General features: G+C 42.2%; 2 protein-coding genes and 1 long non-coding RNA gene across 9 annotated transcripts; 1 reads left to right on the top strand and 2 right to left on the bottom strand.

The window, feature by feature from the left end:
• Positions 1–3170: 3170 nt before the first annotated feature.
• LOC121066955 lies at positions 3171–29338 on the bottom strand. Of its 3 annotated transcripts, XR_005818032.1 has the most exons (6): positions 29225–29338; positions 28692–28755; positions 17303–17364; positions 17093–17194; positions 16909–17007; positions 15631–16187 (listed from the first exon to the last, which is right to left on the bottom strand). It is a non-coding gene; the product is annotated as an uncharacterized LOC121066955 (long non-coding RNA). The 3 variants fall into 3 exon arrangements; XR_005818033.1 differs by lacking the exons at positions 15631–16187; positions 16909–17007; positions 17093–17194; positions 17303–17364 and adding exons at positions 3171–3558; positions 4699–4780; positions 10937–11030; XR_005818031.1 differs by lacking the exons at positions 15631–16187; positions 16909–17007; positions 17093–17194; positions 17303–17364 and adding an exon at positions 3190–3558.
• A 249-nt stretch (positions 29339–29587) lies between these two features.
• On the top strand, positions 29588–68254 carry CDC40 (cell division cycle 40). Its single transcript, XM_040550802.1, has 15 exons — positions 29588–30031; positions 38556–38642; positions 40077–40206; positions 49417–49500; positions 51157–51296; positions 51929–52025; positions 53721–53860; positions 54813–54887; positions 55560–55605; positions 57094–57195; positions 58314–58429; positions 58719–58852; positions 63942–64018; positions 66267–66411; positions 67345–68254. The coding sequence occupies exons 1-15, from the start codon at positions 29834–29836 to the stop codon at positions 67520–67522; spliced, it is 1749 nt and encodes a 582-aa protein (XP_040406736.1). The 5' UTR covers positions 29588–29833; the 3' UTR covers positions 67523–68254.
• A 7443-nt stretch (positions 68255–75697) lies between these two features.
• On the bottom strand, positions 75698–112141 carry METTL24 (methyltransferase like 24). Of its 5 annotated transcripts, none has more exons than XM_040550806.1 (5): positions 111916–112141; positions 99887–99985; positions 96757–96896; positions 91321–91549; positions 75698–76897 (listed from the first exon to the last, which is right to left on the bottom strand). In XM_040550806.1, the coding sequence occupies exons 3-5, from the start codon at positions 96879–96881 to the stop codon at positions 76559–76561; spliced, it is 693 nt and encodes a 230-aa protein (XP_040406740.1). In that variant the 5' UTR covers positions 96882–96896; positions 99887–99985; positions 111916–112141; the 3' UTR covers positions 75698–76558. The 5 variants fall into 5 exon arrangements, with proteins under 5 accessions (XP_040406740.1, XP_040406737.1, XP_040406739.1 ...); XM_040550803.1 differs by lacking the exon at positions 111916–112141 and adding an exon at positions 111778–111906; XM_040550805.1 differs by lacking the exon at positions 111916–112141 and adding an exon at positions 111446–111587.
• Positions 112142–122421: the final 10280 nt, after the last annotated feature.

Below are 122421 nucleotides of genomic sequence, written 5' to 3' on the forward strand. Positions count from 1 at the left end.
TCCATTAAGCAGATGGCACCAGCATTAATGTGGCACCCCAATTATTTTTTTTTGTCACTGACGTGCATGCTTAGCTATTTTTTTTTTCTAGAATGCCAATATTTACTGGCATAATTTGGAGGGCAGGCTCACTGAACGTTTTATAGCCTGGATGTCAATTCTGCTAAACAAAACCAGAAAAATGACATGCACACCCCAACTGTCATCATAAATATGTATATGGAGTTGTCGGTGTTACGTAAGATGACTGTGATCATGCCACACAGCCAGATTAAGAGCATGTAAAATGACTTTCTCATAATTTTAAAAAAGGCAAGGAAAACTATAATATATATTTAAAAAGTCAGAACTGGACTGCAGACATAAAAATGCTTTTAAAATTACTGCTTTAGAAGTTTTCAGTTAGAAAAATTAGATATAACATACAAAGAATAAAAGATGTGAAGGCTGCATGTACCCTTTTTGAAGTCCCTACCTAGCAGTTACTCAGTGTTACAACACAGACAAAACTGGTCTAGGACAAGGTTATTGGCTGAATTCCATTAGGACAAAAACACGACAAAGTCATCATTAAACAAAAACATATGTTGTTTTTTTTATTTTATAGAGTGGAGTTTTTAAAACTGTACATTTACTACGTAACATAAAAATAGGAAATAAGTATTCCAGAAAATAAATGCTAAACTTTGCTGTTGGTACGTTAGTAGGTGATTTCCTTCGTAGGTGATTTCTTACCTTTTTCTTCCTACTCTCCTCTTTCTTCCTACGCTCCTCTTAGCAAAGAAGTGTTGAAGACTTCAGATAGCTAATTCAGTTGTTATTTAAATAAGAAAGAAGTGCATGTGATCCCAACTGTCATATTAAAAATAAAACCTCATGCTCTACTACAATTTCTGAAAGGAAGCCTCTAGAGTTTAGAAACAAGAGAATAGAGTCCCTGTCCCAAAAGCCTGCGGAAGTCCCAATCCTACAAACTGACCTATACAGAATCTTTTTGTAGTTCCACTCAGTCAAAATAATTCCTAAAAATGAGGCCAAACATGAAACACATATAACTATATTAAAGATAGAAAAAATCTTAAAAAAACTGCTATTGTGGTCAAGATGGACAGAATCTTTATTTTGTACATACTAGACATTAATAATAATGGGCTTTGTTTTGGTTACAAAAAGGAAAAGAAGTAATATTATTTTTTAGGGGCCCAGAGTTCCTCTGACAGATGTAGGCAGTATTTACTTTTTTTTATCAGCAGGAAGAGTAGTTTGCATCTTTGCTGTGTTCTACCACAAGTATGACAAGCCCCAAGACATTTTAAAAAAACAATAATAAAATAACCTATCTAATCTTATTCGTCTTACATATGTTTTTTGATGGTTATCTATCATTCAGAATCTATCTTTCCATTATTTTAAAGCCTTTTAGAGAAGATCAGTCAAACCAACTCAAAATAGCCAGCACAGGATTGTGTTTCTGAGTGGCTACCTACAGATGTCTAAAGAAGACTTCTGAAAACAGTGAAAGTAAAAACACATTTTCCTTATATGATTTTGCAAATCAGGTATTCCCTAAATCATAAGTTGTATCCACTTTTGTGTTTCCTGTTTTTCCATCTAGCCATTTTCCTAGCCTAATTAAATCATACTGTTGGCACACATATCCAGTACTAATGCCACAACTTAAGTTACATGAAAACCTACTCTTGTTTTAAAACTTACGCGTCATAGTTTCATTACACTGTATGCTAACCTACTTCAAAAGCAACTTGTCATTATTCTTCTTCATCTTTCAAATGTCTTTTTTCCAAGCTGAAAAATCCCAGTCTCTTCTGTTGAAACTAAGGCAAAAGCTGTTCAGATCTAATAGAATTACCTCACAAAAATTAAGTCAGAGATACAATCCCATAATTGTGAAGTCTAGCAATACTGTAATCTCTTCAACTACTCACTTGTATGCACAACACTATAACCTACTCAAAATCTCAGAACAGACAGAATATATAGCTACATCACATGCTTAGTCTGAAATCTGTTGTTTTCACTAAAATACTGTACACTTGGGGAGGTGGATTTTTAATTTTTGCTTAATGGACTATCCTCATTTCTTCACTCCATTACTGCTTAGTAAGTCTGAACATTTCTTTGTAAAAGTTTATTAGAGTACCAGAAGCAAGATCAAATGGAAGCATGCCATGTTTTCCACAAGTGGTCAAAACTGAAACATCAGTATTTCTTATGGGGAATAAAGTCATTTTCTTCCTCCTACACGTAGCTCCTACCTGCTCATCTCTCCCTTAAAACTTTCTTCTAACAGTCTTCAAGAACAGTAATTTGAGAATCAATGAAAAAACAATACTAAACACAACCCTCTGAAAATAAAGACAAAATGCATGTTCATTATGCCTCCCTAAAGATTTTCAGTCAACTAAGAATCCAGCTATTCAACTAGAATTAAATAACTAACTCAAGCTGAACATCATGGTATTTCACAAGTTGTTTCTACTGCTTTGTGAGTACAAAAAATCAGAATCAGAATGATTGCCTTTGGTCGACGCAGGATTTCAATTCTTCCATATCAAGTTATTAGCTCTTAAAAATAATCTTAAACATTGCCAGTATAGAGGCATAATAAAAATGTTTAGTTTCCATATTAGTGCCTCTTTTAAAAAAAGATCAAAAACATACCTGCATGTTGCATACGTACCTGCATAAGTTACATACAACTGTTCATGTTTGTTGTGCTCAAGTATGTACGTCATACTCTTCCTCTGCCTTCCAGTTCTACTATTGCATGTAAATGCAACTGAAGAGCTTTGTGCAACCCAAACAATAGTTTCCTTGTGCGTGCAATTTTGCCCACTTCGGGTCTTCAATCATGCAACTAATTTGCTGATTTTCAAAATAACTCAAGAAACATTGACTTAAAAGTTAATTCAATTTCCTGACTCTTCAGTTACTATACTTTATGAAGATGAAAGTGAAACAATTTTTACCAGAGCATAAGCTATGCTTTAAAGCACACTTAAGCTTTCCTCACTTTACGGCCCTAGAAGACATCAAACCAGTAACTAAGTATTTTATTTGACATTATCAAAAAGAGATAAAAAGGAGAGAGTGTATTTATAATTGTTTTTAACAACAGTTTGGGGGGATTTTTTGCATTTTTAAGGAGTTATATAACCTGTGGGTAGAATGAGATGTATCAGTGAATTTTTGTAACAACAGAATACGAGGAGGGAAGAGGATTTTATTTTATTTATATCCAACAACTGAAAGTGACAAATCTGCTTGAGATCAGATTATCTTGTTCTCCTTTGTCCATATCCTTATACTTATTTCTGTCATCTTATTTCCTTCACTTTTATTTAGTTGAATAATTGTGTCTCCTCTGCATTTCAATTCTGTTTTGGCAGCTTGGATCTCTGACTGTTCCTTCTTCCAGCCACCACAAAGCTACACGTTGCTGGGTGAAAAGAATGCATTACCTCACTCAGCCAGACGAACAGAAAGGAGGCTTAGGTCTGTGACCTCTTCTTTGAGCTTCGGCAGCCAACATTAGAACTAATAAAAAAAAGTGGAAAAGAAAGGGGGATTTTTTATTTATTAAGACACCTGTTGCTTTCTTACTGGCGACACTTCCTCTACATATACAGATAGATCTCGACTTTCTAAACTACTCATATTTACTTTTTTCCCTATGTCCTGCATCTGTTTAAACTAGTCTGATAACTTTAAGATTAAGAAACTTTGTGCACAATGTAAGTTGCCTTAAGTCCCATTTACTGAAAGTACTTCATATATTTAGATGTTCGTCTTTTATTGTGCTGAACATACATTATGATACCCTTTTGGTTTGTGGAAATAAAGGAAAAGATGGATGACTACTAAAGTCTTTCCAAGTAAGTTAAAAAAAAATGCAACTTATATAACCTGACAAATTCCAGAAAACTTCTGATATTTCACATATATTTTTAAAACTACCGCCAGTGCATAAAATGGGCAGATAGAACTACTTACTATTTTCAGAGGAATACCTGCTAACACATACAAACCTTGCTTTTCAAGTTTCCAATCAAGCCACTGAGAACTAGTTATTGTCTGAAACTAGGCAGTTAGCTATAATTAGCTCTAAAACATGAAAAACATGCTTTAAGTCTTTTGCCTCAAAACCATGTATTCTCATGAGATATGCTTATTACAGAAGCACAGGTAAAGGTAGACTTACATGCCAGTACGTGCACTACTAGGCAACTAGACCTTTCAATGAAGTAATCATAACTTCATTGGCTGCATGGTTTTGTTTCAATTTCAGAAAACCTCTCTCACGAGATGCACACAACCTCAAAGAGCCTATCATTCCAGAAGATGACATGCTACAACATGGTTTTCAGTGATGCCTTGTTCCTCCCTCCTTCCCCCACCTCCCGCCCATTTCCTAAGAGAGAAGTACAAGGAGAAAATACAGAGAAGAGTGACAACAGTCTTCTAGTCGATAATCGGCATTAAAAACAATCATACAAAGCCCTGTAACTAGCATAAGTATGAAAAGGCATGACAATTTATCATAATCTAATAGCTAATGTGACAGTAGCTAAAACAGAAGCTAGTTAGCTGCTAGAATGAAAGGATTTGTTTATTCAGTATGATTCATTTATTGCAGAATAATCAAAATGGATCGACACAGAGGCAAACTATCCTTACCCCAACAAAAATCTCTCCGTGTGATTGCTGAGGAGAGAAAGATGTGCAGTGGAAGTTATGGACTTGTTGCACAAACTCCCACCTATTTTATGAACAGGAAGCAGTTACGTATACAGAAACAAGCACAGTTACTCAGATACATTGACCACAGATCTTTCATTGCTCATTTGTAAGCACTAGACAGGTAAAGCTGGGATTCTTTTTAACCAGAATTATGGTTAAATATTATGCTTTTGCTGCACTGTCTCTATGTTATGATTCCTGTAGGTGCAACAGATGAAGTCATTCTTTGCGTGCGTGGTGGCAGGAACCCTCAGCTGTAGCAATTCCAAATACAAGGGGCAGAAGGCAATGACACTTTCTCCTTTGTTGTGGGGAACCCACGACTGGACCCAACACTTGCCTTACCAGTGCTGATGGAGGATAACCTCCCTTGGCTCGCCGGACCTGCACACACCGGTGCCTGGGGTTAATCCTCACCACCTGTACGATTTTGCATGTCCCACTGTGGAAATTTATGATGTTTCCATCAGCCTCTCTCTTCAGACTGTCCAAGTTCCTCTGAACAGCAGCACTACTACCTGATCTACCAGCCACCCTCCTAGCTTTGTAAATTTTGTTAATATCATGAAACATTTTGTCATGAACTTCTGGAGCATACACATCTAACTCTGTACGAATCACAGTGAACACAAAAATAAAATATTAAGAACTAACACTGTGGCATTTATATCAGCTTTCTATGAGTTCTGATTATGATTTCTTTCCATCCATTAAATAAGGATGCAAATGATTAATGAAATGAAAATGATAACCAACATTAGATAACACATTTACTTTATACCATATGTTTGAGTACAGATTAGAAATAGTTTTACACATTGTATCAATGAATCACATGATCTCTTTTTTTTCTTAATCCCCTATTATTTATCCTTCAATAAATTGCTCCAGACTGCTGGACAGATGTGTAATCTCTGGTATTTGCTCTGTTTACACGTAGAGTCAGCACTAGGCCACAAGACAGCAACTAATAAAGCTGTGTATATTTCTACCTAAATTTTATTAAGAGACTATCATACAATAGCTTTTGTTCTCCCTAAAAATCCATCAGGTGTTCCCCAGACCCAATTAAAGATGCTGACTTTAATCTTTAAAATCTCTAGCACTATGGACTCCAAATACCTCAGTGGCCTTGTTATGGATGAAAAGATAAGGCTCTTAAATTAACATTTGCTCACTTGAAGGGAATTGAAAAAGCAGGGAGGCTTCTAGAAAGTTTCTTGTTTGAGGAGTACAGTTCATTCTCTGCAGGTGCTCAATGTCCCTCCCTATTCTCCTCAATGCCCAGGAAAAAATGAAAAAACAAAACAAAACAAAACAAAACAAACAAACAAAAACAATACAGGTAACAGAAACACATACAACTTTATTTTATGTATTTTTTTTGTTCCGTTTTTTTGGGGGGGGTGTTTTTTAACAAAAAAAGTAAAGTTATTTGGGAGCCATTTTCTTCCTGAGCATAAAACGTTCAAGCACCAAGTGCTTTGTTAAACTAAAATATACTCGATTCTTATATTCATCTTCACAAAGCTCACTACACCTATAGTAACATTTATGCCCAACAGCAACACAACTGATCAAATGCTACTAAAGATTGTTTTTGAAAATTTTCATCTATTTAATATATGAAAATTAGGCAGTATGACTACATTCAGTGTTTTTTTCTGTAATTATACTACAGCATTTTAGTCATTACAAAACCTTGAAACAGTAGAATAGAGCTTTTAGTAGTTTTCACAAGAAGTGTGAAAAAGCTTAGGTAGTTAACAAGAACAGTTAAAAGCCTTTTATCTGCATTTTCTAAAGTAAGATTAAAATAAGATTCTCGAGTCAACAGATTTAACTTTGTGTTTCTTCTGTTGCATACACCTACCATAAAGCTCTCTGGTTCTTAAAATGTATATATCCTCCAATTTTCATCTGGCACTTATAAGTAGCCTGCTTCTTGTTCCAAAAAGCTTCAAATGTGTCAGGAAATGAACAAAATAAAACAATACAACATCTGATCAATTTATTCAGCAGTAGATAGCTTCACAGAGGTGATACTTCAATATAGACATGTTTGTAGAAGTCACCTCTGGAAATCAGAGAGAATATTGCTATCTCAAAAATAAAGAATGAAATAAAATGAGGGCGATGAAAGAGATGCTGGTAATAAAAGATGCTGAATTAACAGTCCAGTCCTGCAAGGTAACGTCAACTTCAAATCCATTTCAATGTAAACCAAGATAGAACAATTCTTCACAAGGTTGTGTTTCAAATGATCAGCATGTGCATGAAATAAACCCATAAATCCCTGGTCTCTGCCCTGACCGCAGGCTTGAAAACAAGAATCAACATTGTCTGCACCTACTCATTTTCAACTCTTGAATAGGAAGTTGGTGCTTTTGCACATCATTTCTGATGATTTCACTGCTAATTTGTAGGCTGCCTCCCTCAAGGCCTCCCTCATTAAACAAACTGTCTGTGAGGTGCCCACTGTTGACTCGTAACATTATCTTCGAATTTCATCAGTGACACAAAGTGATGCTCCCTGCATCCCTTTCAGCCTTTTTTTTGGCACAGAAAACGTAGACTATAACAACAGAACCTAGTTCTGTCAAAACAGACAAAAAAAAACACACAGTAGGAGCCCCCTGCCTCAATTACAACTAAACTGGGTTGTCAATTTCCAATGTTAGCCCCCAAGTATCTTCTGAGAAACACGATGTTTAAGTCAGCATTGTTCTGTAACCTACAATTTTGCGACTGTCTAAAATTAAGTTATGAAAATAAATTCAGCATGCCAAAAATGAGAAAAAATAGTTTTGAGGTTGGGATAAAAGGAGTTCGGGGACTTGCCTCTTCTGCCAAGCTTCTCACACTGCGTTAAGTTTTAAGCAGTCCACAAAGATCCTCTACCCATTTAGCTTTCTAATACGAAAGAAAACAGATAGTAGAACATGTGAGAAGCATGGGAACTAAATCCAATTAAGGCTTGACATACATAAATGCCTTTAAACAAAAGATGCTGCGTAAACAGGGAATTCTTGGAAGACCGTAAGAACAGCAGAAATATTTCATAATAAAGAAGAAACTAAACTTTTGTGTTGTACTGTGGTTTTTTTCTTCATAAAATTAGTATCTGCAATAAAAATTGTTAACGTTTTCTATATCCTATTTCAAAAAGTATGCATTTCCTACTCTATATTAGGGTAACAAATGTTCAGCTCAGTTTAAAGTATCTTCCATAAATATCCAGTATCTGGCTGCAGCAGTTACCTATGCAATAAAAGCCACCTTCAAAGTGATGCTGCCCACACGTAACGATTATTCATTTAAACCAGAAAGAGAAATGGTAAAAGAGCAGTGAGCGCTATTTTTATACCAAAAGGAATTTAAAAAAAAAAAAACAAAAAAAAGCACGAGGAATTAGAGGAGACCAAAGTCAAAATCACACCTGTGGTTGGTTATCTCCTTACCAACAAGCAAAGAAAAACAACTGTGGCCTGTCTGATGGGTAACAAAAGGAGCAAGATTATTGTACACCAACTATCCAACCAAAAGGATTTTTCTTTCCAAAAGGTTCTAAGTTTCTATGAAGAATCATTCATGATGGCAACAGGTTTGCAACCACAAAGCATATATTCAAAACTTGCCTAGTTTCAAGCTTTAATCTTCAGAATTCCCTCTACTCACTCACAGTGAGTTAAAAAGTAAAAAAATAACCCCAATGTATGCCCATCTCCACTGCATGAACTTTGGAATTTGTCTCTAGATTTATCAGCCCCTCAGATGGTCTCACATTCAAGTCACATATGAAAAATCCTCTGCTCATTTCAGTCTGGCTCCTCAGTCAACCCTAAGCATTTTGGCTGTATTCACATACACCCTAATGCTTACCTGTATGCTAAAATCTCCGCATATTTTCTGTTTTATTCTGTGTGTATTTATGTACATATCTTACTGCTGAATCAATCTGGAGGCACTTTTATCTTTGAATAGACTTTATGTTCCACTTCCCCAACCCCTGAACACCGCTTCTTAGTAATTCCTTCAGGCACAAAATATTGGAGACAGAAAATCATTGAAAGAATTGTGTGTGCTCAGAGGTTTCCTTTGGTTTTGCTATGGTAATTACTATCCTTTGTATCCAACTATACACAGTAAAATTAATTAAGACCAAATGATGAAACTTTCAAACGTTAACATAGCTTCCTCTATGCACAGTGTGAAACTGAACCACCTGTACCTTCAAAATAACAAAGATTAGTTAAGTGTGTTTTCCGTCTACTTGAACTTCCGTGGCGAAATAACTTGTAAATTAAATTGGCATCACGGGAATTCCCTAAACATCTAGAATAGGGATATGTTAAATTTTCTCATCAATGTACCTAATTAAAGTGTTGATCTGATGAGATTTCAAAATGCAGAGTCGTTTCTTTTTTCCCCTCTTTTCTTTCCTCCACCCCTTTTTTATTTACTCACTTTTGTTTTTCTCCTGATGCCATTTCAGGTTTCCTCAAAACGATTTTGGCTAATGACAACACTGAGTCACTGGGAGAAGACAACCCCCCAAATCTGAACTTCGGTGGAACAGTAAACAACATCAGTGTACTAACTGATCTAAAATCCCTTTACTAAAGCAGTATTTGATCTGTCTCTGAGATTTCCATAATTTGCTTTGGCTGCTAAGCAACAAATTAAATATGATTTGGTATATTTAAATGAATTATTCCTCCTAATGCTCTTCTGCCTGAGAAAATACAGTTATAAAAATGCTCCTGTCACAGAGCAATCCTGTTGAGAAAAGGTCCTGCGCTTCAGTGGGTATACTAGTTGTTGGCAAAAAAAAAGGAAAAAAAAAACACATTTGTTTGCCCTGCAATAAAAATGGGGAAGTACAGATATCCCAATGTCCTACAGTCTATTCCCACGGTCAATATTGTCTGGATTGCCATCATAACTACACGGATTACAATTTTGTCTAAACTGGCCAGCTTGTGGCAAAACAATAGGCAAGACAAATACAGGATGGATAAGTAACTCCACCTGAGGTTCCCTGTTTGAAATCTAGCAGCATACTGGGAACTCATTGCTCTGTTCCAAGACTTCAGACAAGAGGACACTACATTTCCAGCTGAGAAAAAGTACTGAAAAAAAACAACCTTCAGTATCGATCAAGAATGCTCCCTGCCCAGAAATCAGGAGCATCACTCTTCCTAGCCTTTCAGCTTCGATATACTACCATCATACCAAAGCAAAAAGAAACCAAAAATTTAATGCAGATTTCAAGTGCAGAAAAATCACAATAGGCCTCTGTCTTCCAACTTGTATGTGCTACAGACTCAGAAATACAATTTTTCATAATGCAAAAAGAGATCATGTTTATTCATTCACCTTCAATTTAAAACACAAAATAAAGTGCTGCCAAAGGTGTGAAATAGCCCTCGAGTTTAGAGAAGGAACACCCAGCTTCCTTTCATATCCTCAAAGCAACTATGCTAGGTATGAATTTAAAGAAAGAAATAGCATCTGGTGTGTGGGCAGGAGGCTTGCACTGCTACTACCAGTGTTTGTCACGTATCTACTGCATATAAGCATTTTAGGACTTAATCCTGCAGTCTTAATTGGTAAACCAGAAACAAAACCATCAGAATTAAAAAACACTCTGAAGTTATATTTGTGTACACCTTAATATCTATTTTCCACACAAATAGTTGCGTTCTTCATCTCAGTCTCATTAATATCAACTTTCTGTGAACCCACAATTCAAATTATTAGCTATTCACTCTGTTATCAACAGATGAACATTTGCCTGTAATGACAACTCTGTGAGGAATATTTTCTTGATTTGTTCACATCACTATGATGGATACTTTTAATTTCAGCTGCAGTATGAAAAACAACCTACTAGATTAGGCTGTCAGACAAACTTTTTTTTCCCCTTTACATTATTAACAAACAACAGATTAACTAAAATGAATTCCTTCATACACAAATATATCAGACATTATTCCTGTTCAAATTATATCTTCAAAAGAAAGACTTAAATATAATAGTGGTAGGAAAGAGGCTTAATTTCACCTCTTTATTTATACTCAAAAATTCCAGTATTAACTGTGTTGATCAAAATATGTCAATAATTGTATTTGAAATACATAGATGTACAGCAGGTTTCACTGAACATACTCACATTCTGACTGCACCATTGTTTTTCAAATATCTATCCTTTTTTCTTGTCCTTTGAGTACAAGCAGCCCCTGTGAAAGCTGCGGGTATTTGCATCCCTAAAACAGAGGTATTAATTCATCTATAAAACAGATTCAGCACACGTAGTACATATTGACAATCTACTGGGATGGCAACCTTGAACATCAGCACAAGCTAACACCATGCAAGTGACTGACTGCTGCTAGTGCTACTACTAAGAAATTTCAGGCATGCCGCTATACACCTATTCAGTAGCAATAACTTCTCACCATTATAAAGATAAAAATTAAAATAGAAATTCTCCTCTTCTCTTAGAATAGTAGGCCAAATTTCTAAGTCAAAGACAAAATGAAAAAGCCTTTTTTTGGGGACTGGGCAGGGTGGTGGGGTGGGGGGAAGACTTCAAGAGGTTCAGGGCCATTTTTCACTCTGCTGAGTCCTTGATTCCTGAGTCTTCTTTAGATTACCCCAGATCGTAGGTGTGGTTAGATCTAGCTCTGATCCGTTGTTTTGACACGGTAAAAACAAATAAACAAAATCCAATCATACAACTAAACTCATTTAATAACAGCAAAAAGAAGGACATTGAGAACCTTGAGGAGCTAGTCATCTGAACCAGCGAGACTCAGTAAGAAGCCCATGGAGGTAGACTAGCCCCACACGTCAGCAGAGCTGATGAAGCTTCTAAAGGTGCAAGGCTTGAACAGGTCATGGAGGAGCCTGCAGAAGATCCATCCTTGCAAGCATTCGAGAGTCACCCAGACAAAGATGGCTGGGCTGGCTTCATGCTGGCCAGAGCACTAAGTTAAGCAAGAGGCTAGACTTGACAAACAGAGGTCCCTAGTCATCATGTCTATGATTTTATTTTATGAAAAGTCATTAAAACTGCTAAGAGGTTAAAAGAAGAACAGATGGAGGCAGATATAGAAAATTGAGCCTAATTTTCCTACCGCTATGATAATTATCTTGGAATTGTAGGGCTATCTCCCCTTAAACAGTGGTATTCAATACAAAATGAAATGGGAAGGAAGCTTGGAATTACCACTAAAACAAAACGCATCCTTTCACCTGAAGCATATAACTAAACCAGTCCTGATGCTGTATTAAAGGATTGCTTTGTGAAAAGAATGTCATGCAAAAAAAAATCCCCTGCCCACATCAACTTTTTAATATAAGCTTTGTATTTTGTTCTTCCGGAAAAATAAACAACTAAATAAGTCTGACATTGCACCAGATTACTGATAATAACTAACTTATGCATGCAAACTGCTTATTTGGTTTTAGAACCATCTCCTCCTACTGCCTTACAGAGCTGACAGCATAAAGTCTCATTTCATTTTAACTGCCACCCTTACTGCCTGTTTTATTCCAAACTCCCTCATATCCATTAATAAAGCTTCCTCATCCATAAAGCTGCACTTACAATTAAGAAGTTAATTTAAGGGATTCCCGGAATAGGCTATCTCTAGCTTGGAAAAACATATTTGCCAGAATTATTTTCTTCCGAATAAAAAAGTCTGAGTTTAAGAATAAGATAGTCTGACTCTGGGAAGCATGTTACAACTGCATAGAATACTCACTCTAATTATTTCTAACAAAAGTCCAAGTGATATGCAAAGTCATCCAATTCCAAACCTACGTGGATGCCTGATTTTCCTACTCTGCTCATTTAAAACTTAGCAAGCTGTGATGAAAAAATGAACAGGAAAAAAAAAAAAGCCGTGTCTTGAAAGAGAAACCTCAGGAAGGCCCTTTAAGCACCCCAGTCCACCCGTTTTCATAAGAAGCCTAATTTTATTGAAATCAGTTGCAATGCTCCCATGATTTCAGAAGTGCAAAAATACATTTGAAGAGAGTTCTTGGCAAAGTTTTGCATAGATCAAGAATGAATACTTAGGCACCAATTTGATAACCACTTTTCAGCAGCACAGACAGAAATCCTGCAGTTTCTTCCTCCATCTTTCTACACCTGCCATACAGGTTAAAATGACAAACAAGAAGAGCAGAAAATTGATCCCGGTTAAAAGTAATCCAGCAAATAAAAAGACCTTGAATGAGTACCCAATCCAGTTTATTATATGACCATACAATTGCAGGGTGATGTGAATGCAAGAACCATCAGCAGGTGCTGCCTAATGAAATTGGTACCACAAGACTTTATCGACACCTATGCTCTTACAAGCCTATTTCTGAAACCCACTGAACTTAATCAAATTTGTATATATATTACACCCATATAAAATCTATTCCTTTTAGAATATAGACATAGAAGAGATACAGAGACAAGGTTCCTGCCTCAAGTTCAGAGTATCAACAAGGCATGAATTTTATGCAACATGATATTAGCCTAAGCCAGTCATGAAGTTTCAGAGTGTATGTTCTCAAAACCAGACACTGCTGAAGCCTTGTGCAGATTGTTAACTTGTTCAGCCAAGCATAACGTAAGGCACTGAAGCTTCATGCCCACACTTAAATAACTGGCTCTGCGGAATCTCATGTTGCTATCTTTAAGGAAAAGAGCATCTCCCAGAAGGCAAAATGAAAGCTTGACTGATTTTCAAAGATTATAGGATGAATGACAATGGCTAACAAGATATTGGTCTGTCTGTCTAGGTGTTCCTGTGAACAAAATGATTATGGCCCATGAAGATGTTCTAAGTAATGCCTACACACCTTTCAGATCTGCACAGGATTTTTAAACTCAAGTTGTAGTTTAACCTAGTTTTGTATCCCATATCCCTCTTTCCCCCTCATATTTTTATAAGACTGTTTAAATTAAGCTGTTTTTCTTTTCTTAAATGACCCCCATCCTAATTTAGGATGGATATGCACTCTGATCCTCTGCATGAATCATAGTTTTCTTATCTTTCTCTGCTTACTTTTTCCCTCCATCTTCTGTTTTCAGTCACAGCTTCTCCCAATTATATTTGTATACGGGACTTTGTTTACTGTAAGGTATTTTCCTTTCCCTTACTGCTTTCCTCTATTTCTTCTCAATTGTACGTATCACCATGTCGGAGCTTTCTTCCAGAACTCCTTCACCTTTTCCCTTTTTTAAACTGTTTTCCTACACACCAGACTTATCTTCCTTTTCTTTCCTTCAGCTCCCACATTCACTGCCTCCTCCTAGTACACCATCTAGCCTTTAATCCCTCTCCACTGTCCCATTCACTTAGTCTCTTCCCAGTGCACAGCAATCTATATAATAAAAGCACTCTATGAATATTCCATACATCATTGCAGAAAACCTTGAGAATGCTACTACCAACTTCAAGGTTAAATGGGTAACTTAAGGGAAAACGGTGGGGATTGTTTTGCTTTTTAAATCTACAAGTTTTCATCTGCCTCTATTTTTTTTTCTTCTTTAGCAGTCAGTAATCTGCTTTTTTCCCAAAGACCTGTCACAGCCAGGCTCAGGAAAAGATCTCTGCAATCTCCTTTTTCCATCCCCACCCACAGCCCACCTACGCTAGCAAGCTAAGTGGTTGTGGTAGCACAAGGAGGCCCTGAAAACCACGTGCTTCATCTTGTGTCAAAACTGCTCTATCTGTAGTCCGCAACTGGAAAGAAAAGGAAAATAAGAAGGTTTAGAGTTTAATTTTCCACTCTGAAATTTTCTAATAAGGGAAAGTAAAACAACAACACTGGCAAGCACCTATTAAGCTGCATTTGACTGGAAGAATTATGTATTCTTCGTAAAGCGCGCAAATACTTTGAGCAACAGACATTTTATTCAGAACGCGTCAGCCGACACGTAATGGTAAATGAAGATGCGAGTAAAGAGCTTAGTTTGTACACCATCTTAGCAGATTTCAAGAGCGTATTTTACTTTGCCAAATCTAGTTCCTTCCAAAAAGCTGTAATACTTGAAAATTTGTATCCTGTGATACCCACGTAAATTATATGTTATATAGTGGTGATTTAGCAATACCCAGAAATAATATTATTGCACACAACAACAATATTCAAAGTTTCCCCTAATCTGATGACAGAATTTTAAGACTCACATGGGAGCCTGAAAACTTCTTCCAGACCATAACTGCCTCATATGACTCTGACTCCTCTCTGATCATGCTAGTAATTTCCTCTACTTTTCCACAATCTCTTTTTCACCTGTTAAACCTCAGTCCTACTTATCTCTTTCTTCTACCTTTGAGATGATACTAGGATGAAACCCAATAGATTCCTACAGTAGCACTACTGCTCAGGCATGGAACAGCAAAAAAAAAAAGCTCTAAAAATCCTGTTTTGCTTGCAATATATTGACAGAAGGTATGCGCAGGTACATACTCATAAAATACAACTCCTTTGTAAAATAACAAGTTTCTCTAAATTTGTGCATATTTCTTTAATACACTGGTACAATAAAAAAATCCACTCTCTATATCCTGGACTATAGCTTTATTATGTTCTCACTACATACAATTGTAATTCTGCACAGAATTATAATGAAAGCACAAGCAAAGTTTAAAAGTAACTGTAGTTTGTTTAGAAAGGTATTTTCTCAAGTCCTAGGTATACACAAATGCCCTTAGTTAATTTCTCTCCTGAGCAAGCTTTACATAGCATAATATAAAGAGTACAAGCATTAATAAACAAAATATAATAATAAAAAAAATAAGAATAAATAGCATAAGGAATTCAAAATTCCTTCAGTAAAATTTACTTTCTCTTCATATCCCTATATCTTTAAGTTATACTAGTTATTTCAAATAAAATTACATGTTTATTGTCTCTACATTCTAGAATTTACTGGTCAAAACATGATTCCTTGCTATCCTCTTGATCTTGCTGCAAATTACTAGCCTGTCCAGGTCCCTCTGGAAACTATATGACTCGTTATATAGTCTGTTAAAATGATTAAGCCTTCTTCCACACGCTCATGTTAAGGTGACCTGCCAATGTAAATAAGCAGAGCTTGACACCTGCGGCAAGTTAGTAATTGGAATACACCGACTTGCCTAGCCACGTGCATGAGATCTGCACATTGAAACGAGTCCTGCATTCTGCTTGACCACACGTGGAAGACTTGCCTCCACCACCAGAAGAGAACAGAGCATTTTACTTACAAGTTCACTCATCAAGCAGTGAAAAGGCAAGAACTGTCAACAGCGATTTACTCCACGACTTAGGCTACTGTCTGCTGCTCAGACCAGGTACTTTCTCAGCAAGTAAAGTACAGCAATTTGGTGGAAAAGTGATGAGGAGAGGAGAACGGTGAAAGGAGGAAAAATCTGAAGACAAATGAAATAAGGACAGTGTAAGATGGTAGTAACAACTACTAAGAAGAGTTTACCTTATTGTGTTATTTTTTTCATCTAAAAGCTCAGAAAAGCAGAAATCAACACTTCATCAGTGTCTGCTAAAACATGCTGTCAACTTATATCAATTTTTACTGTTTGGAGGGGAGTTATTTTTGGAAGGATCTAGAAGAATTATATTCAGGAACAAGTTAAAGTAGCCTGTTCACATTGCACACTACTTCTTAATACTTCTGACAGTAGCTATTGTCTTTCTTTTATGGCCACCTTCTAAAAATCCCATTAAGAAAACTGCACTCTTGAGATCAGAGTGGAGCTTTAGAACTTGTTTAAAGAGCAAATGAATGCAACTACTATCCCGAGAAGTAATATGTATTGCAGGGACGGGCAGAGATGCTTGCTTCAGTTAGTTTGTAATACCTGAAGTTCAAAATGTTCTGACACAGAGTTACATATGAATTTTACAGAATAACCATTAAAAACGTGTCACAGCAGAAGGTTAAAGTGACTGCAGGAGGAGACCCTAAAGTCCATCCAGTTCCATCCCCTGCCATGGGCAGGGACACCTCCCACCAGACCAGGGTGCCCAAAGCCCCATCCTGCCTGGCCTTGAACACCTCCAGGGATGGGGCACCCACAGCTTCTCTGGGCAACTGTCAATGTGAGGGGCTTTTAATGTTGGACAGAAGCCTACCGTCAGGGTGACGCCTTGCAGATAAGACTCTGTTCATAGAAGGCTCTTGACTACCTGGGGCATCCTTGGCTGGCGTGACTGATGATGGATGGCAAAGCTCTGAAGCGAGGAGAAGAAAGGCATTTGGTGCATTCTCTAAGGGAGGCACATCACTGTCCTTCAGGAAAGGTGCAACTTGAGGTACCTTTCTTTCTTTGTCCACAACGCGCAGACCATGAACCCTCCGCTTCCCTGCATTCCTCGCTCTCATCTGGTCTCTGGAGGTAGGCACAGAGGAACTACAGAGCTGGAATGCGCAAACCAAGTCAGTGTTTCTCAAACTGCAGTCAGGAGCTTCAAGGAAAAATGCTGCTTTTTAGAAAGGTTCAGTTTATATTCTCAAAAGCTACCTTACAGCAACGGAGGTTTGCAGCACACAACCAGATTCAGGGAGAAAAGATTATGGACATCGAGGCACTGAAAAAGATAGAACAGCACTGAGAGGTGTTGAATTTTCTGCTCAAAGTTTTTCTGTTGCCTACAGAAACACACCACCTTCATAAATTCATGCTCCACTGCAATAAAACAAAAAAAAAAGCTGAGAGCAAATCAGCACTTATGGAGGCGCTGTATTTAACAGACTGAAAAGAAAAGGGTGCAACTTGAAGCCTCACACATCCAAGAACAAACATATTCTTTCCCAGACTAGACTTTGGGTGAAATGAGAAGTTTTTAATCACACATGAAACATGATTCCACATTCTAACAGTTTTTATTTCCCTACCAAGCCATGATACTACAGTTACTGTTCAACTTCATTTTTATTGTTTGTCCCTAAACAGCATTCAAGATTACTAATATACTGTAAAACAAACTCAAATTACCCAAAATGCATCTAACAACTTTGCTTCGCTCACTACAGAAATGTTGTGAGAGGGAAAAAATATCGGTGTCTATTTTCAGATAGCAAAAGTACTTTGCTCTGCTAAGAAATGCACTAAGACATGCTATGACTCCATTTACACAGATATAACTGTGTCACCTTTCATTTGACAGAGAATTTTTCTGTACTGCATAGGCAGCTTTATTCTCGCACACACAAAAAAGATACCAACCAACTTTGCATTAGATACCACACCGTTAAAGCCTAGATCTAACAGAACATTTGGGTTGTATCTACCTGGGCAGCTGGAGACAGACTGAACTCAGTAGGCTCAGCCCCATCCTGTGCACACAGCAGCACGGAGTGCCTTTCAGGAAAGAATCCTCATTCAGCCTTCCGGACTCTCCACATAGAGTATAACGTGGAGAGCATGTAATCTAAAATCTAGGGATGCCAATAAAGACAGGTGAATCTTATATTCCACCCCCTTTGTAGATTTCATCCTTCAGATTCAACCTATAGGCAAGTTTACTTATCCGCTAAAGATGAACACAACTGTGTTCACAACTAAACGTTCATTCCTTCAACAAATGAAGGAAATGTCCTTATTTTCTCCTAGAAAATGTGCCCAGGAGATAGGGTTACCCATCTTTGATATTAAGTCTGTCTCCTTCAAAGCAGAACCCTCTTCCTTGGCTTCCTAGTAGCTCAAAAGCATACCTCCTACATCTGGGGAGAGATATAGGGGTTAAAACGTATTGATATACTATATGCAAACACAAATTAGAATACTATTCACCTTCCATTTGCAGTTATTCCACTAACCATGAAATATTTCATGATTCACAATAGCAGAAAAAGACCAAGCATCACTGTATGACTCAATGGTTGGGACGCACAATACACCCTCCAGAGAGCCTTTCTGTATTTCATTCAATAACTGTCTAAAATTCTCTGTTACTACAAAAAAAAAAAAAGAAAAAAAAAACATGACGCACTCAGAACACAGGCAACATCCTCAAAAACTAGATACAGAAGAAATTTACATTCTCAGGATGTTTGACGCTTATTTCCATTTTATTTGTTAGAAGAAAGAAGTAGGTAGGTCCTAAACAGGACAGAATACCAACGACCAACAATTTACCTGACAATTTTTAGCCAGAATCTAAAGCAGCAAGCAGTTGGCACCTTTTTAAACCAATAAGGTACACTGCCAGTCACACTTGGGTACAGTTCCCTGACTATAGACTAGCAATCCATCACTTTCTTCTTGGAAAACAAGGTCCCTGAAGTTTTCTTCCCCAAGGTCTCATATACTGAGAACCTCGTTATCTCAATTAGCACTAAAACACCACCAAACCATTTGCCATCTCCCCTCATTTTCATGCATGTTACACAGAAGAGAGGAGCAAGTACCTCAAAGCCTTGGCCAAGGGGACAGGCATTAATTTCACTCCGCAACTCCCTAACAAAAGCCAAGCTGCAGCAGAGGGACTGAAACGCACCTAGTATTAAACAGGACAACAAAACAATTGTTTTCTATTCACATTTGGTAAATCATAGCTACTAAATGAAAGAATAAATTCTAAACTTACTGAGCTTTACATTTTCATAGTCAGTAAGGGAAACTTCCTAGCTATTTACTCACAAGTAAAGCATCACCCAATTATTGCTGGTTGTACTAAGGATTCAGGACATGAATTTCTCCCAACTTGCCATGAATGATTTTTCCACGTAATATGTACCAGACATATATGATTAGCTATTCACTGCCACATCAGAGATGGTGACAGGGCCAGATCATTTCCCTTCTTAACCACAAGATAACCAAATTATGTAACTCAACTCTCCAGGCTACATACCACAAACAGGATTTATGTATCAAAGAACATGCATCTATGCCATAGAAACATTATTACCTCTAACACATATCCCTAGACGAATACTCTGGCAAGTTATAGAGACAAGATAAAGTAGATTCATCTCCCCAGAGGAAACAGATTAACATACAAGTCTCCTGAGATTTTGAATCTTTAAGGAAGCCTGGAAGTGGCATTCTTTTGTCCAGAAGCAGCATACCAAAATTATTAAGCAGGAGTCCTGTATCACGATCTGATTTTGTTAACAAAGACGGCCCACCATGTAACTGACAGACGGAAATTGAAGAAGAAATAATAGCGTATGTAGAGGGAGAATTGTTAAAAGCCCATTCTTTTCTAAATAGGTTTTAATGCTGATACCCTTCAAAATACACTTCTGTAATAAGCTTGGTATGCTAAAAATAAATGCAGTTTCAAGAAAAAATGACACTCAAGACCTAGCAAGAGTATGACTCAATTTTGTGCTTTTGAAATAGGAAGCTTAGAACACACCGTTGGTTTATAGACCGCCTAAACAATATCATATAAGAAGCGAGTATACATCTAGATCCATTTACTCCTTGTTTCTCTGTGGCAGTAATTACCATTAGTTCTGACGATGGTCTTTATAATACACAAACATGTCCACCGAAAATATTAAGTTTCAGCTAGTAGTGGCCTTAGACCAGAGTCAAACGTTCACCCATCTGCCCAATTCATACGGGAGCTAGCTACGTTTAATAGACAAATTTCTCCTCTACATTATCCATTAATTACAATACATTTTAAAAAATCCTAACAGCTGTACAAATCAAAACCAGTATTACCAATACTTTCCCTTTCTAAATATACAAGAACTACCCCAAACTTCATTTTTCACTAACAAACTGTCACTAACATTGGATAACAAGGGAACTGAAGCACTAGATTGTAATTACACCTATATAAAAAACCACAGCATTTGTAACAAAAGGAACTTGATTACGTATCAGTAATTAGCATTCTTTTGTCCAATTAAATCTAGAAATTAAGTTAGTGTTATACTTTTTAAATAGATCTGCATGTCACATGTTAAATCTTATCTCAAAAGTTTGCATAATTCTAACAAAAATTAACACGTTCACTATAGCAGGACCACACCATGTAGCAGTTTTGAATTTTCATTAAGTTAAAAACAAAAAAAACACAACAAAAAGCTAAATAATAATAATAAAAAAAACTTCTGATGAACAACATGATTATTATCTTACTCAGATGTGCTATTACCTGTTTTCTGCACCCCAGAACATCTGAACTCTTTAAGGGGTTTAACTGTGTGCTGGACATGCATTTCTTTCTGTAAGACTCCAGGTATTTCAACATTACAACAGTCTTATAGAAATAAAGTCCTGATACAATATATTTTTTCTAAAGTGTTGCTTTTGAATTAAAGTACTGTTCCCAAGTACAGGTGAATCAGGCTTCTCCAGAGTCCTTTCAACAATGTCCAAAGGGTTCCTCATGTTTCGACATGAAATCAAAACCATCTATCAATTTGTCTGCAACTCAAGCTTAGAGCTAGCCGAGTACGCTAAAAATAAGGCAAAGAGACGTGTCTTGGGATTTAAACAGCCCTTAATGTCTTAAAAATTAATATAAATGCTATCCTGTAAAAATGGTGTATGGGCAAGTTGCAAGTCAGAAAAAAACAGCATAGGGAAAGCGTAATGTTACAAGTCAGACTTTTGAGGAAGGAGTGAAACCAAGATTAAAAACTCTTGCAGTGCATGCTTTGAAAGTGGTACACTGTGAGCTTATGAATTCCTGAAAAAGGAGGGATGAAAGGGGGTAGAGAAGAATCTGTCCAAGATCTTTCTCAGCCTCCTAGAAGCCTGCATCAAGCAGAGCTTAGTTCTCTCTAGCTAAGATGCTTCAGAATAAAAAGTAACCAACAGCCAGAAATGTATATGAACATTGAATACGTTTTTAGACTGCATCACAGAGCTTTCATGGTTTTCTTTTCTAGTTGCTTCTACTTTAAAATCATGTCCTTATCCACTTGCTTAAGAAAGAATATCTTATAAAAAAAGATTAACTTTCTCTAACGATACAGAAGGTTTCAAAGGAAAAATGACTAACTATGAGTAAAGGAGCTCACTATAACCATGAATGGACTGGAACACCTACAACAAGCATATGGTTTGGGCTTCTCAAAAACTGAAACACTTCCTTCCTGCCACATAAAAAGGACTGGGTGCTACATTCATGCTCAAAAATCAGCTTTGGTAACCAGTGCCCCATATGGCAAGCACTGAGCTAGGAAAGAGCTTACATTTCCGAAAACGCTCAGATATAGAAGATGACCCTTTTAGATCACGTCTGTACCCAAATGGCTTTGCTTTTCAATGCGTTCCCACAAACAGTGGAAAGATTAAGGGACTATTTAATGTGACAGGGCAAGAGTCTGAAAGTATTCAAAGCAAAAAGGGTTCTCTCTATCGAGAGATTATTCCACATGAAGCCTCTTATTAAATATCACTTTAGGACGATGCTAATTATTAAGTTGCTTATTTCCTACCAGAATACTCTACAGTCTAGTAAGAGAGCGAGTTCAATTGCTGTCAAGTTTGGCATTAAGAAAAATTTTAGCTCTACAGAAGTACATGCATTCGTCAAGATGTCCCATCATTGGACCACGCTGATCCACCACAAGAGAGCTGTTCCAAGTATAACATGCTATGCAACATTAAACAACTCAACAGACACTAAAAAAGGTGGTCCACAAGTTTCAACAGAATAATATTCCGGTAATTGATCAGATCTCTAGTGAATAAGCATGAAGTTGTGAGGAACCCTAAAGCTCACCAGAAAACCACCTGTAAAATATTGGTGCTTCAAGCATCTGTCAAATAAAGTAGATGTTAAGAACATTTATCTCAATTGCAATAGAGAGTTTGGTATATAAGGCATCGGGTAAGGAGTAATAAGACCTCCTTTTCTCCTTCAACCTAACATTGCCACTATCATTTTTTCATAAATACTGCCAGCACTCATAAAGAGTTATGTAGTGAAAGCCCCACTCTTGACTTTCAAGTAGATTGCATAGATAATTGTAGAGAAGGAACCCAAACCCGTCCACCAGAGCTTAAAGACATGTACATTCATCATCCTGGAATTAAAAGATGTTTTTATCTGCAAAGTAGCCTCAGGTATGGAATAGAGCTCCAGTTGTCCTCCAACAAGAAAAAAAAAAAAAAAAAAGAGCAGAAATCTCTCTCTTTGCTAATAAACCTTCTTCTCCCTTCCTAGACAAAGAAATAAAACCTGTTTAACAGTGAGAAGTAGAATGGATAAAAATACAGCTAGACAGGCTAGCCACAGATAATCCCCCGTGTCTGACTTCTGTTACTGGAAACATCCTAGCCAGCAGAATGTACACACTTTTGGGACTGAACTGCACAGAACCTCTTCCCCTACTATGAAACTTGCTGAAGGTAGATTTCCTGGAAGTTCATTCCCACGGAAAAAGAAAACTGTTAACTCCCTTAAAACTCAGATTTATTTATTGCTTTAAATGGACCGCTCAGGCTAGCTAGAACCATACAACACCTTCCATTGTCTTGACTGGAGACACAGACAGTATTGTTTCAACTGGGTAGCCACACCTGAAGTTTCCAGAGAGCAACAGACAGTCCTGAATATACAAGGCTAAGGAATAACATCAGCTAATTCTGTAGATAATGTCATTCTGCTGCTGCAGTCTAGCCCACAAGCCTACAATACTTAATACTTGCAGTATCATTTTTGATGTATTTTCACAAGAGCAAATTCAGCTCAGGCTGCAACACCAGCGTCATTCATTGCCACCTGTATGGCAGTCTGGGCTACCTCTTATTTCTCCTGAATTACTTTCCTGATATTTTTTTCTCCTGCTATGAAGATCATATAATCATGGAACTTTTGGGGTCAAAGGGACTCCTGGAGATCCTCCGGTCTACCCTTCACCACCCCCCATCCCACTCCCCTTCAAAGCAGGATGAAACTCAGGGCAAACTCAGCTTGTATTTTTGTTAATTTTTATTGTTAGTCACAGCCTTCTCCTTCGGTATCAACAGAAAGTCAGAACCAGCTGAGCATAAAAGACCTCTCTAAGCATTTCTGCACACATACTCAACGGCTAGTGGCTGAACAAGATTTAACAAGTTAAGCATTTCCTTTTTACTGAACAGCTGAGTCTGCATGCCATTTTTACAAAAGCTGCTTGAACTACATATCTTAAGTTCACACATATTATCGAATTATAAATTACTTGTCATTTTCCTAAAAAGTGCTTGGAATTTCTCGAAGGTCTATGCCGGAATGACTGCAGAGGGTGCTGTTCTGTCTTACGAAATGAGAATCTCTTGCAGTAAACTGTTCTGTGCTACCAGCGGTGGCTCTTCGGTAGCGACACCGCATGTCTGGCACAGCTGATCTGGCAGCAACCTGGCTGAACCCACGTCACCATCATGAAAGGGCACAAATGAAAAAGATTATGGACGCTCAAAACATGAACAGTATCACACTGCAGAAATATTGTTGACAACCCTGATTTTGGCTAGTCCACAGGCATTACTTTGGAGGTTGCAACTTGGTGCTGCTAGACAAGCTGCTGTAATGCATCAGTTAGCATGAGCGCTACCAGTAAAAGTACCTCAACATCAATCACTCTTCCCGTTTTCAATAACCTGTCCACCTATTTTGCAGTGCTGACCCTAAATAAAAGAGTTAACATGAAAGAATACCCTCACAAAAGGGCCTTTGTGCTCCTTTGCCGTATGCCTTCGATGTTCTTTGAGCTTGCTGGATTGACCTAAGAGAGTTTCCCTTCAAACATCAGTTTTTATCCGTGGTTTGTGTTCAAACTGGCCATCCCCGTGCAACAAGTCAGTTCCACAGTCAATGTATGGATTTAAGGATTTCTCTCATTATCCCACTGATTTGAGCTGTTTCATTCTGCGTAAAACATTTCATTACATCAAACAGTCAGACAATGACTCCAAAGCCCAGAAACGACAAAACTCATTTCAGATACAGAAGACTGAGAATACCTTCCTCCAATGAATATTCATTTATTTGAGCAGTCATCTCTGATGGGAAAAAGCAAAGTTCAAATTATTGGTTTGAAGCAAATAAAGCAAGGATGTTAAGCTGCTTCTGTGTATTCAAGAGCATTAGTCTAACACTGGGTGACAGATAGATACCTATACAGAGACAAATGCTTGTACATTGAGTGGAAGCAGGGAAAATATCAGTTTCCCTCCCCTTGTAAAAAGGTATGAATTCAATAAGTCGTCATTTTCTGAATGCAGCTTTTTTTTTTTCTTTCACATCAGCTGTTGGACAGCATAAATTCATATCTATTTTATAGCTTTCCACCCCTCACTTGTTACATCTGCTCTTCATTTCCTGAGATAAATAATTCCAATCTTTTCGATCCCTTGAAAAACTCTGCCATATCCTTCACATCAAACTCTCCACAATCCTGTGATTTTATTTTTTTCAAAACCAATTGATGGTTAGTAACACACTTTGAATAGCAGAAGTGAATTACGGAATTTGTATAGAATGACGCTTCCTTCTCAATGCTTTTTCCCTGCTTCTGATTGCAGCTATAAATTGGGGACTCGGATACCTCGGCAATCTGCAATGACCTCCAAATTTTCTTCTTATATTAATACTGTTAACATGAATGGTTTCTGCCTCCAGAACAGTTTTGCACATACCAACATTGTTTTACCTGTTAGCACGCTGTCCTTTCACCCAGCTTACTGAGACTTCTCCAATGACCTTTCCACTATTTCTGAATGTGATTAAACAATTTTAAACCCTTGGCATATATTGCTACTTTATAATTATTATAATTCAACTTCTACAGATGACCAACAGGAAATACTAAACAGCTCCTGATTTAAGACACAACCTGAAGCCTCCTAGAAGTTAACATTTATTTCTGTTACTTCATTTCACAGATTGTGACTCCTGACAATATTGCACCTCTCACCTTCTTTATTTGATAGCCAGGCATGAGGAACCTTCACATACACCTTTAAAAATCATAATATGTACGCAAAAACGATAAAACTAAACTAGAACAGCATCTGCTATACCATTACGGCAAACAAAACCCCTAGTAGGTTAGTGAGGCACACCTGTCTCTGCAGCAGCAGCTGTGACTACGTTAGCAATACCAGTTAGTACTGCTGAGCCTGCCGCCGGTCCTTGCTGCCCCCTTGTCTATAGGTATTTGCAGCTGTAAGGGACAAGAATCACGTGTGCAATGGTTTTTCTTTCAGAGCTCCCAACAATTTGCAGATTTAAGAGATCACTTGCAGAATATTTCTTGGAAGCTGCCCTTTGGTAGCTTCAAAATCTACTGACTGATTTCTGCCATCTATTGATTTGGTTCTGCCAACCAAGCACGTTGAGGTTCACCAAATTTGTGAGAACAAGAGCCAGAGAGAGAACAGAGACTTTATTAGTATTCCCAGTAAATAAATGCAGCTTACCACACAGCTTACCAAAAAAAAAGGGGGGAGGGAACAGTAAAAATGTCCTAGCTATAAGTGCATCAACAGAATTTAATGCCTTTTATCAGATGCCAAGAAAATCCACCTGGATTTAGAGCTGGTTTCTGTTTTCTAATAGGTTTTAAGTGTCAGACAGTTTTGGCATTCCTAATAACCTACTTCTGCTTGGAGCCTGCTGTCTGAAGACTAAAATTCATGGTGCAACCATAGCATCTAATTATAAAGTCAATCAATGGCCAGATAGAAACTCATTGAAAAGTATCCATCACTTCTGCTAAATACTTTATTAAGTATTTAGTTAAAATGTAACTATCTTTGTTATTCTGTAGTTCTCTGGTATAATAAATTACCTTAAACACACAACATCCGAGCTTAACTAAGCTAGGATTTAATTCAGCTTCCACCCCCAAGCACCTAAATTAATAGAAATATTTTTAGAAGCGTATACGCTTTTGCTGACATTTTCTGTGTTGTAACTGATTAAAAAAATACATTTCAACAGATTAAGAAATCCAATACTAAAGACATGAGAATTTCTAATGGTTCTGATTAGTTTATTTTCCTGGAAGCCTACAATTAATGTCTTGCTGCCTCTCGGAGACATTCTTGGTTCAGCCTGTGTTATAAGATGCAGGACACAGCACTGCGTAAGCACTACACAGCATGCTTCCAACCTCTACAGAGGAGGCTCTGCAAGGAAATTTTTTGTTTGCAAAGTCATTTGAAATAAGTATGACAGTCTAAGCTATTCTGTTTTCCAGTCCTATCCTGCATCTTTTTTTTCTTTGAAACCAAGTCTTGTAAACACGAAATTTATAGCCTGTAATCTGTGTCAGACGACCTCGAGATCCTTCCCCAAAAACTTAAGAGACTGATTCACAGATGTACTGGAACACAGAACTCCTATTGCAATCTGGCGCCTTGGTATCTTTGAGAATCCGGGCCACAGTCCAAAAAAACAAAAATGGGAACGGAGGTATTGTCACCCTTGCAGCAGTCGGAGGCTCCAAGGTGGCAGAAAAAGCAGAGCATGACTTACAAAGGGCGCTTTGCTTTCCTAGTGGTAGAATTAAATGAAGTACATTAAGATAGCTCAGACATGCCAGCAGGAGGTTACAAAAAGCCCCAGTAAGAAGGCAGGAATAGGAACCTGATAAGACTTCCATCATGGCTCTTCTCAGCAGCCAAAAGCAGAGGAACAGAGGAAAAAAATCATTGGTTTCATTCAAACTGTATTTCTCTTGGACAACGGAGCCTCATACTTCAGTTCAATCCTCTGTCTGATTAGTATCTGGCATGTCATTGGGTTTTTTTCCCCAAACTGCAGACCTACATCTTGGTGGATGAGAAGCAAGCGTATATGTAAGTGGGCTGACAGCATTTTAAGAGTGTTAAAAAAAATATAGAAAAAAATAGCACAAGCAGGATTACATGCAGCATCTTCTGTGGGGAAGAAAAGCCAGCAGAAAACACAGGGTATGAGATAAAACACATCCATCATGGAAAAGGAGCTATGAAAAAGTAAGTAAAGGGAAAAGAAAGTAGGACAAAACATATTAAAAACGCTGAGAAACAGATTTTGTTATCTACTATAGGGAAGAAAGGATTGGTGTGAAGGAAAAATTGTGACACATTGAGTTAAGATGTAATATACTTTACCCCAGCTTTTTTAAGGAAATAAGTCTCATGCAGGAAGCGTTGGTGAGGGCTAGGGGCTCCCATGTGTTCCATACAGCCTCGAAACCGGCTGGCTGAATTCAATCAAGTTTGACAGAAGGGTAGAGGTCTCAAAGACACTGCCTAAGAAAACTTTAAGTTTGTGAAATTGAGATGCTACGAGCGTTCTGACTGAAGGAGAGGCTGCAGCACGCAGTAAGACCTTATTAGATGTTGGATGATTCACAAAAGCATGAGCCTATAAATGTTTCAAACAGAGGGGGGAAAAATCCATTACGGCTTACACTCATCTATCAGATTTAAAAAAAGAAAAAAGGTAAGATGTTTTTCTATTTCTCAAGGAAATATTTTTAAATACTTATTCCTCTTTCACCTAGGGAAAAAAGGAAGACTTGGTAGCACTTGGTACATTCACCACCACGGGTAGAAACAAACAAGTGCCAAACAGCCCCTTTTACATGCGGGAACGCTGCAGAAAGCAGGACGTTTTCATCTTCCTTAGCAGAAAAAGAAGGAAAAGAGGCAAAGCGACCGCAAGGAGAAACAGGAGGGGGAAACCTGGAGTGAAAGAGAAGCCAGGTATCCCAATTCATCCATCTCCCACCCACTGTTGCAGGCTGGCTTCGTTCTGAGCCGGCAGCATCCTCACCCAACGTACAGCACAACATTTCTAGAAGGCAGCATTCAGTAATCAGCAAGAGGACTTTTTTTAACAAGCTGTACGTGCCGCTCTCGGCTTGTTTGGTGCTGACCGAGCCCTTCCCGAACCCACAGATGCCCAGTCGCGAGCCGCTAAGCACAAATATGTTATAATAGGAATAGAAGAGGAGGAATTACCGCTTGCTTCGATAAAACTCGACTTCGGAGGAGCCATGCGTGTTATCCTTCTACACTATTTTCCCTGGAATTAAAGCGGAGACAGGTCGGGGTTTCACATGCAGGGATGATATCTGAACGCTCGCTAAAAATCCACCTTCCCTGCGATTTAAGCAAACGGAAACTTTCCCCGGCGAGCCGCCACCTGCCTCCTCACGGCACCAGCACGGCGACTCGTGCAACCGGGGGCCGGTTCTGCGGGCTCTGCGGGGCACAGACCCCCGGACCCAGCCCCGCGGCTGACAGGATCTCACCGCGGGCAGCCCCCCGGCCGCCTGCCCACGACCCCCTGACGCGGCTGAGGCGCTCCCCGCCGGCTGGAGCACAACAAAGCCGCCCCCCACCCACCTCACAGCCACCCCCCGGCTGCCCCGGGCGGCACAAAGGCTGGCTGCGGGCGCCCCGGCCCCGAAGCCCTCACACAAAGGCGCGGCGTCGCCCCCCCCCCCCCCACCTCAGCGCCCGCCCCCCCCCCCCCCACTAACGGCACTTACCGGCTCGCGCCCCGCCCGCAGCCGTTGCCTTCAAACGGCCGCCGCCGCCATTCCGCGCGCGCGGAGCCCGGGCGCACGCCGAGGGGCGGGGGCGCGGAGGCTGCACAATGGGCGCGGGCACCGTGTGCGGGAGGGCGGGGGGGGGGAGGGGCCGGCGGCGGGGGGCGGTGCTGTTCGCACGGACACCCCCGCTCCTCTCCGCTCCCCCCCCCCCCCCCCGCGGGGGGCAGGTGGTACGGTCCGGCCCCCTCTCTCTCCCCTCTCCTCCCACCAGAGACAGAAAGGCGGGGCTCGCCATTGTGACGTAACAAAGCCGGCTCGCTGGCGGCCAATCGAAAGGAAGGGGCGCCGCGTTGCATGCTGGGGCTTGTAGTCCCGCGCGGCGGTCCTGGAAGGTTAGACGCCACCAACAACAGAGGGAGGCGAAGCCCACCTCGAACGCCTTCAGAACCCACAGGACTCCGCGACTTATTCCTTAAAACGCATTTAGGGTTTTAATCAGCCACCTCGAGCCGCGCAGCCCCGTCCCGCTCACCCCGTGGGGAGATCCCCACGGCGACAGCCCTGAGGCTGCCAGGACCTGCCCGTCCCGTCGCCCCCCGCGCCAAGATGTCGGCGGCTATCGCCGCGCTCGCCTCCTACGGCGGCTCCGACTCGGAGCCCGACTCGGAGGGTGAGTCCGAGCCCGGGGCCGGCCCCCGGCCCGCCGCCGTGCTGGCCAGCCGCGACGCCGTGCTGCACCTCCGCCCGCCGCCCGCCGCGCCCCCGGCGCTGCCCGTCGACTCGGCCCCGGAAGTGGCCGTGAAGGTACGGGGGAGCCGGGACCCCGGGGGGAGGGGGGGAGCGGTTGGTTCGGCTCCGCTCGGGTCCGTTCGGCTCCGCTCGGGTCCGTTCGGCTCCGCTCGGGTCTGTTCGGCTGGGCTCGGCCACGTTCGGCCCCGTTCGGCTCCGCTCGGCTGGGCTCGGCCCCGTTCGGCTCTACTCGGCTCGGGGCGCCCGCTGCGGCCCCTGGGGGGCTCGGGGAGCTGAGGGGAAGCGGTGCCGGGCGCCCGCTGCTCTGTGCCCGCTCCGTGCCGCTGTGAGGGCTCGGGGTCGCTGCGTTCTCACAAAGAGGGAGCAGGGAATGTCCCCCTGCGTTGTCATTACCTAGTTCACGTGCTGTCGTTATTAATCATATATGCCCCTGCACATTACATCGTGTGCTCGCACTACATAAGCCCCACCGCACTCCTTGAAGTCTGCAAATATCCGACTTCTTGACTTGCAGCCCCTGGCAGACTGCCTTGTGCAGGCTTTGAAGTAAATGCTAATTAACACCTTTAATATCTTTTGAACGTGAATTATAGTAAATGGTAAATAGCACTGGCTGTGCTCTTTGCTCCTCCGAGGCTGTGGGAACAGGTCTTCCCTTTGCCACACCAGCACGAACGCTTGTGCAGTTCCTTTGTGGGTGACATCTGATCTGGATTGAAAAGCGAAATACTGCTGGAGTTGTTCTCCTTGGATCAGCTCCTCTGAGCTGCACAAGTGCTGTACCAGCGCTGTGAAATGCCCAGTGCCAGACTGGGACCAAGCAGCTGGAAGAAGGAGTGAGGTGGCAGTAGCACGTGCCATTCAAAGCTGTTCCCCAAACTATGCCCTGAAGGGGGTATCCACCAGCTCATCCAGGACTGTCTCTGCCACAAGCATTCTGCTAACCAAAACATAAAAGTATCAGTCTCACAGACAGCATGCTTTCAACACCTTCTGTGTCTAAAAATGATAGCAGCCCACCAACCAGCAGAGAAAGCTTGCCAGTCACTCCCTCATGATTTCACTCTAATTCTTTACGATTAGAAAGCCTGTATTGAACAGATGTAAAAGAAATGATGTTCAAATCAGAATCATTCTGTAAGTGCAGTTTTAGAAAAACAAGGAGTTGAGTGAGGAGAAAAGCAGAGTTACAGTTCGTTAGTATCGCTCGTGCTAGTGCTGTTTTGACACGAATGAGGATCGAGTACTCTTAAGTGCAGGGATGTGTCATACACAAGGGACCAGAAATGCGTAAGAAAAGATGGTGGTAAGAGGGGAGGCTAGACAGGTTGATCGTATAATATGAACGACAGCCACACACAAGTGCATTTCTGGAAATTGAGAATGTAATTCGTATGTATCTGGTGTCCTGTGCACTGATTGTAAGTATTGTACCTGTTAATGGTGAAGAGTTTTATCGTAACTTGCACAGACTTTAGATTTGAATGTACTTTAAAGAGGGGTAGGTTCCTTGCTCTCTTTATTAGCAGGGCATAATTCTTAGCTCATTCACCCACAGAGTTTTGGGGTGTGGTTTTTTTTTTTCAGTTGGGCACCACAGTATAAGAAGGACATGAAACAATTAGATAGTGTCCAAAGGAGGGCTACAAAGATTGTGCAGGGTCTAGAGGGCAAGATGTATGAGCAGCGGCTGAGAGCCCTCAGTTTGTTCAGCCCAGAGCAGAGCAGGCTGAGGGGAGGCCTCATGGCGGCCTGCAGCTCCCTCACGAGGGGAGCGGAGGGGCAGGCGCTGAGCTCTGCTCTCTGGGGACAGCGACAGGACCCGAGGGAACGGCATGGAGCTCAGCACTTCTGCTTGGCCAAATGCGGCAGGAGAGGCCCTTCTTCAGGGAAGAGTCAGGTCCTGTGACTTCTGCAAAACCCTGTGTTAGTTCATTGGCCTGTTGAGATAAGTTCAGCTCGTGTCAGCTTCCCTCTGGCAGTTGCGTTTTCTGCACGAAGGCAGGCCCTGTTCTCATTTCGTGTCTGAGACACGGAGGTTGCTCTGCTCGTGGCAGAGGCAGATCTTCACAAAGCCAAGCTCTGCCTTCTGACTCCATGGCGACTGCGCTGGCGAAGCAGGCACCATCTGGGCGCATTTTTTGGTGTTTCTTTTTCTTATGGATGTGTTTTGCTTTATGCAACTTCATGGTGAGATTTAAGGCAGTTAGGATCAGAAGTAGGCACGGCCTTTTTGCAATGCCTCCTTTAAGGAGAAAGAGCCCACCTGAAGTAGGGTCAAAAGGCTTTCTGCTCTGTAAGAGCATCTCCCCATAGGATGGGGAGCTCCCAGACAATTATGGTGGCTCTGGTGAGCTGTGAACCTGTCTGCTTTCTGTCATCATTGTGAACTTGAGGCACTAGGAGAGAATCAGCCACTGAAACCTCGTCCCCAGCATGGCATCCATCCATCTGTAATGTTGGACTGAGCAGGCTCTTCATCTCTTATGTTTTTAAAGCAACCAGTTCTGTGAACTGAGCATCTTAAAAAAGCTACGGTTAACACAGTGAGGGGAAACACAATATGCTTAACTGATGGCCACTTGGTGATCTACAACCCATTTGGTATGGGTTAGGTATCCAGAAACTGGCTAAGAAAGGTGTCTATGTTGTTTTTTCTATGGATAGTGAATTAGGTAAATTAAGAATGTAATGTGAAACAGTCAAATACAGAGGCTCATTTCCTTGGTGTTTACCACCAGTGTGTTATGAATGTTTGTTCAGTGTCTTAGTAACACTGGCTTTGAGTTGAATGTAGAGTTCAGCTTGCAATTCAAGACCTATAGCAGTTCCCTTTTTTCACTCTAAATCCCTTATTTTAGTTTTCTCTCTAAGTTATGTTCTGCTAGACTTTGCCAAAAGCAATTATAATTTTTTCATACAACTTCTACTGATACAAAAAAATCAACCTTAAGGTTGCTCACAAACCTGTGAATTAAACTTAGTGAATTAAAAATGCTGAAGGAAATTTAGGAAATGGAACATACTGTGAAGAAACCAGATTCGCATGAAATGTTGCAGCTACAACTGTTGCTTTGGGAGAGAGTATTTATTCTTTGTCTGTTAAGGGTGAGACTTGGATGGGAGCAGATGGTCCCTTATTCATCTACAGTGTCTCATTCACTGTTTTTGAGGACAGGATAATCAACTGGACTGGGCTAGTACAGGAACTGGAAATTGTGTATTTAATGTGGGAAGGGGTTGGAAGTCTCAGGTCTATTTTTTTCTGTTGGAACTAGTTTACCTTTGGCAGTGTGTAGGTGTCCAGAAAAATATTACTTCAGGGAATAAAAATAGACTTCAGTCACATTTCTTAATGTTCTTTAAAATCTAATTCTTGCTCATCTGTGAAGAGGAAAGGTACAAAGTCATTGTGAGACCATTAGGAAGCAATAATGAACATTGGTGACTTCTGGGATGACTTGTTAAGAATGTCTTGGCTTCTTTTTAATTTGATTTCTTTTCTGCTTTCTGTTGACACAAAATATCTCGTATAGATGTTTAGAACTTGTCATCATGCAAGGTGATGGATTTTTAGCATAGTTCAACAAAACCATTAAACATATACTTTTCTTGTCAGTTTATTTTTATTCTTTTCATAGAATCACAGAATGGTTTGGGTTGGAAGGGACTTTAAAGATCACCTAATTTCAACCCCCCTGCCATGGGCAGGGACACCTCCCACCAGACCAAAGCCCCATCCAACCTGGCCTTGAACACCTCCAGGGATGGGGCATCCACAGCTTCTCTGGGCAGACTGTGCCAGGGTCTCACCACCTTTTGAAGTTGGTGGGATGGTCGTTTACTGTTAAAGTACATGAATGGGTAGAATGACTAAAAGCTGGTAAGGACCAAACGTTACTGCTGGTGCCTCACGGTAAATGCCACTCATTTCTTGGTAATAAATCTGAAAAATCTATAGAATAGGAGAATATTGTTATTTGACAGCCCAAGCGATTTATGCAAGAATGGGTAAGTGACAAACCGCTGAAGCCTTCACAGCTCGTGGGATGCGGTCTTAATTTAGTGCGTTTTTTTAATGGATAATTAAAACTGATTAAATCTTATGCAAAGCCAGCTGTATGTTTTAGCTATTTGGCTAATTAGCAATGAATTTACTTGGGGAAAAAGGAACATTGTACGTTTATTATCTAAAATGTCCATGGAAAAAAACAAAAACATACAGATATCTTGTAACTCCTTGCTTGCATGATGTGAAACTAAAAAACTATGACCTTTGCTGTGTGCCATTAAACCTCACGTTTGGACAAACAGTTGAAATTTCAAGTGTCAGATTCTGTTTCTAAATACATCAACAACTCTGATTAAACTTGAAGGCAGCCACATGCTAGCACAATGGGTGTTACAGAGTTTGGCTGAAATTTAAAAAATATTATTGATTAAAAGGATTGAGAGTTGCACTAACATAGGCAACATTATTATCCTCTTATGAAGGAACAAAATTAGCTGCATCCATACTGTAGCTTGTTGCTTTTGTTTAGGATTTTTCTTTAACGTGTGTTTCAGGGATTTGACCTGTGTCTAAGTCAAGGGTATTTTTGTCTTGTCTTTCAAAGATATGAAAGAAAACTTCCAGCAGGCTTTTTCCAGGAAAAAAAAAAATATTTTTATTGAACCGTCTTGCATTCTACAAATCAAGTGCTTTTCATAAATTGTAATGTTTTTGTTTTATGGCATTCAGGTAGGGTTTTTCTGAAGAAGAAGAGGTCTGTGGTGCATGTGAAGAATTCATAAAAAGGAAAGCTAATCTGGTTTACTGTATTAATAGTCTAAAATTCCTTTTGTTTCCTGTGCTCTTACCTCTGCTGACTTTTAACTGGCCAGAGGGACTTTATGGCAGGGCTGAAGGAGGACACCTTGGCAGCAGCCAGACCTCCTGCGGTCTCTGGGGAATTGCAGTGAAGCACTCGTCTATGCTTGGCTTCTCTGTGCCTCGAGGTAGATTCCTTGGGAAACACTAGTACGCCACAGTACAGCCCCGAGTGCCCTTCCTCTGTGACAGCATGCGATACAGTGCTGTAGGATGAAGCACAACAGAGAGGAGGTAAAAGGAGAGCAGTTAAGAATGGAATAATTTTGTATATACCTAACTAAATACCATCTGAACTATATATCAACCTGATATTGCAAGTAAGCAGATGATCACGTTATTGGAGAGGTAGAGGGAGAACAATACCCCAGGTGCTTCACTAATAAAATATCATCTGTTTCTTTTTTTTCCTTGCATCAAGGGTGATATCTCTGTCGTTCTGGACAGACACACATTTATCCTGTATTTACCAAACCTCAGTGGATCAACAAAGTGCAATTTCAGTGCTTTGCAGTCCTTGTTTCTGTTTAATTATATAATCTTAATCTCTTTTAGACTAAATTAAATTGTTCAATTTTTTTCTTCACGGGTCATATTTTCTTAGACCTTGGATCATTCTTGATTTTTCTCTTTTGTACCTTTTTCAGTAGCTGGTATATGTTGCCCTATGTTGCTACTGTACGCAGCTGAACTCTTGTTACCAGTGCTGAGGAAAGCAGAGAGATAACATGGAGAGCTGAAATTTGCAGCTCCATTGCATTACGTCATTCAAGAAAGCCATATTCAGTAAAACATTACTTCCTAAAACCTTAATTCTCCTTTTGCAGGCTATATGGGCTGTAGCACCTTTAATAATACTGGAACATGCCGTAAAGCCCGTATTCGTACCATCTCCAAGCTGTGGCAAACGCAAGCTGCCTCTGCCAGTCCTACAGCTGAACTGGCTTTCTCCAGAGGAACACTGCGTCTGTTTAAATCGACAACTTTCTGACCCCATTTTTATGATTTCTGAGCAGGAAGTCACCTAAAGTAAGACTCAGCCCATTGTTAAAATCACAGATTCCTTCGTCTTTCAGCTAGCTACTGATGGTCATCCATCCCACAGAGCCACTTGTATCACACTTAAGGCATAAGCTGCATGATGTATTGCTCATCTTAAGCTTTTAGATGAATCAAGATACGTCCCGTGAGACCAAAGGGGGGAAAAAAACCCTACAGCAGAGGGACGTGGTCCCTTAGATTACCTTATCTCTGTCGCAGCCTGCCTGGCCGCTGCTCCTCTCATCTCCTCCCTGTTCACGGCAGCGATGGCAGACGCGTGTGGAGTGCCTGCGGTGACAGTCTGCTGGCTGGTGCCAGCATAAGGGACAGCCTTAGTCGGGCAACCTGGGTGCTTGCTTTTCTCGCTTCCTCCGTCTCAGAAGGACGAGTCCTGCTGAAATGATCTGCTGATACCTTTTCACTCTTCCATTTCGCTTGAAATTAAGCGGTGCGCTTCAGCAGCGCATTAGCAGATCGCCGTTTGATGCTTGAAAGGAGGAAAGCGTGAATAAGGCCGTAGGTCTTGGAGAGCGTAGCTCTGATAAATAGAACACATGCTTCCATTTCAAGGCTCGGTGGTTTTCACGTAGAAGGAATATGCCCGTGGTGGTCCCGGAGCAAACCTATCGCCTGGCTTCCAAATGGCTCCGCGCTGTTCCACCAGCAGAGGAGGAGAACCAGACCTGCTGCAGTCCTCCAGCAGCAGGTCAGCCTTCGTGGCACAACCTGTTCCTTTTCTCAGTTACCAAATGGTGTATAATAGGAGTTAACAGAGGAGGAAGACCTGAACAATTCTTGGCAATTTTGCAAAATTAGATTTCCCTGCCTTTCTCCAAATAAAGAGCAGGGGAAAAAAAAAATCTATGCCTTAATTTCAAGTGAACTAGTGACTGTTTAAATGTCACTGAGGGTCAGATAGATTTTTCCATGTTATCAACAATATTAATTTTTATCTCTTCAGCAATAAGGTTGGTGGATAAGATGTGCAGTCTAGCTGGCAGAGCAAGCTGTGAGTTGTAACTTGGAAAAGTTACCTATGGAAAACATCCTCAGGTTGTGGATACCTGCAAGAAAACACAAGTGCATAGGTAATAGAGGTGGGGAAATGGATTTGATGTGCTCCTGTCTAGCTGGGGATGGGGTGGTGTCTGTCTTGTTGCTGAATGGCTGGATCAGGCCTGCTGTGCTCTTTGCGGGCGAGTTCATGGTATACGAAGGTCAGGGCTGTGCCTGTACCAGCAGCCGCTGCCGTCCAAGCCCAGTGAGTCGGAAGGGTGGCGTGAGGAGAGAAAGGAGGGCAGTCGGAGGATTGGCAGCGCTGAGGGCTCCGGCAAGAGCAGGGCAACGGCTGGGCTGCCTGCTAAAATAACTGTACACCGTGAGTATAAAGCTCTCTAGTTGAGCTTAAAACTCTGCTAGGACAGTAGTCTTCGTACAAAAAACAACTGATGGGGTTGCTTTTAGAAAAAAAAAACGCATTTTTGGAGCAATTTTAACCAAATGCAATCAGGTGATGATTACGGAACGTGTCATTTTGCTCTTTCAAGGTGCTGTAATACATGGGAACGCTGAGTTTGTTCCAGGTAATTCTCTGATAAACAAGATACTGCTAAAATTTGATCTGCTGTCGTTCCTCTTCCTTCTGTGAGTTGCAGATGCTTTTGGGATCCCATTGTAGATGAGCACTGATTAAATATTGATGCTGGATACCTTTCAGTATAATTGCTAGGAATGTTATCAATATACAGACACGTTATAAATCCCTTTCAGGTGTCTTTATTCTAGAAGAAAGCTGCAGGAAGCAATGCTGGTAGAAATACCACAAAATAACGTTCTCCTTTGTGGAACTGAGCTTCCACTCTATGGAACATCGGTTTAGGCTCAGAGTAAATGAACCGTTGTAGAACTCCTCGAAACCAGCTCTTTTGGAGCACTGCCACCTAATCAGAGTTTTTCTTTCCCATCTTGTCTGTCTTCCACTTTGGCTGCGTGTGCCCTTCTGAGTTTTTCCCTTTGAGTTGTTTGAGAAGTTAAGCTTTATTTTCAGCCCCTCTTTCTTGTTCCTTCATCTATCAAGTTAAATTTTTGCCATGACAAGCTTGGGAACATGCTTTAAAACTGGAGCTGAATTACATTTATGCCTTTTGGTAAAAACTTGGAGGTGAGGGGTCATTGGATTCTCTGAAGCTCATCGTTACGCGTATGTTTGCTCTGATATCTTCTGTTTCCAACTATCTTTCAAAGCAGTTGCTTGTGACTTCTGCCTTCTACCTTCTACATTTTGTAGAAATTTAGCTTTCACACTTTAATATTGAATTGATGACTGTTTTAGTTGACTCTTCTTTAGATCTGGTTTTCAAAGATCTTGGGGAGGAAAAAAAAAGCTTGCTTCTAATCTTGGTACTGTTTTTAGAGTGTGTACATGAAATCTTTTAATAATAATACACGTGCGAAATACCACATGCATTTTAGACTGAATTTCTTCTCTAAAGCATTATTTTTGCATTTTCTTTCTTCCTTTCTTCCGCCAAAGTGCTTTTCTCTTTTCATCGTGCTAGAAGTGTCAACCTGAAATCCAGCATTGATTTGGTCTGAAATGAGGTAATGTCATATATTTAAAAGTCTGGATGTGAAAAATGGTGTTTTAATCTGTCTGTTTTATTTCAGGAAGATGTGGAAACAGGAGTCCACCTCGATCCTGCTGTCAAGGAAGTTCAGTACAATCCCACTTACGATACCATGTTTGCACCTGAGGTAAGAAACAACATTGATATTTAGAGCAGAAACCTACTTGGCTTAGAGGGCAGAGGTTCTGTAAATCTCACCTAGAAGTCAAATAAGGCATACTTCACAAGCATATAGATGCTTGCTATATTTAAGAATCTAATTTGGGTAAATTGGAAAAAAAAAAGTTATATACAGGTATGTAGGTGGTACTTTTAATACTTGCATTTTAATATTCTGCATAAAACTTCTGAGAATAATCTTACAGTGGTGATCAGAATTAGAGCTATGAACATTAAAAATGAGGCTTGGAAAATAGCATTATAAGTAAAACAAACAGTTTTAAAGTGGTCTTTTACTTCTTTGCATCTTCTCCTATTTACTCGTCAAGCTACTTAGCGAAATAAATTGTAAGTCTTGTAGATGTATTGTTTTTAATTAAAATCCAAGCACTTTCAGTATAACTATTCACATCAGCGTTAAGTGTTTTTGTTTTTTTTTTTTTTAACTTAAGCTATTCTAAGGTGTATAGTGAAAAACCGTATTAGGCTCAAATTGGACTGGATGGTGTAATGTAAACTACTTTCTATTTTATAACTGACAGGCTATCTGAAATATAAAAACAGCTGTCAAGCATTTATATATTTTTCACTATTTAACTTCTTTGTACAGATTGTATGTTGTGAAATCAGGGGGTTGGCACTCCAGATAGATAAAAGCTGATCAGTTCCTTGAATTATTCATACTAAGATGGCCCTACATCAATCTGAAGTTTCTACATCAGTTGTACTTTGTTTAGAAAACATTTTTTGGGAAATACATAAACTGGTATTTACTGATACTACTCTGTGTATTGTATGTGTTTGCAATCACTGTTCAAATATTTCTCGATGTCCATGGTATGTTCAGGAAGCCTTTGGCATTTGTCATCTTGCAAAAAGAAAAGCAAGGCAGGGTTTCCTAAGTATTTCTTCTGGAATAATGCAGCAAGTCCCTAGTTGCTTTTTAGATGCATGAAAGTGGTGTTGGCAGTGTAATTTCCATATTAACTACAAGAGTTTTATAAGACTTGATATCTCCCACTTCTAAGGGACAATACACTGTGATTTTGTCTTCTGAACATGCTTGTACTGATCACATACTGAATAGAAGTCTTTTTTGTCAAACAGATGATATTGATTTGTCTTCTGTACCAGTAATACAGGCTAGAAAGTTCAATCATGAAATGAGCTGTTCAAAGCAACTGTGTTAGTGATCACTGTGTAAAATAAGACTAAGATGCTTATTCAGTAGTTACAGGGAAACAGAAAGCTGAAGTGACTTTGTGTTACCATTTTTGAAAGACAAACCATTCTTTTCCTGTTCTTTGTTTGTTTTTGTTTGTTTGTTTTTCCCCAGAAGTACACACACATAAGTAAGAAGTAAGTAATTCTGATATACCTTCTTTTATCATTTTTAATGTAGTTTGGACCAGAAAACCCATTCAGGACTCAGCAGATGGCTGCACCTAGAAATATGCTTTCTGGATATGCAGAACCAGCTCACATCAATGATTTCATGTTTGAGCAACAAAGAAGAACGTTTGTAACCTATGGTAAGTCCTTAATAGTGGAATCTACATGGGGGAAAGTCTTTGAATGAGAATCCATACAGCTGTAGATTGTAGTATTTATTTGGGTAATCTCATTTTGAAGCTGTAATCAAGTGTGTGACCTACCAAAATGCTTTTAATTAATTCTTCCATTAGCTGCATTGGTGTAGAAAACACAAATCAAAATTTCACGCTCTTAATGTAACAAATAACTGAAGATCTTTTATGCAAATAGGTTATTTCATGTGATTCTAACTAAAGGTTCACGAAGCTAAAAGAAAGCCTTATTGAGTTGTCAGGTTCTTCACAGTGGTTGCTTCTTGTAGAGATAAGCTGAATGAATGGGGATTGGAAGTGGGAATGCATCTGCTAGAGTAGTTTTAGCAAAGATATACGTGAAGGTGTGTCTTCATGTGGGTGGTCAGAGTTGCTGCTTTCTCATCTTGAAGAACGCTTTCACCTGTAAATAGCTGCATATTTTGTAAATGATAAATATGAAATATACTTAGGACTTTTTTTTTACACAATTTTAGCTAATAAGCACTTTTCACTGAGTCATTTAGAATGTAGAACATAAGTAAAATGCAGATATTAAGAAATGGATGTCTAGTTGTGTAACATAAATTTAAGTTATTGGACTGCAGTTTTGATGTTAGAATTGACAGGTAGTGCAGGTAGGAGCCTGAATAGGCAGTTCGGGTTTTGGTCACTGAAATTATATGTTCTGCTGTGTGGATTGTGCATTTTGTAACCGTGTTAAATACATATTGCAAAAAAAGTGTCTGTGGGCATATAGTGTGTAGTTTTTTGGATTTCTTTTTTGTAAAATTTAGTTTGGGGGAGGATGGAACTAGTAAGTCTACTCCTGCTGTTGATTTACGTTATCAGTACATAGCAACTCCCCTGAAAGCTTTACTACAAGAGAGTCTTAAAAATATATTTTTGCACTGATAACACTGACAACCGTGCAACTATCATGTTCAGCTTTCTAGAAATGTTCAGTGGATAACAATGTGGGTACAGCAAAAACAGAGCTACAAAAAGGCTGAGATAGGCAGTTTAAACTGCAAGAGCTGGCACCGAGAAGCTCAAGTACAAGCTAGAAGGTGCAGTAAATGAGCACTAGAAGGTCTATTGTGAGCTGTTTAACAACAGCGCTTGTTTAAGCTGTCAAAAAGTTGTCTATTTAAAACATCAATATTCTCTTTTCCATTTGGACGGAGGTCATGAACATCTTCTTGAAAAGAGCAGCAAGTATAAAACCACAAGTATAATTGCTAGGCATAAATCTGATTCTTCTGTGTTTTTAACGTCAAAGCCTTTGTATATTGGAAGAACAGAAAGTAAACTTGTTAGTTGAAAGCTGCAGATCTTGAAAGCTCTGGCCCTTTCTAGGCTGCTTGACAGCACTGTGTGAAGGCAGGAGGTCTTAAATCTGCAGTGGCTCGCATGTAGATAACCCGTGACTAAATGAAGGACAAGTGTGGTACAAGACAAAGGTTGGTAAATGAGATCACATATCCCAAACAGGTCAGTGCTGCAGTCTCTGCACCTTCGTATGGGAATTTGTTCTTACCTTAAAATAATGACAAAAAAGCTAGGGTTTTTTCATTTTTCCTTTTTTTAATGGTAGTTTTATGTATCATCTTGAAAGTTAATATGTATTCAGTGAGGAAACCTATATTAATTACTAACAAAACCAAAATATCTTTTGGCACAGCCTTTGCCATGTACTTCTCTTGCAGTAAATATTTCCTGTCAAAGTACTTTTTCTTCCTAGTCCTTGGCTAGATCAGAACATCCGTGCTGTACTTGAAAAAGGGCTGGAATGTTCCTCAGTCCTCTTTGACAAGAGGGCAGCAGTGGATACCTAATGAGGAGCAGAAGGAAGGGACAAACAAATAGTAACGTGGCTGAATATTTTTCTAATATGCCGTCTCTCAGCCGGGCCAATGTGTCTGTATTTATTGCTTTTCAGTGAATTTGTTTTGGCTTTGATTTTTGACAAATTTATCCAGTTGCTTCTTGAACAGGTCTAAGTAAATGGGTTCTGTATACTTGGTAAACTATTGCAGGCAGGTCTGCAGCTCACCAGCACCTTGTGTGAGGAAGTAGTTCTATTTGGCTCAGACCTGTGGAATTTAACAGCCTTCTAGTTTGACTTGATATCTCCCGATCTCTCATGTTGGAAAACACATCAATCATTTTTTTACTTACCATTTTGTTGTCATTCCTTACGTTAGAGATCTCAGCCATAACTTTGTTTCAGTCAGCTTTTTTTCCATCGGAGATTTTGGTCAGTCTTCTTGTTTGTCTGCTGCAGCTTTTCCATGCTTATGGCCATGCTTGTTCCTCTTGTTTTTCTGCGTTCGTTCCACTGTATCGTTAGTGAGATGAAGAGCAAGGCTGTATACAGCGTTAAACATGTAATATCACCATGGATTTGTTCTGTGGCTTAATAAAGTGGGAGTTGTTTTTTTCCCTTCAGTTTCTAAGAAGTAGCATTGGATTTTTCATTACAACTTTGAATAACTTTATACGAGCCATTTGTTCCCTTTAACCAGAGTGTTTATCACTACGTTGAACAGCATGGGCCTGAGCAAGGATCTGCCAGTGACTTTCCTGCACTGTGGAAACCAACCATTTATTCCTGTTTTAATATTTTTGTAATCAATTCACCTTGTAAAGATGTGGGTTTTCTGAAAATGTCCTTGAGGTACCCTGTAATCAATCTAACTGTGTTTCATAAAGGTATCCAACATCAACCAATTTTCTTTCATTCTCATGATTGTCACCTCACAAATATTCTGGAGTTTTTGTCGCTGTACTTTATCTGTACAGAAAGCTGTGTGTTCTGTTCTGCTGCAGTATTTAACACCCAAGTGCCTACTGGTCACTTTCTTGATTTTAGTTTTTACTGCTTGAAACTTCTACCCATACAAATATCTGACTGATCGACCTGTAGTTTCCCAGCTCCTCTTTAAAGCATCTTTTAAAAATATATTTTGTATTTGATATGTTCCCTTTGTGTCATATAGAGTCAATATTGGGTCAGAGATTTTATACTGTGATTCGGCTTTAGATCACTTGGGTGAACACCGTCTGCTCCTGATGATTTGTTACCACTCATCAGACTCTATAGTCTCCTGATATGCTGCTTTGAAGTAGATGCTTTGTCATGGTGCCCATAAAGAAAGGTTCTAGCACAAGAGCATCCCCAAGTTCCTCTATAATGACCATGTATTAAAAAAAAAAAAAAAACTCATTGTTTTCTTGTGATACTCTTTTTTTTTTCATTCCTTGATCATCTGTTGGCCTACTTGCTGTCTGATGTGCTTTCTGCTCCTGCAGTTTTTGACAAAGGGTGATGTGTTAGGTTTTTGTGCCTTGTGTGATTTGTTTCTCACTTAGGTGTGGGAGAGGCTACTTTACTGTAGTTTTTACTTCTAATCTGCTAGAGTTTGGTTCTTTGTATTTTACACATTTGGATGCAACTTCAGCTCGTCGAAGAATATTTTCTCATTTCTTATTGTTTCTCTTTACATAATGTTCAGCTGTGTTCACTTCCTTCTGGTCTCTTTTATGTCTTTTAATAGCTGGCAGGCATTAGTTCTTCTGCTCCAACATGCTGTCTTTGAAATATCCCTGCATTCGGAAAAGGCTTTACTGTTTGGTGCTTACTTTCTGTTCCTTTTAAAAATCTTTTCTGTTTTGTATAACTTCCTGGTTTGAGATTAAGATCACTGTAGTAAATCTCTTTATGGCTGTCTTTGCTTCCTCAAGAATGTTAATTTTTTCTCTGTTATGGTCACAGTTAAAATGTGTATCCTTAGGAAAAATGCCTTAAAATCAAGGTTCCTGCACTGCTCAGTTGGCTTTTTTTCCTTGTGAATTTCTCACACGACTGCTTCATGGAATAGGTACGTTTTATAAAAATGCTGTTTTCAGCCTATCTTGATGTGACATTTGCACAGTCTACTCCAAGGAGGTGGCTAAAGTATCTCATTATGACTGTGCTTCTTTTCCTAGCACCTCTGTTACCATCTCATGGTTATCACCTCTTCTGGCTGAGCAGTGAGTAATGGAGTCCTAGTAACTCTACATTGCAACTACTTAAACCTGGAATTTCAATCCAAAGGATTCTCTACTGCTTGTTAACACTACTAAAAATTGCTAATCTAATTTGCTTTTAAGCTTTCTTTAACATACACCAGTGGGGAAAAAACATGTTATGACCATTGTATTTTTACATGGCAAAGAGTGCTTTCTGTCTAATTACAGCAGTATTGTCCTACCAATTTTGTTAGCTTCTGAATTTAAAACAAGATGGTCAAATTTCACTATGTATTATTTCACTGTGTGTGTAGGACAAGAGGAAATAGCCTTAAGTTGCACCAGGGGAGGCTGAATTTCTTCACTGAAGGCTTTGCGAGGCATTGGAACAGGCTGCCCAGGGAAGTGGTTGAGTCACCATCCCTGGAGGTCTTCAAAAGACATGTAGATATGGTGCCTAGAGACGTGCTTTAGTGGTGCTAGGTTAACAGCTGAACTTGATGATCTTAGAGGTCTTTTCCAACCTAAATGATGCTATGATTTTTAGCTTCTGCTATTTTGTATGCATGCGCAGGCCCTCAGTTTAAATAGGATTCTGTGCTTATTGCTGTCCTTCTTATCTCTGTTTTCAAATTTCTGTGCTACCTTTCACTTGAGGATATATATATATTTTTAAGTTTGTGTGTTGTGCCAGATCACTTATTTTTCTTTAACTGTTGTCTTTCCCCAACTGTTTAAGCGAAAAGCCCTCTTTGAACCTTTTCAGTACCAATAACCTTTTTAATCTACACAAAACCTACCCATCTTACTAAGGTCCCCTTCATTCCAGAGACTCGGAGAGGTGGTGTTGACACAAGCACTGGAGATGTTTTAGATTGGCATCAAAGATCTGCAGCTTTTCTTTGCAGTAAACAACCTCTTGAGAACCATCTGCCCTTCCTACACATATTTTATACAAAGTCAAAAATACTGCAACCTTAACCCAGTCACTTTTGTACAGTCCCTCAGTCCATGGAGAACAGTAAGAGCATTCTGAATGCAAACCTCAGATCTCTGATAGATCAAGCAGACCTCAGCTTCTTTATCAAGAACATCTTTGTGATACCAGCACTTAGAAGTAGTCATAGAGCTGCTACCATCTTTTCATCCTTTGTCTGGGATGCAAACCACTGTAGTTCAGGCATATCATATGCAAAAAGAAACATCAAGTCTTAAACAGGCCTACTGGTTCTCCATTTTTCTCTTCTAGGACTTCTTCCACCCTCCAGCATTTTATCATTCTTGTTACTCTGAATTTTTATTCATTTTTTCTCCTTAAAATACCTTGCCTAAAACTAGATCTGCTATTCTAGACTAGGTCTTGACAGCTCTGTTCCATGTATTACATAGTTTTTCAACAAATCGCAGATTACTTTTTTTCCTCAAGAGTCAGATTGACTTGTTGAGTGTAAAACCACCACTACCCTTGCACAGTCCTTATCGTTTTTTCCCTGTACCTAACCGATTATTTATTTTCATTTTTTTTCTCCTGAAGTGAAATATTTCACACTTGGTTTTGGTGCCAGCTGCTAGTTGTACAGGTATATGATACTTTGATGGCATAATCCATAAAAATACTGAATAAAATGGTCTGGGCAGGTCATTCTGTAATCTTATATGAGATCCTCTCATATAAGTTTGATGGAAAGCCATTCACAATGAGTCAATGAGAGTCTGACCTTTTCTTAGTTGGTAACTGATGTTGCATCCTACAGTCATGGGTAACATGACTTACATCATTTTATCTATTCAAGAGAAGGCTTTCTCGGGGTGTGTGTGGGGGGGGGGGTTATTTTCAAAGTCATTGTGATGTAAATGGCCAAACCCCAAACTGGCATTATTCTTCCAAGGTTGTAGTTTTGGGGCATGGCTAACAAGACTAGGAAGTCCTAAAATACAAGTGCTTGTTTGTCTGCTGTACCTGTACCCTTAGCAGAAGCAGACTCTTTTCTTGATGATTCCTTTTTGAGCTCTGTTCAAAAAAAAAAAAAAAGGGAAAACAAAAGGTGTGGGAGACTAATATATTTTCCTTAATTATGTGTGCGTTATGTAAACTTTCAATGTAAAGGGGCATTATGGGTCTTTTTTACATGTTGCACAAAACTGTTCATGAATATGAACGTACGTGGTGGGCATGTCCTATGAGGAGAGGCTGAGGACACTTGGGTTGGCCATGTCTGGAGAAGGAGGAGGCTCAGAGGGGGCCTCACTGCTCTCTGCAACCTCCTGAGGAGGGCAAGGAGATGCTGGCCTCTGCTCCCCGGTCACCGATGTCAGGATGTGTGGGGCTGGCCCAAAGCTGTGCCAGGGAGGTTCAGACTGGACATTAGGAAAAATGTCTGTACCATGAGGGTGGTCAAACACTGGAACTGGCTTCCTGGAGAGATGGTTTTGGACAACGCTTTCAGTAGTATGCTGTAATTTTTGGTTAGCCCTGATGTGGTCAGGCAGTTGTGCTCAATCTTTGCAGGTCCCTTCCAACTGAACTGTTCTACTCTTAACGTGGTTAAAAGAATCGTTTCATACCTAGTTCGGCCTCAGTACTTATGCTAGAAGTGGACTGCTTCATTCATGCAGCATTTAGTGTTTTGATGCCTCTCCTTCCCAAGGTATTAAGGTCTTATTAAATAATAAAGACTTCTGCCCATGAATTTCAAAGCTCTTTGAATATTCAGTAACTTGGGTAAAACAGGATTACTGTATCAGTAAGACTGATACTTTAAGGCTTAAAATGACTCTGACTTGGAAATTAAACTTCTGTGTTTTTTTCGTTACATGCAAGGCCTACAGTCGCTGTTACCTCTTACAATTGTAGACGCTTCACCGCTTTGATTCTGCGGGGAGGCCCCTTCGGTCAGCATCAGTCCAGCGATATTGTTTCACGTACAGAAGCTACCTTGGGTTCCTGTGTGCTGCATTGCACGGAGCAGTGTAAATGTCTTTGAAGTAGCTGTCATTCTGGAATCTGCATCAAAGTCTGATTATTTAACCAACCATTTTCAAATGCATTGGAGTTATGGATGTAGGTGGAATTGTACCTTTCCTTGCTAAAAAGCAGTATGAAATGTCTACCTCCCAAATAAAGCTGAAGGAGACGTAGGAGTCGAGGCACTTTATGTGGCATACCAGCTGAGTAGGATAAAAGCAGGCTGTCTTTTGCAGCTGCGTTTAGGAGCCTCAGCCAGAAAGAAAAGATTCTCTTTCACAAACCCACTAGAAAGTAGAAATTGTTCAGAGCTTTTCTATGACAATGATGCTGGACCAAATTCAATCCAGCTATAAGAAGCCTCTGCTTCCACGGGAAGCTGTGCTTGGCCCAGGGGCCCTATTCATTCGAATACTGTCCCTCTTTTACAAGTACTGAGCAAATAGAGTCCCAGAGACTGTGTCAATACAGTTGGAGGACAAGAAAACCACTGTATTGATTTTGACATAAATCCAAAGTAATATCTCTCTGCTGTTAACAGAAGCCATATAGCTTGGAAAAGAACTCGCTGAAATACTGCCTTAATAAGAGCAGGCAGTTAAATTAGTGAAAGTCTGATTGCAGTGTCTGCTCAATTTGGCTATCCATGGGAGTAAAAAGTCTTCTAGGACAGCAGTGTTCCTGAGAAACGGTTGGGGATTAACTCCTTTGGCTATTGAGATGGTGTTGATAGGTTCTCAAGTCGTGTTCTTGCAAGTGCTTTTATAGGCTATCGGTCTCTGGGGGTGACTGGGTGATCTCCCATTGTTCGTGATTTTCATGATGGTTTCTGTGAACCAGCGTATAAACTAATTCTTGTATTTTTGTTATAAGATTTCTTTGGTTTTGTGTGTGTGATTGCTTTTACCGGAGGGTTGATTATCTTCATTGTTGTTGTTTTTCCTGATAGAGAAATTCTCATTGGGTCCTCAAGGGACAGTTTGTCATTTGAGTAATGTTTAATAAAAAATGGCGATGTGTCCACCAGGGTGCACTCTTACCCAAAAAAAAAAAAAAATAGTGGTCAGTAACTGTTCAGTGCACCTGTTCCTTGGAAACTAGATGAGATTATTTGTCTGGTTTATTCTTGTAAGGTCATCCTATCCACTTCCGGACAAATGGAGAGAAACTGTAAGATATGCATATCAAAATGAGAAACCTCAGTACCAAAAATTGTGAATATCCTGAATATCTACAAAATGATGATACATTTTATAAATTATTTATAAGAGTAAATGCAGCTTTTATTTATTTTTTTTAAACAGGACTCAATAGCTGCAATCAGGAAATGAAGATGTGAATACTTAATTATTTTAAAAATTAAAGGCCATTGCTACTGCTTCTGGCACCTTCCAAGCTACTTAAAACGACTGCTTTCAAGTTGAGGGAGCAAGCTTTCCCAGCCTTGACAGGAGGAGGCTGAAATAATTTCTGCTGGGGGAGACAGAATATGCACAAAGCCGTAAAAAACTTGAGTTGCTTCCATTTCTCTTTCCCATCTGTCTTCCTCCTGGCTGCCACAACAGACCCAGTGGAGGGGGTCTTACTGGCTTTGCCCTGAACTAAAGGAGTATCTGTTTAAAATCACGTGCCACTAACATTAAATCTGAAGTCTTTCCCTTACAACACCACATTACAACACAATAACATCGTTGTGACATTCCAAAAAGTAATGTGTCAGATTACAGCAAACTGGGCTGAATTCAGTGTTGACCTTGGTTGGAGCAGGGTGTTGGGCTAGAGGCCTCTTGGGAGGCCAGAAAGATTCTGTGGCTTTGCCCCTGTGATATCCTCTCTTTGTGTCTTACCTGAATTGTTGCTTATTGTACATATTTTCTTTCTTCTCTGTTGTGCAGATTTAAGCATTCTGGTAGCAATGCATACACAAGGACCTCATGGCAGGGGGGCTGGACTAGGTGATCTCTAAAGGTCCCTTCCAACACAAACCATTCTATGATTCTGTGGTAATAACTTGTAGTAACCCTAATACCCAGGTCAAGTGAATGAAATTTCAAAGTATTTATCATCCTGAGCTTCATCCTGAGCTCCTCGAGCACCAACTGGAAAAAAATTCATGGAACATAGGGGGAGAGAGTACAAAAAATTGTACATCAAAAAGAGAAAATAACATTATTTTGTTTTTCTTTTTGTTCCAGGTTATGCATTAGATCCCTCTATAGATAACCCTGAAGTTGCTACCAAGTATATTGGATCTGTAGAAGAAGCTGAAAAAAATCAAGGTAAATAATTCAGAATCTTATATAAATTGATGACTACTTCCATTTTTTCCTCAGTAAGAAATGGAATAGGTACTAGTAGAAGAAAGAATTATGAGAGTCTTACCAATGAAGATGTGTTGCAATTGTAATGTTATGAGCGAAGAGAGGTACTGGGGGACTGTTTTCCTGAAGTAGCAAATATATCAGGCTATCACTTCTCAAATTTCAAATCTGGAATTGGAACTCTTATGTGTAATTGCGTGGATAGCATTGATTTGTGTATTTGAGCAGAGCTTTTTGGTCTTCTTAAATTCTGTCGTAGGTAAGTTGTCGCATGTTTGCATTAGGACTCTTGTGTGCTATGATAACCACTTAAACCGTGCTGCTCAGTAGCAAACTGATCATTCTGTAAGCAACCTCTAGCACTCCTGTTGGGAATTGCATGTTATCTCTGCTTAGCAGAGTTAAGCTGTTTGGGTTATTTGGAAAAGAAAAAATGCTGGAAAGTTGCCAGATGGTAAAGGCATAGGAAGCCACTGAGAGGATTGACTACCAGAAGCATGGAGTTTGTAATTAATACATTGATGCAAGGTACTTACCACTGAAAGTGGCTTGTTAGCATATGAAATTGTAGTTTAGTGTAAAGTAAATCTAGTGAGGATATATCAAACTGTAGCCCAATATTAAGTACTGAATTTGTAAAGTAAAAATGTGTAAACTTTAGTTATGTTTTCCCTTGCATGATTTTTTAAACATTTTATTTGCATATATGTATAAAGGTTCTTTATTTCTGTTTTCTCTTCCATGGAACATATACAAGGTTATTTCACTCTTTCCATCCAAAATAAGAAAAAGAAAATAGACTTATTTTGACATAGCAACTACATTGAACAGAGATGGCTAAGATTAAATAATTTCGGAAGTAAAACATATCCTTTTGAAACTACAGTTTCAGCAGTATTATTTTGAGAAACCTTGTGACTTTAATATACCATTCTTCTATATGACCATTATTTTAGCTTTTACGTTGCCTATTTCCTTTTGTTTACACAAAAATCTTTTTTGTTTCCCTTTTCCTAGAGGAGTACTACTGATGCTGTAGGAAAGCATTATTTGAAAACTGCACACTGGTTTTGACAGATGAAGTTCAAGGGCACAGTATTTGTGATAAGCTAGCATTTATGGGAAGGAATAAGCTAGTGTTCGGAAATAGATGCCTGTGATTTATTTTCTTTCTGCATTAAAATGCACAGTTGTAATTTTGGATTTGGGAAGATTTTTGGTTTTTGTTTGCTTTGACCTGCTTGCTTGTGGTTTTTATTTGAAACAGAGGGGTAGGGGGATCAGAAGCCAATTGTTAGGACTCTACTATTTTGAACTCTGCACTATTTAAGGTATGAATACCAATGTGTTTGTACAGTCTGCAGGCTTATTGTTAAAAACACAGGAAACATGTATGGTTAAATAGTAATTTAAGTGTCTCTTCCATTACTGTACATAGCTAGCAGTGTTCATAATTAGAAAAGTTAGCAATGCTTTGGCACCAAAATCTGTTTTCCGTTTTCCTGTGTGTATTGGAGGGGGCGGTGGTGGTAGTGTGATTTTTTTTGTTTTAGACTGCTGTGATGTGTTGTATTCTGTGTTAGCAGCTAGGCAGTGCATTGTTTCTTTCTGCAGGTTTAACAGTGTTTGAAACGGGACAAAAGAAAATCGAAAAAAGGAAGAAATTCAAGGAGAATGATGCATCTAACATTGATGGTTTTCTGGGACCATGGGCCAAGTATGTTGATGAAAAAGAAGTAGCCAAGCCATCAGAAGTAAGTACTACTTTAACTCAGTAGATACAAGTTGTTAGTACACTGTGGTGTAATAATACATAACGTGGTGGTTTTAATAGGGATCCAACTGCACTAGTAGTTTGTCTCAACCAGAAGATCCATGCTGTGCTTCAGGGTAATAGAAATGTTTCAGGTGATTTGTTTGAGTAAGGTGTTCTGAATATTCTGCATTCAATTATTTGAAAGACTGTTTGGAAATAAAATAAAATGAATTGTATTTATGTGCCATGTGTAGCGTCCGATAAAAGATGCTTATAAATAGGAGCAGCTTGAAAAAAGACCTAAAGTAAAACTGTAATAATAAAAAAGGGGTGGGGGAGCAACTACTCAACCCTCCAACCAAAAAATGTCCTTCACATTTAGTAAGTGATGCCTAGCTGTAGTCTTTAAATAAAAAGATTATATTTAATTATGTTCAGTGTACACAGCTTTTCAAATTAATCTGATTTTGATAGAAGTATTCTCTTTATTGAGGCTTAGAAGTATTTCTGATCTCATTTAGCAAGTAAATGTGTTTTAAGTAGTAAGTAAACAGTAATGCAATTTTGGAATTTGTTACGTCATTCTGAATGTTTAAATTTTTAAGTCATGATCATGTTTTATTTTTCCAGGAAGAACAGAAAGAGTTGGATGAAATAACAGCTAAGAGGCAGAAGAGAGGAAAGCTGGAAGATGATAAACCTGGAGAGGAGAAGACTATATTACATGGTAATGGCATCTTCTTTCCTGTTCTCATTTTCTTGCTCGCCGTATTTTCTTGCCTGCTGTGTTAATTAGTAAGGATGGCAGACAGCCTCAGCAGTTTTGCTGAGACACCTTGATGTTTCTGTTTTGGAGATAATAGCGCTCAGAGGCATAAGCATAAAGGACAGAGAAAGAGATAAACTTGGACCAATTCCACTTCATACTGTGAAGAGCAGCGTAGAAATGTCATCTTTCAGGCTACTGGTTTTATTCATTTTTCATGTTACTGGGCATGCATATCTCTCTCTTATTTTACAGAGCAAAAAAAATTTAGGTTATGAGTTTGGCTTAGTTTGAGCTTCAGAATTACTGCAGTTTTGTGTCTCAGTACTTTCATCAGCAAGTAGTGCTTTGAGTTGTGGCTCACCTACATGCAATTTAGAAAATCACTTGGACTCGGTACTTCCTCATTTCTTAATGTAAAGGCTCTTGCTGTCATACTATGAATAATTATGTATGAAATAATTACCCTATAGCATATGGTATCTTCAAAGAAAATTGTCAAGTAAGTAAAATTAAGTGATTTTTGGAAACTGTTATTTCAACTGCCTGTATGCAAAACAGCCCTGCCTTACGTTGCTTGGCACAGAAATTTAGCCCAAACTGAGTCTCTCTTTTTGTGTGCCACTTCCTGCAGCCAGGTTCCTACACACAAGCTGGAGCATCTTCTTATATGCATTAAACAGGAGCGGATGAGAGAGATACTTCAGTGATATTAGTGCTTCATTGTATTTATATGCAGTAGGTTATGACAATATTTGTTGAATAGTGACAAACATAAACTTGAAATTTTAGTCATTGAGCATCCTGTAGAATAACTCTTTGTATCCAATTTTCCTTGGTCTCTAAAGCTTCATAGTGAAAGTCCTTACAAGATAAACATTAATCTTCTTGAACACAAGCCTTCCCCAAGCCATTTTGTAGACACCTTTAATCATTAATACCGAGCAGGAGGTCACATATACAAACAAAACTGCCACAGTAATATCCCAGAAACTGAGAAATTGATTTAGTCAGTGCACAGCTTAATGTCATCACTATCCAGCACAAGTCTACTTTGAAATAATCCTTTCAAGCACAATGCATCCCTGCATGTCTGACTGTCCAGTCTCTTCTGTTAAATCTAGTTCAACAGCAGGTGTTGGCTGCTGACCAGTATTGGTTGACCAATATTCATTCACATCGGCTAAATGGATTTTTTTTTTCTCTGGTTTGCAATTCTGTTGACATGACTGATGCAGCACAGAGCTGGCTGGAATGTAAATTGCAAGCAAATGCCAGGGTTAGAGCTGCACGTTATAATCTATGTGGGGTTAGTGTAAGCAGACCATTACCGCCCTGAGGAACTCACTTGCGTTTTGATAATGAGTCAGATCTGTAGGGGGTTAGATTGTTCTAATGTTCAGATTTTCAGATTCCAAGCAGACATTGCTTTGTTTCAGACTTAATTTGAGCCCAACTGATGTCAAATAAGTTTCCACATCCATATCCTATGAAGCGGATTTCTTTTCTTCCCCCCCTCGCCCCCCCCCCAGTTCAGAGCAGAACAGCTGTGTTGAGAAAAGCCTTAACCATGTGTAGCAGTTGAATCTTTCTAAGATAATTACCTCATAAAGTACAATCTATTGGATTCTCAGATTTCTCTCTTTACCTTTTTAGTTAAGGAAATGTATGACTATCAGGGGAGATCTTACCTTCATGTTCCTCAAGATGTTGGAGTTAATCTCCGTTCTACAGTGCCACCTGAGAAGTGCTATCTTCCAAAGAAACAAATCCATGTATGGTCTGGACATACGAAGGTAGGAAGTTTGTGAGTGTACTTTTTTATTTGAGAAACACTTCATTTTGTGTCTGAAGCTAGTAACTTCTATAAAACTGAAGTATCAGTAGAAGGAAGGAATATTTTTCTCATTTATGGCACGTAGCTCATGGCGTTGTACGCCCCACGCAAGATGTTTGCATGGTCAGATGTGATTGTTTCTGATACCTCCATATACTTTTACATGAACATAGTGACTTCCTGACATCCTTTAAAGGGACTAATAGTCTTCATTCACCTCTGTGGGATTTGGAGTTATTTTCAAAACTATCATGTGCATAAGAGGAAGGCTAATTCTAGAGATTGTTGAAAATGCGTTTGTAGAGTAAAAGTGCTTAAGAATTATTTCATATTAAACTTAAGAAAATAGGTTTTATAATTATAATGCATCAGCATTACAAGATTTCCAAATATGTTTTTTAACTTATTATCAGTTTTATTTGTTGTTACGTCATGTATACAGTTTCTTATTGCCAGAGCCTGTAACTATATACACACTTTTAATATTAAAAGCATTTCACTGGTCAGGTTCATAAAAGCCTATACTCAACTTGCTGCTTCTTTTGTCTCTAATATTCAGTATTCCTTCTGGGAATATACTGTGCTGCAATGGGCAGCACCTTAATGGCAGCCAAAAGATGGAAGGAAGTGTGTGTTCAAAGCTGTTACCCTCAGCCACAACTTGTATTTCTTTGCTGTGATTACCACAGTAACGGTGTGAATGCTGAAGGAGGGTGTATGTGCAGCTGTTGAACCGAATCAGTTCGGTGCTAATAACAATGTTCGAAACGCACTGCTGTTTTTAAAATGGAATGTTAGGTTATTTCTTTGCAAGATGCAGTTTAACTTTTTGCCTACAAAAGGAAAGAGGGCAAGTGAACTGAGGAAATATCTACATGCTCTGCTTACTGTTTAATTGTCCTTATTTACAGGGTGTCAGTGCAGTTAGGTTGTTTCCTCTGTCTGGGCATATGCTGTTGTCTTGCTCTATGGATTGCAAAATTAAGGTGAGTTATTTTTTAATTTTTATTTATGTATTTTATACCATCATTGAATACAGACCCTGCATTTAGAGTACGTAAACACTAGGTAATTCTACCAAGGACCTTTTCTTTTTTGTTTGTTACTTTTATTTTCTCACTTGATTTTTAGATTACAAGTTCTCTGGAACAAAGAATAATACACAAGATGACGTGGGTGTTAGAACAGTGTTAATCATTTACTAATAGCATTTAGAAGGTCACAAGTTGTTTAGGTTATTGTCCTTGCCATCATTGTAATTAATTTTCTATGAAGCTTAGCTTTACAGCTAGAAATAGGTTTATGCTGAAGTGGTTTACTGAAGCTTTTGTGGCTTTGAACTAATGTAATTTTAGTCCATCCTATGTCACATTAGAAAACTGATTTTTTTTTTTGACTAGTAAAATCTTAAGGATTTTAAAGTTTAAATTTGGTATGTTTTTGTAGTTATTTTAAGACTTTTTTTTTGCTAATAAGAAGATGATAGCATTCTTGTGAATTTCTGCATAGGTAGTTGTCACTAATCAGTTGATGTCTTATGTTTGTAATTAATTTCTTAAAATATGTTGTCATATATATTTGCACTTAATTTCAGCATCTTTTTTTTTTTTTTTTAACAATTGACATACTTTCTCCCCCATCCTTTTTTTTCTTTCAAGCTATGGGAAGTATATGGTGATCGAAGATGTCTACGAACATTTATTGGTAATAGCATTTTTTTTAAACTGAGTTCTTAATGTGTGTGTGTGTATGTATGTGTGTATATATATATATATATAAAACAACTACATGGAAGGACATGATTTAGGTTAGCTTATTACTTTATCTTAGAAAAGATCTGGAGGCATCCAAGGTAAATGGTACTCAGTGTAATGTTGACAATAAGAATTTTTAAAAGTACAAGTTTTTAGTGAACCTTGGACATTATTCCAGGCAATACTCCTTTCCAAAGCCAAAATTATGAAATGGAATTGCCCTATCCTCATAGTGAGAACAGCCGCCCTCTGTATTTATGCAGGGAGGGCATCTCTCCTTAACTAGGTAATCTCTTATGTACTCAGTTTCTAGTGCAAAAGCATGAGAGGTTTTTGTGTTTTTGTTTTTTTCCCCTAGTTCAGGTGCAGTCTTTGTTCATGTAACAGGTGCTTTTTAAAGCAGATGGTTGAGAGAGAAAAATACAAACTTCATAGCAGCCTTGAATACAGAACAAAAGCAGCTCATTCCTCTTTTGAGATGGGAACATTTCTAGAACACTGCTTGAGTGAATATATGTTGAATAACAACAAAAAAGTCTTCTTATCTGATATCGTGATGACAGCAGTGTGGCAGAGGAGTGCTCAAAAAGGGTTCTCTATCAATAGACTACTCTTTCTGAACGGTTTGACTGTTTTTCTCCGAAAGTCCTTATTATCAACCAGATTTGCTTACTATTTTAATGTTTATGAAAATTTCCTTGCTGTTTTATATGTATATAAATAAATATTATATATAATATTATTTATATGTAATGTAAATATGTATAGCTATATGTATTTGTATGATTACATATAGCTATATATTAGATATTTTTAATATATATAGTTTCAATGCCAACATTTTAATGAAAGACTTCAAGTCTGGTTCGATTCTCAACTGAAAGTATTGGGCTGAGGAGTAGCAAGGTTAACACCAGATGAAAGCATTCTTAATTTTCTAATCTAATATTTCCATGTTTTATACTTGATTTTTTCATTTTAAACATTTCTCCTTTAAATGCATCTCTTGTAGTGCTTGTCCTTCTTCTTTTTTCCTTAGATGTTGTCGTTTATTACAATGTTTTAAACTTCTCTTGCAGCTCTTAACTGATCAGAACAGTCTTTGAACCCAATAGTACTTAAAATTTTGCTTGCATGTCAATTTATGAATGATGCACAGTGCATGTTTCTGTGCAATGCTGTTGTTTCTCTCTCCAGTGCTTTAGCTGTGGTTTTGGTTTTTTAAATAATCATCAGTCTTTAGGAGTTGCTTGTTCTTTGCCACTTGAATGAATCACTGTGCTGAAACTAGGTTTACTAGCGCTCATGAAGAATTTCAAGCGATTTCCTTGTTCTTCTTGCTTTGCTGAAGATGGTAGCAGTTAACTGGAATGTTTTCCCAAAAAAAAATTTAATTCTAAGCATGAATGACTAAAAGTTTATTACATCTTTTCTGCAGGACATGGTAAAGCTGTTCGAGACATCTGTTTTAATAATGCTGGCACTCGGTTTCTTAGTGCTGCATATGACCGCTATATTAAACTCTGGGACACTGAAACAGGTAGGCTTGTAATTCTACACACTCTTACATGGCACTGTGGTAAATACCAAGACGCATTGTCAGTCAGGTTGTAAAACGTTTTTACTACATCAATTAATTGCATGTTTATGTTTACAGGCACAACTTAAGTAATGAAATTGCACTTTAAGCCTAAATTCAATTTAGAAGAATTATTTCACTTGATCTTTCAGCTAACCTGAACATGAAGAGCATTCTGAATAGAAATTGACAGTAGAAATCAAGCTGCTGGTTTAGGAAGTGAAGGGATAGGTGTGATGCTTTCGCAGAACTGTCTGGAAGGTGCTCTGTAACATTCTGCTGCAAATAGTTTCTTCAGTTAAAAAGATTCAAAGTAAATTTTGTCAGTATTCTTTTAAACTAAGGGTGTTTGAAAGTAAGGAAGTTTCCATATTTGAAAAAAATGTTGGCTTCCTTGGTTAGCAGTGGCACAAGTCTCATACAGGTGGCAACCAGAAGGTAGGTCAGATCCTCCAGTCTTGAGTCAGAGCTCAGTTATGTGGACCACCTAAAAAAAAAAAAAAAAAAAAAAAAAAATGCATTGTGCTTTTGAACTAAAAATAGGCTCCTGGGAGTTACGAATAATGCACAGTCAGGATATTTATGGCTGAGGCTGAGAGAGGAGGTCGGTGGTTTGTTTTCTAGCTGGATTACTGTTACCCGTTTTAGTCATGGCAATAAGGAATTCTTGCCAGAGTTCAAGTCTTTTGTTGGGGATAACTTGGATACTAGTCAGGTGATGCTTTGCAAAGACGCTGGTCAGCCTGTGATGTCTTGACTAGTCCTGATGTCCTTGATTATGTCCTGATGATATGTAGGCTGAAGAGCAATTACGTTGTTTGGAAAGCTGAAGTAATGGTATGGGTGAGTGTGTTTGTATGTCTTTTTGCAGATGCATGCTTACAAACACATGAAAGAATGTCTAACTAAAGTGTAGGGTAAATTCTACCCTCTGATCCTCTCAGGACCTTTAAAAAAGGTATTTTCTGCTGTTAGTGAGGTAAAAGTAGAATGAATGTCTCTTTATCAATACCTGTAATGAACTCACCAGCCCTTAGAACTTCCCTCTTGACCCAATATGTATGGTTTGTCTGTTTCAGGACAATGCATTTCAAGATTCACAAACAGGAAGGTTCCGTATTGTGTCAAGTTCAATCCTGATGAAGATAAACAAAACCTCTTTGTTGCAGGAATGTCAGACAAGAAAATTGTGCAGGTATGTCTACTTAATACCTTATTTTCCTCTGATTCTGTCTTAAACGCTCCACCTACAGCTCGAGAAATGGCTAGTTTTACTTGGATTTTCTGATACAACTAGAATTTCTCAACCGGTTATTAAATATTTCCTTGTCTTTTTCTTTCTTTTTGCTAGACTTTCAAAGATTGTTGCTAGAGGATTTGCCTTTTTACCTGAAATTATTTCAGAATTTGAAATAATTTTTTAAAGTCTGATATTTAGTGTAAAAAGAAAAAAACCAGTCTTATTCTGACTTCTTTAATTGTAGTGGGATATTCGGAGTGGTGAGATTGTGCAGGAGTATGATAGGCATTTGGGAGCTGTCAACACCATTGTATTTGTGGATGAAAATAGAAGGTTTGTGAGTACATCTGATGACAAGAGTTTAAGAGTTTGGGAATGGTAAGTTTTTAAAATATTGTATTTTCTTTTTAACGTAAAGTATATTGTAAGCAAACTGATAAGGTAGTTTATTCCCACAAGTATACATAGCAAATAGAACTCAGTACACTTCAGCATCCTAGCTAAATGAGGAAGAGATGAATTTAACTACTACATAATTATATAAACAATTTTAGAAAATCTTTCACAAGAAAGTAAAACCAGAACGATCTCAGATACCCTTGTTGTAAATTTCTGATACTGTTGAAGTTGGGCATATAGTCTGCATATTTCTTTGTTCTGCCACTCAGTCTAGCGTGGGTCCTAGTTCTTAAACATTTTTTTTCCAGAAGAAGAAAACATTCCTTCCAAAATCTAAGTATAATACTTACAATGTCTAGACATTATTAATGTTTAATAGTGAATTATTGTCCCTAGCTTACTGCCCTACTGTACTGCAGTATTTGAAAACTGTTTTTAAAGTCTGTAAAGTGAAATGTCTTAAATAGTCTCCATTTTATTGGTGTCAATTTTATAAGGGCATCAGGCTATGTTTATTATTAGCATTAATTATTAATAATGTATTTTAATGTTGTATCTTATTAAGATCTCTAAAAAAAAAAAAAAATCTGATCATTTAAAACTAGTTGCTTCCTATCCCGTAGCTGAATACTAACGAACCTATTCTGGCTTAATGCTCAAGAGATTTCATAGATTTCCCTTCCTCCAAAGAAAGCACAAGACAGCCTTATCTGCCTGAAGCATGCTGCACTCTATTAGTGATCTCTGTTATCTCTCCATTCCCCATGGGTGTATTAGCCCTTAAATTAGCCTTTTAAAGAAAAGCTTGCTCTGTTATGTTAGTGTGTGTAGTTTTCGAATGCTTTGAACTTGGATATGTTATAATATTATTTAATATTTGACCAATACGTGAAATAACTATCTTAGTTTAGCTTCATTTCTGTTTTTCTGGTAGTCTGCTTTTTGGGCGATCATCGATACACACAGTGTGAATACAACAGGTGACAGGAAAAATGACAGTCTATCCAAGAAAACTCACATGAAACATCATTTTCAATGGCTTCCAATTTTTAACATCTCTGGGGAGAAAACAAACCTCTCCTATTTCTAAAATGTTTTCCACGATGTTCTAGGTCTTAAGACTTTCTGTTTAGGACTTGAAGATTTCTCTAGGACTTCAAACCCCTTTTGGAAATTATTAATTCCGTATCTCTACATATCCATTTCATTTTGCTGTTCACACATGAAAAGCTGTTGCACAATACAGACATTAGTTTGACATTAGTCTCTGTGACTAATCGGTTCCTTCCCAGCTTTTTTTATTTATTTTTAAATCTAGACAAGAGACTCCGGTCTATAATATTTAAATGTTACTGAAGCAGCCAGCAAAACCCACAGAGTGTCTGTGACCTGCTACCATTGCCAGTAGCAGTGGTGGTAATGACCAAAGTATGGGAACCTGGGATTAGGCTAGACACAGAATACTGTCAGCAGATGTTTCTCTGAGAGCCCCTGCTCAGCTTTTCATGATTAGACCCTTTACTGAGCTCCTTAAAGAAAAAAATTTTTACAGTATCATATCTGCTAGGGAATGTCTCCTCTCTGGTGAGTAGGAGGAGGATCTCACTTGCACAAATCTGTTACTTCCTTGAGATTGGATTGCCCTTCTTCTCTGAGCTTTGTGTTGATGGCTGAAATAAATAGCGAAGTGGGTGGATTTAGTCACTCCGTGGGGAAGAGCAGGAAAGGCAAAAAGGTTCTGGTATGGGAACATCACAACCTGATTGTTCCAGTAGCAGAAGTTTTTTCCTGGTGAAGAAAAAAATACGTACTGAGCTTCCTGTACAATGAAGAAAGAGCGTCCTTGTTCAGATAACAGGGAGGAATTGTCAACAGTAGACAGTATTCTGTGATTCAGTTGTTGGGAATTTTTTTATTTTATAAAAGCGAATGCAGTGCTGTGTTCCTAGCGACAACTTGAAAAAACATTTGTCCATAACGTGCTATGATACACGGTTATTGGTCTGCAGACATACTTGACTTCAATATCCAGATTTTCACAACACATTGAAACTAAGCCAATCTATTCAGCATATCAGATTTGGAGTTTGAAAAATTCCACGTCAAACTATTTCGTGCTGCACCTCAAATCCTTTTTTTCCTTAAGTTCATAAGGACAGTTATTCCTAAGCTTCGGGTGACTTGCTTACTGCACAATTTGATGTATTTCTTCGCGTTCCTCAGGCCAGTATTTCTTCAGTATTCTACAGAAACAAAGCAGCCTTCAAAGTAATTTTGACCTGAGTATGGCCTTAAAAACCAGTAATTAAAGCTGGTTTAATTGCTTAGTCGCAGTTGTCTAGAGGAATTTTGTGGTCTGTTTTGTACGCACTTTGGCTTGGCCAGAGCTGGTAATGGGATGTCATGTCAGACTTCATCACAGTCAGCAACTTCTGCCCTGAGACTCTAAATCCCCTTTCCCCAGGAGTTCATGGCATGCGCGTAGATGTCACTGGTAGCGTGCACTGAATTGCAGTTGCCCGGCTGCTGAAAGTTCAGCCTGCAAACACAGGACAGGCTTTCAGACCAAGGGGGGTGTTCAGGAGTCCTGACAGGAGTACTTTAACATTTGCCTGCTTTTACTTTTCATTTGATTGTATCTTCACAGCAGCGATGTTAAAGTTAAAACATGGGTATTATATTCTGTGTTCTCTTTTCGAAATGTAAAATATTTTGTCTTGTCTGCTTCCCATGCTTCTGACCCTACTTGGATAAACAGTGAAATAATTCAGGCAACTGACCTTGGAAGCTTTTATTTCCTTTTACCTTCGAGTCAGCTAGCAAAGCAAGAGCAGTACAGCAGTAGCTTAGTGCTTATTTTGCCAGGCTTGGGAGGCTTGTCACGTCTAGAAAGCTATACCCCCCAGCAGGCCTTTTCACTCCATAATTCCGTGTAAAAATGCTGTAGTCTCCTGAGAGAGCTCTTCATGATGTACAAATCCCAGAAGGGGGTTGTTTTGCTTTTGTGTTTTGTTTTTTTATTCTTTGAAAGGCATTTTCTCTCTCCTGCTTGGGGAAGAAGTGGTATGAGAGCCCCAGATTATTATGTTTCTAGATCTTGACAGACAGAAGCTACTTTTGATATCTAAACATTTTCAGCCTTTAGAATGTGATGAAGAGGGGAAAAATATATAAGGATTTGAAGATCCTTAAATTTAAAAATTTGAACAAACAATGTATCACATGATTTTTCAGGTCAGCCAACCATAACAGTATCTTTTTCAGTAATTTTTAAATTTTTATTTTATTTCAAGTGAGGAGGGCATGTGCGGAGCGGGCTGATATTACTACTTATTTAGCAATTTGACTGGAAGCAAATGGGGAAACATAAATGTCTCTATTTTTCTTAACAGCCTAAGGCATTGTATTCTGCACCTGTCCTTACTGTGGCTGCTAGTTTTCAACATAAAACAGATCTGTCCTGAATAAATTCTAGTAGATGAGCCTGCATCCATTTGTAAAGGGAGAGAAGGTGGAAAACCTACACTGCATTTAAATTTCTCACTGCGGTAGCATTCAGCATTGGAGATGTATCTTCTGTGATTTTATTTTAAAAAAGATTTTTTAAATGTGGCTTCTGATAGGATTGCTTTTACCTAGAACTGAGGACTCCAGGTGCCTGGTGGGCTGAGGGGGTGCTGGATGTTAGGAGTTGGACAGGATCTGGCCTTGCTGCAGTGATGGCTTCGTGTCCTGTTCCAGGAGGGATTTGAAGGCATCTGGGTATTCCCACAAAAGGGCAGGATCCGGCACGAGGTGCTGCACTTCCTGTGCTGTCATGTCGCTCAGAGATTGAGAACATGTTGTTAATCCTTTCGAGATCTGCTGTCCAACAGTAAGCTTAGGTTTGCACACTAGGGAGGAAGTTATCCCTGCACATGCTCTTCTCCACAGTGGGTTCCCCCTCCTCTGATGCTGAGGGGTAAAGGATCTTACATTTATTTACCTTACAGGAGTACTGGTGTTGCTTCCTGGCAACAGGGCAGCTTCGCACCCTGCTGCCCATGTGCACGTTGCTTAACGCAAGAGGACGGGAAATAACTTACTCCCCAATAAACTAGAACTGTAATTACCTTGCTAATGCTGTTAGCATTTCCCTTGACCGTACTGCTGTCCAGCAAGGCTCGGTCAGTGAGTACAAGGCAGCCATCCACGCTCTCTGCCCTGACAGTGTCCCAGCGGCCTTTCTACTGTGTCAATTATAGACACTGAGGCCAGAACCATCCCCTTCGTATTAATTGGTGTTGCTACAGAACATTTTGCACGTCTTCTAATGAATACACTAATCAAATCTATTTTCTGCTGGAGATTTCGTTGTTTAAGAAGAAAGCTGGGTGCATGTCTTCCCGTTTTACCAGCCTTCCAGTGTAGGGTGTGAGGAATGCTGTGGATATGCACAGCTCATTAATAACTCACTTTATATAGTGAAAACCAAATGACTATTCTGAGGAGTAAGGATTAGACTGTAGAGTTTTTTTTCCGATGTTCCACGTGCCTTTGTACAGAACAGGGTATATTCTTAACATATAATGGCACAGTCCTGTATGGAATTGAGACTGAGGAGCTGGCATCCCATTTGGGGAAATCAGGAGGAAAAGGTCACTGTCAGAGAGAAGTGAAAAAGACTCATTATAGTTAAAACTCAAGTCCTTAACACGTTCCAGTGAGACACATGTGTCTATCAGTCTATTCTTGTTACCTACATAAGCAGTTGGCAAGAGTTTCAGTTAAACTGGAGGCAATCAAGTATCTTTGTGTTAAAGTTTAACAGTTGGAATCAGGATTGTGCTGTAGAGTATGGGTCACTTGGTTTGGAGTTAATTCATGCTGTGAGAGATTATCCCATAAATGGTTCCACAACTGGAGTTCTCTGGGTGGGCATTCGTAATTTTGCCCTTTTCCACATCCTTGCTGTGGACAGCACCACTACGTTCTCCGTGATTCAGTGGCTGAGTAAATCAGCTGACTCAAGGCAGCCCTTTGGAGTGTCTCCACGTCTTCATAAAACACATACTTCTTCCTTTTGCAGGGACATTCCTGTAGACTTCAAGTACATTGCTGAGCCAAGTATGCATTCGATGCCAGCCGTGACTTTGTCTCCAAATGGTAGGTTAACACTTTACTGCCTTCTTAGGCAGCTTACATAGGCATGTCTTACTGATTGTATCTGTAATTTTGCCATGCTGCGCTTCCCCGTGGCCCCACACAACCCTACCTTCCCAAAGGAGTGTGTATACATTTATTCCAAGATTGGACTGAATAAGGTTTTGATTTAAATGTTCTGAGAAGACCAAGTATGTCAAAATGAGGGGTTTTACCAGGATAACCGTTGATTTAAATTTAGACCTTCATCCAGAGTAAAAGGACTCTCCTTTTATTTTGTAGAGCTATAATGTGTTCTTTGCAATATTTAAAATATTAAGAGAAACAATGGTGGTGATTGACGGTGGCTGCAAACTACTAAGCAAGTTCATCAGTCCTCATGGTGCTACTGATAAAGCAAAGAGTAATGATGGACGTGTTCCTGTTAATGCTGTTTGTTGCTTTCTCTTCTGAATATAGCCCAAATAACACTTGCACAAGAGAAATTCTAAATTATCTCAGTGTTTCTGTATGTTAACGTTTCACTGGTGTTTATATTCTTCTATAAGAATCAAACTGAAGGAGGATAAAGGGTTAGTGCCTCCAGTAAGAAGTGAAAAATCCTTTTAATAGGACAAAATCTCTTTATGTGTTTTGGCCAAAATTAAATAGCTTTATTGCCAACGTTATTGAAGTGTTACTGGATTTACAGTTAACAGTCCCATTTGTTGAGCAGTGGCTGACGAACTTGTTGCACAGCTAGCATTTTCAGCCAGCTCTCAGCATCAAATTACATTTGCTTTGCAGTGTAAATATTTTATTCTTAACAATTGAAGTAGAGTTTTAATATAGAAAGGAAGATTCTGGAGAAAGAACGCTACATCTTTAAAATGTTAGCTTCCCAAGCTGGGCTATTTCAACCCATATTTCTGAGGTGGCACAACTTGCTGTATTCTGATCCAGTTTTCAGTTCATCTCATTCTTCCACATTTGTATGAAATCTTGTGTTTACCAGATTTCTCATTCTTGTTCCTGATTGATCATTTGAGTATTTGATTTCTGTAATGGGACAGTAAATGATGTTAGGAACGAAGTAGGGTCATTTCTTCAGCTCAAGATATCTCAAGTTAATTAACATTATCTTGACCTACAGTAGTCCAACATCACACAGATCAAGGGCTTTCAGAATAATTACACTACAGATTGTGCCAGACACATAGTGCATCATTTTGGAGTTAAATGAGTCCTTTAAAGAAAATTAAATAGAAAACTTTACAGAAGAAAACTTTCAATTTCTTAGAATCACAGAATGGTTTGGGCTGGAAGGGACCTTAAAGATCATCTAATTCCAACCCCCCTGCCATTAGCAGGGACACGTTTCCTTCTGAAGGGTGCAGGAGATGGAAACAGACCTTTAAAAAGTAGAAGAGAACATGCTTGGGGTACACATGCAATTTATTTCTTTGGGAGTCTTAAGAAAAACCTCTAATTCCAAGCTATCAGGTGGATCAGATTTACAGATAAGTCGACACATTTTGTTACTGCTGTTCAGATAGGACACTGTGAAGACAGCGATGATATAAAGAGTTCAGGACAGAAGTCTCTGTTCTGTGCTGTTCTGTAGTGCATCATCTTCATTGGATTCTCAGGCAGGAGTTAATGCGCTGCCAAGAAGCAGAGTGAAATGGAGTTAAGATTAGAAAACCCTGTTCTTTTTTTTCTTAAATGTCTTCAGTAAATTATATTCGGTTAAGACACAGAATATGAAACGATTCCAAAAACTTAAGGATTTTCAAACTCCCGAGTCCACCTTAGACCTGCTTTTCTCATAAAGAAAAATAAGAGGTGATCATCTTAGAGTACCCACAAAGGAGGTAATCAAACAGATTGCAGCTAGATGTTTTTTTCTCCTCATCTGAATTACTTGATGGAGTGTTTAGAATGTGTGCACCAGCAAGCTTACTCAGTAGCTTAACAACAGATCAGTAAGTCAGTGGGGTTAATGCAGCATATTGTTATAACAGGCAGGGCTTTTTTACAGTTCTGAGGGGTTTTTGTGGGCATAGGCTTCCCAATTCCTGCCAAGCATAAGGTTCTGCCTCTTGTGGCAGTTATAACAGGCAGAAATAAGGTTCTAGGTAGAAGTTGATACTGATGCATAATAAAAATCTGGATTAATATAGTTCAGGAAAAGTTGTGTGTCTCAAACTTTTCAGCCAAGTCTGTTTTTTCACACATGGCACTCTAATATCTTTTTTTATTGCATTTATAGGGAAATGGTTGGCTTGCCAGTCAATGGATAACCAAATTCTGATTTTTGGAGCTCAGAACAGATTCAGATTAAACAAAAAGAAAATCTTCAAAGGTCACATGGTAGCTGGCTACGCTTGTCAAGTGGATTTTTCACCTGATATGAGGTGAGTTTTGTGGGAAAGAGTTTCTTTGTAAACTTGCTAGCGCAGACAGTAAATTTATTTTCAAATCCTCTGCAACATTGATTGATGCACAGCCATTCAATTAACCCAGCATCAGACGGCTTACTAGCCAAGCAGCAGAATGGCAAGTTTGCTCTTGTGGCTTAATTAGACTAAGTTATACTCAACAGTTGGTCCAAACAACAGTAGAAAACAGTCAGCGCATTCCAGATTCCCCATTCTGCAAAGATGGCTTATGTTTCTGTGTCAGAGCATCCGGAGATTCCCCTTGTTTTGTCCAGACCTGGTGCAGCACAAGAGTCTTCCACATCTGACTTGCTTCAATTTCTTTACTGTAGACCAGCTGCAAAGTCTTCCCAGAAACCTTAAGGCTTTATTCCTGCAATATGCATTTGTCTAGAATACCTGGGATTCAGACATACTCACTTTTTCTAAGTTGTGGGTCTGCTGTGGTGAATCCTGACTTGTTCAGAGAACTATCTTTTCTTCATCCTGTTTGCTCAGAAATATGCCGATACATTTATCATTGTATGTACATAAGGTATTCATTACTATAAAAACAGGAGAATAACCTCAGCAAACCTGGAGGAAATAGTGAAGAAAAGTGTCTGTAACTTTCAGATAAACTTCTAGCTCTTCATCTTTGCCCGATGTTTTCTCTTGAGTTCCAGTAACACTCTGTATGGTATAATCACGTTGCTTAGCACGTTTACCTTGCAGCTGATGAATCACCTTCTGCAGGACTTGTGTGCTTTAGAGCACAGCATGAATGCTAATTCTCTGGCAGATATGTTTTCAGACTGTCAGATGGGAAGCTCGCTGGGCGAAGCTCTATTCCATTGCTCAATGTAAACTGTTAAAATACCAGCAGTCTTTGCACTTAATGCAGCTTTTATTTTAATCCCTTTAATACAGCTATGTGATATCTGGAGATGCAGATGGAAAACTTAACATCTGGGACTGGAAGACAACAAAACTCTACAGCAGAGTAAAAGCACATGATAAAGTCTGTATTGGTGCAGTCTGGCATCCACACGAAACATCCAAAGTAATTACATGCGGCTGGGATGGTCTTATTAAACTCTGGGACTAACGAGGCTGCTACAAGGATCTAAAGGTGTAAGCCCTGCAGACATCTGAGACTGGAGTGAATTCAGCTGTGAGGATAGGTGGACATTTTGTAATACAGCTGTTCTCAGCTAGCTGTATATATGCTCTAAAAAATGGGGAATTTCAGAAGACTTGACTCAAAGGATATTGTTCGAAATGTGACATCTGTGTTTGAGAATCTGAGGTCACCTGGAGCATGCAGAATTGAGTGTTAGTTTGTCCTGTCACTTTTTGTGCAAGATACTCTTGTAAAATAAAATAATTTTAAGAAAAACTATTTTTGTGGTTCTGGCTGTCAGAGGTGTGGGGACTTAAAGAAGAAAACCAGCAATTGTGTAATTCTCTTCCTAAGAAGAAATCTTTGATACCTTCTGCAATAGAGCTGGAAAAGATGCATTTGTTTGTGGCTTTTGGCAGTATTTTGTTCTCCCCAAAATACTTCTACCTTTATAGAACACAACCATTTGCTAATATCTGTTAATTCACAGTAGGAATGAACTAATCAGAAGCTTGCAGCCCTCAATTAAACTGTATCAACAGAAAACCACATTCATAAAAACCTTGTTTTGTCTGTATTTAACAATTGTATCATGCTGATCACCAAGTGTCATCTTTGCAAGTACTCCTCAGTTTGAAGATTTTGCCTGTAATGGTCGTGTGCTCGGTGTTTTTCTCTTCCCTTAATGTTGTTAAGTTCCAGTAAGCATGACATATTCAAAAAAAAAAAAAAAAAACCACCAACAAAGTGAATACATTGTATTATAAGCTCCATAAAGTTTCTGACAATTTAATGTATATACATGCCACACTTTTTCTCGTCAAAGAACTTATTTTTAATAAATCTTTTTATAAAAAAAAATTCCGCTTATCTTCATTCAGTTCTTCCATCTAGCACTGTCCATATGAAATATTTCTTATCGTTTGGCATTTTAATTCTCAGTTGTATCAGAGTTCAGATAAACTCATTTTCTTTTACCATTCATACAAAACTACTGTAAATTTAAAACATTTTTCCCCCTCCTAATTCTCTGTCTGCTCTTGTTTTTAGGCCATAACAGAAATAAAAATGTGTAACAAATTTATCCCATGTAATCACAGTTTTGGATGATACTCAGTTGTTTACTGTAAGTCCAACCACTGCTCATCAATTAAACAATAGTAAAAGAGTAATAGCTGTAATTAGCAGGGGGATAGAAGATAAGGCATTTCAATAGTTGAGATGCAAAGAATCTCAAATTGTGTAGGAAGAGGGGCATTTTTTTCTTGTTTTCTGTTTTTTAAATCTACAGTTTTGGAAGGCTTGATTAAGAAGACTGTTCTTTCAAAGAATACTTGAAACAAAAATTTCAAGCTAGGCCTTTGTAAGTGACCATGGAACTTAGGGATTTTAGACCAACTGTCTGAAGCTGAGTTTCAGAGTCTTTTCACTATTCATTTATGTCATCACATAACTGTACCAAATGTACATGTTTTTCCTTTACTTTCCCATCTCAGTAGTCCTGTGTACCAGGGAAACTCTGCAGACCGCTTTCACGAGCAGAGCACTGGTACTACTTGTAAATTTTTGATGTGGTTCTTTTCACAGGGAAGACTTGATTCCTGAGCTGGGTGTTGAGCTCTGATGTGCAGTGTGCCCTGTATGCTGCTTAAGGAGAAAATGGGCTGAAATAACTTAGAATGGCTTTTTTTTTTTTTTCCTTCAAATACATTTCCTAAATGGATATGTAGCAGTGTGCCTGACCATTAACAGCTTGTAAGTATAGGGAATTGGGGAGGAGGAAATACAGCAGATAAATTCCTTTGAAAAATGTTGTATATTAGCTTCCCTATCAGAAGCATCTTTCCCAAATGCTTAAAAGCATGTAAATTAGAGTACACAAAACGTTTGGCTCATAGTTGGTACTGGGTTGTTCCATGCATCACTTTGTTCATCAGAACTTTGTGTGTGCATACACATATCGAAGTGTGTAAGCTGATGTAGTAATACACGGGCTGTTGTCTCAGGAAGAAAACCAAGAAGCATTGACTCAAGAAATCCTGGAGGTGATGAATTAGGATTAAATGTGTGCAACAAGCCCTGAATCAAAATCCCGCTAGAAACTTTCAGATAAAATCCTTTGTCCTTCGCTGCTGGTCGCCCTGTTAATCCCTTGTGGAATTTCTCACATCTGCATTGAAGCCTGCAGGGGGAATTTTTACGAGGATAATTCCCTCTTGTCAGCCTGAGAGTTATGAGCTCCACAGCTCTCCTTGTCAGCTATTTTCCTGTGCCTGAGAATAGGCGGTGGGTGTCTGTGTGGCTTGAGTCTAGACTTGTCTCACCAGCAGCCACCTGGGAACAGACTTCTTGCTGGGCTAATTAACTCTAATCATGTTGTTCTCTTATCTTCCCAATTTCATGTTTTGCCAGAAATTGGTCTGCTACAAATATCGGTCAGAACAAGTCTAGACTGAGACCTCTAGGCTGAACTTCACATGTGAGCAGACAGCCACGGAAAAGCAGCTATGTGAGGAAAGGAAGCAGCGTGTTTCAAGTTCCCAATTCATTGTCCTCCAACACTGGGCAGAGAACAAAACAAAGGGATTCAAGCTGGAAGGAGCTCCTTGTGAGGGCTGGAGGCAAGCCTGTCACCCTATCTGGAAGGAATACTTGCAAGTTGGCATGAAAGGCTGCTGTGACAGCATTGCAATTTTGTTCCCCTTGACCTTGCATCTCTAATTTTAAGAAATGACGTGGCTATGTGTTGCCACTTTTATTAATACCAATTACTTTTGCAGCGGGGGTTTTACGAGTAAGTGAGCTACCTCCATCATCCTTGGAGCTCTGCCTCGGGAAGTTGATCGTTCTTTTGGCCTTGTGCCATCTTCTTCTTGGACTCTTTTCATATGTGAGAGGGGGAAATATCCCACATATCCTCACGCAACTTGCTGGTAAGAAGGCTGTCATTCTTGAAGCAGATGGTCTTGGCATCTGTCTTGCACAGAGTCTATAATAGTCCTCAGTAAGATGGGATGCTCAGTCTTTGCCCTCATTACAAGGAACAAATATCTAAATTACTGTACATCCAGAAAACTCCAACATTGCCTTGTAAAAAGCCAATTTTTAGCAACAGGCAGATGTTCAATATACCATTTAACAGTGCGGTCTTCAAAGGCTGATTTAAACAGTAAGCCTTGCAAAGCTGAGAGCCCAGGAACACAATGTACTTTCCTTCTTTCTACCAGCTGGTCATCACAAGATCTTGCTCCTACTTGCTAGAAAGACTCCATATGACGAGCAGCCTGCATGAGGAGGAACAAGCAGGAGAGCAGGGCAGGGAGGGGAGCTTTGCCTGCAAGACTTGAAACAGTTGAACCTACATACCAAAAAAATCAGCTGATGGGCACCTGTTCCTCTGGAGACTACTTAAAGACTTGCTACTGTAGGTTGACTTCACTAATATATACTAAAAATTTGAGTCGTTTTTTTTGCAGTAAAATATGTCTTTACTGACGGGCTAGCTGATTAAAAGACACATATAGCACGGCTGTCTTGCAGCACTTGGAGAAAACCGCTTGTGGCAGAGTTATGTTTACAGAAGCTCCCTGCAGAGTTTAAAACAAGAGTTTTAGAAATAAGTTCCAGTTATGGTCAACTGGGCATGGAATTGTGCATTTGTGAGGTGCACTGGAAGTTTGGCCTCAGACCTGCTTGTTGTCTGGTTACATGGTAGAACATTTAAAATGTTAAAGCACTGAGCCTTTCCAAGTCTCCTTTTAAGTTGCTGCACTTTATGCCACTGGGAGACTGCTAAAATCAAGTGGTACTGCAGATGTATTGGGTTTGCCATTCAGAATAAGAGGCTATGACTAATCCTTGAGGGTTTTTTTGGTTAATCTGAAAGATGTCAAGACTAAATGAGCCTGTTTGCCCTCTGATTTGGAAAGGAAGAAAACACAGATCTAGGGAGTAATTTCAGTCATATGAACTTTATGGAGCTTCAGGACCATTGACAGGTATACAGACATGTCTCTGGGAGCTGCCCATCTTTCCAGTTCTCCCAGCAAAATTACCCTGCAGTTGGTGTGTTGCTGTAATTTCCTCAAGTTTTATATTGTGTACACTGCAGAACTTACTTCCAGGTAACTGCTGAACAATAAGCATGTATGGTAGTAATCCACTGAAAAGAGTAGGAACTTTTCACTTTTATTCACATTTGAGTCATTGTTTCTACACGGTGAAAAGTGAGCTTCTGTTTTCTCCTTGTGCAAGGTCAACATAAGGGATATAGCACAGACTGTCTCTGCAAAGATTTCCTTCTGAACCAGCTGAGACACTTGACAGCAGGCAGGTCAAATTATGCCAGGAGCAGGGACTTCTATTTAAGGGAAGAGGTCCATTCATGACCATGGGTGGTTCTCTTCAAGTGCTGGCCTTATTTTTTGGATGCTCCCCATTAAAGCCAGCAGAGAGAGGGAAGTATAAATAGGTCTCTGAATGTAGGTCAGCTCTGAACTTCCACCATCACTAAAACAGGTTTCTACTGACTGCAATTAAATGTCACATTGTTTTAACAAGCAGGAAGAAATCAGGAGTGATTTCTTACTGAGTAACCCCGAGGATCCTTCCAAGAGCAAGGAAGTTGCTAATGAAGCTCACAAAATCAAAGGTTTGGAATTAACCAGTTGGTCTCAGCTATTAAATAATTCAGACAGAACGAGTGCATTTTCTTTAGGTGTGCTACCAGGTGATATGTCTTGTTGGCATCTGCCAAGAGAGACCACACATACATTCCCTTTATACTTTCTCTGATCTTTCGGAGTTGAGAGGTACTCATGAAGAACAACCCACCACAAGTCACTGATGGGGTCAAGGACCAGGGCCATAAAAGCATGCAATAAACTCCAGGTTTTGGAGTGGGGCAGGAAGTCAGGCCTTTTCCTGGTCAAATTTGGAAACCTCCAAAGAAGCCAGCTTGGCATGTGGCAAGGGACTGGTTCCTCAGGAGAAGCGTGTTAGTATCCTCACACAACCCTGTCGGTGCTGCTGTGGTGCTGCTGTGGATCCTGTATGGGAGGCCTGTGACACCCTGTTATCTCTTAACTATGATAGAGCTGAAACATGTCCTGGCATGGCTTCAGCTGCTCCTCAGCCTGGGAGGACAGGGAGGCAGGAGGCCGCCATCTCCTCCCTGCGCAGGCCTGGTCTGGGAAGAGATACGGCACACAGTGGCTGCTGGGCTCTCTAGAGGAGGATCCACCAGGCTGGCTGGGGGACCTTCAGCTCAGGCTGAAGGAGCAAGAGACTTTGGGTGCAAGCAGTCCAGGATCTCTTCCCTTTTCTGTCAGCTCAGTCCCTGAAGAGGGGGAGATACCGCCTGAGCAGGGCATGTGGCGGGGCCCTGCGGCAGGTGGGGGCCGATCGTACCTCGATGGCAGGGGGTGGACACTCACTCACCCCACGCAGCACCACCAACACAGTGCCAAACTTGTTTCTTTGAAATAAGGCCCAGTCATTAGGAGATGGGAACTGGCTTTGTGTGAGATTTGCTCCTTTAGGTAAAGGAGGTCAGGAAAAGAGAAGGGGAAGGGCACAAAAGCAAGAGCTCAGAAAGGAAGGCTGTAACTGCTTTAAGAGGCGCTAAGGTGTAAGACAGAGTGCATAAAATAAGAGCCATTCCCTTTCTCCGATAATACCATATAACTGCCACCAGAATGATAAATGGCTTTTATCTATCCTGCATCTTAGGAGAGGTTTCTTTAAAAATTACCATAGTTATTGGACTTTCTTGCAGAAGATGTGTTTGCTATAGCCTAAATAGCGCCTGACATTACCTAGCAATCCTGAGCAAGAAATGTGACAAGGGTACACTAAACTCTGAATCTTGGGCACCAGTAGGGCCCTCCAGTCCTTTTCTATAATTTACATATACACGTAATTTACATTTTTCTTCAGGGCAATAAATGATGAAAGATTCGCATCCCTTTTGAATTTTAACACCTGAAAGAGAACATCGCTTGTTTTTTTTTACCTCTATCTTTTGGTTTCTTAAACAAATGATAATAAGCTACCAGTCTAGGTACTCCAACACTTATCAGAAAGAAAAGCCTGTGTAGTGCTAGAGCCTATATTTCTACGCTTTATTAATAAAGCCTGGCCTTCTGCCATCCCATTATTTGAAAAGTGGAAACGAAGCCATTCATTGATGAACAAAGTGTGACTGTTCCAGCCAGCTTTGTAGCAGCTTAGGAAACCTGGCACCCTCTCGCATTTTAATGGTTCTCCGTATGGCCCTGCATTGTTGAACAGCCTTAGCACTTAATGCACAGAGCATGGCTGTCACAAAGAAGGCATTTCCTACGCTTTTTCGGGGGTCACAGCTCTCTCGGGTTACCCCAGGGGTGGCAATATGTGGGCTATATATACTATATGGAGAGTGCTTTGCCCAAGATCTGGGGCTTGGGGGATCCAACCGAGCAGCAGCACAGCACCCAGCCTTCCAGCACTGCAGCGCTGAGGCGGTGGCGGCCCCTCAGAGCCCTCCTCACACTGCTCCGCTCCGCCAGGCCGCAAAGCCCTCGCACCCCAGCCCAGGCAGGGTGTGCAGGAACAGGCCCAAGCTACATTTGTACCAGAAACAAACAAACAAAACAGTGCAGGACATGTCCTTGAGCAGGGGGATTGGGCCAGATGGCCTCCAGAGGCCCCTTTGCGCCTCAGCCATCTTGTGACTGTGTTCCCAGCCTTGTGGCAGGGGCTGGCCATGCCTGTTTACCACACTCTGAGTTTCCAACACAGGGCGGCTGTATTTGAGCTGTCCTTGGCTTGGGCTGACTCCCAGTCTGTGCCTAGGAACTGTCTGGGAGGGTCCTAGATGGCCTGAACCACAACTGTGCCAGGGAGCGCATTAATTTAACCAGGCGGCCATAGCCAGGGCCTGTGATCGCTGCCCGCCACTGCTCCATTTACCAGCAGTCCTGGGCTGGCCACAGCATCCTCCTTCTTCCCCAGCTGAGGTGTTTAATGTGTGAAACCCATGTGAAGTTCCCTTAGAATTAAACCCCACTTCAGAAAATCCCAGTGCACCCAAAGAAGTGGATGTGTTTAAAAGGCGATAAAAATGGGATTAGAGAGGCAGCAACTCCCTTCACACAAAACAACAAGGTGCTGTCAGCAGGACTGAAAGGCAGTGGATTGAAAACCAGTGTGCCTTTGTTAAAACAGGAAGGGTTTGACATTTATCACAAGTTAAAATTTCAGATGTGACTGAAGGAAGGCTGATACGCACCTGAGAGCATGAGGGCACAGAGCTGGCTTTCACTGATGGCTTTCAGGACAGATGGCTTTCAGGACAGCACAGAGCTGGCTTTCAGGATTAAAATCCTCTCCACTTCCATGAGCACCACCTCTTTCATATTCCACACCCCCTAGGCCATCACCAGAGCAGGGTGTTTTTGAAGCATCTTCCAAAGAAGCCCAAGGTGTGTGGCCTCCATGGCCAACACAGATGCTGTGTCTGATTCACTCAGGCAATTTCAAGGCCCACAAAGGGCTCTGAAGGTCCAGGTGGGGAGGTGGGACCAGGGGACAGAGCATGTGGCTCCCTGCAGCCACAGAGCAAGAGGAGTGGGAGAAAGGCTGTCACCACAGCTTGCTGGTCTCTTCTGGGAGAGAGAGCTGAGCTGGAGGGCTGAAGCTGCTCCTGCTGGGGAGAGCAGACCTTTCCTGCACTGGGGTAGCAGAAGCCCTCAGAGAGGTGGGAGAGGAGGAAAGCTTATGGTGGGGAGAATGGCTTGATGTATTTACTTGGCAAAGCATTAGCTCTGGGAGAAAGCTGTCTCACCTGGCTGGAAGGATGAGCTCCTACAGCTTTTTTCCCCTCTGGAAGCTTGCTGAGGTCCTAGGGGCATGGTGGGAACAACGCTGGGCCCTGCTCTGGGAAGGAGGGGGTCAGGGAGATGAGACAGCAAAGAGGGTGAAAGAGGTAAGAAGGGTATGAAGAGGAGAAGGAAATCAGAACGTTACAAGAGAATGCACAGTGCAGGGACAATGAGAGAGACTTCTTGAAACACAATGCCGGACTGAGGAACACCAAGGGGAGGAACACTGAACCCCATGGAGGTTTGAAATCAAAGGTAGTTACAAAGCACATATATCAAAGACACAGAAACAGTGTGATCTGGTATTTCAATGCAAAGTTTAATGTCAAAAATCTTTAGAAAAGAAACAATTTGCTATAGACTTTTTAGCTCCCTGCATTGCTTAGCTTCTCAGGGAATGACCAAGCCTGGCTGCTGAAAGCACCCTGCAAGCAACCTGCATGCCAGCGCACGGTGCCCAGCGTGCCTGCAGAGCAGGGCACATCCCTACACCTCTGAGGGCAGGTGGCCACTGCCTCTGTGAGCGCCAGTGCAGCCCTGGGGTCTGTCCTGCCCGTGTCGGGGAGAGGCAGGCTGGGCCAGGGAAGCTATGTGCTGAGAAGCATCCAGGTACAGCACTGGAAAAGGCACGCTGCAGAACGTTTACCCAAACCCAAAACCAAGCTAAAAAAGACCAGGTTTCAGTTTGACATAAGCATCTCACTAGATGAGAAACCATTCATCACAGACATTCCAAGAGGAATTTAAGACAAGCTGTTCTTTGAGCAGATAAACTAGTGAAGCCCTGCCTTCTGTGGCTGGCATTACATGACAGAGGTCTCTGAAGGGCAAGGAGGGGGGCTCTGGTGGCAGCTCTTCCTGCAGCCAAGTATCTGTGTCCCACTGCCAGGCGTGTGAGAAAGGCCAAACTCAAAAAGCTGCTCTTAGCTTCCCCAGACAAACCTTTGCAGAATGCCCGTCCTCTAAGAAAGTATACTTGCTGGCAAATATACTGCTATACCTAAAGATTTACAACAGGCATCATCTCCTAGTGCCAGGTCTTTTGACAATGTACAAAAATAAAAGCCAGCCCATTTAATCAGCAACTGCTGTATGCATATTTAGCAACTTTAGCCAGTGACTCCAAGGTCCTCTTCAGTAATGGACAGATGGCTCGCGGTCACACATCATAAATTCCTTCCTGCTGTTGCCATCTTGTATTCACCCAGCTCAGTGTGTAGCAGCTACTGGCATTGAAGGCTGCCTTTTTCAGAAACATCTGTGGTTTTGATAAGTCTTTGTAGGTATGGAAAAGCCTGAAGTCCTTCAGCTCCAGTTCTCGGAGCAGACTGTACCAGTACCGCACCACGGTGCTGTCATTGCCACTGACCTCGAAGCCAGGCCAGTGGATGTGCACCTCAAAGACCAACTGTCCGATCTGCTCAACAACATCTTCCAGGATCAGGTTTTCCAGAATTTTCCACTCCGCACTCTCCACATCTGCCTTGAGGACATCAATCTGCAACAAAAACATAACTGCTAGGTGAAAATGACAGGCTTTGCAATTACTGGCAGCAACGTCTGAGGCCAGGCGTTCCCATTATACAATATACATAATTACTCTTATATACAGTGGCTTTCGTGTCTAAAAATAATAATCTCAGAGCATCCTAGGGCTAATACTGACAGGACAGTACGTGAAGTTTCACAGCACTTCTGCCTCCAGCTCCTAGTCTGAAAAGCTTAGTACTCTGAGCTGCTCTTAGAGCCAAAGCGCGTTCTTGTTCCTTCACAGATCTTGTGGCAGCAGCGAAGCTATGGAGAAAATTCAACCATCTCACCAACCAAAGACACTAACGCATTGCTGTTCCTTATTTCTCCATCACAAAACCCTGTGACAGAAAAAGATGAAATAACAGTGGTTACTTGCACCACAGCAGAGTGGAGGCCTCATTGCCAGATGCCACATGCACAAGAGGATGGGTCCAGTCCCGAGGACCTGGCAAGGAGGTGAGAGCGGTACACAACACACAAGCGCAAGAGGAGGCCGAAGTGAAATGAATGCTCCTAGCCACACAGGTCACGAGCCCCCCGCTGCCACGCTGCTGTCTGAAGTTGTTGCAGGCATCAGTACTCACGCTGAGCAAGGAGAACAAATTCAAAGGAAAATTATGCAAAGACTGTCCAGAGTTTGATGGGCAGCTCCTCCAAAAAATAAGGGATAACAGGAAAGAAGCCATGAATTTCTTTGAAAGGAAAACATTATGATAAAGTACAAAATACAACAAGTGCCCCATTTTGATTTTAGGCCATTATTTAATTTTGCAGTTGGATATTCAGAAAACTAGCTTCTCACAGCCCAACACAACTGCAGACTGGCTTTTCTTTGAGGTGGGTTGGGGGAGGGGAGCTGTACCTTTTGAAAACAAAGAAAGAGCATTTCATCAAAATTTCACACCTGGTAAAAAGCGCTGACCTGCCGTGGTGCACAGATGCTGCCAGGCTGAAGTGCGCTTCTTCCCTAGAGCAGGACAGGGGAAACTCCCGGGGGAGCGTGGTTTTCCTGCGCTGTTCCACCTGGGCTGCTGCTTGTGCCCATCTGTTCACACACGGGATGTGTTTGAAGTGAAAACTGAAGACTTTATTTAGAGTCAAGAACAGCAAAAAAAAAAGAGAGGAAAAAAAAAAAGAAAAACCTGCAGAAATGTTGCAAGTCAGCAGGCGGGCCCCACTACAGCTGATGAAGTGCCATTAGCAAGCTGAAGCAGACCCTGAAGAGCCTGAATTTAAGGGCACAATAACACAGCTGTAAGCAGAAACATCGAAGTTTCAAGAGGCCACGCTTGCTGAGCTTCTTTGGGGCGCTACCAGGGGACAGGAAGACAAACTGGTCTCATGGTAAGGTGTGTAGTCAAATCCAAAACCAGCCTTAGCATGGCTAGCTGCTTAGTCTGGATGGGTCCTGTCTATCCCACACAACAGGCTCCCTCCCTACCCTAAAACTCAAATTCAGCCTTAAGTCAAGGGGTTGTTTTGGTCATTGATGGGGACGATGAAGCAAGGCAACCCACTGCATCGGGAGTCTCAGTCTGCATCAGAACAAACCCAGTGAGCAACAGGCCGGTGGTGGGGCTGGCCACAAAACCTAACCCCAACCCCACACAGCAAAAGTTGATGTCAGTAACTGCGTGGGCTTCCCACACAGGAGCTCTCACTTCATGGCAAAGGCCCTTCCAGCCTGCCTGGATCTGCATCGATCCCACGTGGATGCCCAAAAGTCTACGGCCTGTGCTCCACGATTGCCTGAGGGACAGACAGAGGCAGGCCGGGCTGGCAGCAGAGGGACAAAGAGACATTGAGGACAAAAAGTGCAGAGGCTGAAGAGGCAGGGAGAGCCCGGGGTTCATCTTTTTTGAAAGGTTGTTCTTGTTCCCAATGAAGTAAGGCCTGGACGCCACAGGGCTACCGCCACCTCTGCCTCACTGCGCTGTGGGACGATAACACTGCTGCCAGAGGGAAATGGAGGCCAAACGGGATGAAGCATCAGAAGGGGACTGGCTAGGAGGAGAGGACCGAGAGCTGAGGACTCCATCTACGAGATGAGGGTTTTAATCCCTGAACACCCTCTGCAGGGTGCAAGGGTTGTGTCTGTGAAGCCCTGCGAGACCTCAGTGGGACAAGCTGTAAAACAGCTGAAAAAACTCCGTGTGTTCAGAGCAGGGCTTGGGGGGCGACTCGAATAATGCCCTGGTCACACACACAGTATCAGCAAGCCAGGCTGCTGCGGATCTGCTCATCAAGGCATCACGGTGCCTCCCCCGTGCTGAGGGAGGCAGGGGGCAGTGGAAAATGACCGCAGGATTAGGGAATTAAAGCCTGTATTGTGGCACGTCCGCATGGGGAGGGGAGGCGAAGGCTGCACCGCCAACCTTAGCTCTGGTATTTCCTAGCTCGAAGCTGCAACACAGAGCCTGTCAGTCTGTCCACACGTGGGACAGAGAAATAGTTTCATGTAGTGCTCCTCTGGGTTCACAAGCAGGCTGAATGTAAATGATCCTGCTCACGAAATTCAGCTAGGAACCACTTCATGGTTGAGCTCGCCTGTTTCCCTGTATACATTTAAATAGGTTATTTATTTTTCAGACAGCGACTCGCAGCTCTACCTGCAATGCAATTTGCAGGTGGTTTTGATTCCGCGTGGGCGCAATTGCCATAGGACTGTTCAGGAACCACACATTTCTGCCTCGGTGAGACTTCTGCGAGTTTGAAAGGAGAGACAAATTATTCAAAACCTCTTTCTAGGGGAGGGATTGGAAAGAAATGTTTCTAAGCATTTGCTTTTGTTTTCCCATGATCCGGCTTTCTGGTAACAGCCTGACATCGTTTTTCTCATGGTAATGTTCCCATTCCTCATCTTCCAGGTTTGTTTGTTTTTTCTCCTGTGACACCAGCAGCCTGGGAGCTGCTGGGGCTGATCAGCAGGCACCCTGCATGCGCCGCGCTGTATTCACAAAATTGATCTGAAAAGCAGCTGCTAACCAATGTGTCTGCAGGATAGAGCGAGTTGCCACGATAACTGCTTAAACACGCACTGAAACGATCAGAAAAGCAACAGAGCACTGGTGGGGATGTGCCGAATGCACAAACCCGAGGCTCTCTGTGGCTCTGAGTGCTCTGCACCGCTCAGGGACCCAGAGGAAGGTCCCTGTCTGTACCACGACCACCCATGACTGCCTTCCAGACCCGGTGTCCATCTCACCCCAGTCCCCATTTCTCTGCCACAGATTGGGTAAAATGAATGCCAAAACAGCTTTGTGTCAGTGTCTGAGTGCCTGACAAGCCTCCTGCTAACACTGAACGCAGTTTTGTGAAGATCAGGCTTCTCAGGAGGTATTTATTTACCCTCGGTGATAAGAAATGCACTACCAACAAGAGACGCACTGCCACCGCCAGGATGCTTTGATTCAAAGCGCCAGTGAAAGGATTACTAAACAAATGCATAAACTCAGAGCTCCAGCTCACCTGGGAACACAGCTGGAGCCAGCTCTGAGGGTAAGTCCCGGGGGGCACGCTAGAAAGAGAGCAAAGCCCTACAGTGCCTTAAGGCAAAGGATGGCAGTCAGAAGCTTGCTGGCTTTCAGTACTAACAGACTACGACTGGTTCCTCTTATCTTCCACAAACTCTCTTTCACAGATAAAGAGGCTTGCTTGGCATTTTCCAACAGAAACGAGCTGTCCCCAGATGAGCAGAAATGTCGCTGTCAGAAGGAGATTAAGTTAGGCTAGCAGCCTTTAGGGCCGTACTCTCCTCACCTACATTTCCCCCTTTCAGAAAAGGTGGATATCAGACCCCACAGGAACAAGCTCCGTCCCCCCGTGGTGTGAGATCTCACCTGCCAGCCTAGAGAACAAAGCGGCCATCTCCACAGCCGGCGGCTGTGCCATGAAGCCCCGATCCCTCATTTCAAGCTGTTCCCGTTCAGCACCCAAAGACAGAGCCCATACAAAAGTACAGCATGCCAACTTCCTAAAGAATACCAAGAAACTACTGACAGCAAATCAAGCTAAAGACCACGGAGACTGTGCTGTGGTCCTGGTTAAAGGAAGCCCTTTAGCAGCAAAGGATGCGAACCTGCAGAAAGAAGACTTTCATCTCCATCCCAAAGACATCGGAAGATGGCCACAGCTCTTCTCCTGCCCAGAATTCCCATGAGGAGACGTGGCTCTCTGAGGATCCCACGTTTCCTTGTCCCTCAGACCTCCCCTACGGGCATCTCCTTCCCTGGGGATGAAGGACAATGGGCAGGGGCCACGGCAGGCCCCACAAGGGCTGGGAGCTGCCTCTCTGAACAACCCAGCACAGCTGAATTAAGGGCCAGGGAGGGAAGAGAAGCAAAAGCTAGGGGACCAAAACAACATCCTTCTGCTAGCAAAATGTCATCTCACAGTCAGATGACAAATTTCAGGGGCAGGAAGCCTGCTTTATCTGCGCTCCTACGAGCTGTGTGGTTTGTAATGCACTGTAAGTAATCATTACGGAGCTTGAAACATCAAACTGCAGATCGCAAGAGTGATTACAAGACATTTATTCTCTTTTTCTGTTCCAAATGTAAAAATGCGAGCAATTAGAACTAACTAGGTTATCACAGAAGAAGTAGAAAAATGTGGCTTTTTTAATGTTTTCTCAGCGCTTCGCTACTCTGAAAAGCCTTGTACCAGTTACACTCGGGGAAAAAAATGAAGGCCTTTCCTCATGCACAACCAAGCATACAAAACAGCTGAGAAAGAATGGGTTTCAATTAGTGGAAGTTAACACGTTCAGCATGAATGCTCATTTCTCCTTTTCAGGGTAATGACTTGTTACTGAGCGTGCCTCCCAAAGCAGAGCCCGGAGCTCTGTCTGCCTTGATCGCTCTCGAAGCACCAGGATTAACGGGGATCTCGCCACGGGCTGCCCCGTGGGCACCGTTCAGAGCTCCCGGTGGAGCAGAGTCGACGGAGAGCGAGCAGCCGGGAAGCAATTTAGCCATATTATCTCCAGCACCAGCTCAGCACGGCGAAACAGCAGCCAGGAAACCAGACACGGCGCAGGTCAGGCAGCCGGGGTCCCTCCTTGCTGCGGGAGCCAGCTGGGGGCAGCGAGGGGAGACGTGGAGGTGGCTGCAAAGCAAGAGGGGAGCTCCCAGATGCCCCGTCCTTCTGCATCGCAGCCCTAGGGAATTTACCAGCAAAGAGGCACCTGCTTTTCCTTTTCTCCTAAGAGCAATTCTATATTTTCAGCAGATAAAACTAGAAAAAAAAAAGCTGTTTAATACGTATTTTGACAGCATACAGCTTTGCAAGTAACGAACAGGTTCTTGAGTGTTGTTGTTTTTTTTAAACATAGCTTCCTTCTTGTCCGATCTGCAGTCTTCCAGCATGATACTCCTCTCTCTTTCCTTGCCTTTTCTTTCAAAATGCACCCAGCCCCTCCTCACCAGCAGGCAGGGGCTTGGATTTTAAGTCCCCTTTCATCCCCTTTTGTTCTGAGCTGGGGCTGTGACTGACGACAGATGTAGCCTAACACCAGACTGTGCTCCCAGCTGCCTGAGAACACCTCTCCCTGTGCTCCCTGCAACCCCTGGGAGCAGGACCCATCCCTGCACAACCTGAGCCCCCCATCGGGGAGATGGGGACGGCTGTGGCCACAGTGAGCACTATGGGTACTGAAACCAGGGAAAAAAATCAGCCACTACTGGTCAGTGGTGTACAGCTCCATCAGATGACCTCCCGTCCTTCCTACTCACATTTACAACCTCCTCTATGAAGGTCTGTATGGCCGGCTGTCTAGCTTGCTACCTAGCAAGCCCAAGGCTCCTATACAGTGGCCCAGAGAGCAGGATCTACAAACCCTTAGCATGGAGCAGAGCAGCACTGTGTGTAGGTGACGCCAAGGCAGAGGACCTTCCTGTCACAAACATCTCGAGCAACTTGCTCCTCCATCTCTTTAAACAGAGAACAATCTCCAGAACAGGCAGCAGGCAGCTCACTGCTAGCTAGGAGCTCAAAGTGATGCCTCCTCAGAGGAAACAGGGTGAGAAGCCACCGTGAGGACATGGGGGCTCTTTAACACTTCCCCCAGCAGCAAGCTCCTCGCCCGCACAGAGCATCGGCAGCTCACCAGTGCACATCCCTGCTCAAGAGCACTCTGCCCCAGCTCCCGTTTGCACTCCATTACGTTTTCTGCTTTGTGCAGCTCTTCCACCGCGGAGGAAAAATCAAAACGTCACCTCATCGGGTCCCTCGGGCCCTGTGGAGAAGTGGAGAAGTGGAGAATTCCCACCGGGCAGCTCCAGAAAACCTGATCTTGAATTATTTATCAGCCTGATCATCAGCAAGAGTTCTCCCTGCTGAAGCCAGGAGGAGCAAGAGCTGCGAGTGTGTGCGTGCGTGCGTGCAAGGGACAGAGGGCTGGGGCTGCTGTGAAATGGTTGCGCACAGCAAACAGCATCCCGGCTGCAAGACCCTCTGCTGTCACGTAGTACCATGACGCTGTCTCACACGGAAATGGTGGGGTGCTGCTGCTGGTGTCCAAAAGATGGTGGAGCGCTGGGGGAAACAGACTCTGAATACCTGATTTTTCTGAGGGGTCTTCCTTAACAACAGCAAAGTCAACAAAGAAAGAAAATGAAAACCTAAAAAAATCCTCCTTCCTTGCTATTTTTTAGCAAACAATACTATGCCTTGAGAGTTGTGGGGTTCTTTTCAGAGCAGACCTACATAATTTCTGTTTCGGCAATGAAATACTTTCATTACAATTCAGGCATCGCACCTGCCTTTTTCCTAGGGGAAGAAAAGGCTACAGGTTGTACCTCACCCAGCCAACGTTAGCATTTAAAAGATCTTCCCTCCGTGCCTGATAATTGCATACGAAACACCACCTGTTCCCTAGAAACACCACTATTCTTATCGATACCTTGAGGATTGGTGGAGAGAATTTAAAGGAGGTGAAAGGAGATGCAGCAGACGAAGAGACGACCCTGCACAGGAATGCACATGACGCATTTCTAGCGCGTGATACAGGTGGTGGGAGAGGTGGCGAGCAGTAAATCACTGACCAAAGACCTCCGCTCCCAGAAACATGAGGTGCTCAGGCCCACTCCTACTCACAGCCAAATTTCACTCCAGTTACGATGGAAACACCGCATAGGCAGCAGCAGCCTCAGCTGACTAAGCAAATAAGGAGCAATTTCCACTTTGATTTCATTATCACTGAAATTAAAAAATGCCTGTAGCCAGGATACTGTGTCAGGAGCAGCTTGTGGATTACTCAGGGGAAACCACAACGAAGTTGCAGAAGGCAGAAGCTCCACCTGCAGCTGGAAATAGCTGCACCAGTTCGATTGCCACTTAGGTTTCAGCAACAGGACTAAAATTCACTAACTCACTGGCACATCCACAAAGGAGAAGGTCAATGCACACACACCAGCTAGTGCTCGAATTGCAGCTCCGGTGTAACTCCAAGGAAATTGGTCCCATTACACTGCCAATGAATTGGGGCCAGCATGTACAAACATAACCTCAAAGGGACTGAATGTGTGTGTTACGGGTAATAAGTCTTGCCTGAACTCATAAATCAATTTACAGAGCCCGAGGCAGATGCTTATTGTAGAATAACACGCTCTCCAGCACTCTGAGCCTTTGCTTTAATGGCATGACTTAAAAAAAGATACTACTTTACATTTTCTAGCTAGCTTGACTGAAGTTATTATCTCTGGTGCTCTCCCTTTCAGCACAACCAGCACAGAAATTAGGCGTGTGAGACATCTGCAGAACTCGGGACTTCTAAGAGAGATGCTGAGCACACAGCTGGGTTTGGAGGCACTGCCACAGCTCCCCACATCCTACAGTTTTTCCTCTCTGTACGCCTTGAAGTTGCCATACACCTTGCCTAATCCCTCTTGCATTCATCCATATCTTTCTGGTTTCACACAGAAATCCGAGGCTGGAGCTGGAGCCAAAAAAAAAGAAAAACAAAGAGGGGACGTGTGGAATTAAGACAGAATTTTTAAGTATGCTCTCACTCCCTGTGGTCTTCTCAGGTCCCCTTCCCAGCCCCACCGCGTCTGCTTGTTGCACTGCACCGCCTGCTCACCGCCCGCACCGCTCTCAGCGCCCAGTAGCAAGTCCCCCTTTCTTATCCCCTCTGTTTTTCCTGGATCACTTACACGTGCACACATTATCAGCGTGGCACAGGTCACATCTGGCAGTATTTTCCCACTACTTTCTAAAAACACAACGAAAGCCCCAAAAGACACACATACTGTTGTGTGACACCGCAGCAGAGCTGTGCTGTTCATGGCCACGTTAAACTCTGACTTTCTGCAATTACCACCCTGTAGTGAATACGGAACTGCAAATCATTTTCTTAATTAAAAATGATTCCAACTATCACATCTGAGAGCTGCTGAAATAATTCTCTGCCAGGAAAAATGAGACAGAAAAGAGAGTCCTCTGGATACTTCGGTAATTTCATCTGACTCTGATGAGAGAGGAAATGATTCTTGCAGGTCTGTGGAATTTGTTTCTCACTGTGTTCGTCGCTAATGGAATTTTCTCACGCTTCAGCACTTACCCTGCTTTTTGGTGACGTTCTGAAGTGTTATTATTTAAGAAAAAGAGGAGAATAGGATGAGGAGGCTGCCTGACTCAGCTGGACTGTGCCTCTGTGCTACTAGGGCAAGTCACTCGAGGTGGGACGCACCTCACCCAGCCTTAGACATGTCAACCCAAACCAGCTGTCCAATTCTGTAAAGACCACAGAGAGGAAGAGGAACTTCTGAAGGGAAATTTGAGATGGGCAGTTCGTGCCATCCAGCCATGTTTTAAGTGCCCGCCCTTGCATGAGATGAACTGCACCTAAAAGGTTTGCCTTGAGTTTATGAGGCCCTCGACAGCTATCTCCAATGCAGACATGTGAGTTAAGGGAGAGTTCCACGCTTCTCCTTCCCTTGGCAGGCCATTTATTTAGAGTTTAAGGTCTTTGGGTTATGGTATTGTGCCTGCCTGGCTGATAAGTGGTAGCAGCGAAGGCATTTCCAGGGGAGGAAGGGGAGTATGGCAGTGACAGCCTGAGACCCCACCAGGGCTCTGGAGCACTGCTCTGATCACTTGTCTTCCAGCTGCAAGAGGGGCAGGCAAAAACTAATAAGATATTATGGAAAATGTAGGATCTCTCCTGTCAGAGGAGACTTAAAGGCCAGTACGATAACCCTGCCGAAACAAAGGCTGTTCTTCACAAATACATCTGGGGAGTAAATGGCAGCTGCAGAAAAAGGGGCCACTTAAGCCTAAGGTTCTGAAAATAGTGATGCTATCATCAGATGAAGAGTGTCTGTCTTCCTTCTAGAACTACGATCCTGGAAAAGCCCCAGATAAGCACAGTACAGCAAAGAAAAAAAAATAAGCCCTTTCAACAGAACTCCAAACATTTACCGAAGGATTTGTGCAACACAGCAACTCAAGAGATCCGGTCTCCTTTGGCTGCTCTGACGCCGGGCCAAACAGAGCAGCACGGGGATGTGAACTCGTGCTCCCACCTCGGCAGGCTGAGCGGGGCTGTCCTCCGGCCACAGCAGCAGAGGCCACGAGGACACAGCTCCCTGCAGAAGTTCCTGGGCTTCTGAGCTGCTGGCTCCTCATCCCGAGCTCAGGGCAGGATCAAAAACTTCACAGACAGCTCTGGCCCCTGCAGTCCCACGATGCACATAGTAATGCGTGGCTGCGTGGATTTGGTTGCTCCAGAAGTTGAAGGTGGACTTTTCCCAATCTGGAGAGTTAATTTTTTGTTTCGTTAATCAAATCTCCACGCACAACTAACTTGTTATGCAGTTTTTCCTGGGCTTTTATTTTGTATTTATTTATGTACTACCAACATTGAGTTGATTTTAAATCAAAAAGGTAAATTGATCTTCTTTAATCTTTGCTCTTCCACTCCACTCTTCATAAAGCTGAAAGTGCAGCATGAAATGGAGTCTGCAGTATCTGCTTTAGGAGATGAGGCAAGGGATAAATCACTTGCTGAGGAGGAGATGAGGTTATTAATCAAGATGGCTGCAGGGTGTAAGGTTTTGGGGTTGTGTTGTATTAAGTAACAGGTGAAAGGGAGGAGTCTTTTTTTTTTTTCTCTTAGCCAGGTTGTCAAACAAACAATTCTTCATGCAGATGCCAGCGTAAATTAAAGCCTTCTAATCAAAACTGGGACTTGAAGATCTTTTTGCATTTCTTTTAATAATAAACAATGGCACAGTCTGGTCTCTTATGATTTGTTCAAGATGACTTGAGTGGAAGGAGTTGAACGCAGCTCTGCCATCCCCCAAAAGATACGCCTGTGAGCACTTCCTGATTAAATGAAGATGATACTTTGCATGCTCAGATTCTCCTTTCTAGTTTAATTTGTTTTCCAGGAAAGCACCTTATTCGCTGCTGCCTTGCGCCACCAAAGAATGCAAATTCACAGCCCTTACTGATGGCAGCACATGAGATTTGACCTGCAGAGCTCAAGAAGGCGGCGAACTACTTCTGAATTAAGAGTTTGTGCACGTGAACATGCATGACTGAGTCTCGGGCACATCCACTCAAGGCAGAATGAAATCTTGCTTGCTTCTGCTGCTCAGGGCCCTTCTGTCAAAGGTTTTAAATTTTGCTTTACAGCACGATCTTTAGAGTGTAGAATACATGTAGCAGCCTGATTTGAATTTCTGGGTAAGGGTGGTGACTCTTTGTGGAGGGGATAACGTTGGAGTGGGAGGGTGGAGTTTGCATTTCAGCACAGTCTTTTCTTTACAGTCTTCCTGCATACTGAAGTCTGGGCTCCATGGAACGCAGCAACCTTCTGAGGATGACACCAGTACTAGCTACAAAGCAAATCTCTGCTGGGACTAGGTGAACAGTTTATTTAGACAGCCGAATTGCCCCCCTTGTAATGACTGCAATTCAGACTGGTGAACCCTTTGCCAGACCATGGAACTGGTTGTGACAAATCCAGACCTGATGAAATTCAACAAGGACAGCACCAAGTCCTGCAGCTGGGGAGGAAGGACACACTGCCATGAGAGGGGCTGGGTATCTGCCTGGCTGGCTGGAGAGCAGCTCTGCAGAAAGGCCCTGGGGTTCACTGTGCAAAGAAGGTCAACAGCATCCTGGGATGCATTAGCGGGAGCATGGCCCATCGACCAAGGGACGCGATTATCCCCCTGTATTCAGCACTTGTGATAGTACATCTAGATACTGTGTGCAGTTTTGGCTCCCTGGATATAAGGAAATACTTTTTTTCCATGATGAGGACCACCAAGCAGGATAATAGCTTGCCCGGAGAAGTTGCGCAGTCTCCACTTTGGAGAAAACTCAGTGTTTTTCACGATTCGAGTGGAAAAAACTCTGAACAACCTGGTCTGACTTCATAGCTGCCCTTGCTTTGAGCTAGGGACTGAACTACAGGACTCTCAAAATCTCTTCTGACTTCAATTATCCAGTGATCCTATATGAATGAAGTTCCCCATCCAGCTATCAATGATCCGTGGGGAACACCAGTACCATAGCACCATCACTCCAGTAGTCTGTGAGAGAATATGAAAAAGCTAGCTTTCACAAAGCTGAACCGTGATGAAATAAGAAAGAAAACCTTAAGCATTCGGTGTCTTTCTCCCTTTTCTACACTATTCATCAGCAGTGCACTGGAGAGTACCCATAAGAAAAAAAGAAAAAAAAAAGAAAAAAAAGATTAGGAAAAAAATATATGAGAAAGATTGATTTTTACATCTTTATCCTCTCCAGTGGCTGATAAAATACTGAAGATACAGGTATATGAAGATACTGAAAATACTGATATATCTCAGAGATACACCAGCAAATTTTCAGTCTAGATCTGTGTGCCAGGAAACAGGACTCTCACTACATCCTTTGGAGATTATTCCAGCACTTAAAAGATTTCTCTCTCTTATAGTTCCCCAAAATAGTCTGACTGCATGTCTCCTTTTTCAATCGCATCCTATTATAGAATTAGATGATTCCTCTACCTCCAGGCTATTTACACTCCTCAGAGAACAGAGGAGTGTTATGTCACGCAGCCCTTTAGAAAGATCAAGTTCATTTAATGCTTCCTCAAATCCACTCCAACAGCAAAAGAACTGTTTGTGTTTCTTGTCATAATAACAGAATGGGTTTCCACTTCTGTGGGAGGGCTCCCAGTACCGACTGCAGAATAGCAGGTGTGCTCTCATTCGAGCCAGAGAGAGAAACAAGCCCGTCAAGTTCTTTGATGTCTTTGCACACAAACCCCCCAGATTGCATGGTTTCCTTACAAGACTGCAGTGGTAAAATCTACAGGAGGCCTTGTCTGTCCCCTCTTCAACAGTCCCTGACGTCAGTGGATATATTCTCATTCACTTGGACGGTCTTGGATCGAGTCCCAAATCTTTAAGAATAAAAGCAAGGAGAAAATGAGGCATTAACTTCAAATGATGTTGTTCGGAATTCCCCCCTTGAAGTGGGAAAAGAGCAGCTTTGAGGGTAGGCGTCAGGATTTTTAAAGTTAAAAAGAATGGAACCAAGAGCATGTTTCAAATTTCTAACTGAAAAAGTGCTTTGGAAAATATTACGGAAACTGTTTTGAATTAACTTATTTATTTAGTCCAGGGAACATTCCACTTGCATTCACCGGAAAAACGAAAATGTGAGTGTCACAGCAGTTACTTTGATGTCCTTGTCATAAATTGGAGCGTACCAGTGTCTTAATGCAACACACAGCTCTTCAGGTGGCCTTCCAAGCAGACAAAAACTAAGTAGAACAATGTAAGTAGAATAGGTTTATTCAGGTATTTCCCAACTAGGAAGTATCAGAAGACTGCCAAGTATGTAATGGCTGTACACTGACTGAGGAAAGTCAGCTCCTGACCTCACTAATGTCCTAATTTGCACAGGGAAGCCATGTGAATGCTAGTAGACTAAATGGCCATGCATGGTGTTCACGTTGTGCCAACACACTTAACCAAATCCTGTGCTGTGTGTGCACAACTAGAGAAAAGCCCGATCCCACACGTTATGTGAGCACTGTGGTCCAGGGCCGCCCTCCAGCTGGGCGCTTTCACGTCAGGCAGCTCTCACCCAGAAGTTTACACACTCAGATTCACAGCTACACTCCTCTAATTCACAGCAGGTCTCACGAGCGCCCCGCACCAGTCCGTGACAACCAACTGACTGTTCCCAGCAGGTCTCGTGTGTCACAACGTTCGTGTGCTTTTTCTGGATCAGGTCATTAATCATTTGCTCTGTGAGTAATTCATCTAAAATCAAAACAATCAATGTGAGGCATATGTCAAAGGAAAGCCATCTCTGTCTCTCCCCAGATGTTTCACTAATGCACAACCTAGGACAATTACAGTATGACTAAGAAGCAGGGAAAAGATGCTTTTTCTGCTCTTCTCTTCAAAATGGTTCAATCAGGAGAGCTGAACCAAAAGAAAACACTAAAGAAAAGCGAGAAATGAACTGAAAAGGACATCTTGAGTTTTATAATAACAAACCAAACAAATGTTGCACTGCTTGCTTGCTTTGTAAATCCTACAGAAAAGCTCCTCCTTAGCTCAGGCTGTCTATTTCTTAAAAAAATAAAAAAATAAAAAAAATAACACAAAGACATGCAGAACTAGCTGCAGGCAATGAAGTATGTTAGCATTTCAATTCATGCTAGTATATCCTCTGAGGGAAAATCTCTCTTGAAAGCAACCTAATCCTGTGTGTCAGGAACTTCCTCAAATGTCTTTTGGCAACAGTTAGTTGAGAACTGAAGATTTCTTATGTATTTACAGTTCCTTTTTAAAAAAAAAAGGAAATGTTAAAAAAACAGAGCACTGCCAATTTCAAAGCAGGATGTTTTTGTTGACGAAGACTGTGGTTAGGACTAGTAACCCTAAAAATGTAAACAACCCATCCATTACCTCTTCTCTTCTAATTGTTGATGCAAATATTTTTGTCTTTGTAAACTGTGCTGCTTGAGTAGTTTAGTACTCTTACCCAAGCAATGACCAGAACTTCCACAGGACTGAAAACACAAATGCCCAGTGTCACCAGCTAGCTGAAGGGAAAAGGAAGGGAGAAGGAGGAAAGTATTTGGCTTGTGATTTAAAATCAAAGTGGCTGTTATCAGCGCACAGGAAAAGCGAGATAGAAAAGACACCCCTAGAAGGAATGCCTTGCAAGTGTTTCTGAAGAAAAAACTGTTGTCAGGAGATAACCTTGGAAAGCACCCGAGCTCCTGAGACAGCAAGAATCACAGAGTCACAGAATGGTTGAGGTTGGAAGGGATCTCTGGAGGTCATCTGGTCCAACCCCATTGCTCTACGAGTTCTGCAGCCTTCCCAACACTTAACCTTGCAGTCCGAAACCTGCCGCCCGGGTCCTTACCTTCTGATGTCCAAATTCGTTCAGTATCGTGCCCAGCTTCTTCGTGTTGCTGTGAAGTCTATGAGCAGCAATGGCTGGATTGGGATCCCTCCAGTCAACAGAGAGGCGATGGTACCAGAGGTGCCGACCCTCCTGGATGTGCGCTGACTTGATGCTGGGGTCGAAGCGATGCACCTCGCAGCCACTGTTAGCCATGCTGATCTCAAACTGGTTGTCATCGTTGCCCAGCCTACGGAACAAACAAGATGCAAATACTGACATTGCAAAAAGACCTACTGGTGAGGAGAATATCCCGAGGACTGTGGCATGCAAGAAGGAAAAATCCAACCTGTTGGTTTCTGAAGCAGAGTGGAGGAGCTGTCACGCTACTTCTTGGGATTTTATCCACAGTGCTGTGTTAGGTTATCTTACCCTAATTCTGATGAGATAACCAGAAATAAAGATGAAGAACAATAATGCCCACTGTAGATTCGGAATAAGTACTTAGATAAAGAAAATTTACAGGAACAGATGCAGAAGAACAAATGGATTTAAAATGTATACAATGCTACTTTGTAAAAATCAGTCATATTTCCTACCGTATCTACACAACGATGACCCACAATGGCCACCAATGGGGATAAGATGCAAAAAACAAATTGCTCTCTTAATCTGTGTACAGAAAGACACAGACTAAAATGCAAATTTAAAAAAACCTCCTTCCCAACAGCAGCAGTGTTTTTACACTTAGAGAAAGATTGATGCTAAATTGAAAAAGACCCTAACGCAGGACAAACAGCCCCATTGTACTGAAAATAGTGTCATCCCAACCCCTGTCTCTGCAAAGAAAAGATGTACTTTATGAGGCTGTGCCACACTCCCACCTCCTACGGCCAATTGATTCAGACAGGATAAAAGAAAACTAAAAACTCTGGTATTTTCCATTGCAATCACATATCTGGACCTCAGGCCTTCCCTGCTGTGTAAAATATGATGTCCTCTTCACCTCTTCCCCTCCAAGCTCGTTCCAAGTGTGGTTTGAATCATAAACTAAACCTTAAACTTAATCAAAATCATGCTGTTGGATACACACATGTAGCACTGGGAAGGGAATCAAGGTTTTTTAATTCAGCACATCAACCAGTTGTACAAATTGAAAATATCCACTCTGTACTCTGTACAGCATGGCCTTTATCTACCACAGACAAACCGTTGTAGGGCAGTACTCTTAGAGGTACTGACAGAGCACCTGCTACATGGCAACACAATTATGCTTAGGCATATTTAAAATGGTGTGAGTCTGAACTAATTCTGGCTATGTGCATCAACGTGTAAAACGTGATAAATTTTACATCATACCACACTGGGATACAACATTAAGGCAGCACTAAATGTTTGACATAGATGACATGTTGGTAAACTAAAGTGAATCCAACTCCTGATACAATGTTTGGAAGAGCATATGTTTTGGGAGTTACCAATACGGTATCACATCTGCCAAGCCTAAGGTACCAGTGCCCTGCTAGAAGGTCCTCCACTGAACCATCTTCCCCTTCAGGAGTCCTGGGTGAGTAGAAGGATACGGGGACTGCAAGAACAGCCCAGTATGCTTTTAAGAACGATTGTATTTCACACGACTCCAGCCCATTAGAGATGTGTAGGAGGGAAAGAGGGCAGTTTTCTTTTACTACATTCAGTAGACACCAGGAAAAAAGTTCAGAAGTTAACCAAGTGAATCGGCGTGTTTGTTTGCATATGGCATTCTACAGAAGGGGCGCAGATGAACAAAGACCGGCGTAATCCCTTCGGAATGAGAAGCTGGCTGAAAAGGAACAAAATACAAATTGTTTGGGACAAATGCAGCATTAGAGCAATGAGCCTACCAGCAACCCATGGACACATGCATCTGTGACACACTTCTAACAGTTCCAGCTGGTGCAATCCAGATGCTTTGGACGTAGGCAGGCCTCAGGCTGCCTTCAAGCAGATTGTTACTCGTATGTGGACTGCAAAGGGAGGCTTGCAGTGGTGGAAAACAGAACAAAAAATAGTTGAGGGTGAAGAAGGGGCTGGTATATCTTCTGACACTCGGGCTAACAGCTCAGATTTATACCTGAAGAGAGAACTAATCAATCACAAGTACTTACCAGACAAAATAAGGTCACTACAGAACTGCAAACTGGTTTGAAAAATGACAGGCTCACATGTGATCATGCCAAATGAAAACACAGCACAAGAGAAGTAAACAAATGAGTTTTTTTTTTTAAAGTTTTTCTGTTAATTAAAAAGGATTTAAAAAAAAAAAAAAAAGGCAGCCTTAAGAAATGTGTTGAGGTCACAGAAAAATAGCAAGGCCACCAGAAGAGACCAACTGCTGTCTCCAGTAACAGCAAAATAAAAAATGCTAGAGACACCGACCTATCTATCCCTCACAGAATAAGACAGAGCTTGGCTACAGAGATGGGGGTTGCACGTGGTCCCCTGCAGCAGGGGTAAAGGTGAGCCTTAAAAGCAGCAGAAAACACATCCTGCAGATGAGCCCTGTGCAAGAGGAGCAGAAGCACTGCTGGACCCGCTGCCAGCTCTCGTGGACAACTGCAGCTGCTCCAGCATGGGGTGCTCCAGCTTCCAAAGGGGCCACAGGACAGAGGTGTAAAAGAATGCATATTAAGGTCCATCTCTCCCTTTCTGGCCTCTTTTTCTTCCCCTCTCTTTTCTTACTCAAAGGCAGATAAGCAATTTCTGCATCTCAGAAAAAAGAAGCATCCCCTGCCTGGATCCTAAAGCTCCTACAATTTAAGATCCTCCTAAAATAGGCTTTTACGTGGTGTTGCAGTGAGACTCTTCAAACCTCAACTGTTAAGTTTCTGAAATCCTATTAATTTATATTATCCCAGCTTGAGTGCCTGCCTGTTGTGTTTGTAACAGACTTAGCGTAATCTAAGCAGATTTAGCACTAATAACTACAGCTCACTAATGCACACTGCAATTACACATCACACTGGGAAATCCTACCCCCAAGCACAAACATTGCTGCCTCCCAGTAGTGGAAGCCACTAATGCTCATCTAAAAAGACCTCCAGACATTTCAGACAGTGCTTACTCCCATTCAAAAGCAACCTCCTTTATAGCATTCACAGGGCAAAGTCTAAGCAGCATGCTTTCTTCAATTTTTAATGATTTATGGATTTAATTCAAGATTCCCAGTAACACTCACACTGAACTTTCACATTTGTCCTCCATCCATCCCCTCCGTGGAGAATGTTCTTTGTTGAAAGCAGATGCTTCCCATTTGCTCTTTATGAAGTGTATGAGATAAAGAAAAATAATGTTTAAAGGGGATTTTTGTCTTACTTGAGCAAAATTATTTTTCTGCCTGTCATAAACTAAAGGAAGCGGGTCTGACAGAAGAATTATGCAGCAACCAGCTCCAAAGGCTGTGGAAGGAATCCGAAGGATTAAAAACTGCTCCTCCTTAACCTCAAATATTTTTCTTTTATATTTTAGATGTTTCGTTAGAGGCATCACAGCTGGGTATTTACTGCACATGTGTATCTGATGATTGATGGAAGAGCCAACATCAGTTTCAATCTCTGCTAAGCCCTACTGTTCTGCCACTACAGAAAATCTGGCATTCGGGCTCCCTGCACCGTATCAAAAGCAGCACCACATAAAGCACCAGAGTACACTCACTAGTTGAGATTTGTTCAAAACCATCTGCAAGTTACCTTTGTGCTGCTCACCTTTGTGCTGAATCTGTTTCCCAGCACAGATGAAATAAACTCTGCATTGTGTCTACTTGCTAATTCAACAAAAATTTCATCCAAAATATCCAAAATATCAAAAGGCAAGAGGCACGTTAATAACAGAGCTCGGGTCTAATATTAATGATCACGTAACTTGAAGGGTAAGGTCTATATATTAGTTCCACTGAACTACAGGTACTTTGCCAAGACACCTAAAGTGAACAGCTGTGTTATCCTAGACTTCCTCCATAATCAAGTGAAGGCTGCAGCTACCTCCAGAAGGTTACTCAGCTTACCTGGTTTTCCACCCAAATGTGTCCAACTCTCCCTGCAGACGACCTGAGGCAATGAGCCAGTACTGCAGCTGAGCAGGTACAGACTGTACCTACGTGTGGGATAATACAGCATCTCTCCTAACTTCCACAGCAAAGTGAAAAACTGAGCAAAAACCTTCATGTAAACCTATAGTTCGCATTAAAACCAAGGAAGCATCATTTGAAAAGGGCTCTAAAAAACATCAGCAAGTAAGACCAGTGCTCAGAAGGAGTTTGCTCTCTGTAGGTATGATTCATCCCTGAAGGGCTCGGTATTATTGTTCTGCCACAGCAATATTCATAGCTGAACAAGACCTGAGAGCTCCTCGCTCTCTGAGGAGCTTGTTCTTTACAGCTCAGCACAAGATTGATCTAAATAAAAGCCCACACAAATTAATAGAAAGCACTCCCTATGAAAGCAGCATACCCTGGATCCACTTTATTTTAATTGCTGGTGTTAATTGCCATGTGCTCATCACTGAGAAATGTCACCCAGACGCAGTTCTTTGCCATGGACCATTTCTGAACCCGCAGCAGCAATATCACAGAAACAGCCTGTGCTGGTTCAAGGGAGATGAAGCCCTCCAACGCACCCCGAACCTAAAGCTGGCTCACGGGACCCCAAAGTCGCATTGGGCAGCAGCCACAGGGCCACCTGTGTGAAATGAGGTCCAGATCCTGCTGATCACCCTCCTGATGCAACTGTGCACTGAGGGACAATGTAAAGGGCCAGTGGCCTGACAAAGTCTGAGGACTGAGTTCCCTCGTCCTTGCAAGAGGCAGAGGCATTATCAGCAGGGAAACAGGCTGCAGTTGTGGTTTTGCTACCTGCAAAGCCACTTGTACTGTCGAGAGCAAAAACTTCAGTCTCAAGTGTTGTAAACATCACACACACTACAAACGTTTTAAAATAAGGCCACAACCACCTTCATTATTATCACTTCGGCACACATCACCCCTGAAGTGCTCAGCAACCACGTTCTCGTATGGAAATGTACAATTTCTTCCCAGGGGTAGTTAATGAAGTTTTAGAAGTAATGCTGCTTGAAGTACCTGGCAATTACGCAAGTCACTTCTGCTCAGGAAGACGCTGTACTGCTCCCCAGTTTATCTCACTAATTTCCATCTTCCTCTGCTGGAACTACCACTCACTGCTCACCGTGAGGCAATTTATTTTCATACTGACAGAAAAGTGAAGGAAAATGAAGACCCTCCTGCAGAAAAGTTTCTCCCTAAAAACAGAGTTCACAGAAGCACATCAGCACATACTAAACACACCTGAACAAAGCCAGTATTTTAAAAGACAGCTTTGTTGCAGTCTGTGCTGCATTTAGAAGGCTCTTTGATGCTCGAATGCACCACGGAAAAATCTGCTGTCTTTTAAACGGAGCACTCACCCAAGGGAATAGAGACGGCACTGCTTGCTTCTGATCCGATGAATGAGGCCAAACCTCTCATCAAGGCAGACTGACCAGGGCTTCTTTGTGGTTTCGGAGTTCCCTCCTAGGCTGCTCAGGTTCATGTGTTCACACGAAATCTGTTGAAATCAAAGCATGTTTTATTTTAAGACGTAACTTTAAATTTGTTTTTAATTTGCCTTCTGGGAAAAGAGTGGAAAGAAGTTTCATTTAAATCTGCTTGTCAATCTGATCCGCAGCTATGGAAATTGGATCACTTTTTTCCTTGTTTGTCTGTTCTGCTTGGTGAAATTCAGGGCTTACATAATCCCCCAGAGAGCAACACAGTTTAAAAAGCAAATAATTAAACATTAATATTATGCCCTGAAATCAATTTTCCTGAGAACACGTTATTTCAGCATTAAAATGCTTATTTTTTTTTCCTTTCAAACCTTGGAGTAGGTTCCGCATCCTGAACCATGCTCAAATCATGTCACAATTCAATGTTTTAATCACAAATTGCAGTGTCACCGCAACGTATGCTATACAGTACACCTGTAGCGTCCTGAATCTCCCAAAGAGATTTAATCATGACCTTACAACACCCCCTATTCAATAACAAAGGGATTTAAGCAAGTGTTTAACTAAACAGAGGAATCATAGCACGTGTCTGTGCTCTGCTGGCATATTATATTTTGAGAGCTTCAAGTCAGGATAAAAGCATTGCAAAAGGAGAAGGGATATAGACACTGCAGGAGCCCTGCTGAGCCACCACAATGAGAAGTTGTTCCCTGAACCCAGCACCAGCTGTGGCTGCGGGGATGGGAGCTGGCACTGCCAGACAGCCAAAAAAAGAAGGTGGAAAGATGACAATAGAGACAAAAACAGAAGTGAGAATGACAACTGGAATACAGCCTTTGCTGTGGTAGGCACTCTCCAGCATGTTCCTCAAAATAAGTAAATAAACCTCTATTTTTTAAAGTTGTTTAAGCTTTGAAAGATCATTATGCAGAGCATTGCATCCACAGAGCTGCAAGCTGCTTCACCACCTCCCTATTCCTGCTTAGCTCCTGATTCTCATGGAAAATTCATAAAAGCTAATACAGCATCTCTTCATGCTGCTCTTGGGATTTACTAAGTTTTAAGTGCTGATTTGCACTGCACCCCACTACCCATTTCCCTTCAGTCACTTAACAGTCAAAGAATCAATGGCATTGTGATAACAAGCACTAATTTTAAGCTACAGAAGAATAATGTGCTCTCTACAGAAAAATAAAAGATTCTGCAACGCTGCCACTTAATTGACTCATGGTATTATGAGCAATTCCAACCCTCAGAATTTGGAGCAATTTTAGCTAGCAATAGCTCTTGCTATTAAAATAAAACCCCAAATCAAAACACCTGAACCCTACCTTTAGCACCATCACCCATCTGTTTACAGACACTGCTGCGCTGAGCTCACGTCCTGCTCTGGGCTTCCACTCGCTGCTGTCACACGAATAACAGCACTTGTAAGGTGGTTCATCTGGTCGCCAGACACTGGCAAGAAAAAGCTTTCTCTGGCCATACCCTGACCCGCTGACATGGCATCTCCTGCCTCCAGCAGCGTGAGCTGCTCCACGCTACAGCAGGGAGCTGAACTCCAGCAGAGTAAGTAGCTCAGCAAGCAAAGATAACGAGAGTCCATGCTCATCTGCATAAGCAGGATCCCATTTCCAGAAATGCTCCTACTAGGCATGGTGTAACCCCATCAGCTGTTAATCCTGTAACAGCTGCCAGGTCAGAAACAAGAGTTTCTCTCATTTTGTTGTTTTCACTTAGGCTTGTCCCCAGGGTCAGTTACTCTGGGATCAGAACTTCTTGATAAGTGTGTCAGAAGTGATGAACTCTCTGCTAATTGACGTCCTTGTAGGTTTTGACGCAACTGGCAGAGTTTAGCAGCATCTGCCACTGTTTATTAAGGCAATGAGATGAGGGATGTTCTCAGCTTAACATGTTGCCTCAGCCTAAACTTGTGCACTGTAAAACAAGCAGCCCTACACACATCTCTCGCTGTGTTGTCTTGCCTTTTGTCCTCTCGGTGCCAGCATCAGGGCAGGCAGAGACGCTCTCTTTGTGTTTCTGAGCATTTAGCCAGGGTACCACAAGCAGGAGGATAAGTGACTGCTCTGCTGCCCTCCCAGCTACCAAACTGTAGGCACAGCAGCATATTTTCCAGATATGCTTCAGGTGAGTCTTCTGGCTCAGCCCTGAAAGCACTGCACTGACAAAGAACTTCTTACGTGAATGACGTTTCAGTGAGCTGAGACTTTTTGCTGCTTTTCAGAGGAAGCTAATGGTGCAGTTAAATTTGCATTCAAGGTCCAATTCCTGATAGACCCAGGTACCTAAAACACCCACCCCATCAGAACTGTGGGTATCCAGTACCTTTTCCATTCTTTATTACAGGAAATACATGCATAAATGCTGTTGTGCAGAAGTGATGTCTCTATGTGGACCCGACAGCCCAGTTTCCACATAGGCTGAGCCCTGGAACTATCTGTCAATGCACGCTGGGTTTGGAGATGTCACCTTTGAAAAAACACATAAAAATACTAATTCTCCAGGTCATCATCCCCTTTTTTGGCCTCAGGTAATCAGAGTTCTCTCGGCACTATTTGGAAAATTCATCCAAGCTAGGGACTGATGCATTGATCTCATTTTACTGTGAACCTCAAATGCATCCTTTTTTTAATGAACAGGACCAGGGTTATTGCATTATTATTGAGAACTGAAGTGGATAAGCACACGGCCCTCTCACTACAGGCTGCTCAGTATTTTTCTGTCTGAGAAAGAGACAGCGGCTGGGAGAGGAACCACTGCTGGGATTTCAGTCCTTTTGTGCTTCTGTCAGGACACAGATAGGTCTGTAAATAAAAAAAAAAGGATATAATGCATGCTTTCTACCCTGTATTTTGACCTTTACGTTCATGGTGACCATCACTGCAACGTTGAGTGACTTTAGAAACAAAGCATATATCCAAAAGCAATTGCAAAAACAGTTTGGTGTGAGGTTAATTCCTTATCTGAGAGGGCACAGACTGTGTCAGGCAGAACCGTTTTCTGAATGGAGGCTGAAATGAAAACCTACCTGAGAAGTGCTAATATACTTCAGGAACCTCAAGGCCTCAAAGTTCAGGGAAGGAGTTGGACTTGCCCATGGTTGCAGATCAATGTGCCACCTTACAGTCTGCAAAGAAAAAAAAAAAAACACAAACCACTTAAAGGAACAGCATTTGTTTTCAGCACAAGCATAAAGCGCAAGGGCTAATAAATTAAGGAGATTTCCTTTCAAACAGAAAGAGTTTCCTAGGGGCTTGTCTGCACATGAAAGTTATTGCAGAACAAAGTAGGGTTTGAGCTACAGCGAAAGAGCATCTAAGTACGATTTATCATAATCAACTTCAAAAGCAGATGCAGCTAATTCAGAAAAGAGGGTTCTTTATCCAGAATACAAGTGTCAACACAGTTATTCTGGGACACCCAGGTAAGCCTCGGCTTATATAAATGCAGGAAGAAAAACAAACTCTAAATATCTAAACCCTCTAGCAGGACATCTGAAAACAGTGAAATCATTTTTATCTCTATTGCATTTTCTGTCTATCACATCTCTCTGCTCCAGCGTCCACTGAAAGAAGGATTTGTACTGCAAACACCAATCACCAAAGGAAACTTCTGCAAACAATCTCTTTCCTTTTTTTTTAAATCTAAAAAGATTTTCATCTCATTAGAAAAGATAGCTTCCTGCATTCTTTGAGAAAAGCCCCCTTCGCCCCCCACGCTTGCCTGACAAGATACACCAGAATCCTTTGTTTTCCTGGAAAAAAATGCCAGTGTGGCTCCCCTTGGCCCTACAAATCCTCATTTTCGTAACCACGGGGAACTAGCTGCAGTGGATGCTCTCTGTACTCCCTGTGAGGCCCATCAGCTTTGAACCTTGGGGACCCTGTCACTTTTTCAAACACTTCCCACGCAGACAAAGTGGGACAGAAAAGGTCTTCCAGGCATGTGCTCGAATAGCAACAGGGCTCTGCACTCCCATCTGCAGTACCTTCCCCAAATTCTGCCTGCTTTTGTCGTGCTAGGAAATTTAGACGTGTTATCTCTTGCCCTCAAGTAGATATACATACAAGCACGGTGTTAAGTTGTACTGAATTAAGATTGATTCCTCACGACTCTTCATCCTCAGGTGGGAGAATTCACTGCTGTGGCTGGGTAGGTAGTTTCAAGCTTCCCTTTAATCAGTTGTGATTAACGGGGCTTCCATAATGAGTGTGTTTTTTTTCCATAAATTAATTTCAACATTCAATAAACTACAAACCAAGCCACCTGGACGTGGTCCTGGGCAAGCAGCTCTGGGTGTCCCTGCTTGAGCAGGGGCTGGACCAGATGGCCTCCAGAGTGCCCTTCCCACCTCAGCTATCCTGAGATGCTGTGAAAAAAAAAAACACATTTGGGATTCCTACAGGACCTTATTTCACAAAAAGCCCTGGAAAGCATACAGGAGATAACGATCAACAGGCCTGGATGGAGTCAGATGATGGAGGGGAGCAGCCCAGCCCCAAGGCCTGGGCTGGTGGGGAGGCAGCAGCCAGCCCCGCTGGGGACCATGAGCCTGCGTGGTGACAGCAGGAATCCTCTGACACCAGGGAGAAAAGGAGAGGACAAAACCAGAAAACAAAGGTGATGAAAGAGGACCGTCAGACCAGATGGAGCTTGCCTTGAGCTGATATTACGAACTGGTGTTTTTTCAGCCAAAGTAAACATAGGCTGGAGTGAATGGGAGCCAGGAGGTCTGTATGAGGTTTATTGTTCCTTTAGGGTTTGCTCTTTGTTTTCTGTTGGGTTTTGTTTGTTTGTTTCTGTAAAGAGATGCTGAAAAAGACATTTGATAACATATTTTTCAGAAATAGACAAAAGTAGCATCTCCCACCCTGAAGCTTGCTGTCTGCAATAGCAGGGGACTGCTATATCCTGCACAGCACAAGGCTGAACACCAGCCAGCCAAAAAACTCTGCAGCAGCATGTACCCCAGCACGCTGGCTTCAGACAGCGGCCTGCAAGCAGCTAACCCAGCAGGAGGATAGGTGCACGCTCAGGAGGGAAAAGTGCGTAATCTTTCAGAATGAGTCACAGTTCACACGCCTGAATAACGCTTGCAATGGCAGGAATGCCGTTGTTTCTACAGGCTTGAAAGCTGAAATGAAAATGAAGACTGACAATCATTTTCAAGCAGAAGAAACCCCAGACACCTAAACATCTGTGCCCATTTGTTCTGAAATCTATTTGGATGAGAAGGATCTCATTAACTAGTGGAATTACAGGGCAGCCATTGTGGGGACAGGGAAGAAAAAGAAAAAAAAAAAAAAACAACACTATAATTAATCACATGAATGAGGTTCTTTTTCAGAAGAGTGGGGTATCAAAGAGCTATCACGGCTTACTCTCAGCTCCTTAAAATGTTAAAGACAACAAACTGTCTTTCCACTGATAGGTCTCCAAAATTTATCAATAAACACATGAAAAGGAGGTTAAAAACACGGTGGCTTAATAAGTCAGATTCACTAAAAAGAACAGAAAGAGATCAACCTTTTCTATAGCCCTTTATATTTAAGAGCACCACACAAACGCTATTTTTGTGACAGAGCTCCTGATTCACGGCCATGCTTTTGAATAGCTTCTCAGACGTCACCTTTGGTCCCTAGCCCCTTCCAACGAAGAAGCCCATTTCCACTCGCTAATGAATACATTCGAGGGGTCTGCTCAAACACCTACTGAACACCCACACTGGGCAGATCAGTAGTTACAATACAATGAGATCCACAAATGATGAACGGGGATGAAAGCAGAGTACGGCTCTTGAATCAGGTTGCCTGCAGGGGGTAACCCGCTGATGTCGGTGACGCAATACAGGTATGTTCAGGACGGACAAAAAGCCCTCCTGAAGCTGGCACTCCTTATGCCCATTGGCAGCCTTTGTTTATAGTTTTTCAGATATTTTTCAGCCTGCTCCATAGTGTTCGTACCCATGGAAGCCTTCTCAAACGAAATCTGCAAATAACGTGTACCCAGTCCCTGCAAACCAGCTGCTTTGGGAAAATCAGGTTTATTCCTGATAAACGCACACTCATTTCCTAGAAGTTCTTGCCCTCCAGGTTTTGTGACCCTATTTCCTCAACGCAGACCCAGCAGTGGCATCATGATGTGGCTTTCCTTGCTTGTAGACAGTAGCTGTGAGCAGATCCCTGTGGCTGCCGCACACATCACGCATTCATCCAGGAGGACCCAGAACACCAGTTCCGATTTTCTGCATCTCTGTCCACTGCTGTCACCACTGGTAGGCTATCTCCTGATGGTCAGGACTCATCTGACAAGGCACCATGACACCTGAACATGAGGATGTCCTGATTGTTTCTTCATATGAATAGATGACACCAGCTGGAAAGTTACAATACTGCTTTAAAATATCCTACTAAATATCCTGAAGTATCTCTATACATATATCATTTCACTTGTGGGCACTTTACATGAAATTAGCACTGTAACAAAAATCAGTTTTCAGACAGACTTTGTTGCAAGCACTGGTCAGACACCAACTTCAGCAGTCCCAGAAGTATAACGTATGTTAAGAAAATGCTACCCAGAGTGATGCCTAGGTTTTCAGTAGATGAGATAACCAGAGAGCACAGAAAACCTTAAGTCAATGCCATTGCTTTCTTATGAAAGCTAGAATCCATTTGAAGGTCTGATTTTTTTTCCACATATTTCACACATATGGACTGATGTTTCCTTCAGACCAATCTGGCAGTAATCTGTGGTGACTTTTCCCCACAGACCATTTATTTCTATTTTTTTTCCCTCACCAGCCATCTGCGATAATCATCTGATAACCCCTAAATAATCCGTAGCACACATGGCATCATTTGTAATAAAAAAATCTGAAATTATAATAAAAAGTTTAAATAAGGATGTGCAAAAGGCTCATGATCTATCAGGTGTAAAATGGTAGGTTTGCAGAATTTCTGGCTTTTCTAGCGTTAGCTTGGGCACAAAAGTGTAAATCATGAAATTCTTCCCAGATCAATTGTAAAGTTTCAGTCCAGTAATTCAAACAGCTCAACCCTTCCCTTCCCTTCTGTTTAAATGTGAAAGGGAATTAGTCAAGAACTTTCCCTTGTTTCCATCTTTTTAACTCAGTAACTGATTTTTCCCTCATTTAAGTTTTCTTCTTCTTTAGCAGCCTATTAAAATATCAGCCATGTTTATAGACAAAAATTTTGGACTCCCATTGTCCTGCCACCAAATCCGTGGCTTCCAGTGAAGAAATAAAAGACTTGTCAATACACACACTGGTGTCTTAAACCAGGGGAAAATATAAAATCATCTGATTAAACTGTGTAACAGTATTTTTTTATATTTGAGGCAGAACCAAATATGAGTGGAAAGCGCTTGTGGCAATAAATACCATCAATAACTGTAAATATTTGCTAGCCATAGAAACGAATGATACACATCTTCAGCTGTTCTGGCTCTACCCTGCATATCACTATGTTCACCTCCTTTTGGAAGTGTATAGCTGAACTCTTGAGTGAAATTTTGCAGAGTTCTTATCATTTTAAAATGCAATGGGTGGGATTCAAATTGCAAAATTTCAGACGTCTACAAAGCAAACGTGTAATTACTGGGTCATGTTCCTGAAGGCCAAAGAAGGCTACCTCTGGACACGATGGACAGGGCTTGGTCATCTTCTTTGGGCTGCCTCTGGAGCCCTTGAGCATATTATCTTTGTGGTTTTTGGTGGTGCTGTGTTGTTTTTTTCAATTCAAAAGTTCTTTGAACACAGAAATTACTGCGTGGCAGCCCATCAGAGTACTGGCTTTATAGCACGTGCCAGCACGCCTTGCAGGGGACACGTACCCAGCGCGAAGCCTGCTGAGATGTGTGGGAGGGCTTCTGAGGACGGAGGCAGCCAAACCTGGTACATTGCTCCTCACGCTGCTAACACAGCAGCTCTTGCAACAAGTGATCCCTCCTACGTCTGGTTTCGGAGGCAATTAGCTGGTTGACTCCCAGGGAAAGCCAGGAGTGAAGGAACATTCATGCAACGAGGACAACCAGTGACCAGGCTCCTGCAGGCGGCTGGGAAGCCGAGCTGCGTGACAGGACAGATGAGGCAGACGGGCTCTTTGAGGGCATGATTCATCTCACTACAGAGCAGACGTCTAAAATAAGTAAGATGAATCACGCACTGGAAAGCTCCATTTCTCTCCATTAACTGCAAAGGCAGCCTAGAGGACTGGCTCAGATGCATCAACACCATAGACATTTAGCTTGGGAGACGAGGAAGCCCAGACCAGAACCTCAGACACGCCACGCTGCACAAAAGCTACAGCTTTGTATTTTATAGGGTTGAGTCTACTCGTCAGCTGCAAGCCCGACCTAATGCTTCACTGCACTTTATTCTTCAGCAGGGCTGAATAACTCCAAATGTTTTACATTTGGAGCAGCAAGACGTGGCACAAGTAAAAAAAAAAAATCCACCTCAAAGCAGAGGTGTCAATAGGAAAGAACAAGCACGCCTCAGCACAGACCTCCTTTAGAAAAACCCTTGAGAAAGTTCCCCTTTAGCTAAACATAATCAGCATTACAGAATACAACACACAGAATTACAGCACACAGAAGGTTCACAAGAGGTACGACTACAAAAATATACTACTCCACATCATTAATGTCAAAGTAGCTGGGCCAAGCACAGGTTCAGTAGGCTGTAACTTAAAATACAGGCTTCTACCGTGACTCATATTTAAAGATCTGAGTGAATTAATTTCTAACATGGCTGCTTTTATAGGTATCCCGTCTCTACAGGTCTGAACTGTTTCTTTTTTTCTTTTAAAATTATTATTATTTTCTATTTTTCTTTGCCATTTGGCTTCCTTAAACAAGCGTTTTGCACCAAAGAAACCATACTGCAGAAATCTCATCTGAAGCACAAGATATGGAGAGTGTCATAGGGCAAGGACAGCTAGAATCTGATCTTGCTGCCACCAAAACTGAGAATTTCCACTCCAACAGTGAAACTTTCATGAGCTGCATGAGGTCCGTAAGGAACTGGAAAGAATTTGTATAGGAAATATTTCTATTTCCTTATTTTAATCTTTATTTTTTGGAGTTTATCTAAAGCGGAGGCATCTCTGACAACACTGCAGACAAGCACACAGCCGTCTCTGTCCAGCCACCAAAGACTTGCTTTGTTCCCTGTAGGTACCAGTTGTGTGCAGTGGAACAAGCTGACCACGTATGGGGTCCCTCCCAGACAGACCCCAGTGCTATCAAACTGCCGTGCATTATCCTGAGGTTTGACCACGGAGCATTAGGCTGAGGAACAAAAGTCCTGTGCCAAGACAAGCAAGCAACATAATTAATGCAGGCAGGTTCTCCCCTGCAGCAAGGCTATTTACCAAATCAAATCCCGCCGATGGAAAGCGGTGCTGCAATAAAAATGCTTTCTGCATTAATAAGGGAATGTCTTCAATTTAAATGAGGTTCCGATGTGACTTGCGCTTGAAGAAGTTCAATGGCCAGAGGTGTACGGATGCCTGGATGGGTGTGTTGTATTTAATTGAGGAGTGAAACCCTAGGATGCACCTAGCTCCTGGGCACCATCTCCTCCTCCAGGACGCTGCAGGGCAGCTAACATTGCTTGCCCAGGGCCAGAGCCCACGCACACAGCTCTCAGCACCACCCCCAGGGCTTTGCTCGAGAGCCTGTCAGCATCACTTGCTGCCCGAGGCTGAGGCTTGCACCTGAAGTCAAACTCTCCTGGTTCGCAGGGGAAAGGAAAGAAGCGACGCTTCTTGAATGCAAAGTTTTGCCACGAAATGAAGAAAACATTCATTTCCTGCTCCCCATTTCCCAGCTGACTGCATGAAACGCAGCCACACATACACAGCCCTGATCTGCCGTGGCCACCCTCCAGCAAGGCCTGGCAGGCCGGGGGACACAGCGGGTCCCTCGCCATCGCGGCCTAGGCCCCGTGCCGGGAGGAGCGCCATGGCCGTGCCCCAGGGGCCTGGCTGGGCCCAGCCTGCATAGGGAAAAAAATAAAGGCTGCTTGGCACCCCATGAAGTGGCAGAATGTATGCCACTTGAGCAATATGACGTGGCTTTGGGGAAGTTAGGAGTCCTTTCCAAAACTAACATGACAGGGCCAGATATGCAGAGGATTTGGGGTGACTAATGCTCTGTTGAATTCAGCATGAATCCCTGGCTTCAGTAGGACATGGCTGTTGGGAACCAGCTTTCCAGCCTTAAATTGGCTGCTGTGGACACCCCCTTTGTAAATCTACCCACTGACCTGGACTCTGCTTACTCACCTGCAGCAGCCTGGGTGCAGGCTCTTGGCTTACAGAAAACACCTGTATCAGAGCACCAGCCAAAATGTTATTCTGTAGATGCTTATGAATTCAGAAAGCACTGCATCTAATTTATTCTTCATGTAGCACAGCGATTGGGATTTCTTTGTTATGGCAAAAAAAAAAACACTAACAAATCGGGCAGCAGAATTCCAGCACTATCCAGAGGCTGACAGGGTGATAATTCATCTGATGGAGATAAAACCAGGAGCTAGAACAGACTGAAATTTATGGAGGCAAATTCTCCAAACCAGTTAAGCAGTGTAATACTCAATCGGCTGAATTATTTGCAGTACCTGCTTGCCAACACGTAAGAATAACAGCCAGAAACAGACAGAGCAACCACTGACATTCATTGCTTGTCAAATTTAGACTTTTGCTAAGCAGAGTCAAGACCAGGGTTTCAATCAGTATGCCTACCAGCTTTAAATGAAGTTGAGATTCCTTGGTTGAGAGAATAAGGGAGATGTCATAATCCACACAACAGGGAAAAAAAAAAGAAAAAAGAAAGCTGTCTTCCCCTAGGCTGGCTTCATCTCAATATTCAAACCACAGGCTACAACAAACAGAATTCATCAGTAAATACTCAGCTAGCCAGATAAGCCGAGTTTATTTTGTGCAAATTCCAGCACTCTAATCACGATTTACAGATAGGGATGTTTCTGGCAGCCCATCCACTGGCTTTGCCTGAGGCTAAGAACCTGCCAAAAAAAAAAAAAAGTGCTTTAAAGTAAAAATGCTTCCACAGAAATAAGAGTGTTTCACACTTGCACAGCTTTCTGTCTCTTCCAAGAGGAATGCAAGTGTCTAAAAGGAAATGATCCACCACACTTCTTAGCCCACAGAGCAGTCTGAAGCATCAGAAAACCCCTTCACCACCAGCCTGTACTGGCAATGCATCCACACCAGTGGAAGATCAGTAGATCTGTGTAGCCCCAAACACACCAGCTCATCCCTGAATTTCATCCAACAAAGGCATAAAAGAGGTGCCACAGCCATAAGCAAAAGATCAGCTCCAGCGAGCCCACCATAAATCACATGAATGGTCGTGCTCCTACTAGTAACAAGGGCCTTCTGTGCCTTGGGAGGAGAAGGCGCTATTTCCAATTGAACTTCTGTAATATCACAAAGGAAGTAAACATTAATTCTTACCACTGGGTAAACTAAAAGGCTGCAGGACTTCTACAGGTATTTAGCTTTGACAGCATAAAACCTTAGGTGAGACAGACAGATAAATCACAACAGAGACCTAGGGGCTTCTGTCCCTCAACCCACCACCAGCTCACTTGATCATACTGCGTTTTGCTGGGCAGCCAGGGATGACTCTAACAGCCAAACTTCACTTACTTCTTCAACTACTTATCTCATGTACATGGTAGTTAATAAAACAAGGCAATGGAGCTCCCTAGAATGAAATGTATACTAGCTTTAAATGCATACATATTCCTTTTCTTGTTGTTAATATGATTATGGATTACTACCCACCATCTAGAGCTATGTAGAAGTCTTTCAAACAAAGCAAGACTGACCATCCACTGGGCAATTATTTCCCTCCTTCTAGAAAATGAACAAGAACTGGCTTACAAGTTGCTAGGTGTTTAAATGTAAGATTGCACATTCTGTGGTTTAACCCCGTCAGGCAGCTCAGCCCCATACAGTCACTCACTCACTGCCCCCAGGTGGGATCAGGGAGAGAATTGGAGAGGTAAAAGTGCCAGACCTCATGGGTGGAGGCCAAGACAGCTCGTTAGGCAAAGCAAAAGCCACACACAAGCGCAGCAGAACAAGGAATCCATTTGCTGCTCCCCATCAGCAGGCAGGGGTTCAGCCACCTCCAGGAGAGCAGGGCTCACCCCGCGGCACAGCTCCTTGGGAAGACAAATGCCATCACCCCAACATCCCCCCTGTGTCCTCCTTTCCCCCAGCTGCTATCGCTGAGCATGGTGCCACATGGTGTGGGACATCCCTTTGGGCAACCTGGGCCAGCTGTCCTGGCCGTGTCCCCTCCCAGCTCCTGGGGCACCCCCAGCCTCCTCGCTGGCCGGGCAGCACCAGGAGCAGGAGAGGCCTTGGCTCTGTGCGAGCACTGCTCTGCAGCGACTGAAACATCCCCATGTTATCACCCCTATCGTCATCACAAATCCAAAGCACAGCACCACACAAGCCCCTATGAAGAAAATCAACCCTATCCCAGCCAAAACCATGACACGCATTTATTCTCCAATTTATAAAGAAGGAAATAAAGCTAGTTTCAAAGGACATAAAATATTTTTTGTTCAAGCTAAGCAGGTATAGACCCAAGTATTATAAGCCCATGGTGGATGCGCTTGTGCAAATCTGCACCATCCTCTTCAGTGAAGGACATTTTCCAACGTTTGATCACCAATGCTAAACATTACACAGAATATAGCGCTAGCCAGCTACGTGGATTGACCTTGAACTTGTGATGAATTCCCACGGACATCATAATGAATAACAACTACGAGATCAAACTATTCATCAAGACACCTAACTAAGGAGAAACATAGCAGCTCGGCAGCAGCCAATTGACACATAATTGCTTCTTGCTTAATTTTCTCAGAAGAGTGAGGGAAAGAACAAGACACTATTACTGTGCCCTATTCAGGATGAAACAAAGTTCACTTTTTTTTGAAATTTCCAGTGCTGCAGAACATAAATGAGCAAAGTCCAAAATGAGACGTGTTGGTATTAACAAATTTTATCATTCCTTTGTTGTTTTCTTTTTTCAGACAGTCTCTACAACTTCCTACCCTGCAGTGCTCATCTCTGGGATAAATCTCCATCCTCCACTAATGCTGCCGACTCTGCAGGGGGTAGGAAGGATTTCAAACCAATTCTTATCATTTTTAGGCTTTTACGTGGTAAGCAATATTTAAAATTACATGCTGTATCATTAGACATTGCCATCTCTTCCCCTACCATTTCAAACACCGTCTCTTTGTGAAATACGAAAGAGGATGCTAAACAAAAGGCACCCTACTTTGAAGCTCCCCGTTAATCAGCAGCAGGGGTGACCCCAGAATGCTCATGCTCTAACATCATTGCCCTAACATCAGTGCAAACTGTGCCCATTTCCCAGCCACTTCCAGCCCCAGGTATGTCATCGATATGCGCTTCTTTGCTTACTTTTTGCCCAGGTTAATTTCTCCCAGCAGACTGGCCTGTCAGGAAAGAAAAAACAGCGTCTTCTTACCTTGTCAAAACCGATACCAAGAACACTGAGCATCCCCTGTTTCAGCAATATCCCCAAGAGATGTGCTGCCTAACTGGCTCTCCACAGGCCTTTCCTAGTTAGGCACGCCAGGTTTGTTTTCCACACGCCAAGATGGGCAGAGTGTTCAATGTCTTTCGTCTGCAGGAGCCACAAACCAGTCCTGGAAACCACCCAGGATTCTGTCACTGCCAGCAAATCTACAGCAGTGCACCTGAAGCTGCACCTCAAACCTAGCAGAGGGTGGAACCTGAAGCAAACGCCAGCAGGTCCCTTGTTACGTGAGCTCTTGGTTAGCTCTTTCCACAACCAGCATATAAAACCAGAGATTTTGCATCTAAAACCCAAGGCAGTCGGATCCTCACAAGGGTTCCTCAGATTTGGGTTTTGTACAGACAAGGCAGCTCTATGCTACTGTATTTCAAAGAGCACCGCAAAGCCATTTTCTTCCCATCTGCAGAGCATATGGAGAAGACTTTGGTAAGAAACAAGCTTTCTGTACACGTGGGAGCAGCTGCTGGAACTACGACGTTTATCATTACATAAAGAGACAAGGAAAGGTTTATTTACTGGATTTACAAATGTGTCACGGAGGGCATAAATCACAGGGCTGGTTTTTAAACGTTGCAAAAAAATGAAAAAGAAAGAAAGGAAAATAAATAAAGGGAGGGCCTCCTGCAGAGCCCGCGAGCTTTCCAGGCCCAGGACTTGTGCTCTTCAGGAGGCCACCAGACACCACGGACACCCTGTCACCGCCCCCCGACACTGCAGCTCCTCAGCAAGCAGCAGCCGGTGCCTTTCTCCACCGCGCCCGAGCCGAGCAGCGCATCTGAAAGAAAGACAGACAGAGACAGGGCAGAAAGAGATCAGGCAGGGGAACGCACGTGTCATTTAAGGTCCGACATTCAGTACTGCATACATGTCTGGAAGTGCCACAGCCCTCTCCTGCTCAAGCGGACCGACGTATTACCACGAGAGAGAATTCACAATCTTGGCTTTCACTTACCTCACCCAGTTCATTTGCACACACAGCTTCCATCAGAAATCTGCTTACTCAAAACAGGACAGAGTGTCACACTGTCACTTCTGTATACAGCAACGTGAACGCCAACAACAGGGTGAGCAATGCAACATAACAAATTCCAGCATATACATGCGTTACCACAATTCAAAAAAAAAAAAAAGATCAAATCTCTTTTTTTCCTTTTTACTTGCTCCACTGAACAAACTGTATTTGATCTTAGACTTCAGCAGATCGGAAGGATTCTAGACAATGTCTCATCATACTCAAAAGTATCTACCAGCTATGAAAACGCTCCAGTTAGTTAAGTGACTCACATCCACTGCACGCAGCTCCAGATTGCTGAGCGGCCGTCCAAGACAAACAGATTTCCGAGTTAATATTAGAACACGCGATAAGAGGGGCATACTGCGGATGCCATGAAGATGAGTGGTGGTTTGCACAGACTTTCTCACCTACGCATTCAGTCTTTTATCCGGGCTGTGCTGTGAGTGACAGCCATCGCTGTCACGTGCTGGTGTCTCTGGAGCACAGCGCTGCCCCAGGTCCCACGCTGCACCACCTACATCGACGGAGACTCAGTGGAGACGTCAAAGCACGTGGATAAAATCCAGTGGGAGTCGCTGAAGTCTTCCCTTCAGCGTGACAGAGACGTCTGGCACACGAGCACCTACCATGCACAGCTCTAACAGATGGGTCAGTGCTGATGTGAACCGACTGAACGCGCTGGGATGAAACCCTTACTGGCTACCAAGTTAAATATTCACTCAATCCCCACCCTCTTGTGGGACCTACAGGCCATGCCCAGAGCTACTCAGCCACTCACTACAGCATCGCTGCACAGGCTGGAGGACAGGAAAACCGGTCACTTCCCTTGGCAGCAGCCCAGTTCAATAGTCTGAGCTGAGGACAGCAAATGGGATCGGGTCAGCGTGGTCTTCTTCCTCCATCAGCTACCACAGTCATGAAGGATCCACTTTCTGCATGGGGCTCACAGACTGCCCAGGTTGGCTCAAGAAAAAGCTGGAACAACTACCAAAACAGCCAATTATGGAACAAGATACCAAAAGGAGAACTTGCCGCTTCCATCTCTGGTTTATGTCTTTAGATGGGGAAGCTTATATACCCTAAAAACAATTTTTCTGTGCCACAACTATCTACGAAAAGTTATTCTCTATACAGGAGAAAGAAAGTCGTGAGTAGGTATTTGAAAGAAATCTGTGTTGTTGGGTATAATTACATCTCATTCAGCTGTAATGTTTCTGAAAGATAATATTCCCCAGCCGCTTCTCAAAAATTCATGGAGGACAAATCTATTTCAGGTAATACAAAGCGTGTAAGAATCAAGGTTATTCTGAGTGACCATTTGCCTCACAAGCCTGCAAGTAACATCGCTGTCAGAAACAAGACGACCACCTCCTCTTTACAGTCTACCGTAAATACATTTAATTGGTGGTTGAAATACAGCAAAATGCCAGCGACGTTCTTTGTCAGAGACAGTAGGAAGGATCCCTGCGCTCTCCCAGTACCTTTTGGTCCCTCAGCTGTCCCCATGCAGCGGCAGAGCTGGCTGGTGCTCCCGAGATGTGATGGTCGGCTGTTGAGAACTGCTATCAACAGAAGTTCGGTCTTTTCTTCCAAACACAATAACCCTTCCCCCAGCCTGTGCTATAAGCCTGAATATCTGAGCAAAGACCAAGGCTCTCACAGCTGTTCCCCGGGTACTAATGGCCCGAAGCCATAAGCTGCTACCTCGTGCGAATCTTACAAGCTTAGCAACTTTGGGTCGGTTTATCTTTGGTAAGAGACCTCCAAGCGCTAGAGGAAAAAAGTTGTCAAGTAATGCTCCTTCCTCTGGGGCCACTCAGTCAGCACAGGACTATTACGGAGGAGTCTGGTCTCTCCAGTGAGGTATTAAGCCACAGCAATGACCACTTAGAGCCTTTAAAGACCCCATCACCTCTTTTTATTAAATTGACATTAGGTCATTGTTCAGGCTTAATTCCAGACTGGATAATCACACTCTGCCCGCCAGACTGCTTCGCTAATTGCGGGGCAGGTAAGTGTGGAAGTGACCTCAGGAGGCTGACTCAGCTCTACCTCCGTGCCTTGCAGCACGGCTAAGAGCTTCGCCGGACGTCTCGCCAAAGTTCACACTTTTGCTGAGGGCCTTTCCATTGCTTACCCAACTGGAGAGTTAAAACATTTTCCTAACATCTTGCCTGAAAATGAAGCCAGTTACTTCTTGTCCCGCTTACGGTGGACCTAGGGAACAATTGGTCATTATGTCCTCCAAAAAAACAATTTTGTTTTGAGTTTGAAGAGCCTTGGCACACTCCTCTCATAACGTACTTTGTTCTATTTAAAACAAGAGGTATATGTTAAAAGACCTCTAAGTTAAACCTTAGAGGTCTGGCTGCCTGTACCTCTTCAGATCTTTTCCCTCCCATTGACACTCTCTCTAGTTGGTCAGCTTGGAAGTGCCCAGGCTCAAGTGAAGTAATTCCCAGCTCTTCAGTGTTACACTCTTTTTCTGCAACCAAATCATAGCTGCAGTCCATGTTTGTAAAAGCTACGACATTATTCACTCTCCAACAGACATATGTATTTGACTTCACCAAAGTCAAAGACTAGATCAAGTTTTCTCCAAGAATTTTGGCTCTTGCTCATCAAGATGCAGAGTAACCCCCTATCCAAGTAGTATCCAAAGCTTATCAGACTTTAAAGATGTGAAGTCAGCTTAAAAACAATATACATACAAGTAAAATGAAAACTTCTAATACATTTGCTTACCAGATTCACAGAACAATTCAAAAGGACTCTTCGCAGAAGCCCTACATATCACCGACATAAGTGAAAGCAGCATCACCATTTTCAAAGTAAAAATAAAAATTAAATTGTAAGTAAAACCTTAGCATTAATGCAATGCTAAATTGCTTGGAGTCATTTTGAACTTGCCATATTATTAACTACCGAAAAACTATAAAAGAGTTATTCCCCATTGCTTTGAAGATATCACTCCATTAAAGATGAGAATGCATCAGTCATTGCTGAAGAGAAGCAGTAGCCTTCTGGATATAGTTCTTATTTGGGGAGGGGGGAAACAACAATCCAACAAACAGCGAGAAACAATTAGTCTCCATCTTTGAAGAACAAAAATAAGAATGTATACAAGTACAAGTAATGCCTACAAAAATACAATGCCACAAAATTGTTCTGTTTTAGGCAATGATGCTTCATGTTTCAATATATGTTGTAACTGCAGACAAAATGCAAATGGACCCACGCAGCAAAATCTTAGCTTTAAATCACCGAAGGCAAAGATTTTCATATCCATAGATGTGAAAGAGCATCCAATGTCATCAGGTTAACTTGGGCAGTTGCCACACTCCTTGCCTTTGAATAGCCCCAACAGACAGAGAGGTTTACAGCGGATATTACTGTTTTAAAACAAAATGTAGTTGTTTCCTTCTAGTCTTAAAGAAGGCACGCTTTCAGAAATCCACCTGTGGCTACAGCCTTGTGACTTGAAGCATTACACCAAGTCCACCTCCCAGGAATCCTGGACTGCAAAACCCAGCCAAACCCATGCAGAAAGCAGGAACCCAAACCTCGTTTTTTAGGAGACAGTCACAGAGCTTGCCAGCATTGGCAAGGACAACTGCAGGAACTTAAAACATCTGCCCAGACTAAAATCTTTTTTTTTTTTTTTTCCTGTGCATAACTGTACTGCACCATGTAAAACTTCATTTTTCTTCTCCTCCTCCTACATGGAAATAAATCTGCCTAGAAGTCAAATAACTCCAACTTTTCCTAAGCAGACTAATGGAAAAGGCTCCCCCCCATTTCAGAACACAAAAGCCTAACATGGCTTTTTACTGCAATTACTGCGATAAGAATTTGCTGTTACTTCAAATTCCAAATGCAATATTTTAGTTTGTTGTTGTTGTTGTTTTTACTGTCACACCCTGCAATAACATTTTAAAAGTTGCCTCCGATGTCTGTGGGTGTCGGTGAGAGTGCAGATCTCACTGATACCTACTACAAGAGCTGGTACATGTGTCAGAATTTAAATTGTTTACATGTAGCTGGAGTTTTGTTATCTGCTCTGTACATTCCTATACCAATGCTCAAATCAAGCAGAGTTTAGAGTCAGTTTATAAACATATTTGGTCATTTTATTATCAACAACACAGTTTTAAGCACTCCCGCCAAACTGCAAATGGGATCACAAACTTCTGTTTGCTTTACATTTGCAGCACATCATGCAACTCTCCATGTTCTTCAGAAGATCATCGAGAAAGCCAAACTTTGACTATTACTTTCCAGCAAGAGCACCAACAGTGACTTTATTCCCTGTGGTTTTCCACAAGTATTTTTCATACATGCACCTTAGGTGCTAAGGAATGCACAGACACTTGTAACCTCGGTGGTAAACCCCTTCCATCTGCCATACAGTCCCTCTGTCCACTCAAAGAGATTTATCTGTGATCAAGAAAAGCACACGTTTACACCAGCAATTTCCTGCAGACACAAGGGCCACTTACAGGCAAATCTCCATCTTTCCCACCCTGTCTGGGTCTTTCTTTCCCACCCTTTTGGCGCTGTTGTTTGCTTAACTGCAGCTCTGCTTGAGAAATAAATGACAGAACTCTGCTTCAGGAAACTTTAAAGTAATTCAAAGTAGTCATCAGATAATTTCCCTGTGTGTTTTTGCAATTTCTTTTATAAGGCCAGAAAGTAGGATATTCAGCTAGACCGACGGAAACTTTCTGTTCATCAGCCTTTTCCTTTAATTCAGTGATGTAAGCTGAAGCAGAGTTGTAATGAAACGACACGAAGGAAACGGAGCATGGCTCACCGTAGCTGATTTCTTACTACCGCCATCCTGCTGGCTCACACATGGCAATATATTCCAACAACTGAACCAGCAGCGAGGAAAAACATACCTGAAAGCCTCTGCAGACTTCAGAAATGGACCGACAGTGGTTTATGGACAGATGGAGCGTGCGAAAGCATACAAAACCCATGGCAAACGACAATCCCAACCTGGCAAAGCACAGCTGAGCTGGCTGCATCCCGCTCCACCAGCCCAAACCTGCGCACACCAGCCAGCTGCTGGCAGCAGTCTGGTGCTGCCACCTTTCTCCAACAGGGCTGGAAGAAGCCACAGACCGCTGGTGTGAGTGTCCGTGCCTGGTAAGAGCCCTCACCTTGTCTTAGAACAGTCTGAAGTGACCTAGGGAAGTAAAGGATTTCCTGGTGACAAGCCTATAAATAAGAATAAAACCCAAATGAATCAGTCCTCTTCTTTAAGCTATCGTACCTGATCGCCACGTCAACAAGAAAAAATGGCAGTATTCAGACCACTTTTATTTTCTCTTCAGGTTTTTCCCCTATGTTTACCGACTCTCTCCTCAAACCAGAAATTCCCAGAATTTCACTCCCACTATCTCCACAGCCTTATCTTCACTTCAAGGATTAGATTTTCTTAGTCTGAATCAACATGCTTCAGCCAAAGGGCTGAACATGGAGACAACTTTGTGGTCTCAGACTTAACCAGGCAACCCCACTCTACTCTATATTTCCTAATATTTTTCACTTGAATTAATTACTGGGATTTAATTGAAGCCTCATCAGCAATGTGCCAAACACCATGACCCTACAGCAGTGATGTTTGAAGCACGTCACCTGGAAATGCATGGAAACATACTGTGGGACGAGGGAGCCTCGAGCTCTCCAACACCACGAAGCACTGCTAGGTCTCCGGTGCGATGAGCGCTCTCTCGTATTGCTAGTTCTCCCCTTTGATTTCCTCAAAAAGATCATGAAACAGGTTTAGGGCGTGCTTTACTTTTGTCTCCTGTGTTTGATGCCATGCTTAGCGCATGTCTTCAAGAAGCTATCTGAATCCACGTGATGACAATTTTTTTCCTATGAATGCTACAATTATCCCATAATTACAATCATTCAAAAGCTGGGCTTTAGGAGAACACCAGCTAACTTAACATTGACCAGAAAAGCCACAAAAACTGACACTGCGAGATGCAGACACCTCAACAAGGTACCAACACCAGATGCCACGTGGTTATCATGCTGAAGAACAATGCCACCCTGCGACAACATCATCCTCATCACTGCCATGGCGGTGAAGGATGTAAGGCATCATCTCATTTCTCCTTCTAAAGCCTTCAGGAAACCAGGGAGGGAAACCAGGGAGAGGAACCAGCGGTTTCCTTTTCCCATCACAGCTCCCCATGGAAGACGAGGCAGAACAAGAGAAAATCTAAAACGCAAGAGCTCACTGATTACCTCTGCTTTAAATAAACTACTGGGGGAATATGTGCAAAGAGAGGAGAGCGGATTTGCACACGGGCACAGCAGGGGACACCTGCCCAGGTGGTGTCTGGAGGGGACCAAGAGGTCTCTCCGTCCAGGCAGGCTCTGGTGGCCGCACGTTCAAAGGTCTGCACCAGCACCTCGGTGTCCGGCACGACAACCCCCCGAGCTGCCACAGAGCCACCCCCCGGCTCCTGTCGCGACACGGCTGCCCTCCCCCGGCCCCTACCTTCCTGCGGGGGCCGCCCGGGGGCTGCGGGGGGCAGCAGCCGGGCTGGGCGCCCCGCCGCCGGCCGCTCCGCACGTAGGTCACCCGCCGCCGGCCCGGGGGCGCCGCCGTGCCGCGGGACTGGGGGGGACCCCGGGGGGGAGCCCGGGGGGGAGCCCGGGGGGGAGCCAGCCCCGCAGCCGCCGCCCCCCGGGGCTTCTCCTCCGGGCACCAGGATCGCCGCATGCCCAGCTGGAGGCAGAGGAAGAGCGCGGCCGAGAGCAGGCAGAGGCGGAAGGCCGAGCCCCGCCGCAGCGGCCGCTCCTTGGGCATCGCCGCCCCGCCGCAGGGCTCATGCCGCCGGCGGGACGGGGCCCGGGCCGATGGGGCAGCGGCGAGACCCCGCCCCGAGCGGGGCCGGCCGGGGAGGGGCCGCCACGGGCCCCGGGCACCGCGGCGGGAAGGGGGCGGAGGGGCCGGAGCCGGCCCTCAGCCCTCAGCCCCCAGACCCCAGCCCTCAGACCCCAGCCTTCAGCCCCCAGCCCCCTGCCCTCACACCCGGGCCCCCCGGGCTCCCTGCCGGTCAGTTTTGGAAGGGGAAGGCCCGGTGGCAGCAGGCTTGTGGCTGTGAGGAGAATCCCGCAGCAGTGTGAGGGGATCGAGCTCCCCAAAGCCGCTCGAAGTTTAAACGCTGAGGGACTGAAGCTTTCCTAAACGCTTTGTCAGAGCACAGTCAAATTAAATGAGGTCCATCAGGAAAAAAAAATCGGGTCTTTCCCATATTTAGCATCCAATGTCCGCTTGCTGTTGTGCTGTTGTTGTACAGCTTCAGTGGAAAGCTCTGAACCCCACCGCTCTTCTGGTCCTCACCAAACCACAGCCCTAAACACTGATCTCGTGTGGGTCCCCGCCAGGCTGATCGGCCTTCCTCTGTTTGGGAGGATGCGGGGAGCGATCCCCGTAAAGAACAGCCTGGGAGCTTGGTGTTTCCTTTATGCTTTGTGTTTTAACAAACGGCTGCATTTCTTATGCCTCTCCCCCATCTCTTTAAACGTAAGTCTGCCCATCTTAAACAGAACAGAGGGTTTCTAAAGACAGAGAAAAAGGCAACACTGAAACAAAGACCTCAGGAAACCTCAGGTACCTGGACTAGCACAAGAGTCAATGGGAATTAAGGTGGCACCTTCAAATTCTCACCTCTCCAGCATCCAGCAACCTGGAGTGAGTTGCAAACTAATTTATTTCCCCAGGAATCAGCTGCAAAGGCACCTGCCTGTGAGCAGCTCCTGTTGGGAGGAAAAGGAAATTAAAATTCCAGTATCGTGCATGCGGCTCCTGTTCAGCCGGGGGAATCATCTCAGCCTTTCTGAGGTGCCAGCAAATGCATTCAGGTGGTTTCACAGCTTCTGCAAAGCATGCTTGCTTTTTGAGATGGGCAGCAAGCGGCCTCCCCTCCCTGCTGTCCCCCAAGCAAGTTGGATAGTCTTAGGGGAAAATGTATCATGCTGGATCCATCGGAGCAAAAACTGCTGCCACATAACGCAAGGAGTAGCAAAAACACCGGCTTTGAGTATGAGCATGACATTCCTACTGAGAGCAGTGAGTGTTATGCCTTCATAACTGGAATCAAACTTGGCTCCTGATGTGTCTACTGCTATTTCTACAGCTATTTCTACTACTATTTCTACCACAAATTTCTACAGCTCCCTTCATTTCTTCAGAGAAAGTCCTTAAAAATATGAAATTCCACCAGTATTCATGAATTTTCCTAGCAGCAGAGTGCTAAACTTCTGCGAGGAAGAAATTTAACATTAATGGAAGTTCATTGCTTCAGTCCTGTCTCTTCTGCTCATAAATTAAATCTTGCCTGGGATGCTGTTGTGTAGCAAAACCTCTCCTGACACTGGTGAGCTTTCCATTACGCGCACACCAGACTTCAACAGATCACATCCTAGTTCAAAGAATCCTAAAAGTCCATGTGAAGCAAATGCATGCCAGGCTCACAGCACTAAGGGCAGCACCAACTTGCTGGGGTTGGTTGTGGGGCTCATTTAAAGCAGGGGTCAAGGTGAGGCTCTCTGTTTGCTCCAGAGGACCTGCTGCTGTGTGGCCAGCTGAAGCCAGCCAGCTCAAGGAAAAGGTTGATCTTGTGCTGGGCTGTGGATTTGAGAACATCATAGAAAAGGCGAGACAAGGACAAATTCCTTCAGTTTTCCATTGCCACCTTCTTTGCAGCAGTCATTTGATGCTGATTTCTCTTACGGCCATTCTCAGCTGTAACGTTCTGCCTCCACCCACTGTCATGACTTGTGTTCATCTTCTGGCTTGGCAAAACGTTTGCCCAGATCTCTATGCAGAATTAAAGCCCAGGCAGGAAAAACACCACTGGGAATTTATTGGATTCTCCAAGGGCTGTTAATGGAAGTAAAGTGTCCCTCCTATAAAATGAGAGAATGATTAAAAATGCTCTTTTCTACTCAGCTTAACAACCCCATTTGGTATGAGCCACATGCCAAAATCTACAGGACAGAGCGAAGGACGACCTTTTTTCCTCTCCTCCCTCCTACACTCCTGGCTCGTCCTTTGAAAGCTGCAGTGACGTTGGTCCGTGTGCCTGAAAACAGAGAGCTTTTGTGCAGAAACTTCCACAAGGTCGCATTAAAAGCGGCTGCATGAAGCCAAGCACAGCGTCCCCCTGCAGAAGATGTGGAGCTGTGCGTGGGGACTCATCCTGAGCCTGGAGGAGGCAGAGCTTCATTCCAGGCTGGTTTTACTGCCTTGCACATCTGTGTGCTGGGACTCTGCTGTAGTCCTCCGGAATGTGGGACAAAACACTTGGAGGTCCCCGGGTGACTGTCAGTGACTGCCGGGCTGCCAGCCTGGTCTCACTTCTGCTCTTTGAAGTCGAAAACGCTGGCTGTATTCACCCGTGCACAAGGTGACAGACCTTTTGCAGGAGCTCTGCTTAGTCCTCCCTGTGCTCTAAATCCCGCTTACAACTCAGGGAAAGCCTCTCTTCCTGTTACCTTTTAGATGCTAGTGACCCAGAAGCAAACTGGCCACACAGGTCTGTTATCCGCTTACCGCTGCTGAGAAATATGCGTCTGAAAGGCTATCGTAGCAAAAACTCAGCTGCCTGGAACACTGAAACCACTTCTTAGCTCACCGCTGGTAGGCTTGGAGATAGCAGATAAGGGGACTGTTTGTGCGGCCTCCCCTCGTTCCTCCTCACGCCGGCAGTCTGTGCGGGCAGCCCAACAAAAGGCCGATGCTGCTGCCAGCTCGACGCCAGGGACACAGGCAGCAGCGCTCCCTCCCCGCTGACGACAGAGAGATCCAGACAGCCTGGCCATGTGCTCTGAAACTGATGACGGGAATACGCAATAATGAATGGCCTGAAGAGGGGATCGTAGACCAAGGCTTAGCTCAGAGGCATGCTCTTGTGCATCCCCACCTGCACGTAGCGGTACCCGTGCACATGCTCACGTTTGTACTGGAAGAAGGCAACAAGAAGGCTCGTCGGTAAGAGATGCTCTGCAGCTCTCTGCTGTCCCCAAGCCTTCCCTTTGTTAATTCAGGCCTAATCTTCGTGGCAACCGCAATGAGACTGTTGCCTCCAGCAGCTGTATTTCTCTCCTAGGAAGGAGCAACAGTGATTTTGCATTCTGTGTTCTGGACGAGCAAAATTCTGCCTGCTTTTTGCAGTAAAAGCTGACAATTTCATTGAACAGATTCCAGTCTACAAATTGAAAACAGGTACTGCTATTTTTTAAAAAAAAAGACATTCTGGTTTACAGAAATTAAGCAGGTATATCCCAAATTCAGCTCAAGTGCTATCGCAGAAAGATTTTTGCGGTATTAGTTTGTTGTCTGTATTCCCCCTGTATCTCCACTGTAATCCCAGACAGATGTCCAACTCTGCGTAAAAATTACCCTGAGTTTCTATTAGAAACTCCATTTTTCTGTATGTTTTACAGATTACCTTGGTCTTAATCTGGATGCAGTTTTCTCTTTTTCTTCTTTCTTTTTTTTTTTCTTTTTTTTTTTCTTTTCCTTTTTATGGATGCAACCAATCTTACAGGCATTTTTGCACTTCTGAGCCTGAGGATGAATATCTTTCATTAAAACACGTGATTTGGCGAAAGGATTAATCTATAACGCTCACAGTTCTGCCAAGCACCGCAGCTGGGTTAGTAATTACGGCTTTAAGAAGTTACATAAGCCTTTCTACTACGTGCTTTTAATGGGTTTACATAGCGCAGTCCAACGAGAGCATTTATGTAGGGGATGGTAACAGCGCTGGAGTGAGGGAGCAGATGTCAGAGTGGCTTTCATCTGCAGGCGCCTGGGGAAGAGGTCCCCCCACCGGGAGAAGGGCCGCCAGCCGCAGCCTGGGGGCTGTTCAGCAGCAGAA

This window comes from Cygnus olor, chromosome 3, assembly GCF_009769625.2.
Source record: "Cygnus olor isolate bCygOlo1 chromosome 3, bCygOlo1.pri.v2, whole genome shotgun sequence".
NCBI classification, from domain to species: domain Eukaryota; kingdom Metazoa; phylum Chordata; class Aves; order Anseriformes; family Anatidae; genus Cygnus; species Cygnus olor.

What these genes read in the sequence shown, in the direction of transcription:
- CDC40 (XM_040550802.1), top strand. Translation starts at nt 29,834, where the DNA reads ATGTCGGCGGCTATCGCCGCGCTCGCCTCCTACGGCGGCTCCGACTCG. An exon ending in CAGACAAGAAAATTGTGCAG is followed by an intron (nt 58,430 to 58,718) that starts GTATGTCTACTT and finishes CTTTAATTGTAG; the next exon opens with TGGGATATTCGGAGTGGTGA. An exon ending in GATTTTTCACCTGATATGAG is followed by an intron (nt 66,412 to 67,344) that starts GTGAGTTTTGTG and finishes CCTTTAATACAG; the next exon opens with CTATGTGATATCTGGAGATG.
- METTL24 (XM_040550803.1), bottom strand. Translation starts at nt 111,867, where the DNA reads ATGCCCCTCTTATCGCGTGTTCTAATATTAACTCGGAAATCTGTTTGT. An exon ending in TGGAGCTGCGTGCAGTGGAT is followed by an intron (nt 99,986 to 111,777) that starts GTGAGTCACTTA and finishes TTTTCTTTGCAG; the next exon opens with ACTGTAAGGTGGCACATTGA. An exon ending in TGCCGTCTCTATTCCCTTGG is followed by an intron (nt 91,550 to 96,756) that starts GTGAGTGCTCCG and finishes TTTGTTCCGTAG; the next exon opens with GCTGGGCAACGATGACAACC.